Here is a 144,179-nt window from a genome sequence, read left to right on the forward strand (position 1 = left end):
GAATCAGGCCCTGTCGCTGCGGCTCAGAGACACACAGGGAGGGATTTGTGTTTTTTTAAAAACACTCGTTATCATCAGGTTAGGTTTTTGGTGGATTTAATCAAGTCTTGGATTGCAGAGTATGAATGTCCTCTTGCTATTTTCAGTTCATAAATACTTGTGTAAAGTTTGTGAAGGCAGGAGGAAAGCTTCCACGATCACCGTCTCCTCTCCGTTCCTCCAAACCCCGCCCCCTCCCTGAAAATAATGAGTGACAGGCTGATAGTGACCCGATAGAAATTTTATTATTCACTTAATCACTGATTGAGATATGATGAAGCTAACTTAATCTCATACATTCATGGGATTTATGTAACAGTAAGACAGAGAATGTAAGTGTGCACCCACATGCATTTTTGTTTTTATAATGCTGTTGTAAATACTCCTGTTGTCTGCTGTGTATTTATTATGGTTTATAATTTAATGTCAAGACGAAGAAGAAGAAGAAAAAGATGGCTGAACTGTTCAGTGTCAATCCTGTGGAGATGGAGATGGAGGTTATAAATCTCCAAAATAATGTTCAGCTTAAGTCTCAGCAAAACTCACAACATTTCTGGAGCCTTGTAGACCCAGCAAACTATAAGAACATTCACCAAGCAGCACTGAGAATGTCTGCTTTATTTGGTTCTGTTCTACATACCTTTGTGAAGCAGCTTTTTCTGACATGAATGTCATGAAATCTAAATACAGAACAAGACTGACTGATGGACATTTAAATGACTCTATTAGAGTGAACCTAAGTGGGTACACTGCAGCAAACACCTGTATGGTGGACTCCATGCAGCGCCATTCATCTCACTAACTGTGAAAAAGAGTGAATGCCACTTATTTTTCACATGTGCCATAAGATGCTTGTAAGGTGGTGATTAAGGACATTTATGTGAATGTTCAGTGATGTACTTATTATGTGGGCCATAATAATATGTGAGACATTTTCGTTTTCTTGGACCTTGCGTGAAGTTAAGATTTTTGATAAGCTTTAGGTATTGCAATTTCACTCGTGTACAAAATTAGCTTAATTCCACTGATGAGGGCTATGTGAATAAATGTAAGCGATGTGATGCAAGTAGCTCTTGGCCACTTTCATTTTTTCAAAGTAGCTCTCAGGTGAAGAAAGGTTGGAGACCCCTGGTATAGCCTAACTGGATGGTCCTCACTTAGTATGCGTAGGATGCAGCATTGGTTGTTATTAATGTATAAAGCCATTTTAGGAAAGCTTCCACTGTACATATGTGCCAGATTTGTTCCAGTTTGTGACTCTTACAACCTCAGAACCAGTGCCTGGATACGATTCCAGGTACCTGCTGTGCGGACTGAGGCTGGAAGTCTTTTTTATGATGGTCCTTGGTCTTGGAATGACCTTCAATCAAGCCTCAAACTGACGGCACTTGTCCCAATAGCCTGTTTTAAATTGAAGTTGTCTGAGGTCCTCACCACCAGCTGCTCTTGCAGTAATAAGTAGTACCTTTCTTACTGTCCTAATGTGCACAATGTAGTGACTGCTTTTTCCTCTTTTGTTTTCTTAGTTGTGTTCTCTGTATTTTATATGTCTGTGTTATGTGTAATTATGTGTAACGTTGCTGCCTTCTTGGCCAGGTCAGCATTGTAAATTAGATTGTATCTCAATGCTTTTTATCATGGTTAAATAAAGGTTAAATAAAAGTAGCCAATATAAGGCTTAGCAGTACAGATACATGTGGGCTCACTATTTGGCAAGCAACCGGTCACAGGTGCCCTGTTTATCTCATGTCTTCACACATCACACAAGATGTTAAATGTGCAATAAATAAATAATACAAAAATAGAATAAATATATGTATATAAACATAAGGAGTACACAAATGCAATAAAAACATGAAATAAAAAGTATAAATACAATAAAAAATATGAATATACACATACAAATATTTAAAAAGTTAAAGTAAAACTGTGCAATTAAAAGATGAATAAAAATAATAAAAATGTGTATATAAAGAAAACAAGTTAAAGTATAAATATGGACAAAACCACAATAAAAATACGTTAAAATGTGTATATTACAAGATTGGTGTATTAGTAGTAATAAAGATATTAATGATGACAACCAGATGAGTGCTAGAAAATAACTATATACAGTATTAATCCTATGTGATACGGAGGCGTGTGGTGAAGTGGGTTGTGCGTTGGTGTTCGGATCAGGGGGATCAGGGGATCACAGGTTCAAACCCCACTGCAGTCAGCATGTCACTTCACCCCACAGTATTGAGTATGTAAGTCGCTTTGGATAAAGCGTCTAACAAGTGACATGTAATGTAATGTAATGTAACATGTAATGTAATATGAGGATTACACAGATACTAATGTTGATTTACCGCCCAGCCCTGCTTCAGGAGCTGCTGACTAACAGTGAGAAAGCTTGAGTCCTCTTTTCCTTTCAGCTTTATATAATAAACTGTGAGTATCCTCACCAGAGGGGCCGTCACAGAGACCTCTATCTACCCCCACCCCCCCTCTCTCATCCTGTGAGGACAGCTGCTCATAATGAAGGGTAAATCTCTGCTTCACACAGCGAGTTCTGTCACATCATAACATCATGACGGCCTGTCCTGCAGGGTCACATCTCATAACGCACATCCCACAATGCACCACAAACACACACTCATTCTATATTAATACGCGCACAGCAGTAATTATCACCCTTGGGCCAGGGGTAATTACACTCATGCACTCCTACCCTCTTTCACACTTTTTTGCACAAGCCCATGCATTATATAAAGACAGACAGACACACACACACACACACACACACACACACACACACACACACACACACACACCACACACACACACACACACACACACACACACACAGCACACACACACACACACACACACACACACACACACACACACACACACACACACCACACACACACACCACACACACACACACACACACACACACACACACACACACACACACACACACACACACACACACACACATCACACACAACACACACACACACACACACACACACACACACACACACACACACACACACACACACACACACACACACACACACACACACACACACACACACACACACACACACACACACACACACACACACACACTAGCATGACCTCTCCCAAAATAACAACAAGAGAAAAACATCTGCAGCGATGCCCTCCGCCCCGCTGCTTCTCGGAGGAGAGAAACTCAGAAATGCTTTCGGCACCTGAAGGCCTCACATTGTTCACACCACCATTAACAGGAGGAGAGGAATTTGGGACAGCTGTTAATGGCGTGCCGCTGGGGAGAGTGAAGAGAGAGGAGCCACTCTGTTTGGATGCATCTGCTGCACGCATGGCTACAGGAAATAACAACAAATGGGGACAGTAAATGAACCTCTGCTATACAGGAGAGGCTTGATAGCTTCTGTAAGAAATGGGAGGAAGTCTTGCAACGTTTGGAAAGAAAGTAAATGTTGAATTAGTATGCAAGATATGATTGGATAGTATATAGCTAGTTGTTTACCAGCTTTAAAACTCACAGTTTGATCCCCTTTTAAAAATGGAACATGGCCATTAAAATATTTTGTATTTATTTATGTTGATTTAAATGTGGGACAGTTTATCGAGTTCCTCAGGAGTCGAGGGACAGCCAGCAGAGATTAGGACAAAAGCTCAAAAGTCAGCCTTCAGAGCCATGCCTTCTCTAGACCAGACTCTCACACACACACACACACACACACACACACACACACACACACACACACACACACACACACACACACACATCACACACACACACACACACACACACACACACACACACACACACACACACACACACACACACACACACACACACCACACACACACACACACACACACACACACACCACACACACACACACACACACACACACACACACACACACCACACACACACACACACACACACACACACACACACACACACACACACACACACACACACACACACACACACACACACACACACACACACACACACACACACACACACACACACTGTTGACAGATGGCGAATCAGTGTGTGTGTTCCACCTTTCCTCTTGCAGACTGAGTCCGGTCACTCTGTAACTCTCCTCCCCCCTGACATGCGTCTCCTCTCCCTCCTCTCCCTTCTGTCTCTCCCTCCGATCCCGGCCATATTTAGAGCCTCCTCACGACGCTCCAATCTGATCCGTTATCAGAGGAGCAGATTTTGTGGCTGACCTCAGATAATAGGCCAGTTTTGGGCGAGGGTGAGTCACAGCCAGACGGGGACAATCTGCTGTGCCGTGCGGGTGACTCCTTATTAAATGTGACACTTCATATAATACGCTCGTCTGAGTCTGGATCCGCACTCGGCTACAGGCAATTAACAAGGCAGCATCAGCCAGATCTGCATTTACAATTCATCACCGCTTTAACACCCACATAAATAACTAATATGTGCTTCTGTGTGATGACTAAGTGAGCCCCGGGGATGATGGGAGGAGAGGATAATCGATAAGGGATTTGGTCAAAGAGGATTGGGATGATGAGAAAACTGAATCTGGTGATAATTGCATGTCGAGGAATGTCATCACAGGGACTGACTGCAACAATATATTTCACTGTGTGCTTTTCCACATGAGTCGCTGCCTACTCACAACGCTTCCCTTACAAAAGCTATCTGCTGTGTGCGTGCGTGGTGAAAGTGAAAGCGAGGACAGATGCACTTGCTGTTTGCCAAAGCTGTGTTTGCAGCACTCTAACTTCAGGTCAGCCTTGAGTTTAGTTAGGAGGGGGGGAGGAGGAGAAAAATCTACTAAACCGTGCAGAGAGAGGAGGAAGAGAATAAAAACACACTTTTAGCAAAACAGTGGGAGGGTGTTTTCAGAAAGTCCAGAGAGTTCAGATTATCAGGAGAAAGACACAAACCCCTCCGGCCAGATCTCTGCAAACTATGCAACTCCCACGCACATCACATAATAGACTGATCACAACACAAATCAAACCCTCCACAGGGAAACATCATCACAGCGTGAGGAAATGACACCTCGGGCACTTATAAGTCTACCCATAATACTTCGGCTCTCTGCATATTCCCTCATGTTGGTGTTTATACATCCCCATCACTGTGAAGATAATGACTAGAGAGGATGCAGCTCCATGTATATATATGTGGGGTAATCATTAGGGAGGCACCATATGGATTTCCTTCTGCCAAAACCCCAAAAATAACCCCACAAAGTGTTTTGGAAAGGAGTTCATGACCTGTAGTTCGTGCACTCCTGAGGGTAAAAGATGTAGCGAGCGAAGATGGAGCCTTTCATAATTCATAGCTGTGACCTATCCAAATGTTACTGACATCACAACCGAAGCAAAGAACACTTTGCCAAATGTTCACTCATTATTTCTAAGTGCATCAACAAAGTGTTTAGCTAATTGCATCAAGAAGGTCATGTTTTGCTCTCTAGTCAATGTGCTGCGCTTGTTCTTCTTCTCTGTGTTTATTGGTGGAAAGCAAACCCACTATAACATGTGCAAAGAGAGGCAAAGTCTGGCTTTATTTGGAAAAAATATGCATGGTAGTCAATGGCAAGAGAATAAAATATGACGTTTGTCAATTAAAGGGGCCCTATTATGCTTATGTTCAGGTTCATATTAGTATGTAGTCTCTCTAGTGCAGTGTTTCTCAAACTTTTTCATACCAAGGACCACTTAACCAATAAAAAAACACTCGCGGACCACCTTACTCCACAAATATCCCAAAACACATCGTTTTTCTAGAACAGATTACAAATCGCCTGAAAATGGTACAAACAGGTGGCAACATGTGTGACGAAGGTGTTGCGCTGGGCTATATCATGCAATCGAAAGTGAAACTTAAGCTCGCTCCATTGTGGAGATATTCCCGCGAGAGTGCGTAAAACTTAACTTTAATTTTTTTTTTCAAATGTGAAATTTTACCAATATACTCACGGACCACTAGGGGGCGGTCACGGACCACCAGTGGTCCGCGGACCACACTTTGAGAAGCACTGCTCTAGTGAGATGTGTCTCCATGCTTTAATGTTCAGAAAGCTCTTTATTGTTCTCATACTGCCTGTGCTGCAGCACCTCTTTTCACCCTCTGTCTGAAACCAGAGCCCAGTCTGCTCTGATTGGTTAGCTGGCCGGCTCTGTTGTGATTGGTCAACCGCTTAGAGATGTCCCGCCCCTTAGCCTATCACGTACAATGTGTTGCAGCGCTAGCCAATAGAAGCATTAGGTAAGATAATGTTACCTTTGTTCGTGGAGCATAGCTAAGTTTCCAAGCAAGCTAGGAATCCAAAAAAGGAAATGTTACTACGACAAACTGCACATTTCCCTGTACACTGTGGACCTCTGTCGCCTGTCAGCGCAACTTACATGATGCCGTTTAAAATATATAATAATAAAGGGCGGTGCCGGCCGTCAGCGACTGTCACTCAAATGCGGGACTTAGTCTCAATTTGTGAGACACGGGACAAATTATAAAAATGCTGTGCACCTGGTCACCCTACCGCTAAGCTAAAGGCGGCTAATGTTGGGCATGATGACGTTTAGATGTCTCATTTTAGAAATTCACCAGTAGGGTATTTACTGACGTAGAAAATACTGATGTCGTAGAACAAAATATTTCGATTTCGTTAGCTCACAGACATTATTACAGGCTAACATCCAAAAGGATTCAACGAACCAAACAACAGGAAGTGCTAAATGCTAACTCCAGGTTAAGGACTTATTCCTGCACCACTTTATACCCCCAATATTCCTCTAAAATAACATGAAGCCTATCAGTGATTGGTGGAGGATCAAGGAGGCGTATATGTGTGTGAGGACTTACTTTCTGCGCATGGTGGAGCTGTTGTTGGTGTCGGTGCTGTCGGTGCGCTCCAGTCCACTGGAGGACCCGCAGGAGATGCCTCGGGTCAGCCGGGTGTGGCTCCGCCGCTCCCTGCCGGGCCCGGGGGTCGCACAGGAAGAAGAAGAAGAAGCAGCAGAGACCTGAGCCGTCGCCGCGTTGACGTTCCCGACGCCATGATGTCCGGGGAGGGGTGGGGGCTGGCTGTGGTTGTGGTTCTGGTTCTGCTCGGGGGTCTTCCTCATGCCCTGGTTCTCCTGGCTGACCCGGTCCAGCTGGCCCTCCAGCTCCTCGATGCGGCGCCGCTGCGTCTCCAGGAGCTTGGCCTGGCTCTCGATGATGTTGTTGAGCTCCAGGAGATACTCCACGGCCCGGTTGGGGCTCTCCGGGCTGGTCTCCATGGTTCTGGAGCCCTGCCTATGACCTCCACAGGTTGGAAAACCCCCCTGAGAGGCCCCGAAATCCTACCCCCCCCCACCAGCCCTAATGAGTGGGGGGGAGGGAGGGACCCACGAAGGCTCTAGTGAAGATTGACTAAATGGCTACAGGTGTTCAGAAACAGGAAGTCACACAGAGGTTGAGAATTTCAGATTGACTACATATCCCCAAATGTGAGGGCAAGATTAATTAACATCACAGCATTTTAGAAGCCATTAGGAATTATGCAACGCAGAGAATCAAAAAGAAGCCGTTTTCCTGAAGTCATTTTTGCCAAAACGGCATGGAGAAGATCAACAGTTAGGAGCTTCATGATGATTATTAACTCAAAATATAATAATACAAAAAAAGATTGGAGAGGGGAGGAGGTGAAAAAGGTAAGTATTGTCTAAATGAGGTTAATCAAAAATGCTTTACTGGCTCTCTAAGCAAAAGAAAATGTCAATATAAAGCCGAATACCAATTTATCCTCTGACTTGTATCCTGTTAATAAACTTTAAGAGCTTTTATTCATTATAAACACCTGACATGCCAAACGCACTCCTTGACATACAAGGGAAGGGGGGGTAGGGGTAATGGGGGGGTGGGGGTGGTGTTTTTTTCAGATTTTCCTCTAATTATCAGGCACTGTCAATCATTACATAACACAGAAAATCCTGCTCCCTCCCACGGTGAACATCCCCGCAGTCTATCATGGTCGCTTTTCAACCCATGGCTCGGTGTGTCTTTATGGCACAGAAAGTAAGCAGAGGCTCTCTGAGTTCATTCTGCAGGTCCAGATCCTCCAGAAAAAAGAAGGAAAAACTACATCCTACAGCGCTTTAAATTCATAGTATAGTTTCCAAAAGTGTGCGTTTTTTTCATCCAAAAATAACGCACTTTACACGAAAAAATAAACTCTTTATGATCAACAACTATCCGGATAATTAACGCAAAGTCTTAATAAGCAGAGCCAGATGTAGAATCTGTTTTTAAAGGAGAGTTTTTCCTACTTATCTGAGGGGTGTTTGCGGGTTTGCAGTGCGGTAATCCGGTTGTTGTGCAGCGGAGGGTCTTCTTTGCGGTGAAACACGCGCAGGTTTTCGCTGCTCGAGCGTCTGCGGAGAAGCGCGAGGCTTTTCTCCCTCTGAGCGCACGCTGATGTGACCGTAAATGCACACACAGTGATGTCTAACATCCGGTAAAGACAGGAGTTTCAAAATAAAATGAGACTGCAGGGGAGGGGGGACTTACAATGCACCTGCAGGAAAATATTAGTGAAATTAGTGAATGAATAACCAGTGTTCAAGAGGTAAGAATAAAACAAACAAAAAATAATTATAAAATAGTACATTTAAATTTAAATAAATAAAAATAAAACTGATTTTTAACTGGGCTTCATTACATTTAATAAACAACACGTTAACCCTTTCATGCATGAATTATGAAAACCTCACTCAGGATTTTTGTACCAAGTGTTTTTATTGCTCTTGGGGCATGAACAACACGATTTTAAGATTAGTTTCTTTTTATCTAGTTTTTTCAAATTTACAGTATGCGTTAAAGTTTGAACTGAAGGCATGTAAAGTTGGAAAAAATGATAAATAAAGATGTGCAAACTTAAAATGACATTATAATAACATAAGTATATTGATTTACGGCCCAAACAGATATTGCAGATGAAGTATTTTCAAGAACAACAGTAGCAGTAACAGTATGAATTGTAGTTGAAATATAGCAGTGATGCACGACGTCCACTTTAGTGGACAGGTGATTAATCATAATTTACTGCAAATCAATACTTTGACAATTTATGAATTATATGATTCCTTAGTTGTTACTTGATGTCACCAACATTGTTATACCTGCAGGGGGCGCTTTCCATAAAAGGATTGGCAAGATATCGACGAGTGATTCGGGGTGTTTCTCAATGTCGAGGAAGGCTGCTCCAGAGCGACTATTTCAAGGATACTACGTCATCGAGTCCCGCCGAAGGACTGTTCCAATGTCCAGCATACTTCTAATACGCCGCTGCGAGGCTCCACTCGCCGTCCCCCGTCCCCCGTCCCCCCATCCCCCCATCCCCCGTCGACGCTCGCAAAACAGAGGGCCTCATCATATAACTTTGCATGGGGCCTCATGTTGGCCAGGGACGGCCCTGCCTACATGACAAAAAAACGTTGTATGCACTGGAGCCCTTTGTATTTATGTATGAGAGCATGAGTCACAGTATTTAATATTTCCATAAATTACCTTTTGAAACAGCACTCTTCAACATTTTCCAGGCCATACAACCCTTAGCTAAAGAGAGACAGAGCAGTGAGCATGCTACATATGGTTATAAAATGGGGGTTGCATATTAAACTGGGCCTACAATAAAGGCCTTAAGTTGCATATAGCTTCATGATGCATGCTATACCAAGCTAATACAATTATAATATTTAGCAACTGGTTTGCCATTTAGGTTTCGCACAATGATTTAGCATGTGTTAGCTAATGCTTGCAGGAGGATTTATAGATCACAGTATTGGACTTTGATCATGCTGTGTGGCAGGGACCGTCGTGCACAGGTACGGGCTATTGTTGCCCGGGTAACGGCCCGTTTGCCCTGACTTGCCCCTCTGGGGAGATCGAGAGTTTATTTTTATTTGTTTCTGTTGTGGCCGAATCAACATGATAAGCCCACAATTAGTATTGTAGCGTCTCGCTGCGATAAAACACACCTTGTCAGCGCTGTCATCTGCCGGTGCGTTAAAGACCACCTCTAGTGTCGGATTTTGGAAAATTGATTTTGAGTTTTCTCATGGCAGTTAGAGTATGGCGACAAACCAGGGGACTTATCTTCCTCTTCACACCGTCTGTTATTTTTTTTAAAACACCTAAATTGAATTTGAATCCTACTTAAAGGACAGAAAAAACTTTGTTTCTATAGGTAAATACAGATCTGAGTAGACAAATATGACATGGGGTACCTCAAGGCTCCATCTTGGGGCCTCTTCTCTTTAACATCTACATGCTACCACTGGCTCAGATAATGAAAAGCTACAAAATAAGCTACCATAGTTATGCGGATGACACACACATTTACGTAACAATTTCACCAGGAGATTATGCTCCAATTCAAACACTGAGTAAGTGCATTGAACAAATCAATGACTGGATGTGTCAGAACTTTCTCCAATTAAACAAAGATAAAACTGAGGTAATTGTTTTTGGAGCCAAGGCAGAACGTATAAAAGTTAGCGCTGAGCTTCAGTCTGCAATGTTCAAAACAACAGATAAAGCCAGAAATCTAGGTGTAGTCATGGACTCTGACGTGAGTTTCAACAGTCACATTAAAACAGTTACTAAATCAGCCTACTATCACCTAAAGAACATATCTAGGATTAAAAGACTAATGTCACAGCAGGATTTGGAAAAACGTGTCCATGCTTTTATCTTCAGTAGACCAGTGGCGAGCCGTCAGGGCCCTCTAGGCCCTCTGTGAGGGCCTAAGATATTCTAAAAAATAATATTTAAAAACATTTAAAAAAAATATATTGTTTTTAAATATATATTTTTTTAATATTATTTTTGTTATATTTTTCATTAGTTTTACCGAAAAAAAACTTGATTTAATTGTATTTAAAATAACATTTCCAAAGAAATAAATCCTTCGAATCTGCCTGTTCAGTCTCTGTTGAATGTGAAGGGTTACATGAAAGAAGCTCGTCTGGCCCTCTCTGCGATTCACAGAGGGCCCGCTATAGTAACTGAACGAGAGAGTAATGTCAAATGACAGTACAATTGACCAATCATATCTTCCCTCTAAATGGGTGGGTTTTATTATCGCAGACTTTATGACAAGTTCCGCCCGCTGTGAAACTTTTCTTGTTTCCATAGCAACAACAACTTCCTGTCAACAGCGTGAACTCGCCCTCAAAATAAAAGCATGCCAAATTACACTTAAGACATACAACTGCAACGAAAGTAACAAACACAATGCAATATCATTTTCAATGTCAAAGAACACAAATTGGGTTCACAGGTGTTGTTTTGTGTGGTAGAGGGTCGCTGTCATTGATGCGTTTTGCACCCTGGGCCGTTGTTTTGATATTCCGCTGAAGTATACGCTGTGCCGTAATAACTATTTTTTTTTCTTTTTTTCGAGGGAATTGGTGGGGGTCAGAGGGCCTAGGTATAAAGCTCACGGCTCGCCACTGCAGTAGACTGGACTACTGTAATGGTGTCTTTACAGGTCTCACTAAAAAATCTATTAGAAAGCTGCAGCTGATTCAGAACGCCGCTGCTCGAGTCCTCACTAACACTAAGAAAGTGGATCACATCACTCCTGTTCTGGGGAGACTTCACAACATCTGTTCTGAAGTCGTTACACTGGCTTCCTGTGTGTCAAAGAATTGATTTCAAAATACTGCTGCTGGTTTATAAAGCACTGAATGGTTTGGGCCCAAAATACATTTCTGACCTCTTGCTAAATTATGAAACATCCAGAACTCTCAGGTCTTCAGGGACCGGTCAGCTTTCTGTCCCCAGAGTCAGAACTAAACATGGAGAAGTTCAGTTATTATGCTCCAAATATCTGGAACAAACTCCCAGAAACCTGCAGGTCCGCTGCAACTCTTATTACTTTTAAATCCAGACTAAAGACTTTTCTTTTTGCCGCTGCTTTTAATTGAACTATTCATATCTTAAACTGCACTGTAACTTTTATCCATGTATTCTTTCTTTTAATGTTTATTTTATTATCTTTTCTTTTTAATGACTGATTTTAAATGCCATTTTCTTAATGTCTTTCATTTTTTGTAAAGCACTTTGAATTGCCTTGTGTTGAAAGGTGCTATATAAATAAACGTGCCTTGCCTTGCCTTGCCTTGCCTTGCCTTGCCTTGCCTTGCCTTGCCTTGCCTTGCCTTGCCTTGCCTTGCCTTGCCTTGCCTTGCCTTGCCTTGCCTTGCCTAAATATACTTGTTATTGTGCTTCTGTCTTTCTGTGTCTTTTTATCTGTAAACTCCCTCACCCTCTCTCTCTTCTCTTGATCGCCCTCTCTCAGGAGAACACTTCACTGTCCCGCTTTATTGTAGGATTTCTGCCATGTCTCTACTTCAGTTTGACCATCTCTGTTATGAAGTTATGGAATACTAAATAAATAAGTAATTAGATACCTTACCGTTACTGCGCTCATAAAGAATGATAAGAATAAGAATAAGGCGTATTGAACTGGCTTCATTAATTAGTGAGTTTATTTAAGGTATAGCCTAATTAGTTAGAAGCCCTATTTTATCAGTATGTCTGCACAGCAGTTACAATGGTCAAACTACATTAAAACAGAATTGTGCCCATTTTCTCTTTAATAGTTAGTAACATTAGATATTTTAATGAGATATGGACCGCAAAACTAAAAATGTCCCTGGTTTTCCTTTTATGAACTACCGAATGCAAGTAGTCGCCTTAGCTTATTTTGTTATGAGATGATAATGTGAATTACTCTTCAAATTAGTTAATGTAAAAATCGTTTGGTTTCTTTTACATTAAAAACAAGTAAGAATTTTCAAAAGTTGTTATGTTTAAAAAGAAAAGGGGATATTGTTTTCGTATTTTGTTTAGTTTTTGCTGGAAATAAAACGTTGAAGAGCAACCTAAACGTCCAGTGGAATTTGTACTGCGAGTCTGACACTGCTTCCCAGCCCCAAGCTCTACATGTGGCCAAGAACAAGAACTGTTGAAGAATCAAGTTATAAGACAGACTTTTGGATTTTGGCCATTACAAATATGTTAAATTCATGTAAATGTAATGTGTATTTTCTGACATGTCAAGTGATTGCAGAAGGATGAATGGATTACACTTAGAGTATCATCAATTTCAAGTCAATTTAAAGGTCCCAGGTCATGCTTTTCCGGTTATTACCCGTCCCCTTGTGTGTTATGAAGGTTTTTCTGCATGTAAACGGTCTGCAGAGTCACAAACCCTCAAAGTACACCCTGTAGCGAGTACAACTCTAACACAGAAAAGACCTGTCTATGCTGCCCCAGAACGCCTCGTTGGAGATTTCTCTTTTTCCATTGTTTGCTTCCTGGGTTCTGTGACATGTGAACACCCAAATCAACAACAAATGATTGGCCCAAATGGACCAATCCGCGGAGCACCTCACACACCAGGATCCCTTGGCTAACTAACAGGGAGTCCCCATTGACTTGCATAGAGCTCCCTGAACGCTGGTAATAGACGAGTTGGGATGGCGGAGAAATGCTCTCCGCAGACCCATTCTCACAGCGTTATCAACCTTTTTCTTACTCAATATCAAGCCACACTTAATGTTTTTACTTCGGCTGTGAGTGTTTGTGTGTGCTCAGGATGAGTTTCGCTTGTTCTCGCAACGAGCCTCGCAACGAGCCTCGCAACGAGCCTCGCAACGTCCCGACCAATCAGAGCACACTGGCCTCACAGGGAGGGGGGGGGCAGGAGCTCCAACAAGCCGTTTAGGACAGAGAGTGAATACACATACTTTACAGAGATGCTGTATGAGAAACCAATGTGAGTTTGGAAAATTGCACAATTTAAATCTATTCTAGTAGACCTCAACAATGGAAATATGGTCAGTAGAAATGGCCATGACATGGGACCTTTAAAGCTTTTTGTTGGTGTTTTTCCTACAAATAGGTCGATTTACCTTAACTAATTATAGCTTGGATTGATGACCCTGTATTGCATGATTGTGTTGTAATTCAAAAACAACAATAATCTTTGTTGAAGACACCATTTTGGTCATTTATTCATAGGTTGAACTGATGTTACTGCGGACATATTGTAATCGTTAAAGACTGTTCCTCCTTAGTGCAGGTTACACGCCAATTAAGGGATGCAACAAAGTCCATTCCCATTTCAATTATTTTGGTAGAAATGGCTCTTTACAATAAAGACTTTAAGCTCAATTGTGCTCACTATGGCATTTTATTTTGAAGGTACATTCATAGTGTCATTGTGCAGATTTGTTTGCTACCATGCACACTTCAGGAACCCTCACATGGGGGAAACCATCCTGCAGAGCACGGCGTGTAAAACAGCGTTCCACTCTGTTTAACAATCCCCCCAGTATTTTATATGTATCCTCCTCACGCTCGGATAGTTTGGATCCACTTATTGGATCTCCTCGATGTGTGTGAGTGCAGCTGAATGTGGAGCTATTGCTGCACTGATATTTCTCTTTCTGAGCTGATATGAACAGAAGGAAGCAGCTTTAGGAGAGCATGGGCTCGCAGCGATGTTATTTATAGTGGCAGCAGGACTTAAGAGCTCATATCTGAACTGGGACTATAAATGCCTCCTCCTCCTCTTCCTCCTCTTCTTCCTCACTCTCTTTCTGTATGAACACACAGGTGCACCTTTACACAGTATATAGGAAACTAATATTAGATATTAAAGTGGTGAGCGTGCATGGGAAATGTTAAATCCATGTTCTCGTAAAAAGCAGGTTTAATAATTGATATGTGGGAAATGATCAGATTTCATACCAACCTAAGACCACAGTGAAATCTTTATTTTATTATTCCTTATTCTCAGGCTATATGTCTTGTAGTGGAAAGTATATTTACTGAAGTGTAGTACTTAAGGATAATTTAAAGCTACTTGCACGTCTTCTTAAGTTTCTATATAAATACATTTTTTCCTTAACCTCTAATGTTTGTATTACTATCTCTTGATTTTATTTCAAATGTTTATTCCACAGTGTTACTTTAACATCTTAAGGTTATTTAAGTGTTTTAATTCTATTTCATTTGATCTTTTATTGGAATGGGCTTCCTATGTATGAAAGCCTTTTTTGTTATCCCTAAAATCTCTTTCTCAGACACATAACACCTTCACCCGTCTTAAAATAAAGTGACTTTGCTGCCATCTCCTGTCCATTACTGTTGTTGTTCTTGTGTTGAAAAAAGCAATACAAAAAAAGCCATGCATAACCACTGAGGAAATCTGTTCAGCAGTTTATTTGCACTTTTATTAGAATGTGTTTACAGTCCGGCCATAGGATCCCCCTTAAGGAAATGAAAGTCTAAAAAAAGAACATTAGCAAACGTTATAAAATAAGTCTCACATACATATAGATAGAGAGGCTACCAAGCTACTGTAGGGTCGTTGTTTGGGGGAAAAAAGGAAGTTGGTTGTGCAGAAATGCAAAGAAATGGGAACAGATGAAGGACTTCACTTATAGCATCAACCGTTAGATAATTATGGGCTGGTAACAAACATCTGTAACAGTCTGCGTCTCTTAAGAGGCCCCATTATGCTCATGTTCAGGTCCATATCAGTATGTAGTGTCTCTACTTTAAAGAGTCCTCTCCTGCTGATGTTCAGGTGTATATCAGTATGTAGTGTCTCTACTTTAAAGAGTCCTCTCCTGCTGATGTTCAGGTGTATATCAGTATGTAGTGTCACTACTTTAAAGAGTCCTCTGCTGCTGATGTTCAGGTGTATATCAGTATGTAGTGTCTATACTTTAAAGAGTCCTCTCCTGCTGATGTTCAGGTGTATATCAGTATGTAGTGTCACTACTTTAAAGAGTCCTCTGCTGCTGATGTTCAGGTGTATTTCAGTATGTAGTGTCTCTACTTTAAAGAGTCCTCTCCTGCTGATGTTCAGGTGTATATCAGTATGTAGTGTCTCTACTTTAAAGAGTCCTCTCCTGCTGATGTTCAGGTGTATATCAGTATGTAGTGTCTCTACTTTAAAGAGTCCTCTCCTGCTGATGTTCAGGTGTATATCAGTACGTAGTGTCTCTACTTTAAAGAGTCCTCTCCTGCTGATGTTCAGGTGTATATCAGTATGTAGTGTCTCTACTTTAAAGAGTCCTCTCCTGCTGATGTTCAGGTGTATATCAGTATGTAGTGTCTCTACTTTAAAGAGTCCTCTCCTGCTGATGTTCAGGTGTATATCAGTATGTAGTGTCTCTACTTTAAAGAGTCCTCTCCTGCTGATGTTCAGGTGTATATCAGTATGTAGTGTCTCTACTTTAAAGAGTCATCTCCTGCTGATGTTCAGGTGTATATCAATATGTAGTGTCTCTACTTTAAAGAGTCCTCTCCTGCTGATGTTCAGGTGTATATCAGTATGTAGTGTCTCTACTGGGACATGTCTCCATGCTTTAATGTTCAAAAAGCTCTTTATTTTTCTCATACTGCCTGTGCTGCAGCACCTCTTTTCACCCTCTGTCTAAAACCAGAGCCCAGTCTGCTCTGATTGGTCAACTGCTTAGAGATGTCCCGCCCCTTAGCCTATCACGTACAATGTGTCGGAGAGCTAGCCAATAGGAGCGCAGGTGTTCCATAGTGATGTCATAATGTTCAGGAAGTAAACGAAGGAGTCCAATGGAGGTCTTACAGGCAGCCTTTGCAGACCATCAACATGCACAGAAACCTATAGGAGACACAGGAAAGGGAAAAAAAACCAAAACATAATAGGGCCTCTTTAATGCTTCCATAAATAGTGAAAAATAACATTTTTAATAACACGATTTCACTTTGTGTGATGATGAAGGTGTGAAGTCAAGTTGTAGCTTTTCTTCCTAATGGCTTATCTAGAGCAAAGTATCTGAACAACCTGAGTATTTCAAAAGATTTCATAGAAAAATAACATTTCACAGTCTTTATAACAGAGGAGAGCAGAAACAAATAATACAAATGACATGTTTCCAGAGATTCTGCACCGGCTTACGATTATTATTAATATTATTAATATTATGGAGGATTTTCCAGTAAGGGCAATTTTCTGGCATGAATAAAACGTCCTGCTTTTCTCCCTGGTTGCAGGATTTTCACAGTAATAAAAATCGGCGGTTAGAATAAGGTGGTTTATGTTACCAAGGCAACTGTACGTGGCACGACGGGCACAGCACTCTCTGAACAACGAGGAGTGTTTTTATTCTGACCCCACATTAAAACAATATTAACAGTAGAAATATGCACGCTGAATGCATATTTTTGGCATCCTAATTCACTTCCAGCAGCATATTACAAAACATTCATTCATAAATAGGGCAGGTACAATATATAGATATATATAATATACTCTGTGTTTATATTTCGAGCCATCACGAAAGCTATACCAATTTCACACGATAATCAATATTATGGTGGGTACCTGTTGTATGTAATATATAGATATACTGCATTTATATATAGATTTATCATGTTTTATAACAATAAAGTAGAGTATTTACAATATTTCTCTATAAATATTTACAGAATATAGATTTCACACCTGCAGATAAAAGGGATTTGCATCGTCACGATCAAATATGTATTTATACGGAACAACAGGAAGAGGTCACGTAAAACAGAGGATGTGTTCAAACCATAGACTATTAAATAATAATAATAATGAATAATCATGAAGGTGGAATCTAACTATATCCCGAATTATTTTTATTGCATCCAGGGGTAGAAACATGTTTATTTCTGCTGTAAAGTTGGTAGGGGCGGACTGGCCATTGGGAATACCGGGAGTTTTCCCGTTGGGCCGGTACCGAAGTGGGCCGGTCGGACAATTCACTAGCCCCCCCCCCAATGAACTGCAGTTTGTGGCACTTCCTTATTGGCGTCCCGGCTCTGCCCCAGAGTTTGCCGCTTGGTTCAAACATGTGACGCTGGCTGCGGTCGAATCGTCTTTCCTGTTCAGGAATTACCTGAAATGTCATGTTTGAATATGCAAATGAGGCATTATCTTATTAAATATGTTCCATTTGCATCCATTTCCAGACCAGAAATGTGAACACTGGATAATGCCAGGTTCAAAACACTCGTTTCAATTGGTTGACATTTTAGAGTCAAAGGTTTTTGCAGAGGGGATTCAAGATATCTCTTCAAACTGTTACAAAAAAGTCATTTTTCATTTCATTTTCTGTTTTTAGTAACAAAATGATGTATAAATGAGTGTGTTAAAAGCTTAAAATTAAAGAGAGTAAGGAAAGTGGACAGTTTGGTGTGTGTAAGTGTTACTGAAGTGGAGATTTCTGCAAAGAGGAGGAGAGAAAACGGCCTTTAAAGATCTGGATCGTAAAATTCCTCCATTTTGTTTCACTGCAGGTGAATAGGGTACATTATTTTACTAACAGATATCACCATGAAACTTCCCCACTTCATTACTGACATTAACACAACCATTTTTTATATTACAAGTTTCCTGAAATGTTATGTATAACTATGCTAATGAGGCCTTATGTAATGCTAACCTATGCTAAATCTACAGACACAAAAAGACAAAGTTGGTCAAATAAACTCCTAAATGAGGATTTTGGATGTTCTCTTTCCACTTGTGTAAAAGAAGACATGTTATGGAAGCTAATTAGACCCAAAATGTCAAACTGACCAGTGCATGAAACATATATTTTTAGTGTCTCTTAATGTTTGTACTAATTTTCCATGTGTCATTAATACAATTGCTTTTATATAAAACATCAGTATGCTCATGAAAGTGCAGCGTATGATCTCCTAGCACCGTGTTTGAACTCTCCTTCCACACACTCTTGACCTCATGTCATTTTCTAACAAGATCACACAACATTTTATGGGAAAATACATAATTCATATATTTTTTTGGTTGACTATTCGACCGCAGCCAGTTTCCTCTCAGCCAAGATGGACGTGCTGATGGATGATAGTCTCAGACAGTTTGCATTATTATTGCTCAGTTTCTCCATGAGGTATAAATGTCTTTGCAGTCTTTGTACAGCAGGGGGAGGGGGGGGGGTTACTCTGCAGGAACAGCATGGAGACAGAGAAATACCGTGTTGTCCTGGAAACACCTAGCACATTACTGCAGACGTTATGAAGGGAAAATAATTAAAAAAAACTGAAAAAGATGGTGTGATGTTTATAGGAGTGCTTATTTAACCTGTGTTAAATATCATTTTGTGTTTACAATAGGGCTGCACAATTATTTGTACCTGTTTCTTTGACCAAAATATCAACCTGGGTTTCCTGTTACTGCGTCTAATGAAGCTCAGCGTGAGTTCAATCAGGAAGACCCTCTTTATATCCTGTCATTTACATATTTCCATCTTACTATGCTCACCTCAATCACTCTCTCCTGATTGAACTCTACTTCTTCTGATGTATGCAGGACTTTTGAGACAAATAATGTGAGCTAGGCGTCAATATTGTCTAGGAGGTTACCGTCCATGCTTTTAACATTTTCCGTATCAAACCTCATGAAATAACAACGACAGCACCTAAACTCTTTGAATGCGAGGCCTAATGAAGCAACTTCTGTATTGTAAGTTTACTCGCTTCAATAGAGTGGCCGTGATGACGTTTAGTCGTCTCATTTAGACACATTTACTGACTTATTTAGTCGTAGAACAACGCGTTAACATCTCTTCAGCTTGTGCTAACCACAGACCTTATTTCGGGGCTAACAACCAAAACACAAACCACAACGAGGGAACGGGAGAACAGGCTGACTGTTTCAGGACTCTCTACTCTAAATTGTTGTTATTTACAGGTTGTGAAATCAGCCAGAGGTCAGCTGTAAAAAGGCACAAAGAATATCAGACTGTAGATTATCATAAAGAGTAAATGCTCTCATCCAGAGGGTTCGTCCAGCTGCCGCTCCACGCTCTTCTTCCTGTTAAAAAAGTGAAAGAAGGAGCTCCTCTTGCCTCCCCTCCTCTTCCCCTCTGGGGATGAGCCAGGGTCCGGGCTGCAACCGCGGCCAGAGAGAGGCCCGAGATTGCTCGCCGCGTCCGATAAACTCCCTCCAGACTCAGGACTCCTCCTCCTCTCCTGCTGCTGATCCAGGGTCAGCGAGGAGGAGAGGAAGGAGAACACATTCCTCTGAAACACGGGATCCATCTCCGGCATGGCGTCACGCTCTGCATCCTCCTCCTCTTCCTCCTCCTCCTCCTCCTCCTCTTCCTCCTCTTCCTCCTCTTCCTCCTTCTCCCTCCTCAACCCTCTGTACTCTGCAGACCAGCTCGCCTCCCCCTTCTCCTCCCAGGTGTATTTGGGTGAGGGGAGCTTTTGGTCCGGACTTGGAATCGGTAAGAAAACATCATCTTCACCCTCTGAACTCACTCTCTCCTCCACCTTCTCCTCCACCTTCTCCTCCACCTTCTTCTCTCTCTTCTCCTCCACCTTCTTCTCTCTCTTCTCCTCCACCTTCTTCTCTCTCTTCTCCTCCACCTTCTCCTCCACCTTCTTCTCTCTCTTCTCCTCCTCCTCCTCCTCTTGCTCCTCACCCTCTACCTTCTCCTCACTTGTACTTTTCCTCCGTCTGCTTTTACTCCTCCCTCTCTCCCGCTTCCTCTCCCTCCGTTCATCACTATCATCAAGGTTCCTGAGGTCGTCTCTTGGTAAACTTTGAGACTCTTTATTCTTCCTCCTCCTCCTGCTCCTCCTGTCTTCAGATTCAGGACTCTGTAACTCTCTTCCTCCTCCCTCCGAGTCGTGTCTCCTCCTCCTGCTGCTGCTTGTCCGTCCTCTCTCCTTCTCCAAAGCGCTTGCAGACTTGCTCCTGGGCTTCTTCTTGTGCCTGGAGCTGGCCCTCTTCCTCCTGCTGGAGTTCACTGCAGCCACACCCTGCTGCTGGGGGTGATGCAGGGGGGAGGGGGGGGAGAGCCCGTGCTCACGGCCTGGATGAATGGGTGAGAGAGAGGGGGAGAAAACAGACTGAATATGGAGGTAAAAGAGAGACATGTCTGACAGTAATCAGCTGTGAAATCCACAAAGTCATTCAGTTTTATTGTGAGTGCGTTCGGTCAAATTATGTCACAGTGTAAAGAGGAGATTTCTGGGTCAGCGTAAGAGAATAAAAACTTCATTTGAGACCTTTAAAGATATTTTGAGGTCCAAGTGAAGACACCAGAAGTGATGTGCTTTATTATAATGTCAACTTCAAAACTATATCAGGTTGGAAAAAAGAGCCATTTCTATTGAGAGATATTTTAAATAGGACCTCAATTATGTTTGACGGCCACTTAAAGGTGGGGTAGGTAAGTTTGGAGAAACCAGCTTGAGATCGCTAGAATTTGAAAATACACAGCCGGAAGAAATCTGCCACTTCCTTACAGAGCCCCTCCTCCAACACACACGAACGCGCACATGACCAATGAGGGCACGAGATAAGTTTGTGCACAGATGGAAGGCTGACAGGCAGGTAGGCCATCCAGTTATTTTAGCCGGGCCGGCTAAAATGATTGGTCGTGCTTTTTACAGTACTACAGCTTCCACAGATGACATTTTTTTATGGATTTGTTGTCAAAGCACTTAAGATATTCATTGCTATCGGGATGTTAAGAGCATTCCATGGAATATAACAAAAAGTGTATCTCGAGCCGGTTTCTCAAACTTACCTACCCCACCTTTAAATATTTCTTATAATCCCTAGAATATGTTTAATGGGAACTAAAATATGTGTAATGCATGTATGGGATCTTGCATGTCTATCACCTACAACAGTATCTGTTCCTTTCACTTTTACACGTCTAAATGTAGATGTAATTGTAGTGTCAATCATTTCACAACTTAAAAAGGTGTGACACTCTTCAATGCATCACCAGTCATCATTTATACATTAATAAATGTGCATTTTCCGTTTCATTTAATAAAACAAGGCACATGTATTTTGACAATTTTTTCGACCTGAGATGTTTGATATTCAACAGTCTCATCGGGTACATACCAAACACTAAACAGATATCTTACATAAGGTTTGTTTGTTTGTTTGTTTGTTTATTTTTGCACGTCACTTTAGCAGTGGTGAGTGAGTAAGGGCGTGTAGAGACAGAAAATGGGGGAACTAACAGGAACCATTACCAACCGCGTATTCTCTGTCCGTCCAATCACATAGAAGCAAGGCTCGCCCAGCTTAGAGTTGGTCATACAGAGAGAGAGACTGGAGAGCTCCACTGAGAGAGGAAGAGGAGGAGGAGGAGGAGGAAGGAAGGTAATGTTTGGAGGAGAATGAAAACCAAGCAGGGCCAAATGTAATGTGGGAAAGTGAAATACAAAATGGATCGGATGGAAAGGTTGGAAACACCACAAAGAAAGAGAAGGACAGAAAGTCTGTTAGTCAGAATCAGTCCCACAGGAGAAGAAGAAACACCTGAGATCAAAGCTTCACATGCATACAAACACAAGTGCTCATATCAGATTTTCTCTTCTGAAATGTGAGTATGTGCTTTTTATTTTAAATTTAGTCGAGGTAGTTGTGTATCAATATCCCAAAATATGATTCATGTCAATACAGTTCCATTAAAAGACAATTAATAACCATATAGATTCAACCATGACTCACATATCAGCCTATAATTCTCCCTGTTAACCTCAGTGTGTGTGTGTGTGTGTGTGTGTGTGTGTGTGTGTGTGTGTGTGTGTGTGTGTGTGTGTGTGTGTGTGTGTGTGTGTGTGTTTCTCACCGTAGTCGGGCACGTATCCGTTGCCTCTCTTCAGGATCAGGTGGATGCGATGTCCTCCTCTCCTGATCTGCTCCACAGCCTGACTGTGGGTCATCCCTAAGGTGCTGTCTCCATTAATCTCCACCAGCTGATCGCTCACCTGCACACACACACACACACACACACACACACACACACACACACACACACACACACACACACACACAACGTGCAAAAATGTGGACGGATGGACAAAAGAAGACATTTAAAGACATCAGCTTGATATCAGGGAACTGTGAAGGACATTTTCACTATGTTCTGATATTTTAAAGAGCAACACAATAGGCAGATTGATGCATAGTGACAATAATTATTGGATGCTGTAAATATAAAGGCATAAAAGCAGCTAAAAGACGGCAGAAATGTTTATTTATTCCTCAATTAAATTGTATTCAAAGCAGTTTTATCTGTGCTCATTTGCTCCTGAATGTTCAATGCTTTTGCAGGAAAAGGGAATTTTCTCAGGGATTTTATTGTCTTCAAAAACTGAAAAAAATACAAAAGTAAGTCTCATCTAAAAATGTAATATAATGAAATAAAAAGTAACAAAACAACAGTATACAGGATTGTGTTTCTTAGCATTAGTATAAGTATATATTGTGTTCTTATCCTATCTTTAATCAACATTGACTTCGTCATGTCTGTTTGAAGTTTTTCTGTTAATCATTCAAAAGATAATCTTGTGTATAACTGCACATGCTCACGCACAGAAGTGTAAATAACAACAACAACAACATTGGGATGATAAACACACCTGCATCCTCGTGCTCCTGGAGGCCGGCCCCCCCTCCATCAGCCCCAGGACGTACAGCCCCATGTTGTACTCACTGCCCCCCCGCAGGGAGAAGCCGAAGCCTGAGGAGCCGCGGTCCAAATCCACGCTGTAGTACCTGGAGTCACGCTGTGTGTGTGGGGGGGGGGGGGGGAGAAGAGGGGGGAGATTATAAACAGGAAGTAATTATAATAATAATAAAGCTTTATTTATATAGCACTTTTCATACAACACATGCAGTGCTTTACAAAATGACACATCACAAGTTAAAAATACACTACAAGAAATTCCCCTCATATTATTTGTTAAGAACTTTAAAAGGTGCTTGTAGCAGAATATAACATTTGATCAGGTTCATAGACACAAGGAGGTGAAAGGTATGATAATAGAAATTAAATAAAGCATGTTTTCTCTCTGACAGATGAGACACAAGACAACTGAGTCGATGCGACAATATAAAATATAAAACCCCATGAAACAAAGTGAACATATAGGTAAAACAGAAATACAAATAAAAAGATAATAGTAATTTGTGGGGGAAACTTCTGTAGCAATGGAGAGTCAGGACTCAAAGAGACACGATGGAGAGCTGGAGCTTTGATGTCGAACACTGACGGTTTATTTGGAGTTACGGAGAATTCACAAGACAGGTGGTGTGTCACGAGTTGACACAGCGGTTGCCAAACCAATTCTGAAGAACTCTTTCTGCAGCTCGAGGTTTTAACTAGTTCGGAGTGTAATAATCAACATTCTTTATCAGTGAGACTAAACAAGTATGGACCCTGAATCTAACTAGAGCTCTCGTCCATAGAAAAGAATGTGCGCCAGGGAACCTTCGTCCCTGAACAGTAAACGACCTCATGGCGGCTTGTGCTCTGTCATAGACTGGCAACAACAATGCGCCCAAGCTGCTCCTCCTTAAGAGAGATAGCAGCAGTACCCAAGGCCGTAGACCTGTGCCATGGAAAAGAGACAGTGAGAAGAGAACATGATGAACTGTGTCGAAGGTTGAATACCTAAGCAAATTATTCCCTAACAGTAATAACAATGCCATAACTCTAATAAAGGTTAAACGATTAAGAAAGAGACCAATGTAAAAAGAAATATTGCTATTGAAGCATGTTAGATTAATAAAATAAGACCTATAAAATAAATAAAACATTATAACGGTAGGTAATTAATAAAGACTAAGAGTACATTTAAAGTGGGGGGTTGCTAATAAAAAGCAAATCTAAAAAGATGTGTCTTTAGCTGTCAACCCTTTAAAGGTCACCTATCATGCTATTTTTAGGCAATAGCATAGGTCTCAGATATATACAAATATATAAAAAACATGTCTATGAAGTGTTTTGCTCAAAATACCAAACAGATCACCCATTCTAGCCATGCCTCATATCCCTCTATTTCACTTCCTGTTTCTAAAGTGCTGATTTGGGGTGCAAAGCTTTAAAAAAAAAGAAGGGGTCTGAGCTCATGCGGGACCCGGCAGCTACTGTCTAAACTAAATACTGCCGTGATGAAACGCCATATCATGGATTATCAAGGATTATTTCTGAAACAGTATGGAGCTCAAAGGCTTTCTCTCTTGCCGGTTATACCACAAGGTGAGTTCCTTTTTATTTCCTGCTTCTTCACACACATGCTCTCCAGTACAGGTTAGCTCTGAGTGTTAGCGATGCTAATGTAAACACCGACCATATTACGTCCAAAACAGTCGGGCATTGTTTCTGATAGCAACGTTTCTGATAGGGCCGTGGGTCCACATTTCAGATATTACGTCATATCGGACGCAAATCTGGATTAGCCCCGTTTTTAGAGATTTGGGTACGGAGGAAAAGAGAGAGGGTTTTATTTTCTGACGCTGCGTGAGTTCCCTGACACACCGGGGACACATGTTTATGTATAAAAGACATCAAAATGTGCATTTTGCATGATAGGTCCCCTTTAGAGTCCTGGGCTAATTTGGCCGTTTTCACATACTTTTGATTTGCCTTACTAAACCCCATTAAGAAATGTTTAGCATGTCAATGTTTGGTATCTATCTTTTTAAGACAACCTCACCTATATATAACTGATAGTTATTTTTTACATTTTGACATACTATATGAACATTTTGGACCCAAAATCGCCCAAGAAACTTAAAAACAGATATTATTCGTACTATGGGTAACACAAACATACACAACGAAACATTTTGAAAGCTGGAAATATATACCTGGGGTGTCACTATGATAATGTAAAAGTTTGATGGAGGTAGCATGAACCTACTGTATATACACATGTTATGAACACATAGCAGGTGTATCCAGAGGTGTTAAAGAGGCCATATTAGGATTTCTGGTGCTCTGTTGTGATTGGTCAACCAGCTTAGTGATGTCCCGCCCCTTAGCCTTTCACGTACAATGTGTGGGAGCGCTAGCCAATAGAATCGCAAGTGTTACAAAGTAATGTCACTATGTTCTGGAAGTAAACAAATGAGACCAATGGAGGGTGGTGTGGGAGAGAAACTCCATCTGGAGGAACACAGGGATTTGAGCCTTTGCAGACCATTTACATGCACTAAAACCAAAATAAACAATTCGGAAAACCCCCCAAAAGCCTTACATGGCCTCTTTAATCATGGTGCAGTGCTCACCTTTGGACGCGACCTTTGACCCTTTTTGCTCCTGTGCGCGGGGTCATACTCGGTGGTTTCTGAAACGCTTGAAGAATCTGAAAGTAGAAGATTATTAAAGTGAGATCATGAAGTGTGTATTTGTGTGTTTCAAGTTTCAAGGCTTTTATTGTCATGTGTACATAGCTACAGTACAGTGTAGATATATCAATGACACTCTGAGGTCACAGGCTCCTCCAACAGTGCAACACAATAAAACAGATAAACAATAGTTAAAATAGTGCAAGTAATACAAATAAAATAGAAATAGTGCAAGGAGAGTCTATATACAAGTCATTGGATAGATCATTAGTAAGTTGCAAACAGATGAATGTTATGGATGTTCTTGTGTGTGTGTGTGTGTGTGTGTGTGTGTGTGTGTGTGTGTGTGTGTGTGTGTGTGTGTGTGTGTGTGTGTGTGTGTGTGTGCGTGCGTGTGTGTGTGTGTGTGTGTGTGTGTGTGTGTGTGTGTGTGTGTGTGTGTGTGTGTGTGTGTGTGTGTGTGTGCGTGTGTGTGTGTGTGTGTGTGTGTGTGTGTGTGTGTGTCCTGGTGTTTTTGCTCACAGGTGCTGGGTCGGGGCACGATGGTGAGCCTCAGACTGTTCCCGGCCCTCCGGAGGATCTGAGCGAGCTCCCGGTGGGGCAGCGTGACCACGGAGCGGCCCTCCAGCGCCTCCAGACGGTCCCCCGGGCGGATCTGACCACTCTTCGCCGCCGGGCTGCCGCGACGCACCGTCACAAACCGGTGAGGGAGGAGCGAGGCGGCTGAGGAGAAGAGGGAGAAACAGATGTGAGACTCAAGACGTCTCATACTCAAGATTCTCCTAGGTTTGTTTGTTCTTGGGCAAGTCACTTTTCCCACCAAAAAAAAGGTTGTGCAATTTGACATAAAAATCTGTTTTTTTGTAAGATATTTTTTCAATCTGTAAACATGAACACAATAAGATAAATACACATTTTAAATAACAGCAAATATAGAAAAAAAATATATATATATATTCTAAAATGACTGTATTATTTAATAATGTGCAGAAATGTGCAAAATAGTCTAGGGAGAGAATTGACCAATAGGTATTACAATTAGTTCAAAGGTCCCCTATTATGCAAAATCCACTTCTCCATGGGTGTTTCTCAATCTCGAGTAAAGCTGCTTCAGAGCCACTATTTCAAGCATACTACGTCATCGAGTGGCGCCGAAGTACTGTTCCAATCTCCAGTATACTTGGAAATCTACCGAGCCCGGCGTACTCCGTTTGGAGAAATATCGAGTCTGCACATGAGTAGACTCCGCGGTCTTAAAATCCCCACAATGCTTTGCGCACGGACCAATTTCCCCAAATCTGTGGCGGAAGATGTAAGGCGGGGCCTCTCATATGACGCACACCTGCACACTTGCTAGCCTGTTCCACTCTTTGTTTTCCGAATGCCAGGAAGTATTCTTGACTCGCTTCTGAAGCAAGATGCTCGGCAGACATGAGCTACCAAGCAAGCGTACTCGCGATTGAGAAACACCCACTGTCTCTTCTACATCAACATGTGTCCCCTCTTCTTCATGTCTCTTCTACATCAACATGTGTCCCCTCTTCTTCATGTCTCCTCTACATCAACATGTGTCCCCTCTTCTTCATGTCTCTTCTACATCAACATGTGTCCCCTCTTCCTCATGTCTCTTCTACATCAACATGTGTCCCCTCTTCTTCATGTCTCTTCTACATCAACATGTGTCCCCTCTTCTTCATGTCTCTTCTACATCAACATGTGTCCCCTCTTCTTCATGTCTCTTCTACATCAACATGTGTCCCCTCTTCTTCATGTCTCTTCTACATCAACATGTGTCCCCTCTTCTTCATGTCTCCTCTACATCAACATGTGTCCCCTCTTCTTCATGTCTCTTCTACATCAACATGTGTCCCCTCTTCCTCATGTCTCTTCTACATCAACATGTGTCCCCTCTTCTTCATGTCTCTTCTACATCAACATGTGTCCCCTCTTCTTCATGTCTCCTCTACATCAACATGTGTCCCCTCTTCTTCATGTCTCTTCTACATCAACATGTGTCCCCTCTTCCTCATGTCTCTTCTACATCAACATGTGTCCCCTCTTCTTCATGTCTCTTCTACATCAACATGTGTCCCCTCTTCTTCATGTCTCTTCTACATCAACATGTGTCCCCTCTTCTTCATGTCTCTTCTACATCAACATGTGTCCCCTCTTCTTCATGTCTCTTCTACATCAACATGTGTCCCCTCTTCTTCATGTCTCCTCTACATCAACATGTGTCCCCTCTTCTTCATGTCTCTTCTACATCAACATGTGTCCCCTCTTCCTCATGTCTCTTCTACATCAACATGTGTCCCCTCTTCTTCATGTCTCTTCTACATCAACATGTGTCCCCTCTTCTTCATGTCTCTTCTACATCAACATGTGTCCCCTCTTCTTCATGTCTCTTCTACATCAACATGTGTCCCCTCTTCTTCATGTCTCTTCTACATCAACATGTGTCCTCTCTTCTTCATGTCTCTTCTACATCAACATGTGTCCCCTCTTCTTCATGTCTCTTCTACATCAACATGTGTCCCCTCTTCTTCATGTCTCTTCTACATCAACACGTGTCCCCTCTTCTTCATGTCTCTTCTACATCAACATGTGTCCCCTCTTCTTCATGTCTCTTCTACATCAACATGTGTCCCCTCTTCTCCATGTCTCTTCTACATTAACACGTGTCCCCTCTTCTTCATGTCTCTTCTACATCAACATGTGTCCCCTCTTCTTCATGACTCTTCTACATCAACATGTGTCCCCTCTTCTTCATGTCTCTTCTACATCAACATGTGTCCCCTCTTCTTCGTGTCTCTTCTACATCAACATGTGTCCCCTCTTCTCCATGTCTCTTCTACATCAACACGTGTCCCCTCTTCTTCATGTCTCTTCTACATCAACATGTGTGCCCTCTTCTTCATGTCTCTTCTACATCAACATGTGTCCCCTCTTCTTCATGTCTCTTCTACATCAACATGTGTCCCCTCTTCTTCATGTCTCTTCTACATCAACATGTGTCCCCTCTTTTTCATGTCTCTTCTACATCAACATGTGTCCCCTCTTCTTCATGTCTCTTCTACATCAACATGTGTCCCCTCTTCCTCATGTCTCTTCTACATCAACATGTGTCCCCTCTTCTTCATGTCTCTTCTACATCAACATGTGTCCCCTCTTCTCCATGTCTCTTCTACATTAACACGTGTCCCCTCTTCTTCATGTCTCTTCTACATCAACATGTGTCCCCTCTTCTTCATGACTCTTCTACATCAACATGTGTCCCCTCTTCTTCATGTCTCTTCTACATCAACATGTGTCCCCTCTTCTCCATGTCTCTTCTACATCAACATGTGTCCCCTCTTCTTCATGTCTCTTCTACATCAACATGTGTCCCCTCTTCTCCATGTCTCTTCTACATTAACACGTGTCCCCTCTTCTTCATGTCTCTTCTACATCAACATGTGTCCCCTCTTCTTCATGACTCTTCTACATTAACACGTGTCCCCTCTTCTTCATGTCTCTTCTACATCAACATGTGTCCCCTCTTCCTCATGTCTCTTCTACATCAACATGTGTCCCCTCTTCTTCATGTCTCTTCTACATCAACATGTGTCCCCTCTTCTTCATGTCTCTTCTACATCAACATGTGTCCCCTCTTCTTCATGTCTCTTCTACATCAACATGTGTCCCCTCTTCTTCATGTCTCTTCTACATCAACATGTGTCCCCTCTTCTTCATGTCTCTTCTACATCAACATGTGTCCCCTCTTCTTCATGTCTCTTCTACATCAACATGTGTCCCCTCTTCTTCATGTCTCTTCTTCATCAACATGTGTCCCCTCTTCTTCATGTCTCTTCTACATCAACATGTGTCCCCTCTTCTTCATGTCTCTTCTTCATCAACATGTGTCCCCTCTTCTTCATGTCTCTTCTACATCAACATGTGTCCCCTCTTCTTCATGTCTCTTCTTCATCAACATGTGTCCCCTCTGTGTAAAGAGACTCTGAAAGTTTCAGGAAGAAAGATTCTCTCTCTTTTTGTCCTGATCCATTTTTATAAAAACCTGTCTGAAAATGAGCTGATCAGATTGTGGCCACTTTGTCATAACGATGTTTTGGCTTGTGTAACCATTAGCCAATCACCAACCAAGGTAACCCCCCCCCCCCCCCCCCCCACACCTTATCACCTGAATCTCCTCCTAGAGCACCATTGTGTTCTTTGTAACCAAATCTCTCTCAGAGGGGCGTGGGGAGGGGCTCCTTATTTTCATCTAAAGTAACAGACAGAGAATCAGCACTTTTGAAACAGGGCTGAAACAGAGGGGATTATGGGTAATGCTACAATGATCTGTTTGGTATTTCGAGCCAAACACTTCAGAGACATGTTCTGTATATATCTGAGACCTATAATATATTGATGAAAAACAGTATAATATGGGACCTTTAATATGTATTATAATTATTAATGGTTAGTAAAATAAATGTAATAAAAAAATAAAATAAAAATTTTACAAAAAAATTCCATCACTATCACTTTTAAATACTGAAATACTGAAAACCAGATATTAATATGCATGAAAAAAGATCATTTCTTTCTGGCTTTATTCCATCACATTCACTTTTAAACTGTGAACCATCAAACACTGACAAAGTCATTTTCTTAAACATTTGTTGTGACAGACAAGTCATCGGAGTCATCAAGTCCCAATCGTGTCTCAAGTCATTTAAAAATATTTTAAGTTAAGTTACCAGACATAAAATCAGAGACTCTTCCGTCATCTCTGCTAAAAATAAATAATTAAGTAGACACTTTAACGGAATAGACAACTCTTAAGTGACTACATTCCCTTAAAGTCACGTTACGGGGGATCTAAACAGTGACCTCCAACCTCTTTAAACGACTTGTTGCTTGAGTTACTTGTAGACGAGCTCATGCTTGAGTTTAAGTTTGAACCAAAACTTTATCCAGCTCCCAAACTTTCCTTTCCACTGAAGCTGGTGAGTAATAAGTGGGGTCAAACACAGACACATCTAAAGCAGGATGATTTACATCACCGCTGTCTTTGCCAGGATTCCTAAAACAAGCCGTAATTAAACTCCGGATGGTTTTTGGCACAGGTTTCTTTCTGAATGTCTTCCAGCAGAAGCCCTCTCTCCACACCTCCCCCTCTTCTCCTTGAAACCATCTCCTCTCCTGCTTCATCTTCCCATCGATCAGACCTGCGCTGACACTCTGATTCTCTCCTTTAATGATTAGTCTTCCTCCAACAGAACAAACATGCAGCAGTTTGCCCGTCCTGGATCTGTCCCACAGAACAGCCGACTCAGATATTCACTCTTCAGGCTAACGACTCTCAGACTAAAGATCCACAAACATGCTGCATTAGTCTGCCTCCCGCATACCAAACACACGTGAAATCACACACACAGCAATATTCCGTTTATTTATGCAGTTTCTTTCTCCTCCGTCGTCTTGTGCCGCATTGATGGATCATCTAATTTATTCTCTATGTGAATCGATTAAGAGCCAAAAGGAAAATCTGGCTTTGCAAGTTTTGCCGAAAATGTCACATTGTTTATTTTCCAGTGAGCAATAATCCCTAAGATTGGCCGATGAGAGTCCGTAATTGTTCATTCTGGGGTCCCTAGTAAAGCCAGCTTTGTATGTCAGCTGATCAGGGTGGGTGGGGGGGGGGGGGAACAATTACTTTTAATTGATCAAGTCAATTGACAGAAAATTATCGGCAATTGTTTTGATGAAAGACTAATCCTTAAAGTCAGTCTATCTGCAAGAATGTCAGGTAATGCAGTTTTCAGCCACTCAAATATAGAGATTTCCTGCTTTTCTCAGTTTTGTATCCTATTATTACATCAGAAATATGAAGATGTCGGTTTAGAGGAAACGTTACGGGTCATAAGTACAGTTTCGAGGTACTTGTACTTAAAGGGGACCTATCATGCAAAATGCACTTTTGTACGTCTTTTATACATGAATATGTGTCCCCGGTGTTCCAGGGAACTCACCAAGTGTCAGAAAACACAACCCTCTCTATTTTCCTCCATACCCAAATCTCTAAAAAAGGGGCTGCAACGGATCTGATAAAAACTGATCCAGATTTGAACACTGTCCTGACGTCAGGACGGTGGCGCTACGGCTATTGGGCCAACTCCACCAATCAGGAGGAGACAGCCACGGCCATTGCCGTTCGAAAGCGCTGGAGACGCTGTAGTACATATGCCAGGCCTGTAGGTGGTGCTGTTCTCACAGAATCAGCCCTTGCTAAAACAGGGGTAAAAAAGTGCAAATTGAGCAAAATGAGGCATGGCTAAAATGCATGATCTGTTTGGTATTTAAAAAAAAAAAAAGTATAAATATGCCTTATATAGGTATGGTCCTACACTATATTATTCAAATATAGCATGATAGGTCCACTTTAAGATTAAAGTATTTTCTATTTTACGCTTCATACATTCAATCCTCTACAATTCAGGGGTAAATTGTGTACTTGTACTCCACTACATGTATTTAATACCTTTAGTTACTTCACAGATGTGGATGAATGATGTGAAATATAATCAAGTGTTAAATCAGACTTTAGTTCCACCTGGAGTAAATTCACAAGCTACCCTGCAGTATACAAAGTCATTCAAACTAGCTGCACCTTTACCAGCTTTGAGAACACTTTAATGATCAATCATTATAAAACATATCATATATATTATTCTGAAATGGACCAATCTGCACAATGACTACTTTTACTGTCGCTACTTTAAATATATTTTGATGATGATACTTTTCTACTTTTACTTGAGGAACATTTTGAATGCAGGACTTTCACTGAAACAGAGTATTCCTACACTCTGGTACTTCTACTTTTACTCAAGTACAAGATCTGAGTACTTCTACTTTTCCTCAAGTACAAGATCTGAGTACTTCTACTTTTACTCAAGTACAAGATCTGAGTACTTCTACTTTTACTCAAGTACAAGATCTGAGTACTTCTACTTTTACTCAAGTACAAGATCTGAGTACTTCTACTTTTACTCAAGTACAATATCTGAGTACTTCTACTTTTATTCAAGTACAAGATCTGAGTACTTCTACTTTTACTCAAGTACAAGATCTGAGTACTTCTACTTTTACTCTAGTACAAGATCTGAGTACTTCTACTTTTATTCAAGTACAAGATCTGAGTACTTCTACTTTTACTCAAGTACAAGATCTGAGTACTTCTACTTTTACTCTAGTACAAGATCTGAGTACTTCTACTTTTACTCAAGTACAAGATCTGAGTACTTCTACTTTTACTCAAGTACAAGATCTGAGTACTTCTACTTTTACTCAAGTACAAGATCTGAGTACTTCTACTTTTACTCAAGTACAAGATCTGAGTACTTCTAGTTCTCTGAAGTACAAGATCTGAGTACTTCTACTTTTACTCAAGTACAAGATCTGAGTATTTCTCTCACCTCCGTTAGGAACCATAAACAAACAACAAATCAAAAGAAGTCTGGGTTACATTACACAATGTTTCGGCACAAATCAGTCCCAATAATTCTTGTGTACAAGTAAACAAAAGCTCTGGATGGATTCCTGCCTCTTCTCCTCACCACACATCTGGTCATTTGCAGATCTCCTGAGACGGTGTATTATAAGATGTGAACATGGGGAATGAAAGAGGAAGGACACAGGGTCAAGCGGCCCCAAAGGAGGCAGAGCAGAATGCTTTGAAGTGCCTATGAATGCAAATTACATGACATTGTATTTAGCTGACGCTTTTATCCAAAGCGACTTACAATAAGTGCATTCGACTAAGAAGATACAAACTAGAAGAAAACAGAATCATATAAGTACATCAGGTTTCATAGAGCCAAAACATTTCAAGTGCTACTCAACTGGCTTTAGATAAGCCAGTCCTTTGTTAGTATATAAGTGCTATGTTAGTAATTTTATTGCTCGAAGTGGAGTCGAAAGAGATGAGTTTTCAGTCTGCGCCGGAAGATGTGTAAGCTTTCTGCTGTCCTGAGGCCTATACTACGAAGCTGGATTTTCGCTTAGCCGGCTAAATTCAGGGAAATCTCGGGCTTTCCGGTCCTACGACGCTGGTTCTCTTTTTAGCAGGCTAGATTTCCATGGTAACTTATGCTGAGCGGCAAACCTGCTCCGGAGCAGGTTAGGTTGCAGGCTAAGAGATCAACTCAGTGAAAGCACCGCCTGCTGACCAATCAGAGCTCCGTGTGCGGAGTTTAAAGCTATCAAGTCATATTACAGGAGAAAGGAAATACAGAAAAACTGCCGTTGCAGGAAAGACGGCCGGCAAAAATCAACTGACTGTGTGAACGTGAACATTAATAGAATATCCCCTCCCATCTTCAGAGCAATCTGACTATTATAACATTAGCGTTAAGAAAGCTTACTTAAATATCTGCCACAACATAAGTAACCGGATCAGAGTAACATTAAGTACAGTCCGCGGCACTGTGAGTGCAGACGTAGATGTGTCCCATTATCATTCATATCATATCACATCATAATGTATCATATATTTCCTTATCTGAGTCAGCTTCTTGAGCCGTATCTGGCCGTGCAACACTCACAGTGTCACATACTGTATGCAGAAGTATTATTTTAAGCAACACATTAAGTTGACGAAACACTCGAGTCAAATTCTCCTAATTAAAGTCAGATCCACTCGTGTCTTGGACGGGGCAGTGATATCATAAACCTGTTAATGTACACATTCAAACACTTTTTCTTTTACCAGCTGTATTCACCTTGCAGGTGCAGCTATGTGGCTTTTATCCTGGAAAAAGTGTTTAAGTCATGGATGTTTAAAGTTTAACTTCTTCATATTTGACTAATATTAAAGTTCACTTTTCATTCAGGAAGTATGACGCTGCGCTGTCAGTACGCTTGTCCATGTTTGTGATTGGTCGAATGCTCCAAATACCACCCCTCTCATGTGAACGCGCACCTAACTAGATAGGACACGGCTGGCTTGAGCGATCCACTTGATAACCAGCGTCGTAGTACAGCTTAGCGAGAGCGCGTATGTTTTGGCTTAGGCCAACCGGCTAACTCAAACATATCCAGGTTAGGTTGAACCAGCTTCGTAGTACAGGCCTCTGATGTCAATGGGGAGCTCATTCCACCATGTTGGAGCCAGGATAGCAAACCCACGTGTTTTTGCAGATGGGAACTTGGGTCCCCCTCGCAGTGCGGGTGCAGCGAGCCGTTTGGCTGATGCCGAGCGGAGTGCACGTGCTGGGGTGTATGGTTTAACCATGTCCTGGATGTAGGAAGGGCCAGATCCATTCACAGCATGGTACGCTATACAACAACATGCAAGGAGTCATGTATTTCAAGGATAATATTTTCAACCATACAAATAATAATAATGTTTTGTTTTTGTTTTGTTGCTCTCCGTTAACTGTCAAGTGGGAACTAAGTATTTTTTTTTTTTTGTGTTTCTCTTAGTTTCCTACGATACTGTTATGTTTGGCTGTGAATAAGAAAATATGAAGGACAGACCATCTATTTCTATTTGTTTTGAGAAAGGGGCAGGTCATATAAGATGATGTTCTTCTCCCTGCTCCTTTTCGGGTACAGTGTGTTTATAGAGACATGTTTTGTAAATAATAGTTATACATTAAGTTGAGCATACCATGAACGGAACAAATACAAATGAAATGAAATAAACAACAACTCCTGGAGTGAAATAAAAACCTCTACAATTATCTTCTGAGTGCTACTCAGTCCCACCTCTGTTCATTTAGCTCAAACTAAAAGCTTCCTGTAGCAGCATCCGTCCTCTGAGACTTTCTAAATCCATCTCCTCTCTCTGAGTCTTATTCCCCCAGTCAGAAAAGTCAGGTCTGCATTTATATCTATCAAGAAAGTAGAAATGTTTTACTAAGATTTGATGTGTTCCTTAACATAGAAAAATAGCCTCTCTTACAGTATTTAAAGCATTGCCATTTTGTATACATGACTTATGCTTGGTAATAGCCCTAAACAGCCACAAGCATCAGAATACAACACGCTACAATACTACATATTTTAAGAAACAAACCAAATCTAAGCAAAACATTGGTTCCAACCACAATAGTGGGATCTGCATTTATATTTATCATAGAGACACACAAGTAACCTTATATGTTGGTGCTTTCTTGATACAGTTTTCCAAAAATGTGCCTTGCTTACAGTAGTGCAAATAGGATATTTTATTGAAACGTAACCCTATATCATATATGAATAAAGCCCTAACATATTTCAAGACAAAACTTTTTTTGTACCACAATGTATCATGCATAAAGCCCTATTGCAATACAATAAACTTCAATAATGAATTTTTAATTTTACATCTAAGTATAAAGACCACACCACCATGTGCACAACATCTGAGTCAAAGAGGTTTGCTCTGTGTGCAAAAAAAACACGAAAATATTAAATCATTTCCACATATCTCAATATTTATGGTATGTGTAAATCCCTAAACATTGTGCTTTGATACGCTACAATAATACAATCTTAAAAACAGTAAGAAGACACAAAAAAGTTAACTTTTCATGGAATCTGAACGACAGGATTTGCATTTTGCTCAGAGTAAAAAACTCCTCTCACGCAAGTTTGATGCATATGGTTGCAATATATCGCCTCTCTTTTAACAAGAATTGCAATATGAAGTATCACAACCTCTCCATCACTGAATATATAGATGTATACATCCCTAAATATCCTGATAACACACTGTATCGATACATTTTACACCGCTAATACCACGTTGGACTGATGATCCCGCTAAAAGGCACAGCCCTGTAAATCCAGAAACATTCTGCAATCTGGGTCTAATCTGAGCGACCCGGGCCGGAACGGCAATCAGGTCAAATCAAAGCCGAGGCGACACACACACACACACACACACACACACACACACACACACACACACACACACACACACACACACACACACCACACACACACACACACACACACACACACACACACACACACACACACACCACCACACACACACACACACACACACACACACACACACACTGGGACTCACTCTTGGAGGGATTGGAACATGTGCAGCACCACACACACACTGGGACTCACTCTCAGAGGGATTGGAACACACACATGTGCAGCACCACACACACACACACACACACACACACACACACACACACACACACACACACACACACACTGGGACTCACTCTCAGAGGGATTGGAACACACACATGGCTAAACCACACACAGAAGCATCCAAATGCCCTGCGGCTCTGCATGTTCTCCTGTCCACAGTAATCCCTCTGCAGTGAGCCTCTGACGCTCTGCATGATCACCGCTCAGGAGAGGAGCCCCCCCCCACCATAGTAACCCCCCCCCCCCACCCCCCCCTTTAGCTGCAGCCCGGTGCATCGAGCCTGCAGCACTGTTGATCATTTCACAGCTCGCTTAACGCTTCAAATACTCAAACCACAGATGAATGTGAGCGCTGATGGGTTAAATGTCTCTTTTTGATGTTGTTTCTCCAGAAAACAGTCAGATAAATTGCCAAATAAGCACAATAGATAACGCAACAGCATCAGTGTCATCACCTATCATCCAGAGCATGTGGATCTAACTTTCCTGCAGACAAACTTCAGCGTGCAACACTGAATTGAACCCTCATGCACACAGCTGCACACTGCACCAAACCCCCCTGTTCTTTTTTAAGTAAACATATAGCCATAATTACGTTTGGACTCCTTGACAGTTTTCAAAGCGGACTGTAGTCTCTCCAGCATGGCTCTTTGATTAGCATGTGCAGAAACAAACACACACACAGGGAAAAAAGAAAAAGAATAATCCTTTATATTCCTGGTGAGGAACAGGAGCTGAAACAACACGTCTGAGGAGGTTCAGCGAAGCATTTCTCCTGAGCATCCAGAGAGCAGTGGAGAGGAAGGTGGGAGGCGAGGGGAGAGAGGGAGAGACAGTTTTAATCTTTGGAAAACCAGACGCTGGACGCTTTCACTGCAGAGTAAAGGGGGAGAGAGGGAGAGAGGGAGAGAGGGAGGGAGGCTGTTAGGGAGATAAGAGTGATGGAGAGAGGAAGATGAAGAGAGGAAGTGATGGAGGATAAAGACAGATATGGAGAGGGAGGTGTTAATGAAGAAGAACAGGTGCTGCAGAAACAGGTGCACCTATATCCGTAATCTCCCCGTGGAAACATGACTGCGTGTTCCCAAGGGCCATGAAGGAAATTGGACTGCATCAAACTGAGCAGAGGGCAGCCAACGCAACATGGGGAGGAAGAGGAGGAGGGGGAGGAAGAGGAGGGGGGGGGGGGGGGTGATTTATCACTGTTAACCTGCTATTCATGAGCACTTCACTAAAAGCTAATCAGAGCGGGAGGTGTTCGCTTCACGGAGAGAATATAAACAAGTGAGATAGGTTCTGGAGATGTGACACGTAGTTTCACTGCAGACTGATAGAGTTCAAATTAAATATAAAACATTTTCTTAAGGCACATTTCTGGTGAAACACATTCATTCTTTCTTGTAAATACCTCTTAAATGTAGCCGGTAGCCTATTCAATAATATTAAAGAGGCCCTATACAGGTTGCTTGTTATTCACAGGTTTTAAAGAGTCCTCTCCTGCTGATGTTCAGGTTTATATCAGTATGTAGTGTCACTACTTTAAAGAGTCCTCTCCTGCTGATGTTCAGGTGTATATCAGTATGTAGTGTCTCTACTTTAAAGAGTCCTCTCCTGCTGATGTTCAGGTTTATATCAGTATGTAGTGTCTCTACTTTAAAGAGTCCTCTCCTGCTGATGTTCAGGTGTATATCAGTATGTAGTGTCTCTACTTTAAAGAGTCCTCTCCTGCTGATGTTCAGGTGTATATCAGTATGTAGTGTCTCTACTTTAAAGAGTCCTCTCCTGCTGATGTTCAGGTGTATATCAGTATGTAGTGTCTCTACTTTAAACAGTCCTCTCCTGCTGTTGTTCAGGTGTATATCAGTATGTAGTGTCTCTACTTTAAAGAGTCCTCTCCTGCTGATGTTCAGGTGTATATCAGTATGTAGTGTCTCTACTTTAAAGAGTCCTCTCCTGCTGATGTTCAGGTGTATATCAGTATGTAGTGTCTCTACTTTAAAGAGTCCTCTCCTGCTGATGTTCAGGTGTATATCAGTATGTAGTGTCTCTACTTTAAAGAGTCCTCTCCTGCTGCTGTTCAGGTGTATATCAGTATGTAATGTCTCTACTTTAAAGAGTCCTCTCCTGCTGATGTTCAGGTGTATATCAGTATGTAGTGTCTCTACTTTAAAGAGTCCTCTCCTGCTGATGTTCAGGTGTATATCAGTATGTAGTGTCTCTACTTTAAAGAGTCCTCTCCTGCTGATGTTCAGGTGTATATCAGTATGTAGTGTCTCTACTTTAAAGAGTCCTCTCCTGCTGATGTTCAGGTGTATATCAGAATGTAGTGTCTCTACTTTAAAGAGTCCTCTCCTGCTGATGTTCAGGTGTATATCAGTATGTAGTGTCTCTACTTTAAAGAGTCCTCTCCGCTGATGTTCAGGTGTATATCAGTATGTAGTGTCTCTACTTTAAAGAGTCCTCTCCTGCTGATGTTCAGGTGTATATCAGTATGTAGTGTCTCTACTTTAAAGAGTCCTCTCCTGCTGATGTTCAGGTGTATATCAGTATGTAGTGTCTCTACTTTAAAGAGTCCTCTCCTGCTGATGTTCAGGTGTATATCAGTATGTAGTGTCTCTACTTTAAAGAGTCCTCTCCTGCTGATGTTCAGGGTGTATATCAGTATGTAGTGTCTCTACTTTAAAGAGTCCTCTCCTGCTGATGTTCAGGTGTATATCAGTATGTAGTGTCTCTACTTTAAAGAGTCCTCTCCTGCTGCTGTTCAGGTGTATATCAGTATGTAATGTCTCTACTTTAAAGAGTCCTCTCCTGCTGATGTTCAGGTGTATATCAGTATGTAGTGTCTCTACTTTAAAGAGTCCTCTCCTGCTGATGTTCAGAGGTGTATATCAGTATGTAGTGTCTCTACTTTAAAGAGTCCTCTCCTGCTGATGTTCAGGTGTATATCAGAATGTAGTGTCTCTACTTTAAAGAGTCCTCTCCTGCTGATGTTCAGGTGTATATCAGTATGTAGTGTCTCTACTTTAAAGAGTCCTCTCCTGCTGATGTTCAGGTGTATATCAGTATGTAGTGTCTCTACTTTAAAGAGTCCTCTCCTGCTGATGTTCAGGTGGTATATCAGTATGTAGTGTCTCTACTTTAAAGAGTCCTCTCCTGCTGATGTTCAGGTGTATATCAGTATGTAGTGTCTCTACTTTAAAGAGTCCTCTCCTGCTGATGTTCAGGTGTATATCAGTATGTAGTGTCTCTACTTTAAAGAGTCCTCTCCTGCTGATGTTCAGGTGTATATCAGTATGTAGTGTCTCTACGTTAAAGAGTCCTCTCCTGCTGATGTTCAGGTGTATATCAGTATGTAGTGTCTCTACTGGGACATGTATCCATGCTTTAATGTTCAAAAAGCTCTTTATTTTTCTCATAGTGCCTGTGCTGCAGCACCTCTTTTCACCCTCTGTCTGAAACCAGAGCCCAGTCTGCTCTGATTGGTTAGATGGCCAGCTCTGTTGTGATTGGTCAACCGCTTAGAGATGTCCCGCCCCTTAGCCTATCACGTACAATGTGTTGCAGCGCTAGCCAATAGGAGCACGAGTGTTACAAAGTGATGTCACTATGTTTCTGAAGTAAACAAAGGAAAGTGACTTCCTGGAGTCGTGTTGTCACCTTTAGCTAAAACGTAGAAAGTAACCTCCCATCACATAACATTCTAAAAAACTAAAACCACACAACTTCTCATGGGTACTGCATTTGTATTTAGCTTTTTTTATAATAAATTCAGACGTAGAAGGGCACTCAGGGATTGTTGCAAAGTTCAAGTTAAAAATAATGTGTGATTGGGATCTGTTCCAACATTTAATGGGACTTTCTTGGCCCCTCGCTTCACTGAGTTTCATGCCAGTAGTTTTTCTGTTTTCCTGCTGCAGGCGGACCAACAAACCAAAATAAAAACAAAACCTTATTATGTTGTTTGCTATCCCAAAGTGAACTCCATGATAAACCAGACCGTGACAATCTACTGCACGACAAAACACGTTTCCTTTAACAATGCAAGTAAAACCAGCCTGAGGGGTTGATGATGCCTCCTGACTGCTGGCATCGGGCCACGTTGACCACTCTTTAATTTGTAATTACTTAATGGCGCGTCCGTCCACAAGGACGTCCAAATGAAACCTGGGCGGGTTACCAAGTATCAGACCGGGCCAAAAAAGTTAGATTAATATTACATATTGTCTGGGCTCTTCTACTTCAGAGAGGTTGTTCAACAAACCGTGGCGTGCTAGATTTAAAGGGGACATGTCTTGCTTTTTTTCAGGTTCATGTTTTTTTTAGCCCAGAACATTTCTATTAGAAAAAACAGCTTCAGAAATGATGAAAATTAAAAAAACACAAATGTACCAAAACACATGAAGAAACATCTTCGCCAACTCGAAGAAAACATGCAAAGCCATTTACTAAAAGCGCTGATTAAAGGAAACACTGCAAATACAAAACGCTGACCAACTCTATAACCCTGCACGTCAATGTTTTTGTTTTTCAAAGTGCAGCGCGTTTGTCCTAATTAAAATGCTTTGGGCCACGGTAACGTGTTTGCACTAGCCGGCATCCATACTTAAATTCTGAGTTTTTTCACGAACTATAACCGCATTCCCCTCACTCCATATTATTATTATTATTGTTCAACTACAACAGCGCTAAGTAAATGTAAAGGAGGAAAGAGCTGCCTTCATTTTAAGTGAATTTCAAACAAACTGAAAGATTGGCAATGAAGTTGACTTTGACTTGAACTAAGTAAAAGTACTTAGTTTCCTCACCTTTTCCGTTCTCCACGTCCTGCGATGCGATGACGAACCCGAATCCCTCGCCCGGTTTCCTCCTCAGCTCCACGTCAAACCCTCGGAGGGGCCTGGTCTTCCCCCCCCTCTCCAGACCCAGGTCCTGCGTCGGGACGGCCCCCCGCCTCGTCCTCCAGCCCCGTGTTGATCCAGTCGCGCGGCTCCATGGTCAGCGTCACCGGGATGGACTCCAGGAAGCTGGTGCTCTGGACCAGGGAGGAGGAGCGCAGGTGGGGCGCCGGGGAGGGGGGGGCGCTGTGGGAGGTCCGGGGAACAGAGAGGGAGTCAGGGAGGAAGTGGGAGGAGTCTGAGCCTACAGGGAGGAAGTGGGAGGAGTCTGAGCCTACAGGGGGGGGGAGGGGGGGCGGAGCAGAGGAGGGGGGAGTCTCCTCAGGGAGCCGGGGGAGACGGACGAGTGATAGATGCCTGGTGAGAGAGAGAGATTGTTAGAAAAATATCACTGGTCACCGGCTTGAGCTTCAATCTCAGGATCCATGTATTTGTGATCCTCTCCAGAATGGAAGTAGTCATCACATACAGAGCATCAACTAGTTCCTGAACAGTGTCCTTCACATGCTGATATCCAAGAGAGGGAGTTACACAGTCACAAGATGGAGGAATAGAAAGCAGTATTCAATGTTTACTTCAGATTAGCTCCACGTCAGAAATGATCATGCTTGTCATATGTCTATCTCCATAGAGGCTGAATCATCATGTTAATCACATAGCTATCATATGCCTCAAACAGTCCTGATGCTCTTCTAGGTAATCATACATCCTGTTATGTACACAGCTGCAGTTGGGATACCTTTGTTATCATGTTACTCTCATATTGGAAGAGGACATTCAGAATTTTCGCAACAGAGATGATATATTTGTATTTACATTATATTTGTATTGTATGGAGATGGTTTACACACAGAGAATATCTGATGAATATATGTGACTTTATATGAAAGTGAATGCGTTACCTCCTCTGTAAACCAGCAGGATGACCTCCGCCTGCTTGGTGTGCTCCTGCAGGATAGTTTGCACCTGTGAACAAGCATAATGTAATATGTTATATATCATCACTCAACTCAATTCATGTTTTCAAATTGGTCTTGAAAAACAGCCAGAGAAAACCCACAGTGTTGTTTTTTTTAATAATTCAGCCACTTGTTTACAGGCTTTTTTTTTTATTAACATTTTCTTCCTGAAAAGATGAATGAACATTTTTTAATTTTTAAATTTTATTAATGTGTAATGTTTTATTTATTTTTGTATATTCATGCATCCCATCCCGAAACTGCATTTAACTTGCACCATATTATTTATATTTTATTTTTTATTTTTCATTGATTTTGTATTGCATTTTATTGAATTATTTTTGTGTCTTATATACTCAGTAGTATGTTGCCGTTGTGGAAACGACACTAAAGCCTCTGAATCTTTGAATGCAAAATGTATTCTGGCTTTTCATGTGCTTTGGATAAAAGGTTCAGCTAGATGCAGTGTATTTGAGATATGTGAAATGGGACCCCCTGATAAACGATATGAAGCTTGAGAATAGCCTGATTAATGTCCCCCCCCCCCCTCACCTGTGTGAAGCTGAGGCTCTGGACGTCCGCCCCGTTGATCTTCACGATGGCGTCCCCCGGCTGCAGGGCGCCGCACTGCTTCCTGTCCCAGACCCTCCTCACAAGGCTCATGCGGCCCCCCGGCCCCCCCCCGCCGTCACGCTGAAGCCCAGACCCTGATCCCCCTCCGTCTGAGAGAGAGCCACCGGGACCAGCTCCCCCCCGCTCAGACTGCCCACACTCACCCCCCCGGGAGAGGAGAGAGGGCTGCTGGGGTCAGAAGAAGAGTCAGAGAGAGGGTTAGACGAAGAGTCAGAGTGAAGAGTTAGAAGAAGAGTCAGAGTGAAGAGTCACGGCCCGTCCACACAGCAGCGTTAAAAAGATCTTGGAGGTGGGCGTATCTGAAGCTTGGGGATTTTTTGCGAGCAACACGACCAACAACCAATCACATGAATCTCCCGCCCCCGACATACGAAGCAAAAAAGCCCAAAGTAAACTGGATATAAACTCCCCAAACAGGTGAAAACATACCACTGTCTCTGCCACCTCCCTCCATGCCTGGCTCCTCCGGTTTGTATCCCGGTAGGTAAATAGGGACTGGTCATAAAGCACCGGGTGATTCCCTACCGCTAATTTCTCCTCCATTTTTTGGAACATGAGGAAATGACCTGCAGTATGTCTCTCCCAGCATACACGCGGTTTGATTGGCTAGCGCTTGAACTGTCAGATTTGCATAAACGGGATTTGATTGGCTGACGCTTCCACCTCAGCTTCAAAAGTTGAACATTGCTCAACTTTTGAATCCTGAAAATCCTGAAAATCTCCGCTCTGCTGCCCACAATGCAGTTCGGCGAAAAGTGAGGCAAAGTGACGTCACCCCATTCAAAGTGAATGGGCAGAAGCGTTGGAAGATTTTTTTAGCGCTGCTGTGTGGACGGGCCGTAAGAGACAGAGTCAGAGTCAGAGTCAGAGTAAGAGACAGGACCAGAGTCAGAGTCAGAGTCAGAGTCAGAGCTTCTGATTGAATAAGTGAACATATTGTGATTATGAGATATCATAAAAATGATGTTTTGCACATGAAATGATTCTGGTTATTGCTCAGTAGGATTGTCAGGAAGAGAAGAATATATTACTTACAAGCCATTGACGCCCCGGTGGTTCTGGTGGTTCTGGTGGTTCTGGTGGTGGTTCTGGTGGTGCTGCTGGTGCTGCTGGTGGTTCTGGTGCTCGGGGGTCACTGGGGGTCTCAGGTGGGAGCTCTGCGGTCTGAAGAGGTGCGGGGACGTGCTGTGGGGGGAGGAGGAGGGTCTGTGGGGGGAGGAGGAGGCTCTGTGGGGGGAGGAGGAGGGTCTGTGGGGGGAGGAGGAGGCTCTGTGGGGGGAGAGGGGCAGCGGCAGGCGGGAGGTGGACATGTTGCCGGAGGACAGGTCGCTCTCTGAAGACTTGAAGCCGTAGCGGGGCGGGGGCTGGGGGGCGGAGAGAGAGTTGTTGTTGTGGTTACGGATCATCGAAGACCTGAGGAAAAAGAGAAAACAAAGTCAAAATCAACAAAGTTCGAAGTTCAAAGGCTTTATTGTCGAATGCACAGCTACAGTGTAGCTAGATCTGAAGTCCCAGGCCCCACATAAATATATATATATAAGACATAAAACTCATTTGAACTTGTAGTAACACCTTGAAATTGAACTTAATTTCTACTATATTTGAAATCCCGTTCAAATCACTGAGGTAAACTACTAATTATTTGAGTGTGATACAAATTCAAAATGAAGCCCCTCCGCAGTGCGTGCAGGAGTCACCTGTGTGATCCGCTGGCAGTTTGTAAAGACTAATAAAGAAATTATAGGGAAACGAATACAATAAAATAAAAATGTGTTTCTACATATTCAAAGACATGCTGCATCAATGGCTTATTATTTAAAAATGTTCAAAAAACGACCAAATTTAAAATGAATGCACCTCAGCTGTGTGTGCAGGTGTAGTAAACTTTGATATAAAATGTCAATCAAATCAGTTCAATTAACTGCTCAAGTTTACAAAACCTTAAAAAAGTGCATCACACGTTCACCCTCTGCATGCGTGTGACTGTCTGTAAAGACTACATTTGAAGCGATTGAAAAACTTTGATATAAAATAAAACTTCAATCCAATTCAAATCAACTTTAAATCAACTACTAATTATTTAAAAACTTTAAAAAGTTCATCAAAAGCTCCAAGTGAAGCCCCTCAGCCTGCAGGAGTTACCTGTGACGGTCTGATAAACAAACATTTGAAGTTATAGAAAAACTTTGAAATAAAAATTCAACCCTATTCAAATGAATTTTAAAGGTCACCTATTGTGCAAAATCCACTTCTTCATGTCTCTTCTACATCAACATGTGTCCCCTCTTCTTCATGTCTCTTCTACATCAACATGTGTCCCCTCTTCTTCATGTCTCTTCTACATCAACATGTGTCCCCTCTTCTTCATGTCTCTTCTACATCAACATGTGTCCCCTCTTCTTCATGTCTCTTCTACATCAACATGTGTCCCCTCTTCTTCATGTCTCTCTTCATCAACATGTGTCCCCTCTTCTTCATGTCTCTTCTACATCAACATGTGTCCCCTCTTCTTCATGTCTCTTCTACATCAACATGTGTCCCCTCTTCTTCATGTCTCTTCTACATCAACATGTGTCCCCTCTTCTTCATGTCTCTTCTACATCAACATGTGTCCCCTCTTCTTCATGTCTCTTCTACATCAACATGTGTCCCCTCTTCTTCATGTCTCTTCTTCATCAACATGTGTCCCCTCTTCTTCATGTCTCTTCTACATCAACATGTGTCCCCTCTTCTTCATGTCTCTTCTTCATCAACATGTGTCCCCTCTTCTTCATGTCTCTTCTACATCAACATGTGTCCCCTCTTCTTCATGTCTCTTCTACATCAACATGTGTCCCCTCTTCTTCATGTCTCTTCTTACATCAACATGTGTCCCCTCTTCTTCATGTCTCTTCTACATCAACATGTGTCCCCTCTTCTTCATGTCTCTTCTTCATCAACATGTGTCCCCTCTTCTTCATGTCTCTTCTACATCAACATGTGTCCCCTCTTCTTCATGTCTCTTCTTCATCAACATGTGTCCCCTCTTCTTCATGTCTCTTCTACATCAACATGTGTCCCCTCTTCTCCATGTCTCCTCTACATCAAAATGTGTCCCCTCTTCTTCATGTCTCTTCTACATCAACATGTGTCCCCTCTTCTTCATGTCTCTTCTACATCAACATGTGTCCCCTCTTCTTCATGTCTCTTCTACATCAACATGTGTCCCCTCTTCTTCATGTCTCTTCTACATCACCATGTGTCCCCTCTTCTTCATGTCTCTTCTTCATCACATGTGTCCCCTCTTCTTCATGTCTCTTCTACATCAAACATGTGTCCCCTCTTCTTCATGTCTCTTCTACATCAACATGTGTCCCCTCTTCTTCATGTCTCTTCTTCATCAACATGTGTCCCCTCTTCTTCATGTCTCTTCTACATCAACATGTGTCCCCTCTTCTTCATGTCTCTTCTACATCAACATGTGTCCCCTCTTCTTCATGTCTCTTCTACATCAACATGTGTCCCCTCTTCTTCATGTCTCTTCTACATCAACATGTGTCCCCTCTTCTTCATGTCTCTTCTACATCAACATGTGTCCCCTCTTCTTCATGTCTCTTCTACATCAACATGTGTCCCCTCTTCTTCATGTCTCTTCTACATCAACATGTGTCCCCTCTTCTTCATGTCTCTTCTTCATCAACATGTGTCCCCTCTGTGTAAAGAGACTCAGAAAGTTTCAGGAACAAAGATTCTCTCTCTTTTTGTCCTGATCCATTTCTATAAAAACCTGTCTGAAAATGAGCTGATCAGATTTTGGCCACTTTATGATGTCATAACGATGTTTTGGCTTGGGTAACCAACCAAGGTACCCCCCCCTCCCCACCTTATCCCCTGAATCTCCTCCTAGAGCACCATTGTGTTCTTTGTAACCAAATCTCTCTCAGAGGGGCGTGGGGAGGGGCTCCTTATTTTCATCTAAAGTAACAGACACAGAATCAGCACTTTTGAAACAGGGCTGAAACAGAGGGGATTATGGGATGTTGCAATGATCTGTTTGGTGTTTGGAGGCAAACACTTCAGAGACATGTTTTGTGTATATCTGAGACCTATAATATATTGATGAAAAACAGTATAATAGGGGACCTTTAAACGTTTAAAAAGTGCATCAAAATGAAGCCCCTCCTCACCTGTGTGACCCGATGGCCGACACCACCTCGCTGTCGCTCTGGCTGGCGAGCGTCGGGTCGAAGGCCTGCAGGCGGGTCAGGCTCCTCAGGTGGCGGGGGGGCCGGGTGGGGGGCGACGAGGCGGCGTTGCTCATGCTGGAGCGCCTGTACGAGGGGGGGGGGTCTGGAGGAGAAAGACACGGTGTTGCCGTTGGCGTCCAGATCGACCCCCCCCGGCTCCGTGTAGCTGTAGTTTAAGTGCAGGTGATGGTGGGGGGGGCGTGGGGGTCGGGAGGCGGGGCTTAGGCTGGGTGGTGGTGGGGGGGGGGACCAGGAGCCTGGGGGGGGGGCAGCTTGGGGCAGCCGTCGGGGGTGTAGAGCATGGGGTAACCCCGGGTAACCTCCACGTCCACACTGTGGCCCGAGGGCACCGCCTGCAGCAGCTCCACCGCCTCTTTGTGGGAAAACCCCAACACACACACTCCGCTGATGAACACCAGGATGTCCGCTGGGGGGAGACAAGAGAGAGAGAGTTAGTCATACTTAGAGGAGGGAGAAGTACTCGGAAGTTGTAATTGAGTTCTTTCACCAATTTAAGAATGATAGGAGAATATCATTTTGTGGGTGAAGTACTTTAAATATCTGTGTTTAACAACGTGATTACTGCTCAACACTTTGACCATTTTCATATGCCTGAGTGTGCAGATAAGTGCAGTCTGTGTGTGTGTGTGTGTGTGTGTGTGTGTGTGTGTGTGTGTGTGTGTGTGTGTGTGTGTGTGTGTGTGTGTGTGTGTGTGTGTGTGTGTGTGTGTGTGAGGACTAATCCCAGCAGCTAATCCCTGTAACCCTATTATCAGATATGAAGTGGATCAGTGCTGCAGCTTCAGAGGTAATATCTGCCTGTGTGGACGCTTCTCTGTGTGTGTGTGAGAGTGTGTGTACCGTATGTGTGTGTGTTATGATGTTCGGCTCTCAGGATTAGGTGCGGACTGAGATACACACTTACTGAGATCAGAGAGGTTTAATACCTCAGACAGGAAGTAGAGAGATGTTCAAACACACGGCTGATTAATGTTTCTCATTTCACTTTCTGCAGGATATCAGCGACCAGCATACAGCCCTCAGTCTGCAGATATGTCGTGTACTATTGCTAATAATTAAGATTACTAACATGTATTTAATCTACATATCATGGTATGCACCTGAACCAGTGGAGGAAGAAGTACATAGACCTTTTACTTAAAGTGGACCTATCATGCTATATTTGAATAATATAGTGTAGGACCATACCTATATAAGGCATATTTATACTTTTTTTTTTTCAAAATACCAAACAGATCATGCATTTTAGCCATGCCTCATTTTGCTCAATTTGACATTTTTTAGCTCTGTTTTTGTAAGGGCAGATTCAGTGAGAACAGCACCATCTACAGGCCTGGCATATGTACTACAGCGTCTCCAGCGCTTTCGAACGGCAATGGCCGTGGCTGTCTCCTCCTGATTGGTGGAGTTGGCCCAATAGCCGTAGCGCCACCGTCCTGACGTCAGGACAGTGTTCAAATCTGGATCAGTTTTTATCAGATCCGTTGCAGCCCCTTTTTTAGAGATTTGGGTATGGAGGAAAATAGAGAGGGTTGTGTTTTCTGACACTTGGTGAGTTCCCTGGAACACCGGGGACACATATTCATGTGTAAAAGACGTACAAAAGTGCATTTTGCATGATAGGTCCCCTTTAAGGAAAAGTAGAAATACTGTTGTCTAAAAATACTTATACACAAAAAAATGCTTAATTTAGAATGCTATGTAAGCAAAATAAGTAATAACAGCAAATATACTTTGAGTATAGAAAGTAAAAGTACTTCTCATGACGATGGGCTCTTTTTATATTATTTTTGAATATTATAATTCTGTTTTATCACTAACTGCATGCAACCCACTTCTGCATGTAATTGATGTTTCATTTAAAACGTCAATGCACCTTTCATTATCGTATTTTAAATCTGTCTTATACTATTTTAGCGTGCTTTCATTTTCTATTCTAACGGCACTTTAAATACTCGTTTGATGTTATTTTTAATGCGTTTCTTTTGCACTTTGTCTCAGTGCGTTAAGCTTTTTGAAAAGCACTTTTGATTCGTCTTTTTGTCTTAATGTGCTATATTAATAAACGTATCCTGCTTTCCCGCTGCCTTTTAATGAATCAAATACCTATTTAAGTTTAAGTTTACACTGCACTGTATCTTCTATTGTTGTATTCTATCCGGTCTTATTTCTATTGACTGTTTTAATTACATTTGAATGTTCTTCTTTTGCACTCCATGCTTTAATTAGAGGAGGGAGAAATACTCAGATCTTGTACTTGAGTAAAAGTAGAAGTACTCAGATCTTGTACTTGAGTAAAAGTAGAAGTACTCAGATCTTGTACTTGAGTAAAAGTAGAAGTACTCAGATCTTGTACTTGAGTAAAAGTAGAAGTACTCAGATCTTGTACTTGAGTAAAAGTAGAAGTACTCAGATCTTGTACTTGAGTAAAGAGTGTAGGAATACTCTGTTACAGTAAAAGTCCTGCATTCAAAATGTATTCAATACATGTAGTGGATGAAAAAACAAAGCGGAATACAATGGAAAATACTCAAGTAAAGTACAAGTAGCTCAACATTTTACTTATGTACAGTACTTGAGTAAATGTACTTAGTTACTTCCCACCTCTGGCTTAAAAGTTCTTCTTTTTAAAGCACTTTAAAATTCCTTGATGCTGAAATGCATTATATAAATCGACTTGCCTTTACCCTTTGCTCAACTGCTCTCTTCAACCATCTGATATATATCTACATATTGTATGATCTGTTTGGTGCATGATCTGTATCTGCTGGTTGTGTTTTCACCTGTCTGGAGCACCGAGGGTCCGCTGGACGTCACGCTGTAGATCTGCAGGAACTCTCTGGGCCGGCTGCCTCCCACGATGTTGAACCCAAACCCTCGGGAACCTTTCGTGAGCAGAGCGTGAACCGGGAAGCCTCGCAGCTCCAGGGGCTGGTCCGTGAACCCTGGAGATCACCGGAGATAAAAGAAAACCAGAAACACAGAGAGGGTGAGAAGATCACTTCCAGGGAAAAGTGGTAAAAGACTTTAAGGCGGCAAGCAGTTCACCAGAGCAAAATCAGAGAAAGAGAGAAAGAGTCCTGCGTGTTTTAAAGACTAAAATGTTTATGTGTGTGTGTTATGATGTTCGGCTCTCAGGATTAGGTGCGGACTGAGATACACACTTACTGAGATCAGAGAGGTTTAATACCTCAGACAGGAAGTAGAGAGATGTTCAAACACACGGCTGATTAAAGTTTCTCATTTCACTTTCTGCAGGATATCAGCGACCAGCATACAGCCCTCAGTCTGCAGATATGTCGTGTACTATTGCTAATAATTAAGATTACTAACATGTATTTAATCTGCATATCATGGTATGCACCTGAACCAGTGGAGGAAGAAGTACACAGACCTTTTACTTAAGGAAAAGTAGAAATACTGTTGTCTAAAAATACTTATACACAAAATAAATCTTAATTTAGAATGCTATGTAAGCTAAATAAGTATTAACAGCAAATATACTTTGAGTATAGAAAGTAAAAGCACTTCTCATGACGAAGAAGGTTTAGAGATTCAGATCATTGCAAACCAATCACCAGATGGCTTTTAACAAAATATACTTATAAATAGAAAGGTTCACACACACACACACACACACACACACACACACACACACACACACACACACACACACACACACACACACACACACACACACACACACACACACACACACACACACACACACACACACACACACACACACACCAAAGTGTATAGTGCATTAAAAGCAGGGTCCATTACGTCGTAAAAAATCAGATGCATAATCCATTAGACTTCCCAAAGCACTGCATTCTGGGTATTCTTTATACACTATCGACCTTAACTTTGCATTAACAAAAAACCTAGTGAAAAGGATTTTATTTGTTGTCATATTTTTTTAGCGGGGAATGTTTGTAAAGTGGAGCAGCAATTTCAGGTTGCATACATTTAAACAATTGCTTGTGGTTGCACACATACATCCACAAATCATTTTATTTAACTTTATTTGCATTTTTCATCAACAATGAATATAAGTTTCTATTAATTAAATATTATATATTGTACAATGTGCACATTTTTATTTTCACTTCTTACACATGTTTAATTAAGTGTCTAATGTTTATATAATTATTTGTATTCTATTTTATTTGTATATTTTTCTTGCAAATTTGTAATTTAACCTAATACATTTATATAATTATTTTAGTTTTATTTTATTCTGAAATAAAGCAGATATCATAAAACCTAATTCCCAGTATTAACATCATTACAAAATATGTGTGTGAAGAGAAAATACATTTGTTATCCTTCTGTTTTTATCTATTAATCCTGAGATTATAGTTATAGTTATATACTATACTCTACATGCAGGTCATTGTGTTCATAACGGAGACTCTACCGCCCTCTGCTGGTGAGACAGGGGTACTGCACTGTACTGGGACAGCACAGAACAGATGGGTGTACAATCAGCCTGTCAGACAAACTAGATTACGTCCTTGTTCTTTTAACAGCGCGTCATGTAACCAAATTATGAAATGCAGTCACATGACGGAGGCAGCAGAGCGCCTGGCAGAGAGCCAGCAGAGCTTTAGGCCTTAATCACTCGCTCCATTCAGATAAAAAAGCTCATTCCAGCTCATTCGACTGCAACAAGCTGCCTCTGTCTGTTACTTCCGCTCTTCACAAATATGGGGCTTCATTCAGACAGATACATGTGTCACCAGTGTTGCAATGATTTCATCCGAAGAAAAGGAATAAAGGACGGGGCTCACATTCGTTCTGGTAGACGCTCTCCCTGCTCGGGGCTCGAGGGCTCTGCCAGTTGGTCCTCTTTGTGTGACGACTAGACAAAGCAGAAGAAAAGATTTGCTCTTCAGAAACATAAGAGTTCTGGATATAATGTGGCAGCATGTGAACATAATACAGTCAGAACAGAGAAGCCTGGTGTAGATAGACGGGGAAATAGCAGCTTTGCCGTATACAGACATTATTATTTTTGGAAATATACATATTCTCTTCTATGCCTCGATCGATCCCATGTGTCATATCCGTCCAGAGGTGTCAACTTGAGTCACATGACTTGGATTCAAGTCAGAATTTAGTCACAAATTTGATGATTTTAGAAAAAAAATATTTCAAACTTGGAATCTAACACCAATGACTCGTGCTTGACTTTACTTGGACCTTAGCATTTTGATTTGAAAACACTCAATACCTTTCCCCAAGCCCAGAGATGAAATGTTTTTAAAGGACTGCCACTAATCAATTTATTTCCTGAATCAGCTTATGTTGACGACACTAGATCACATCGGGTTGCAGGAGAGAACCACAAAGAACTATCATTCAACACACTGAATGTAACCTTTTATTTGAATAAGGATGATTTTGTTTCCATACAAAAATACACGTGCAGGCCGAAAAATAAAGACTGAGACGCACTGTGACCTGTTTTGAACTCTAAATTGAAATAGGATGTACCTGAGACTCAGAGCTTCACTGCAAAGACTTGAGAACATCTTGTGACTTGAGAAACAATAACTTCTCCTACCTTTGTTTAGTCTGGTAATTATAAAGAGACAGTTGGATTAGCCTGTCTCTGTGCAAAGGTAATACAATCTGAGTAAAAACCCCTTTAAAGCTCACTGATCAACATGTTTTATTCTGATATATTTAGGACTAAAACCACCAGACTCAGGGACAGTTTCATCCCACAGACTATTCTGCACTATTTCTACTATATTCTATTTTATTGTATTTACTTGCACTATTATCTGTTTTATTGTGTTTCACTGTTGGAGGAGTCTGTGACCTCAGATTTAACTACACTGTAGCTATGTACACATGACAATAAAAGCCTTGAATTGAATCTTGAATTTGTGGACCGTGTGCAGACCCTCACTCTGAGTAGTAGGAGTCCCCGGGGTCGCTGAAGGCCTGCTCCCAGAGGTCGGGGGTCACTCCTCTGAGCCGCCGGCCGATCATCCCGCTCTCAAACCCTCGACTCTCCCCACCGCTGCTGGAGGCCCGGGGCCGGCCGGGGGGGCGGTGTGGGGGGGGGATGCTGCTGCTGAGCCCTGCAGAGCCTCCTGCAATATCAGAGACAACCACAAGCATTACAAATCTACAAATTAACAGTGATGTTTTTGTGTGCATGGAAATGGTCTGCAAAGGCTCCTGTGTTCCCTCCAGAAGGAGTTTCTCTCACACACACACTGGTCTACATTAGACTCCTTTGTTTACTTCTGGAACATAGTGACATCATTGTGTAACACTTGCGTTACTATTGGCTAGCTCTCCAACACATTGTACGTGACCCTGGAAAACAGTTAGATCTTTAAATCGGATTTTAAAAAGCCAGCATTGTCTAAAATCTTGGCTCTTGTGTCATTACGTTTCATTTAGCAGACACTTTTATCTCACATTTGGATATTTCATTTGTTTCAGATTATTGTGTAATCTTTATGTATGTCTCACTGTCTCAATTGGACTCTTTGTTTACTCCTGGAACATAGTGACATCATTGTGTAACACTCGCGCTTCTATCGGCTAGTGCTCCAACACATTGTACATGACCTTGGAAAACAGTTAGATCTTTAAATCAGATTTTTTTTAAAAGCCAGCATTGTCTATAATCTTGTCTCTTGTGTCAATTTGTCCCTCTTTATTTCACTTAACAGATGCAGGAGGTGAACAAGTTCCTGCTGAACCTGTGTTAACGACCTGATGCTGTGCAATCTGATGTCAGGCGAAAAACCCTGAGGTCAGCATTTCTCTGAGGAGGCGGAGTGTGTGAGTGTGCGAGTGTGTGAGTGTGTGAGTGTGTGACCATGCATGCAGTATACCACCAGCAGAACAGAGAGACACGCATGCTGTCTCCTCTCTGTCCTTGTATCTGTCCTTCCTGATCTGACGTAACCAGGGGAACCACCCACACCTCAGAGCATGACTCAGCAGAACTCAGTGTGATCCACGCTGCCTGTGGCTCTGACTCTGGATCTGAGCCCACCTCCATTCTGTCTGCTGCACCACTCTGCCTCCACCTTTCCTCTCAGCCCTGTCCACACCCTCCCTCCCTCCCTCCCTCATCTCCTAATCTCCTACTCGCCTTCTGTTCGGCTCCTGTGAACTTGTGAGACTCTCAAACACCGCCTTCATGATTTTATCTGCACACATTGAGATGAAGTGGTTTGGAAAAGGCCGTTTTGAGGTTGTCATGCATTGCCGTTTAATTAATAAGGTTATTTGTCTCCATTAAATTCATTTTAGTGCTATTGTTCCTGCACACTTTTCCAACATATGTTGAAAACAACATAAACAAAGAACAACTTCTAATCTACTGCATATAAAAGGTGAATAATGTACTACTACTAATGTCTACTCCACGACATTTATTGAATAGCTTGTGATATAATGTCTGATACTTAAAAGTACATTTAGCTAATTATATGATATCTAAAGTGAGATTTGGAATATAGGACTTTTACGTGTAAGGGAGTATTTTATAATGTTTGTTTTTGGTATTGTTACTTCAGTAAAGGATCTGAATGCTACCTCTTCCTCTGTCCTTGTCACATGACCCCGCCCCCCCCCCCCCGGAGATCCAGCGATCGATGCCCCCCCCCGCCCGCGGAGAGTTAGAGCATACTAATCTGCAGATGATTGATTACTGTGAGGATCAGAGACTGAGCTGCAGATGGAGCGCTGCAGGGCTTCTTCTACCAGAGGAAGACCTCAGACCCTTTACTTAAGTAAGTACCATTAAAAGGTAAACGTATATATGTTGTGATGGAAACTTCTGAAGCAATGGAGACTCAGAGAGACACGGAGAGAACTGGAACTTTGATGGCAAACACTGCTGGTTTATTTGGAGCTTCGGCCGGAGAATTCACAAGACATGTTCTGAAGATCTCTACCCCAGACCCATGTGTTTAGCTGGTTCTGAGAGAATAATCAACATTGTGCATAACAAGATAAGTAAGGGATAATGTGCAGCGACGCGGTCATTATGGGTAAAAGAACACCGACAGGCAGATCAGGAGCCCGACGCGAAGCGGAGGGATCTAGATCGGCATGAAGGTGTTCTTTTACCCATAATGACCAAGTCTCTGCACATTATCCCGCTTATTACATGGCCACATTCTCAACAAAGTAACGATATGACTCCCAATATTAATTGAAATGCTTTTATTGTTTTAGAAAATGTTTTTAATGATTAAAAACATAGTTGTAACTGATTTAAAATGACATTCATCCGCTACGAAAAATAGTCCGTTGTTGATGTTTGAACTAGGCTGTTGCAACGGCAGGAACTGCTTCGATAGCAACTAACTCTGTGCATGTTAGCATTTGAGCCTTAGCTGTAATTAACATTAACCTGAACGTTTCCATTAATAGTACAATGTGACATGGTGAATGGGAAATCTTTAGGGATATTGAGATCAACGTTTCTGTCCTCGATCCTCTCTCCTTGCGGGGGTTTCGCAGATGACACATCTGAAAACAATATTGCCACAGTTGTATCGCTACCGCTAATGTGTGTGTAAGGACAGACAACATGGAAAGGCACTGACCCGATGTGGTGCTCTTGTCTTGTCAGTTCGAAAAGCAAACTGCATGCAGTTTGCTTTTCAGCCAAACTGTATACAGTTCAATCGACCGGACTTCTTTCTGCAGATTTGAGCGTCCTTAACAACGGTCATAAATCCTTGACAGCGGTCTGTCTGTTCTGGATTAACAACGTGTCACGTGTTCTGAATTGACCAATCAGAATCGAGTATTCAACTAAACCATGTAATAAAGCACTATAATAACACCTCTATCAGCTGACGCCAACAGGCAGGAACAGGTCACAGAGACCCGCCTTGTCACAGGTCTGTGCTCAGCGAGGGCAGTACAAACTGATACACCGGGTCAAAGTTGGGCCTAGGAAAGTATTTCCCCAACAAACTGATACACCGGGTCAAAGTAATGGGCCTAGGAAAGTATTTCCCCAACAAACTGATACACCGGGTCAAAGTAATGAGCCTAGGAAAGTATTTCCCCAACAAACTGATACACCGGGTCAAAGTAATGGGCCTAGGAAAGTATTTCCCCAACAAACTGATGCACCGGGTCAAAGTAATGGGCCTAGGAAAGTATTTCCCCAACAAACTGATACACCGGGTCAAAGTAATGAGCCTAGGAAAGTATTTCCCCAACAAACTGATACACCGGGTCAAAGTAATGAGCCTAGGAAAGTATTTCCCCAAACAAACTGATACACCGGGTCAAAGTAATGGGCCTAGGAAAGTATTTCCCCAACAAACTGATACACCGGGTCAAAGTAATGGGCCTAGGAAAGTATTTCCCCAACAAACTGATACACTGGGTCAAAGTAATGGGCCTAGGAAAGTATTTCCCCAACAAACTGATACACCGGGTCAAAGTAATGGGCCTAGGAAAGTATTTCCCCAACAAACTGATACACCGGGTCAAAGTAATGGGCCTAGGAAAGTATTTCCCCAACAAACTGATACACTGGGTCAAAGTAATGGGCCTAGGAAAGTATTTCCCCAACAAACTGATACACCGGGTCAAAGTAATGGGCCTAGGAAAGTATTTCCCCAACAAACTGATACACCGGGTCAAAGTAATGATCCTGGGAAAGTATTTCCCCAACAAACTGATACACTGGGTCAAAGTAATGGGCCTAGGAAAGTATTTCCCCAACAAACTGATACACTGGGTCAAAGTACCCTACCTTTAATGTGATTTTTTATATTATTTTAAAGCACAGTCAACCCTAAAACATCTCATGTTTATATGAATGTTTTTTCCAATGTATGTGATCATTAATTTAAATTTTAATTTAACCATATTTATTTAAATAATTGTATTCAATTCTTATCTTATTTTACCTGTTTATTGCAAATTTTTACTTGAACTTTTGCTATTGTAAATATTACTATTTAATTCGATTTTTTTCCCTTTGATTGCACATTTCTACTTTGACTACTTCTATTTATATACATATTTTAGTTCTAGTTTTTGTTTTATTTTATATTTTTTGTTTAGTTTTATTATTAAAGGTCACCTATCATGCTATTTTTAGGCAATAGCATAGGTCTCAGATATATAAAAATATATAAAAAACATGTCTATGAAGTGTTTTGCTCAAAATACCAAACAGATCACCCATTCTAGCCATGCCTCATATCCCTCTTTTTCACTTCCTGTTTCAAAAGTGCTGATTTGGGGTATAAAGCTTTAAAAAAATAAAAAAGGAGGGGGCTGAGCTCATGCGGGACCCGGCAGCTACTGTCTAAACTAAACACTGCCGTGATGAAACGCCATATCATGGATTATCAAGGATTGTTTCTGAAACAGTATGGAGCTCAAAGGCTTTCTCTCTTGCCGGTTATACCACAAGGTGAGTTCCTTTTTATTTCCTGCTTCTTCACACACATGCTCTCCAGTACAGGTTAGCTCTGAGTGTTAGCGATGCTAATGTAAACATCGACCATATTACGTCCAAAACAGTCGGGCATTGTTTCTGATAGCAACGTTTCTGATAGGCCCGTGGGTCCACATTTCAGATATTACGTCATATCGGACGCAAATCTGGATCAGCTCCGTTGTAGCCCCGTTTTTAGAGATTTGGGTACGGAGGAAAAGAGAGAGGGTTTTATTTTCTGATGCTGCGTGAGTTCCCTGACACACCAGGGACATATATTTATGTATAAAAGACATCAAAAAGTGCATTTTGCATGATAGGTCCCCTTTAAAAGGAAACCCAATTTCGTCCAGAATACAATCATTCTGTTTCAGATTCAGATTTAGGAGTCGCACTGGCTCAAACGCTAATATTTTAAACATTCGTGATGTGTGTTTCTTTTTATTATCTAAAAGTCTGTAGAAGTTTATTCTACCGCGACCAAGACACTGATTTCGTAGCCAAATTGGGAAAAATTCAGACAAATACTAAATGATGCATAGTATTATAAATATGAATCCATTTTGTTTTTGCAATATTTTGGTTCCACCGACCTGAGAGTCCCGAGTCGTCCTCGCTGTTCTCCGCGTCCTCTGCACTTTTCTCCAGGTTGCTGAGGGACTTGCTCCTCGTTCTGAAGTTCCTGAGCAGGTTCCGGTGCTCCTGGTAGGTGATGGGGGGGCTCTCTGCGCTGATGTGCACGGGGCGGGGGGTGCCGTAGTAATTCCCTGAGACAGAGGAGGACACAGGACAGGCGTTGTGAGAAATGACACAAGTCACCGTCTTTATAATGATGATATTTGTTTTGCTAAACCTGCAGCCTCAACTCAAAGCAGATTAGAAATACATTCTGACAAGGCGAGTTTATTTTTAGATTGATTTATTAAGGAAGCTCAAGGTGCCCTTAAATAATACATGTTGGCATTTATTATGAAAAGAGTAAAACTAACATGTTTCTAATCTAATAACTCGAGGGACAAAACTGATATCGTTGTCCTTGCAGAGAAATTACGTCTTAATGGTTTTACAGGTTGCATTAATCATCATGTCTGTCTTTCAGCACCCTTTGCACTCCGCACTATTATTACATGTTTCTATTAACTAAATTATCAGTGATTTATTGTGCATTATAACCCATTTTGTAAAGATTTTTTCATTGATTTATTGTAGTCTAATTCCAAACAGCTTTCAATTGAATAGGTTTTTATTGTAAATATTATTACATGTTTTTTGTAGTTTTTTATTTGTTTCCCTTGTACTTTTCTAACCCATGTATTTCTGTATGTACATGCATCATGTCTCCCCGGAGATAATCCACTGTATTTACTCTCTCTATATATTCTATATTCCCAGTGACAGCCATCTGCTGCTGAATAACAAATGACATTACCTCCACCATGCATCTGTTTCAGAGAGGAAGCATTAGATTACTGAACTCCTCAACAAGGTCAGCAGCCGCCACCATTTACTGCTGAAACCCCACAATGCACTGCTGTAACCCCCCCCCCCATGCACTGCTAATCCTGAAGTGAGGATGACATTCATGGCTGCCATTAAACTCTGATCAATTATGGATGCTAATGTATGGAGGCTTTTAATCAGAGGCAGCACTCTGACCCTTACATGGGGGGGGGGGGGCACCTGAGAGCATTAATATGCAGAGAGAGAAGCGACTGACTGATATTAACTCTGTTAACCTCGTTCATCACAACACAAACCTGCCAATACATGGGATTATTTATTACAGCTATCTGGCGCGGGTCAAATGAAACTAAACTCTATGAGGAGCATCTTAAAGGGAGGTTGTGGCTCAGTGGATAGTGCGCTGATCTTCGGATCACAGGGGCACAGGGGCACTGGTTCGAATCCCGCTGCAGTCAACATTCCGCTGTGTCCTTGGACAAGACACTTCACCCTAAATTGCTCATGTGGGGATTGCCCACAGTATTGAATGTATGTAAGTCGCTTTGGATAAAAGTGTCTAACAAGTGACGTGTAATGTAATGTAATGTAATACTTATTAAAACGTTTTATCAGCAGAGACTCCAGGAAGTGACTGCACCTGGACAGGAAGTAGCCACCAGTCACCGTTTTTATATTGATTTTTGTTTTGCTAAACCTGCAGCCTAAACTTTATGGTTCATTTTTGGTTCAAATTACATTTAATTTTGGCAAGGCAAGTCTATCTTTTATATTGATTTATTTTACAAAAAGGCAGCTCAATGTGCCTTACATAATAAATGTTTAAAAAAGACTACGGCAACATGATTAAAAGTTATTTTAAAATTAAGAAGTTTAAAAGACACTAGTAGTGAGAATAACAGATTTTAGAATCAAACAACATAAAAATATAAGTAATTTATGTGCATATCATCAAACGTAGATGAAGAGCAATTTAAGTCACTTTGTTTACATTAGCAGAGCATCGCTAACACTCAGAGCTAACCTGTACTGGAGAGAGCATGTGTTTAAAAAGCAGGAAATAAAAAAAGGAACTCACCTTGTGATAAACCCGCAAGAGAAAAAGCATTTGAGCTCCATACTGTTACAGAAATAATCCTTGATGTGCTTTAGAACAGGATGGCGTTTCATCACAGCAGAATTTAACTTTATCTCCGGTAGAATTCTGATCAGGCATTAGCTCCGCCTCCTCTTTTTTTTTTTTTAAGCTAAGGACCCAAAATCAGCGTTTTTCGAAACAGGGCTGAAACAGAGGGATATGAGGGATTTCTAAAATGCATGATCTGTTTGTATTTTGAGCAAAACACATCATAAACATGTTTTGATATATTTGTATATATCTGAGACCCATAATATATGCCTAAAAATAGCATGATAGGTGCACTTTAAATTGGTCTGAGATAATGCAATACTTCTGTTAAAAAGTCATTCCTTTTTACAGTATCTTACAAAACATCCTAATAAAAATAAATCAGTAAAAATTATCACACTCACAAAATAATACTGATAATATACTGTATATCTAAAACAAACTAGGACATTTGATCACATGTTCTTCTTTTATATCATTGTCTCCCTTTACATGCTAGACTAGAGTCCAAGATTATACTTTTAACTTATAAAATATTACACAGATTTGCCCTTTATCCTACTTATCGTCAAACTAGGTTTCATAATTAACTTTGCGCTAATTTATTTGACGTGAAACAGACAAGCTACAATCACTAACACCAGGCTGCTAAACTAACAGCCTTAAGTGCAAGAGTCTCTTAATAACCCAACTCTCATGCACTTTAAAAAACCTTTTGAAGGCACTTTATAGCTCTTTACCCCTTAAGTATTTATTACCCTTCGTATGATTGTTGATGTGTTTTTGTTGTTGTTTGTTTTTCGTTTGCGCAAGGTTGCACTCCAACATCTCATTGTGTATGTTAGTGTGATGACAATAAAGGCTTTCTATTCTATTCTAAGTTATAACCATAGCTTCTCTTGGATAACTTCAACTCACTGTACATTTTACATTTGTATTCCATTTCATATTTAATATTCCATTCCTTACACACTGAATGTATAATATCCTGCATTATATTTTGTTACTGTAAATTAGTTTTTCAACATGTATATTTCCTTTTTTTTTTAAATGCTATTTTATTTCAATTTGAGATGTTTACATTTTGGATTGTTTATTTCTTGTCTTTTAACTTCTCTAATGTACAATGCCATGTCTTTTTATGCTGCTGCAACGCAACAAAATCCCACATTTGGATCAATAAATTACTTTAGGTGTTATTGATTGAGCTTTCTAGGCACCTCACCTTTGAACTTCCCGCTCTCCAGCAGCGCTCCCGACTCCTCCAGAGAGAAGAACTCCTGGATGGACACAAAGTTGTAATCTACGCCGGAGATCTCCCCGTCTCTGGGCTGTCTGGTGGTGCCTGGGAGAGGACATATAGAGAATATGAGAGAGACCAGAGGAAATATAGAATCTTCATACATCAGGTCAGAGAGAGAGAGAAATACTGCCAGCTCTAACGGAGATGACACTTAATCACATCCTCTCATCGGGGGGGCATGAATCTTAGTTAAGTGTTTAAATAAAGCGACAACTCAGCAAAAATATAAATAGTCCAAGCATCACAGTTTGACAAATTGTTTAAAAATGTAATTCAACGAGAGGTGACAACCTCCTGAATCATTTCTGGTTCGTTTTCAAGCAGTAGAGGAGAAATTATTCAGATATTTTATAAATAAAGAGGACGTATAATGCTCATTTTCAGGTGTATATCAGTATGTAGTGTCTCTACTTTAAAGAGTCCTCTCCTGCTGATGTTCAGGTGTATATCAGTATGTAGTGTCTCTACTTTAAAGAGTCCTCTCCTGCTGATGTTCAGGTGTATATCAGTATGTAGTGTCTCTACTTTAAAGAGTCCTCTCCTGCTGATGTTCAGGTGTATATCAGTATGTAGTGTCTCTACTTTAAAGAGTCCTCTCCTGCTGATGTTCAGGTGTATATCAGTATGTAGTGTCTCTACTTTAAAGAGTCCTCTCCTGCTGATGTTCAGGTGTATATCAGTATGTAGTGTCTCTACTTTAAAGAGTCCTCTCCTGCTGATGTTCAGGTGTATATCAGTATGTAGTGTCTCTACTTTAAAGAGTCCTCTCCTGCTGATGTTCAGGTGTATATCAGTATGTAGTGTCTCTACTTTAAAGAGTCCTCTCCTGCTGATGTTCAGGTGTATATCAGTATGTAGTGTCTCTACTTTAAAGAGTCCTCTCCTGCTGATGTTCAGGTGTATATCAGTATGTAGTGTCTCTACTTTAAATAGTCCTCTCCTGCTGATGTTCAGGTGTATATCAGTATTTAGTGTCTCTACTTTAAAGAGTCCTCTCCTGCTGATGTTCAGGTGTATATCAGTATGTAGTGTCTCTACTTTAAAGAGTCCTCTCCTGCTGATGTTCAGGTGTATATCAGTATGTAGTGTCTCTACTTTAAAGAGTCCTCTCCTGCTGATGTTCAGGTGTATATCAGTATGTAGTGTCTCTACTTTAAAGAGTCCTCTCCTGCTGATGTTCAGGTGTATATCAGTATGTAGTGTCTCTACTTTAAAGAGTCCTCTCCTGCTGATGTTCAGGTGTATATCAGTATGTAGTGTCTCTACTTTAAAGAGTCCTCTCCTGCTGATGTTCAGGTGTATATCAGTATGTAGTGTCTCTACTTTAAAGAGTCCTCTCCTGCTGATGTTCAGGTGTATATCAGTGTGTAGTGTCTCTAATTTAAAGAGTCCTCTCCTGCTGATGTTCAGGTGTATATCAGTATGTAGTGTCTCTACTTTAAAGAGTCCTCTACTGCTGAATAATCTCATAATTAATAATGAATCTGAACATTAATGAAGAGACCTCTGTAAATACAGCGTTGGGCTCCTGGTGTAAAAAGTGAGCCGCGGGTCGACCTGAACGTTTCCTCAGGTCTGCAGAGAGCGTTTAGCAGCGTCTCTTTATTATGAGCGGATCAATGAGAGCAGAATGAAACATTAATGAGGCGCTGTGAACGTCTTTCTGTCAGCATCAGACAGACGGAGATCAATGCTCCGTCAGCAGGAGGGTCACCTGACCTTGGGTCCAAACCACAGTGGAGAAAAGCATCATCACAGAATCACACAGTCTTAATGTTTGATGTGTTTCTGAACCACATTTACTAGACTTCAAATGCATGTGCGGGCATGTAGTGTGAAATATATCACATTTTTATTTCACTCATTAAGTCAAATCTGATTGTTTTTATCTGTCAGAGCTTGTGTTATAGTCTAGTTGCAGTCTTATTGTGAGCACAGAGATGTTGAGTAGCCCAAGTGTTAGGCTAGAAATGTATAGTACGGGTCCCCAGCACATAGAAACTGACGGATGCTAAATTGCATATGTTGAGCAATTTGCACAATTAGCATAAGTTGTGTTAATAAGCATTAAGTACCATATTGACAATAGTTAATAATAAAAAGGGCTAGGCCGATTTGGACAATTTGTGTTTGAGTGGAGTTGGAGGTTATTGAGGATGCTGAATCCATTACAGGATCAGAAATGGCAGTTCTAACCAGGACGTGGCCATCTCTGTACTCTCCACGGGCTGATTTTGATTCATTTCGGGTCGATTTGGCAGATTTAGGGGACTCTGGTTCATTAAGATTGGACAGATTGCTTATTCATTTGAAAAATAATTGTCCACAGAAGAGGTATAATGTTCATCTTGTGCTCTCTGTATCCAATGGTCGCAACATTACACACAGTCGTCAAAATCAGCCCACTGAGAGTACAGATATGGCCCCTTTCTGTTTGATGTCCTTAAGAAGAGCTGTGAGACTCTCTCAGTCTTCAGACACTCTTGGCTGTCTTTTATAATTTCGCACAGCAATACAATCTTTAACCTCAATCACCAGTGTGTGTCTGTGTTCACATTGTGTTATATTCTCATTCTAATTTGCAGATTGAACTGCGAGCCGTCCGCTTCGACCTTGAGACAATAATTCCTTTCCCGAGACAAAATCTCACATGAGCCCAAACTGAGGACGAATCGGCGTCCTTCTGCAGGAGGGAGTCACACCCAGATCCCCCATAAAACCCGTGATTAATGCACCGCCGTGCTGGGAGCTGTCCCCCCCCACAGACACAGTGACACAAGCACAGAGCATGCACGCAAACACACACACACACACATGTAGACACACTGACAGTAGAGAGCAGAAGCTCCATCAGACCGACCTGTTCTCTAAAAACACACGCATAAAAAGCTCCATGGATTTAGATTGCAGAGGTACACACACACACACACACACACACACACACACACACACACACACACACACACACACACACACACACACACACACACACACACTTATAAAGTATATCAGTATAATACTGTATGGCTGCAAGTACAGATTACTAAAATGTTCCATTAAAATGCACTCAGTAAACCTTTGTTTCTGTTCATTGCATATTCTTCTTATTAATCGTATTTTGCACATTACCACTTTGAAAAAGTATTTCAGATGTTTCTTACATTTTGTATTTTATTTAATGTACATAATTTATATTATTTGTTCATATTTTCATTTAATTTCCTTACATTCAGCTTCAATTGAAATTCATGCATATTGGAAATATTTTAAAGGATTTTTATCATTGTTTTTTCTCTTCTATATTTCAGTTTTTGTTCATATTTTAAAAGTTGTTCAGGTTTTTTATTGCAATTTTCCTCAATACGGCTTATAATGTAAATAAGATATTTTGTACACAATTTTTGGAAAAACATTTATTTTGTAATTTCCCGCCACAAAGCGTGCATCCTTATAATAATATATTTTGTTAAAGTTGTTTTTTAAATATATTTTATCTATATGTAGGTTTCTTGACATATTTTACTGCTTTAATTTTTTATTTATATTTAATGTTCTTCTTATGCTTGTTAATTCCACGAGTCAATAAAGAAACATCACACTGAATATTTGCTGAATTGAAGCGTAATAAAACGTCTAAAAAACCAAATGATTATTGAATCGTTGCAGACCTGTTTTCTGTTGATCCACTAATTGACTCACTAATCGTTTCAGATCATGTTGAGTTTTACTTCTCCTTGCTTTGAGATTCCCAGAGGCAGCGTTTCCTCCGGAGGAGTTTGACCCTCCGGATCATTAGGAAACTGTCTGAGGCTTTAAGGTCCTTACACACCAAGCCGATTTTCGGCATCGATAGATGTCGATAGATGTCGGGCCGTCGATGAGCGTCGTGTCGCCCTACTCAGATTGGTGTGTCTTGGTGTGTACTGCACCGTCGTGTCTTTTCGGCCGGGCCGACACCTTCCGCCGCCGGTTCGACATGTTGAATCGGGAGGCTGTCGGCCAAAGAAATCACTCTGATTGGCTGTTCAGCTAGCGAATCAGTGCAGGAGAAGCGAAACGGAAGTGAGGGACCCAAACAAACGATTAAGAAGGCAAATCTGAGATTTCATTTAACTCCAGCTCTCGACACAGGTTGGGGAAAGCCCCATGAGCTTCTCGCTGTAGAGTGAAAATGGAACGCGCACGCTATTTGTTGTTTGTTTATATCACGCAGTCTGTTCTTCTTAATAATAATAATAATAATGGGTTCCATTTATAAAGCACTTCATATTCGAATTCAAATCCCGAAGTGCTACAGGCAGTGAGCAGGAACAGTATAAATAGACATGACACAACACGGTAGAATTAATAAAAAGCAATAAAAATAAATAAATAAAAATAAATAAATAAATAAATAAATAAATAAATAAATAAATAAAAATAAAGATAAAAGGATGGTAAAAGGGTCTAGGCAAAGGCTCTTTTGAAAAGATGGGTTTTGAGGCTTTTTTTAAAAGCCTCCACACTCTGTGGTGCTCTCTCGGTGTATCACGCAGTCTGTCTTCCGGTTGCCTCTTTTGAATGACGAATACACACTACCGCCGCCTGCTGGTAAGGAGAGTTATTGCCACTCACGCATGCGCAGTTCGTACGTGCTTCTTGGCCGTCGGCTGAAGTCTTTGCGGTGTGTTCCAGTGCGAAACATGGCCAAGACGCAGGAGACGTGAGGCGACGTGAGGCGACGTGAGGATACGTGAGGCGACGTGAGGCGACGTGAGGCGACGTGAGGCAACGTGAGGCGACGTGAGGAGACGTGAGGCGACGTGAGGCGACGTGAGGCGACGTGAGGCGACGTGAGGCGACGTGAGGCGACGTGAGGAGACGTGAGGAGACGTGAGGCGACGTGAGGCGACGTGAGGCAACGTGAGGCGACGTGAGGCGACGTTCAGTCGGGACGTGTTCTTTGATGTTCTTTGGTGTCAGTTTGGTGTGTAATGACCTTTAGAGCGGATAGAGACGTCTGATTGGCTGTCATTATACCTCATTATATCATTATACCTCATTATAACTCCACCTGTTGATGATGCATTCTTCAATAATGCGAATTTCTAATATTCATATTAATATGTTTTATTTTATTCTTATTAATTTTGGACATTTTACTTGAACTTCTTATGTTTATGTAAATATTTAAATTTCATTTGACAATTGTATTCCACATTCTTGTTTTAACTTCTTATGTTTATCCAGCTCTACGCTACCCCCACACCCCCCCAGGACTGGCAGTAACTCTCCAGCTGATTCAGTGTGAGGCAGGGATTCATTATCCATGCACCCTCCTAGGAAATATATATGACATGTCAGCGGGGGGTGGGGGGGGGGGCAGGATGGTTTATTGACATCTTCTTCTCCCTGTAGGCTGCACACTGATCCCAGGGGAGACAGGGGGGGAGTGAGGAGGTAATTACACTGAAACACCCGGAGAGAGAGAGAGCTGTCTGTCAAGATCATCACACACACACAAAGAGCGAGGGAAGAAGAGCGGTGAAAAGGCCACAGACAACGCCGGAGAGACGCATTACAATAACTGAATGATGATGTTTCTTATCTCTGACTCACACCGAAGACAATTAGAAAGAGTCTTTGATGGGGGGGGGGGGGGGGGGGGGGGGGGGGGGGGGGGGGGGGAATAGGACGTTCAGGCTCTGAATCATCCAAGGGCACATGCACAAATGGTTAGAGCGATTATATGCATGGGAAAGTTCAGGAGGCTAATGTGAAGGCTTGCACAGAAATTATATGAAAAGGAGACAAAAATGGATATAAAAATGCTTCAGTATGAAGACCCTCCTGCAGATAGAAATGTGATTATCCCCCTCCTTTAGATAGTTGTTGCCACAGCAGCCAGCATTTACTTAATTCTGTCATTTTAATTTCCATTTTTATGCACTGCCCTCCTGACTGTAATGATATTTCTTGCATCAGAGCCAGCGCCAACATCAGAAAACATTGTCTCATCAAACGGAAATCCAGGGACTGATGTGTTCTCTCTAAATAGCACGACGGGTACTAAAGCACATTTTCAGAAGAGGAAATAGCATCTGGATTTAAGAAATGCAACCAAAACTGAGGCCTTGTCCTGGGCTATTTTGCATCCATAACATGTCTTCTTTTAGGCCCCTTCTAAACGGAGACGAAACGGGTTGTATCCGTTAACGTTCTCTATCGTATAGACGGTTCATCCACAGAAGACCGACACGGAAACGCGGATTCGGAGCCCGATCCGATAGCCCTGTGATAACGGCTCCCAAGGTGGGTAGATCTGCGGACGAAACGCTCTGGGGGGCCAAACGGCTCCGTGTGTACGCCCTAAACGATCATTTCCTGATAACAATGATGCCATAGCCCCGCCTCTCCCCACCTCTCCTGCTCACCCCCGCGTCATTGCTGATGTGTTTCGCCAACAACAACAATGGCGGATCACAGGGTTGCTTTCATGCTCCAGACGCTACTGACCATGATACAGATGTTAGTGCAAAATGGACAGCTCCTCTACCACAACCATCAGCAACAAGTGGACATGGAGAACTACATGAACATGTTGCTAAATCCACCGCGGAGAATAAACAGAAGGGCAACCAGGCAACCATAGCAACCATGCTCGGGGGGTCTTCTTCGTTGCTTTTGGTGTATTTTGTGGCGGAAGTACAGCGCCACTTACAGGCCCGGCATATGTACTACAGCGTCTCCAGCGGGTCGAGCGGTCTCGTGTGGACGGACACGTTTCTTGAGACAATTCCGTGTGGACGGAAGACTTTTTTGATATCGACATCGGTACGTTTTCATTTTCGTTTCCGTGTGGACGGGGCCTTAGACTAGTGGAAAGACAACATCCAAAATTCACATTTAGGTGCTTAATTGACTAACTTTGATATTTTGTGTCTGTAGATTTCTCCTAAATTTGAATTACATTTAAACACAACATTCAGAAAACTTGTAATATTGAAAAAATCTATAAGATAAAATGTTTACCCTATTCACCTTTAGTGTATACAACATGTATGAGTTTTACAATCTCTAAAGGCTCCTCGTCTCTCAACAGAAAAATATACGGTGACCAAGACATTTCCGAGAAACGTGCTGCAGCTTTTAAAAACAATGCAAAATAAAAAACACAAACGTGCCAAAACACATGCAAATGAAGAACTTGATGAAACATGTTCAGCGCTCACTAAAAGCAATGCATAAACAAAACGCTGCAAGAAGCTCCAAACACAACAGAAACCAGGGGACACTAAAAAGGTGACGCACACAGCTGGGACCGGAGCGCTTGGTGACGTTCAGGGATTATAAAATTGTTATAGTATGTTATGTATAAAGCTGTTTTGTATTTGCAGCATTTCGTCCATGCAGTGCTTTTAGAAAACGCTGCACATGATGTTTCCTCTTTGCATGTGTTTTGGCACGTTTGTGTTTCTTTATTTGCATCGTCTATGACACTGCAGTGCGTTTCTCCGAATGAATATGATTTGCGAGGCGCTTGCACATGTCGGCCACCGTAGAATCTCTACATCAGTAGCACTTACACACACCAAACTCTCCACTTTCATTCCTCTCAATATTCTGAAGCTCTTTACAGAGGCTGGCTTTTACACACCATTCACACACTCATTTATACACACTGTTTACTAAACACATGCACAAAATCAATTTGTTAAAGGGTGATCTGAAGAGATACCCAAAATCCCCTCTGCAAAACCCTTTGGCTCTAATATGTCAACAAAATGAAACAAGAACATAGCTTTATCCAATGTTCACATTCCTGCTCTGCAAAGGTATGCAAATTAGCACATATTTACCAAGTTATTACCTAATTTGCATAAAACAACACATCATTTCGGAAAACTTGTAATACAAAAAACTATTGTCTTAATGTCAGAAATCAACCGGGGAAGTTTCAGATTGATATCTATTAGTTACAGATGTGTACCCTATTCACCTGTAGTGTCTCCACTTTAAGACTTCTCTTCTTCCTCTGATGCAACTCAATCTTTACCCCCCAAAAAACCCAAAGAACAACAAAGAGAGCAGGAACATACATGTGATCCTGAAGGGGGCCACAATGAGCCACTGGTGGAATCTCCTCAGCATTAAACACAGCTGCCTCCTCGATGCCAAACAACAAAAGGAATCAAATCTGCTCCTGTGAAAACGAGGCGTGATGGTTTCCCTCCCGAGATCAGGCTAGCATGCGTGAGTTGGTGTCGGCATGAGAACAACAGCATCTTACTGACTCCTGCAGATCAGAGGATTACAGCCGGCTCAGTCGTCACTCACTCTCACCAAAGAAATACGGGAAGCTTGTTTCCAAAAGTTTGACACCACCGTCAAGAAAACGCTGGAATTTCGGTGGACTATTATAATATTGTGCAATAATGAGTACACCTGTTGGCTGGTAAATGATCCAACTGTGCAATACTCATACTGCTATGGCATTATTAATGTTTTATACCACATTTCAAGCAATAATAATACAATTAGCATTTTATACTATTTGACTTTAACTATATTTTATTTTATTACATTTAATTATATTTTTTTAATATTCTTTTATTAAATTGTACTTTTTTAATTTAACTTAATTTCATTTATTTATTTTGTTCTATTTTGAATTTCTTGTTATGCAATCCAACTTCCCCTGGGAACAAATGAAGTATTCTGATTCTGATTAAACACAGTGTATTCAGAACACTTTACAAATAACTATTTTCTGATTTATCTCAAATGTGTATGTCCTTTTTAAATCAAACCTCTTGCTCTTCAATTTACTCCACACATATCTAAAAGCCTTTATTTATGCCAACCCCTTAAATGAGCAGCAGCTTGCAGATGCACGGTTAAGTAATGAGAACGCTTGATTTGAATTAAAATGCAATTATAGCACAATATGAATATGCATGAATATATTAGGTTATCTTCTCCGGGGAGTTTTGACCTGTTCTGTCAGTGTGTGTGTGTGTGTGTGTGTGTGTGTGTGTGTGTGTGTGTGTGTGGTGTGTGTGTGTGTGTGTGTGTGTGTGTGTGTGTGTGGTGTGTGTGTGTGTGTGTGTGTGTGTGTGTGAGGCAGACTGTCCCACATGACCTATTTCCTGCACTAAAGGAGAGATTAGCAGCGATCCCAAACTGCCACAGCAAGGTGAAGACAGCGGACACACGAGGTGGTCCGTCTCCTCCGTGATACCACCTGAACCAGACGGAACCATAAGAGAAACAGACCGACGCGGGTCAGTGAACCACGTCAGACACACAGATCTTTCTGAGAAATCTCTGCTCAGAGCGAGAGGATTCAGCAGCTGTGACGTCACGCTCCAGAGGATTAAGAGAGCAACAGATGCAACTAGCTGCCTTTGGCTGCCATTGTGCTCCACAGGCGTCACATGGGAAGTTACATCATGGGAAACCGAAACACAAACTACCTCGAACACTGAGGGGAAAGAAGTGAGGATTTTAGCCTGGCTGTAATCTTTACATAATGAAATATAATCATCAGAAATCCTTTTGTGTGCTTTTAGCTGACTCTACTTCCAATTTAAATACATTGTTCTCATCAGGGAATCATCATATGTTAGTTATAATACTCCTTTTAGTCATGACCCCAGGTTTTATTCTACATCAGGGGTGTCAAACTCAATTTCATCGCGGGCCACATTAGAATTATGGTTGCACTCAAAGGGCCGGTGGTAACTTTAAGACTATATAAATATACATAATAAATATAAAATAATGTATATATATATAATTTTACAATATTTCCTCTGCATTGGATTATTATCGGATAGGGTAATAACTTCATAATTAACTACGTCTGAAAGCAGAAGTCTTGGGCAAATCATTGCAAGTCTCTTCATTGCGCATGTCACAAAATGAGATGCATTGTGGGACATGTAGTTTATGGGCAACGTTTCTCCTGTAAAGCGGCACGTAACATTATAATACACTTATTATATTCTTTGCAAGCTCTTGTGGGGCCACATAAAATGAAGTGGCGCGCCGGATTTGGCCCCCGGGCCTTGAGTTTGACACCCCTGCTCTACATTGTCCCCTCGAAATTTGGAAATGACTCAAGTCACGTCCAATAAGTGAGCTGTAATATTATAGTCGACTGAGAAAATGTGCTGGTACTTAAATTGAATAGCTCTGTACTTTGATCTGTTTTATAAAATGAGTGTCAATGACAATAAGTCATGTTTTTAGGTTTTGATGATTGTCAGATGTGTTTCGGCCCAAAGACTGCTGATGGAAATTAACTACCAGCTCAAATCTGGCTTAAATAGTCTCTTCTCTTTTTGAGATGAATGCATTTTTAGACATGGTCCTTGTTCAATAGCATAAATACAAACTCATATGATCAACTGGAAGTAGCATGATTTGAGTCAAAGCCCAGAAGAACCAGAGAAATACTGTGTGAACTTTTCCTAATCTTACCCATTCAAGGAACATTTTCTAACTTTGTTGTTGCAAGAATTTCACCAACCTTGGGTTAGCTTCCAGACACGACCCATATTTTCTGCAAAGCATAACAACTTCAGGGCGAGATAAGACCTTTCCCCCAAAGACTCACATTCAGAAAGAGAAAGAGACGTCTGTAAATCAGTGGATATTTTGCTTTTGGAGGTAAATCCACTTACATGCACTCGTCGCTGAATTATGACATATTTTTCTTCTTCTGTTTATGTAAATGAGCCTGAGACAGAGCGCTGGGAGGCGGCTCTAAATTAAAAGCTAGGGTGCTTGCTCTATATATTCAGAAGATATTCGGATGGGACGAGTCATTTTATCAAACTGTAGTCGAGTCATTTTGGCTTCATGCAAAACACTGAGCAACTTCCATAGTGATGAAAGGCGTCTCACATCCTATTGTATATCCAGATCTCTTTACAGTTCCATGTTTGAGGCTTAGAAGGCCAGCATTTTGTATATATGACTGAGAATCTCAACATGTTGTCTTGTTGCATAAATCATTTCTGAGAATTAATACCGTTTTTTTTTAAACAAAATGTTGGCAACCACTCAAAGTGCAAAGTGTCCTCACGCTATTACTATAGATACAATTTGGGAATATGTGCCATGGGGAAGCACAGAGAGAAAGCCGAGCACCCATTTATATCGATTTGATATCAGGTAGCAAAATAAGCGAACACCTTGCCCCTAAACGTCAATGGAGAGTGACAGGAGCTAATGACAGGAGTGTGTGGTGATCACACATTTCCATCATAATGTGGAGCATGAAGACCAGACTGCAGGAAATGAATTTTCTGACGCTCAAACGTTCCTGTGGGAGGAGTAATGTGTGTTGTTTTTCTCATTATTTCACAAAATCACCTCGGTTTTGCTTGCATACACTTACACGAGGAAGTGTTGGAGACGGTCCTTTATGCTTGACAGCCAATTAACACCGAGTTAATCACATGGAGGAAAACATGAGACGTGTTGTGAAATAATTAACGTGGGCCGTAACTTAAGAGAGGTATTCCTGGGTGGCTTGATATCATGGGGACGGTGGACATTTACTTTATAGCAAAGTGTGTTCTATAGGTTTTGTGCATGTAAATGGCCGTCTCTAAGCGGTTGACCAATCACACCAGAGCCGGCCAGCTGACCAATCAGAGCAGACTGGAAGCATGGAGACATGTCACAGTAGAGACACTACATACTGATATACACCTGAACATCAGCAGGAGAGGACTCTTTAAAGTAGAGACACTACACACTGATATGCACCTGAACATCAGCAGGAAAGGACTCTTTAAAGTAGAGACACTACATACTGATATACACCTGAACATCAGCAGGAGAGGACTCTTTAAAGTAGAGACACTACATACTGATATACACCTGAACATCAGCAGGAGAGGACTCTTTAAAGTAGAGACACTACATACTGATATACACCTGAACATCAGCAGGAGAGGACTCTTTAAAGTAGAGACACTACATACTAATATACACCTGAACATCAGCAGGAGAGGACTCTTTAAAGTAGAGACACTACATACTGATATACACCTGAACATCAGCAGGAGGGGACTCTTTAAAGTAGAGACACCACACACTGATATACACCTGAACATCAGCAGGAGAGGACTCTTTAAAGTAGAGACACTACATACTGATATACACCTGAACATCAGCAGGAGGGGACTCTTTAAAGTAGAGACACTACACACTGATATACACCTGAACATCAGCAGGAGAGGACTCTTTAAAGTAGAGACACTACATACTGATATATATCTGAACATCAGCAGGAGAGGACTCTTTAAAGTAGAGACACTACATACTGATATACACCTGAACATCAGCAGGAGAGGACTCTTTAAAGTAGAGACACTACATACTGATATACACCTGAACATCAGCAGGAGGGGACTCTTTAAAGTAGAGACACTACACACTGATATACACCTGAACATCAGCAGGAGAGGACTCTTTAAAGTAGAGACACTACATACTGATATATATCTGAACATCAGCAGGAGAAGACTCTTTAAAGTAGAGACACTACATACTGATATACACCTGAACATCAGCAGGAGAGGACTCTTTAAAGTAGAGACACTACATACTGATATACACCTGAACATCAGCAGGAGAGGACTCTTTAAAGTAGAGACACTACTGATATACACCTGAACATCAGCAGGAGAGGACTCTTTAAAGTAGAGACACTACATACTGATATACACCTGAACATCAGCAGGAGAGGACTCTTTAAAGTAGAGACACTACATACTGATATACACCTGAACATCAGCAGGAGAGGACTCTTTAAAGTAGAGACACTACACACTGATATACACCTGAACATCAGCAGGAGAGGACTCTTTAAAGTAGAGACACTACATACTGATATACACCTGAACATCAGCAGGAGAGGACTCTTTAAAGTAGAGACACTACATACTGATATACACCTGATCATCAGCAGGAGAGGACTCTTTAAAGTAGAGACACTACATACTGATATACACCTGAACATCAGCAGGAGAGGACTCTTTAAAGTAGAGACACTACATACTGTTATAAACCTGAAAATGAGCAGAATATGGTCCCTTTAAAGAACTTTGAGCTGAATCGTGTGTATGAAAATTGCTATGACATTATTGCTAATTATCCAAATCTTCTACATAGTATTTACAGGTATTTTCTCTTCCCCCCACTCACTGTTGAGCTCCACAGAGACATGAAGTGTAATGAAGGTATAGAGAGCAGCAGGGACTCACAGGGAACCGCTCGCAGGTACAGGTTCTCTCTGATGACCTGCTGGAGCTGGCTGTCCACCGAGCCGGGAGTGAAACACTTGCTCAGATACAACCTGAGATCCTTGCACAGTGAGGAGCCTGAGGGAAGGGCAAATGTACAGGAGGGCGGAGAGAGGGGGAGAGAGAGGGGGAGAGAGAGGGAGAGAGAGAGAGGGGGGGAGACATTAAGAAATCAGCTCAGTAAGCACAAACACTAATGCATGTATATCCACTGTGTGAAGCCTGTCAAATAGAGACTTAAATTAATTTAGATCTCTGCTGCTGACAGACTTGATTTAACACTTTAACAATCTAGACTTTCACATTCACACCCACTGATCTCTCTAAATCACCTCACATACATCCTGAGTATTAAATGTGTTTTTACAGACTCTATAACAACCAGTCAGGCAGAGATTTTAGGCTATTTTGCTTCTATAACATTTCTTCTTTCAAACATTCGAAGAAAATATTCAAATTCCACATATAGGAGTTTATTTTACTAAATGTGTGTCTGTAAATGTATCCTAAATCCACCAAGTTTGCATTACATAATACTCCATATGCATATTTATACATAACATTTCAGGGAACTTGTAATATCAAAAAATTACATTTTAATGTCAGTAATGAAGTGAAGGAATTTCATAGTGATATCTGTTAGTAAAATGTTTTGACCCTATTCACCTGTAGTAGTAACAACATGTGTGAATTTGACCATACATGGCCGTTTTCTCCTCCTACTGAAATCTCTTCAATAGCTCTTACAAATCAAACTGTCCACTTTCATTGCCCTCTATATTCTGAAGCTTTTTACGAACACACACACCATACACTGACTCATTTATACAGACTTTAGTACTAAAAACATGCAGAAAAATGACTTTTTATGGCAGTATTTTCTGATTAATGGTGTGATAAAAAGAGATATCTATCACTGTTGTTAAAACCTGTGACCTTAATACTTCAACAAAATGAAACAAGTATGTTGAATCTGGCTTTATCTAATGTTCACATTTCTGCCTAGGAAATCTATGCAAGTTGGCACATATTTACTAAGATAATGCCTCATTTGCATATTTAACAAAGCATTTCAGATCATTTGTAATACAAAAAACTATTATTTTGATATAAGTAATCAGCTGCAGAAGATTCATGATGATATCTAGTAGTTATTTTTTTTTTCTCCCTATCCCCCTGGAGTGTCTTCATCACCATCGTGTCTCTACTTCCTCTCTCTGATCTCTTAATATCATCTCGAGTGCTTTACGGCCTCTGATGACAGGTCACTTGCCGTTATGGATTGACTGAAAGCGGCTCCAGCTTGTCACTCTGACAGACGACCACACACGTCCACCCACCCACCCACCCACACACACACACACATACACACACACACACACACACACAGCGGACTGTATTCCCTATTAACCATGTCACAGTGGATTTAACTTTATTACTGCAGGCAGTCATCTGCGCAGCCACATGTGGCGTCTGCCAGTAAAGGGAAATGAATCTCGACGGCCTTTTAGTTGAGATGATGAGCTTTTGTTCATCACGTTATGAAACAGCTGCTGGTTTCCAGTCTGATGAAGAGCTAAATTCATATCTCAGCTTCATCTCTCTGGGATGAGAGGACTACGCTGGGATTAGGCATGGGACGAAATTGGAAAAATGTCACAAGAAAAAGATCCCAAGAAATATCGTGGTCCACAAAACTGTGATTCAGTTATGTGCAATTCAGCATGAATATCTTATTTATAATAACACACCATTGGATATTTTGTAATACATGTTATATATTGAAGTACAATGTGCATCTGTATAGATATTTTTATTCTACGGAATTGTTGATGTATCTGTTATTGGCCATTTTTGTATAAATATCTTTATTCGAATTTATTTTAAAGTGGACCTGTCATGCTATATTTAAATGATATATTGTAGGGCCATACCTATATAAGGTATATTTATACGTTTCTGTTTTCAAAATACCAAACAGATCATGCATTTTAAGCCATGCCTCATTTCGCTCTATTTGCTGTTCTCCAGCCCTGTTTTTGCAGGGGGCTGATTCTGTGAGCTGCAGCTGACCACGCCCCCCCTGCAGGAGAGGGGAGCCGCTCTGATCAAGTCAGAAGAGGGGGAGAAAAATAGATCTCCGTCCTCCGTGTTTTATTATAGCCTATTATTATAAAGAGTCGTTATTCATTTGTTTTAAAGCTCAATAAATAACAAAGAAGACCTTTGACCGGCACTTTTCTAATTTTGTCCGGAAGATTTAAACTTTAACGGACATCTTGACCGGCGAAAGAAAACCTAACTGAAACTCTGCCGCACGGTCCCCTCGTTCCTTGGAAGAGGCGGAGAGGTGGGTGTTTGTCATCTGCTGGTGGACTAACCGGAGAGAATTACAGTGCTTGCCTCGACGGGGAGGGATTGCATTGAATTAAAGCAGCAGGAACAAACGCTTGCCTCGGGGAGGGAGAAAAAAAGCCACAGCGGAGAATAAACAGAAGGGTAACCATGGTAACCATGCGCAGGAAGTCTTCTTCGCTGCTTTTGTGGCAGACTACAGCACCACTTACAGGCCTGGCATATGAGCGTCACCAGCGCTTTCGAGAGGCAATGGCCGGCCGTGGCCCAACCCCACATTCCCCTGATAGGTGGAGAGTTGGCCCAATAGCCGTAGCGCCACCGTCCTGGCGTCAGGACAGTGTTCAAATCTTTTATCAGATCCGTTGCAGCCCCTTTTTTAGAGATTTGGGTATGGAGGAAAAGAGAGAGGGTTGTGTTTTCTGACACTTGGTGAGTTCCCTGGAACACCGGGGACACATATTCATGTATAAAAGACGTACAAAAGTGCATTTTGCATGATAGGTCCCCTTTAACTTTTACATTTTGCATTATTACTCTAACTTCTTATATTTAAATATTTTTTTTATATTTGTTTCTATTTAATCTTGCATTTTATTACGGTCTTATTTTGTTTTAGCTGGTTTTTATTCTATTCTCTTGGCTCTTTAATGCCTGTTTTTAATTGCATTCAAATGTAATTTAATCATGGTTTTCTTTTAATGTCTTTTGTAAACCACTTTGAATTGCCTTGTTGTTTAAATATGTCATTCAAATAAATCAATATGTTCACACAGAACATAAATAATGAATAGTGAAACATTTACTTAATTATTTCTGAAAAGAGGTTGATTATTCTGAGCTTTCGCACCACAAGAAAGGCATCGATCATCAAAATAAACAAGACTAAATCAACACATAACCCTCGAACGAATTGTGGATTCTCAAATGATATTGAACTAAGAATAATTGAAATGGTCACTGCTAGCTGCAGTTGCTTCAATTATGTTATTGTCCTGTCATGTGTTGGATGTGTTTTGGTATTTGACCCTGTGTTGACAAGGTCCCCCTTGTAAAAGAGGTATTAATCTCAATGTGACTAGCTGATCAAATAAATATATATAGTCTACTGTTAAAGCAAGGCAGTCAGATGTCAAGGTCAATAGTGTGGTGCGGGAATTAGTCGTACAAGTCTGTGGTTAACACAAGCTGACATAAATTTAGTCAGTAAATACCCCACTGGTGAATTTAAAAATGGCGGTTGCTAACAAGTGTCTAAATGAGGCGACTAAACGTCATCACGCCCAACATTAGCCACCTTTAGCTTAGCGGTGGTGACGTGAAGTCATGTGACCGTGCTGTAGTTCCTTAGCCCAACATTAGCCGCCTTTAGCTTAGCGGTGGTGACGTGAAGTCATGTGACCGTGCTGTAGTTCCTTTATAGCCAACATTAGCCACCTTTAGCTTAGCGGTGGTGACGTGAAGTCATGTGACCGTGCTGTAGTTCCTTTATAGCCCAACATTAGCCGCCTTTAGCTTAGCGGTGGTGACGTGAAGTCATGTGACCGTGCTATAGTTCCTTTCAACACAGTCTCACAGCATTTCGTGTTATTAGTCACGAAATTAATTTAATCTATTGATTCGTGTTCACCAACACGATATTCACATTTTTTTCGTGTCACACAGAACGATTTTAAATGCAATGTATTTCTATTGGTAGTATGTTTCGTGCCTGCAACACGTCTTTTTGTCCGGTCGGGTCTTGGAAGACCAGAAGCTGTGTGGTTCATAAAAACATGTTCTTACTCAATATCTTACCCTAAGCCTAACCCTATCCCTTTTATTTTAAATTGTATAATGTCTGAGTTTTTTTGCCGTCAGTGAGGAAAAGAAATGGCTCAGAGCCTCAGAATACTGACATCTGTATTTTATGTCATCTTTTTTTCCTTCTAATTTGTTATTATTTGGTGCAGGCACGAAACATATGACCAATATATATACATTGCTTCTAAAATCGTTCTGTGTCAGAATACTTAAATCTGTATTTTTTTAAATCTCTTTTTCCTTCTAATTTGTTATTATTTACATTGCTTTTAAAATCGTTCTGTGTGACACGAAAGAAATGGCGAAATCGTGTTGGTGAACACGAATCAATAGATTAATTTCGTGACTATAACACGAAATGCCGTGAGACTGTGTTGTTCCTTTATAGCCTAATGTTAGCTATTTCTTTCTGGAGATTGCATTTACGCTTCAAAAATCATAAAGTGGTGTTAACATGTGGAGATCATCCTGCTGAAGACATGTGCAAGTATCATAAACGTTTGTTTACCACAGAGATTATTTTCTGCAATAATCTTATTGGCTTTTTGTAGAGGGAACGAGGGTGGTGCTAATTCCGGGTGGCCAAGAAAAAAGAGGTCATCCCTGCAGCGCTCTATAGCAACACACTGAAGGAAAGTGTATTAACGCTAAAACCTTTAAACTGCTGGCTGCCTGTGGGGAGAGCAGCCTGGTGTCCTGTGTTTGAGAGGATGGAGCAGCAGGAGTAGGAGGAGGTGTGATACAGCAACGCAGTGCATCAGATCATCCATCACTGTCCACACTACCTGCAGCCTGTGGGGGGGGTATATATCTGATAATAGATCCAGCAGCAGTGGAGGGACTGGGAGCAAAGGTCCACATTTACACCTCCGTGGCCAAATCAGCTATCAATCTGGCAAGCAAGGCCATTGGGAGTGGCGGTCAGGTGACAGCCGGCTGACATATTGCTCTGTTCGGAGCCAACAAACACATCCGTTAACCCCCCCACCCCCCTCGTACTAAACATCAAGGCCTCTGGCGGGTGACAGACATCTGTATCGCCACACTCTTGTCATGTGTCATCAGAAATCCTGACGTCCTACACACATATCGACCCGTCGCCTTGACTCATGCACACTAATTGACGAGTGCAAATCAGCATCAGAATACACACAGGCTGCAGGGAATATTACTTCCTCACGACTTCATAGTGTCACTGCAGCGCTGCCTCCTTTGAGTTGTGTTGGTCTGTAATGGTGCTGCAGGAATGAGTCCTAAAACCAGGAAATGAGTTAGCATTTCAGCACCGGATGCATGAATTGGTTTCTTGACGGATGTTTTGGTTTCACTTTTTAATCTTTTACCTGTTGTTCACCAACTATTATCTATAATTTTTACGCTGCTATGGACAATCTTGCACTATGTACATTCCCTAACATTTGAAGTGACTGTTATTTTGTTATTTTGTATATATTGATTGATTGATATACACCTGAACATCAGCAGGAGAGGACTCTTTAAAGTAGAGACACTACATACTGATATACACCTGAACATCAGCAGGAGAGGACTCTTTAAAGTAGAGACACTACATACTGATATACACCTGAACATCAGCAGGAGAGGACTCTTTAAAGTAGAGACACTTGATATACACCTGAACAATAGCAGGAGAGGACTCTTTAAAGTAGAGACACTACATACTGATATACACCTGAACATCAGCAGGAGAGGACTCTTTAAAGTACAGACACTACATACTGATATGAACCTGAACATTAGCAGGAGAGGACTCTTTAAAGTAGAGACAATACATACTGATATACACCTGAACATCAGCAGGAGAGGACTCTTTAAAGTAGAGACACTACATACTGATATACACCTGAACATCAGCAGGAGAGGACTCTTTAAAGTAGAGACACTACATACTGATATACACCTGAACATCAGCAGGAGAGGACTCTTTAAAGTAGAGACACTACATACTGATATACACCTGAACATCAGCAGGAGAGGACTCTTTAAAGTAGAGACACTACATACTGATATACACCTGAACATCAGCAGGAGAGGACTCTTTAAAGTAGAGACACTACATACTGATATACACCTGAACATCAGCAGGAGAGGACTCTTTAAAGTAGAGACACTACATACTGATATACACCTGAACATCAGCAGGAGAGGACTCTTTAAAGTAGAGACACTTGATATACACCTGAACAATAGCAGGAGAGGACTCTTTAAAGTAGAGACACTACATACTGATATACACCTGAACATCAGCAGGAGAGGACTCTTTAACTAAACATACTTAGTTGCTTTCCTGCACTGAGTAAAGGATGCAAGTGATTCCTAATACCTGGAGCGACGGTCTTGATCCTGATTGGATGAGGGCAGGAGTTTATGACCCCACGGACATCTCCTAACGTCATCCCCAACACCGGCGTGCCCCCGATCTCCAGGATGACGTTTCCCACCGTGAGTCCTCCACCGGGCGCCGAGGTGACGAACGGGAACTCTCCGTAGTCTGCCCCTCCCCCGATGGAGACCCCCAGCTCCCCCGAGGACCCCAGCAGGGGCACGAAGCTGTCCAGCACCTTGGAGCGCCAGTGCAGCTTCTTCACCGCCGTCTTAGACATGGCGAAGGAGCTGCGGGGGGGAAATCAAACAGGAAGGAGCACAAGGTGTGAGACAGGAAGGTGTTGATTACAGAACAGGTGACACACTGGGTTTGAGATTCCCTTTGCACTCGCTTCCTGTCTGTCAGAGACTTTAAGATTCAAGATTCAAGGCTTTTATTGTCATGTGTACATAGCTACAGTGTAGTTATGACAATGGAAATCTTAGGTCACAGGCTCCTCCAACAGCGCAACACAATAACACAGATACAATAGTGTAAGTAAATCAATTCAAATAGAATATAATAGAAATAGTGCAGAATAGTCTACAAGTAATTGGAATATTGATATAAGTAGCAAACAGATGAATGTTATGGATGTTCTTTCCAAAGTTCAGGTGTTTAACAGTCTTATGGCCTGAGGGATGAAACTGTCCCTGAGTCTAAAATACTACTGTTGGTGTTTAGAGACAAATTACATTTCTGATCTTCTGCAACACTATCCTACTATCCTGTCCCAAGAGTTCAAACGAAACATGGACAGTAAATAAGCAAACTAAAAGCACCTGTTCTTGCATCAGCTTTGTAACGACATATTATGTAATTGGAATTATATATATTTGATATGTTAACACATGTCATCTCCATCTCCCCTGTTAGCTGTAAAGTATATTGCTTGCCATGAAGATACGGGGGAAAAAAGAATCATGCAAGTACATTTAAACACGCCAAATAATGCAATTACTTGGCTTATTCAAGTTTATCAGGTTTCTAGTATTGTTTAATAATTCTCTTGGTATTCTAATGAGTGTAATTGCACCTTGTCTTAATGCTTTTAATATTTGTTATAATGCACTTTGAATTGCCTTACTGCTGAAAAATGAAACAAACTTAAAGCTAATTTTGAGTAGATTGTACTTGTTATATTCTGCATAGACTATACCTGTACTCCGTATTTCTCCTGTTAACTGATCTATGTTTGGAAAAGTCAATGAATACATTGTAAAAAATAAATATAAATAAATGACATAACAAGCTGGAACCCCTGTGAAGGTTGGTTTGTTATTTAACCTTTGTCAGTTGTCAATGTCTGAAGTCTGTGGAGCTGCAGTGTTCACAATTGGCTTGAAGTCATAAATAATTCCACATAATGGATGTTTACTCTGGCAGCTTTAAAAGTCAGCAACAACACAACACATGGGAACCGTTTAATTCTTTGTTGTGTGCAAACACACAGCGGCACAGAACATGACTCTCCAACCAAGATGAATAAATTCCCTCATGCCTCGGCGCTCGCTGCACACTGACGATGTGTTTTCATGTACACACGCATGCACGCACGCACGCATACACACACACACACACACACGAGTTAGTGCACAGTCCTGCCCATCCACAGTCACATGGGAATATCTAGTTTGAACTCGATGAAGGTACGGGTCGTTGGAGGCACACACACGTTTCGACAGGTGTTGCAGAACAACAGCTACACTGGAGCACAATACTTCCACACTGATATAGATTTTTATGGATTTTTCTTGGACAATGAATAATTACAGAGTTTGTATTCTCCAGGACTCCAGATCCCTCTATATACTGCTTACTGTCCCGGGGAGCGTGTGTGTGTGTGTGTGTGTGTGTGTGTGTGTGTGTGTGTGTGTGTGTGTGTGTGTGTGTGTGTGTGTGTGTGTGTGTGTGGGATCTAGCTGACATCGTGTAGACTTGTTTGAGTCGACAGTGGCGTGACAGCTGAGATGTCCAGAGAGAGCGGACGATGCCACTCTGACATTGTCAATACAACGCTGTCACCTTCACACACACACACACACACACACACACACACACACACACACACACACACACACACACACACACACACACACACACACACACACACACACACACACACACACAAAAAGGCAGGGTACAGAATCCTCTCCACAAAAAGCCAATGGGATATTTACATTGGATTTCAGAATATTACATACATATTTTCACCGCTTGAATGATTTTTTTAAGCGTAAATTAAATCTCCAGAAGTTCAAAGCTAACGTTACGCTATAAAGAACTAGCACGGTCACATGACCTCACGTCACCGCTAAGCTAAAGGCGGCTAATGTTGGTCGTGATGACGTTTAGTCGTCTCATTTAGACACCAACTAATGTAAAGACAGATCAAAGCACAGAACAAGATTTAAATACTACAACATCCAATGAAATTACTAACAATATCAATTTTAACACTTTCGAATCACCGTCAAATGAATGTTGGCAAGACCGATTGCTCCACATCTATGTATTTTGCGTCATGGGAAAAAGAGTCAAAGTCAGTGCATTACAAAATATGCTGATACAAGAAAAACTTAAATACAGTAACGAAGTATTTGTACTTCACTACTTCCACCTCTGGGTCTAATGAAGCTGCTTCAAAGAGGGACAGACAGACAGGATATAACTAATCCTTTGCAGCAGACTGGCACATCTGACAGGGAACCTCTTTACTGCTCAGCCAAAAAGAAGGGGTCCCTTATGGCTTTTTATAAACAGAGAGGGATAAATGAGGAAGAGGAAGCCAGGGAGTGGAGGGAGATTAGAGGATGAAACACAGAAATAGACTGTAACTAAATACAGATGGATTGTATGTGTTTTTGTCCCACACTCTGAGAGAAAAAGAGGGAGGTCGGGTGCAGATGGAGAGGCGCCACACAGCCTGAGGTCGGCACAGGACTCACGACTTTGACCTTCAGCTCGGGCCACATGAGTCAGAGTTTCACCGAGAACCCAAATAAACACAACTTCCATTTCAGTCTCGGTTAAAAACCAAGGGAAAGTCACTGTTGTTCTCACACGTTGAATGAAACGCAATCAAACAACGGGATTGGGGAGTAGCGGAAAATATGGATACAAAAATAGGATCGGTATTCCCTTACAGTTACAGAAAAAAGAAAATAAGTAATCAGATTACAGGTATGTTTAAGCAAAATGGGGATTACTAGAAGGATTTCATTGTACAATACATTTCAAAAGAGAGTGGTCTAGGAATGAGTCCTAAAACCCGGATATTAGTCAGTTTATTACCACATCCTGTTCACTAGTCTCAAAGTCAATGGTTTTCTGAATGTGTTTTCGGTTGTTAGCCTGAAATAAGGTCTGAAGTGAAGCCATGTGACCGTGCTGTAGTTCCTTTATAGCCCAACATTAGCCACCTTTAGCTTAGCGGAGGTGACGTAAAGTAGTTCCTTTATAGCTAAACGTTAGCTTTTTTCCCCGGAGATTGCATTTCAGCTTTAGAAATCATGAAATTGGTTTTAATATGTGATTATCCTGATGAACAAAATGTGTAAATATCATAAATGTGTGTTTTCCACAGGTCTTGTTTTCCGCGATTAACCCAAAATCCAATGGAAAAATCCCAATTATTTTTGTTGAGGGAACCTTTGGGATGCTAACTTCCGGGTTGGCCTACAACAATACATCATCCATGCACCACTTTATAAACAACGATATATTATGATGCATAAGCTTGCCATTACAACACTTGATGAGTCTTAGAACAATTAGTGAAACAGTCTCTCGTGAAACCATAGCTAATCTCCCAGTTCATCATCATGGCCTCTGGTTCAAAGAATGCTTTCACTGGGTGGACATTTCTCGATCACTTTGTTAAATGCATGCTGTGCCTTCCAGCTGTTTATATACTCTCATTATCCAAGGAGTCCACATCCAATTTAAAGAATCATTAACAGGTAAATGTTTGTTAATACTCATTTGTAATCCAGTACTTGAAATAGGTAGGTGTACTGCCAGAGTTTGGAGGACCCCTTGGTTGATAATGAAAATAGTCTGAGTGATCTTAATCTTCTGTATTTATTAAACTAAAACAGATAAGTAGTAGGACTACAACAAGTAGAGCCAGTGTATTTCCACCTGAAATGATGTGTATCACTTCACCCTTGCCAAACAACGCCCCCAACCCCCCCCCCCCTCTGTGAAGCCTTCTGCAGCCTCACGGTCCACCTGCAGCAGTACAGCCTGCATTAAGTGTGTCACGAGAATCACAAGCATCTTTCTCCATCCAATCACACACAACAAACTCCCATGTGCATCCATCCACCATGAACAACAGATCTATAAGCCATCTTTAAGTCTCTTCATGCTTTATCTAAAGATTTCTCAGAATGATTAAAAGGCTAAAAATAAAACTCTGTTGGGGCGTATGTGTGTCTGCATGCAGGCGGCGGAGTGTCGCCGAGCTGTTGTCTTGACCTCCTCGCGTGGCGGCGCTTTAATGAGCCTCGGCCTGTCAGGTCCGCTCGTCCCGCCGCAGACACACCCCGACACACTCCGCTGCTGCTGATGTTGATGCTACACACACTCTTCTCACTGTGTGCACTTAAAACACAGCGCTACACTGCCGCCATTACGGCTGCACGGGGAGGTCAGAATGTGACAAAGGGGATCGAGTCAGACGTTACATTCAGTGGATTAATAAGTCATCGTAATTTTCAATGCTTGCATTTTTTATGTAAAGTGACTCTGTGTTCAAACAGAGCGGTTTTGAGAACAATTCATACTGTCGTGTTGCTCTTCTATATTTCAAAGTGGCACTCAGGATGACCTTTTCTTAGCTAATGCGCACTGTTTTCAATTACAACATGACAGCCGTGCTAGCAGCTCTGTGACGCTGCACTAAGACACTGGGATGTTTTGAGGTACGATGCTAACAAGCTAACAGTGACAACGCTATCACCATCTAATCTTAGCGCGTTGGCATGCTAACATTTGATTATTATCAATAGAGATAAATAGAGATATGGCTAATGCACATGTCATTAGTTCTCCAGGTTATTGGTCTCCAAGTATTAGACAAATTAAAGTTTTGACATGATGAATGTTGGAGCTATATATTGCTGTTTTTGTTTATTGTATATGTTACCTTTGTGTGTAATTAAAGTTAATTGAAGAAGTTGTTTTATGCTTTTATTTTGAGTTTTGGGCACTTGGGGATTTGGACACCTGTAGTTAGTTAATTAGTTAATTGTCAGGATAGGATACAATTATTAATCCTGAGGGAAACGTGAATTTCTGAACCCTATGTCACTAGGTTTCAACTAATATTGATATATATTTTCTTTATTAATAAACTGTAATTATGTTAACAACGAACCATCAAATGTGTGTATAAATGTCTGAAAAAGGGGAAAATGTTTTGTTTTGTTAAACCAAAACTCAACGACATTAATTTTTTTATAAAATACATTAATAATGTATAAAAAATTACTTTATCGATTAAACAATTTTCAAAATAGTTTATCTGTCAATCGACCGATCAATAAGTCGACTAATTCAATGCTAACATGCTGATGTTGTGCAGGTACAATGTATACGTTGTTCACTATCTTAGTTTCAAATCTTAGCATGCTAACAGTAGTTTACTATCCACAAACAGTGAAGCAGATGGGACAGTTTTGCAGGTATCTGGTTGTAAACAAAGTTTTGACCTGATGATGAAGCGATGGAGGGTCACTAAAGACATTACATTTCATCCTGAGTGCGACAATAATGCTTGTCAATGTCATGACAATGTATGCAAGATTTTTGTTGAGATATTTCACAAAAAACAACCTCATGGAGACAATAAAGGAAAACAAAGGGATCATAAAGACAGTAGGATTCATCCTCTGGGAACCATGAACGTCTGGTGATAATTTCATGGAAAGCCTTAAAACTGTTGAGATATTTAAGACCGACTGACAACATCACGGCTAAAGCAGCTGATAAATCACTCCAGATGAATCATAAAGAGCCAGCAATATAACTATATGTTCTAGAGAAGGACACAATACGGTCTCAAGGATACCTCGCCCTATAAAAAGAAGTCTCTCTTGAGATTTCTGACCTTTAGGTCGAGGAAGAGCTGACCAACACATATCCTGTTTCACTGACTTCTCTGAAGTCTCTCAGTGTAATCTCAAACCACAGCAATCTGTCAATAGCAAAACACACATCCTGTTGACCGAGGGCTATTCTTAGGGGTTGTTTTTTATTTACTCACCCTATTTGTTTAGATTATGAAGCATAGAACAAATGCTTAAGGCTGTTATGAGTCGGTGTGCAGAATAAACAGCTGCGTCCTTTAGCCCTGACCTGCATAAAAACAGTTTGTATTCTGCAGAGGACGCTTATTGTTCTTAGTTAATTCACTTTTACTTAATATGTTTATGTAAATATTTGTATTTTATTATAAAATATTTGTATTCTATTTTATTTTGTCATTTATGGACATATTAACCCTCCTGTTGTCTTCGGGTCAAATCTGACCGATTTACTACTTTCATCAATCATAACTTTTTTGTTTTACATTCGATTGCATTCAGGCTTTATGATATCCTTCACATTTGAACATATACAATTGCTGATCACCACTTACATTGGATTTTGGATGATTTAGTCAACTTTGTAACACCCATGGTAACCATCCAGATCAGATAAAACACACACACAAACACCCACACCCACACACACACACACACACACACACACACACACACACACACACACACACACACACACACACACACACACACACACACACACACACACCAATTTGATGATTTTCGAATCATAAATCTATGATCTAATCGATAGATTTATGATTAGAAAATTATAAAAGTAGGGTAGACATGTGGAGATTATCTGGCTGAACAAAACGTGATCCGTCTCTTCAAAGTGTGTCAACCATAGACCTTAAAGGTGGGGTAGGTAATTTTGGAGAAACCAGCTCGAGATCGCTAGAATTTGAAAATACACAGCCGGAGAAAATCTGCCACTTCCTTACAGAGCCCCTCCTCGCACATGACCAATGAGGGCACGAGATAAGTTTGTGCACAGATGGAAGGCTGACAGGCAGGTAGGCCATCCAGATATTTTAGCCAGCCCGGCTCAGATGATTGGTCGTGCTTTTTTTAGTACTACGGCTTCCACAGATGACATTTTTTTATGGATTTTTTGTCAAAGCACTTAAGATATTCATTGCTATCGGGATGTTAAGAGCATTCCATGGAATATAACAAAAAGTGTATCTCGAGCCGGTTTCTCAAACTTACCTACCCCACCTTTAATTCAAGCTATTTTCCTAAATCCTATGGAGAAATTGCATTGCGTTTTTGTCGAAGGAACCAGAAGGAGTTTACTTCGGGGTTTTAGGACGCGTCACTGTGGCACTCTATATGTACAGTTTGAAAGGGTGTTTAATGAAATTTGGTGATGATTAATGGTTTTTGTGTTAATGTAATAGCAGTTAAAACAGGACCGGTCAAATTTGACCGTGAACACCAAAGTAAGGGGGGGGGGGGGGAACGAACACAACAGGAGGGTTGATTTAACTTATTTTTATATAAATATATTTGCTATTTTATTTTTAATTGCACATTCTAGCTTCTTATATTTATATAAATGTTGTTCTATTTATTTATTTTATTTTATTTAGTTGATTTATTTATGTGTTTAATTGTTTATCGAATATGTTTTTATTTGCTTATTTATTTATTATTTTTTATATAAATGTTTTTTATTTTATGCATGGCATTTTTGTATATGTTAATATATATTTTAAAGAAAATTACCATTCATATGGTATTATAAATGTTTTTATTTATTTTTTATTTGATATCTTTCCAAAATGGAGCAACAAACAAAACCCAATTCACCCTGGGATAAAGACAGTTCTCTGATGGTGATGATTAACCAGAATAATTCAATAATTTCCAACTCAAAAGAGACAAACTGTTATTCCAGCTTCACCTTAACAAACGTAACATCCCGATTGTTTCACAGTAATAATAACACGAATAGTGCAGCAGCGCAACAATAAGATTTCAGTTAATTAAATCCTTCCCAGTGATTACTCTAAAAAAGCTGCGGCTGTTTTTCCCCCCAGCAGCTCAACGTTTATTTAAGCACTTATTTCAGGTTGGATCTCCGGGCTGTTCTTTTATTAAAGTTACACTGAGGAGCTTTGCCATGGAGCTCAATAATTCAAAGTCAACTTGAAGCGAGGAATCAAGGACGCGAGGGAATAGCACATGACATCGGGGCGGACAACATCCTGAAAGACCTTCAGGAGGAGAAGAAGAAGAAGGAGGAAAAACACATCAATTAAGAGTGAATAATTGAATTGGTCCTGAAAGGCCAAGAAGAAAACAACAACTTGTCCTGACAGATTAAGCCAGCAGGGTGAAAAACCTCGGGAAATTAAGTTTGTGGCGAGAAACTTGAATTGATTCAGGCGATGAAGGAGATGTTTAAAATAGATATTAGAGAGGGAATTCATTGTTTAACTTCCAAAGCAAACCAGTAAGTAGACGGTAAGGAGTGTCTATTGAATTTGGTATTACATTTGTCTCGAGAATCCTGGAATTTCACTGGTAGTCTAATTGTATCAGTACCATCAGAGGGCTGGATGGTGAGAGCAGTGACTGTCAGCTCGTGTGATTCTCTGTTCCTGATGTCTATCTGCACGCCGGCCCTAATCCCCATCAAACCGTCCCTCAGACGCCCATCGCTCTCTGACATAATCCGCTTTGACCACAGCCAAACTTCTGCAACGACGGGAAACTTTTCACACCATCAGCTTCTGCCGTGGTCTGATTCCACTCTCAGGTTGAGGTTTCATAACCACTATTACCGTAACCTGACTACAACACATCATACTGTGGAGTTAAAGAGTCCTCTCCTGCTGATGTTCAGGTGTATATCAGTATGTAGTGTCTCTACTTTAAAGAGTCCTCTCCTGCTGATGTTCAGGTGTATATCAGTGTGTAGTGTCTCTACTTTAAAGAGTCCTCTCCTGCTGATGTTCAGGTGTATATCAGTATGTAGTGTCTCTACTTTAAAGAGTTCTCTCCTGCTGATGTTCAGGTGTATATCAGTATGTAGTGTCTCTACTGTGACATGTCTCCATGCTTTAATGTTCAAAAAGCTGCAGCACCTCTTTTCACCCTCTGTCTGAAACCAGAGCCCAGTCTGTTGTGATTGGTCAACCGCTAAAAGATGTCCCGCCCCTTAGCCTATCACGTACAATGTGTTGGAGTTAATATAATATATTGTTGAAAGTGTTAAACATACAAGCACTTTAGCAAGTAATGGCATAAGAAGTAAATCCTCAATAAGCCCTGTAACTTATGATCTGCGTTAATTGATCACGATCAGTAGTTTAGTTTCCACGTCGTAAGGAATTGTGGGACAGCATTTTCTCCTTTCATTTTCTAAAGGATTGTCCCGTGTAAACTAAAGGAGATTATAAAGGAAGTATTGAAGCTCTTTTCCTTTCATCTAGAGGATTCAAACAGCTCTTATCATGGCTGACGTTTAGAGACTTCTGGGTCTTTTCCCTCCGTTAGAAACCTTGCTGTTGAACCACAACTTTGAGTCTGATATTCTAACTCTTAATGTGCATGTCAGAGAGCAGCTTCTCTGCACATGAGCCATAGAGCGGCTTCACACTCATAAAAGCTTCTGTTGGTTTGATCTGTCAGAGCCACGCTCGCTCTGTTTCCGCTCTAAATGAGATCTATGATAATGAAATTATCCTGCTCAATTAGCCCAGCTACGATGAGCTGGATGTGAGCGTGTTTGATATTTTATGCATGCTCGCTGCTAGCTCCAGATGAATTGATGTTCTGCCTAAATGTGAGTTTTGCAGAATATTGATGCACCGGCTGTTTGTTTTGTCAGCCTGAATGTGAGCGGCATGCTAACGTCTCTCCGTCTCTGTGGTGGATAAACAGGATCTTTATAAGTCTGAGTGAGCCAGAGCAAAGTCTGCATGACTGATGCTGATATAATAAAGTGACCGCGTGCACTGCATTCCCAGAGGTAAGCTTTCACCCTCCTGTTGTCTTCGGGTCAAATCTGACCGATTTACTACTTTCATCAATCATAACTTTTTTTTGTTTTACATTCGATTGCATTAAGGCTTTTATGATATCCTTCACAGTAGACATTTGAACATATCAAATAGCTGATCACCACTTTCATTGAATTTTGGATGATTTAGTCAACTTTGTAACACCCATGGTGTTCCCGGTCAAAAATGACCGCCATAAAGAAAAGGAATTAGTAACCATCCGGATCAGATAAAACACACACACAAACACCCACACACACACATACGATGCGTCCCCCCCCTTGTGTGCCCATCCCCCCATGTGAATCACACCTGGCACTCACACACACAGAACAATTTGCACATTTCCCGCTCTTATGTGCCCATCCCCCCACATGGATCACACCTGGCACACTCAACACATGTTCAGTGTCTATTCTTTGTATATTTACTGCAGTTTTTCATGTATACCAGTAGTCTGATACAATATTTACAGTTTGAAAGGGTGTTAAATGAAATGTGGTGATGATTAATGGTTTTTGTGTTAATGTAATAGCAGTTAAAACAGGACCGGTCAAATTTGACCATGAACACCAAAGTAAGGGGGGGAAACGAAGACAATAGGAGGGTTAAGAGAGCAACTGTCAATACACAGTGTGAATAACACTACAGAGGAACGCTTTTTTTTACTAATTGCTCATTAGTTCATCCACAGAATATTATTTGCCAACTTTTTGGACAATTAGGAAGTCATTATTATCATTCATTAAGGAAATAATACCAAATATCTCTTCTTTCTTGATGTCATTATAATTTGAATTAGAGCTGCTACTTTTGATCATTTTCAATAAAATGAATGCTGCTGATTATGATTTGAGTTATTCAATTTATTGTTAAGTATATAAGTTATCATTACAACTTCTGAGAGATAAATGTGATGTTTTTATAGTCCAAAAGCAAAGAGATTGAATTAACTATCATACATGAAAATCCTATATTTACCGGCTGAAACCTGAAGCTGGCATTTGAACTTGAAACCATTAATTGATTGTCGATAAAGATGCAGCCCAAAATAGTACAAATGAATTTTGATTTAAAGAGTTCTTGGTGAACGATTTATGACACACATGTATTCATTTGTGGATTGTCTTTAAATAGTTATAAATAGTCAACAACTTTGAAGCATAGGGAAAGAAGTCCATTGTGAGTTTTTAAAACAAAAAAAGGAATTATTACTTTCATTATGGATGATGCTCTAGATAAAAACACGATTATTAAAATAGTTGACAGTTGTTTTTCCTCTTAATTGACTCAGAGATTGGTTGTGTCATTGCAGATCTTCAAATGTCTGATTTGCTTTGACCAACAGCCCAAGATTATTAAGCAACTTTTATTGCAACTTGTACAAAAGGTGCAAGTGCTTTACTTAAGAACCGGAGGGTCTTTGGTTCACGTGCCGAAGCAGACCAAGTACGGAGGGGGGACTGGTACGTAAAGAGTTGCTGGTTCACCACCAGTAAGTTGCCCTGGAGCAAGGCACTTGACCCCCACACTGCTCTCCAGCCATATAATAGCTGCCCGCTGGTCCACATACTAAGATGGGGGTAAATGCAGAATCTGTGTGACAAGTAAGAGTGGAATCAATTTGAATAATCCATTTTAATATAAATTAGTAAAGTCCAAGATTTCAATGAAAACCATAGAATTCCCACGACTAAGTAGCTGGAACCAGTGAGTGTTGCCTGAAACATTTATTAAAACGATGAATTAATGATCAAAATAGCTGCAGATAAATGCACTATGCATCTTACTGTATATCTAATTGGACATCATCAAACTTTCAAGCCTTTCCACCAATGTTTCATAAATCAAATTGCATAATGAAGATGTTGTAGTGGACACTGAGCTCCTCTCCTCTCTGACCTGGAGTGCGGCACACTGCTCATAATCTCCCAGCATCCTCCTGGGTGGAGCTGGAGGTCAGACAAGAGAGGCATCTTAAATAACCGCTGACCTTATACTCATCTGGACCAGAGAGCGGGAAAATGCACAGGAAGCTGCTCCGACTCCTGCGTCTTATCTGACATCTGTGCCGCGACCCTCTCCCGCCAAACAGTGACACCAAACTGTGAAAACACCGCAAAGCCCCCGATGCTCACTCACTTCCAAATCTAGGGCAACACAAAACACACAGCAGCGGCAGATTTAAAAATAAAAGATTAAATGCTTGGGAGGAAAAAAGAACTGAAAATGTGTCCCTCTGTCATGTGGAGTAACGCGCAGAGAAACAATTCTCTCTGAATCTAAAACTCGGCACGCCATCGATAAACCCACAATCTACTTCGAGTTTTTAAAGCTCCTCTTGTTTTACATACAGAGACTTAGTGTAAGATTAAAATATGGTTGAGCATTGCATTGGACACACACACACACACACACACACGCACGCACACACTTGTCGTATAAAACAAGAAAACATTTACACAAAGTCTGAGTTCATGTTTTTCCGTGCATAATTTATTGTTTGAATCTGCAAGTATGTGTGTAAGTTTGTAAGGCTCTTGTGTACATACAAAGGGACTTAGTGTAACATTGTTGAGCACACACAAACAGACACACATACTCACACACACACACACACACACACACAAACAGACACACATACACACACACACAAACACACACACACACACACACACACACACACACACAGACACACACAACCTGTTGACCATGCACAAAAGCAACAATAAATATCACAATGTTTATTTATGTCGTTTTAATTATAGAAGATGGATAGTTTGGTTCAAAATAAAACTGTGTTTTAATTGCTTGATTATTGCAACAGAAAGCCTTGCCCCTTATGGGCTGCCCCGCCCCCATTAATCAAGAACTGATTTTGAATTGGGAAACGTTTTCTAATTTCAAAATGTTTCAAAATGTTTACTCCCTTAAAAGGTCTCCGATTATGCTATTTTTAGGCATATATTATGGGTTTCAGATATATATAAAAATATAACAAGTCTATGATGTGTTTTGCTCAAAATACCAAACAGATCATGCATTTTAGAAATCCCTCATATCCCTCTGTTTCAGCTGTTAGAGAAACGCTGATTAGGGGTCCTTAGCTTGAAAAAAATAAAAGAGGAGGCGGAGCTAATGTCTGCTCAGAATTCTACGAGATACTCAGCTAAATGCGCCCGTGATTAAACACCATATCATGTTCTAAACCACATCAAGGATTATTTCTGAAACAGTATGGAGCTCAAATGCTTTTTTTCTCTTGCGGTTTACCACAAGGTGAGTTCCTTTTTATATTTCCTGCTGCTTTACACATACTCTCTCCAGTACAGGTTAGCTCTGAGTGTTAGCGATGCTAATGTAAACAAAGACCATATTACGTCCAAAACAGTCGGGCATTGTTTCTGATAGCAACGTTTCTGATAGGGCCGTGGGTCCACATTTCAGATATTACGTCATATCGGACGCAAATCTGGATCAGCTCCGTTGTACCCCCCGTTTTTAGAGATTTGGGTACGGAGGAAAAGAGAGAGGGTTTTGATTTCTGACACTTTGTGAGTTCCCTGACACACCGGGGACACATATTTCTGTATAAAAGACATCAAAAAGTGCACTTTGCATGATATGTCCCCTTTAAGGGCATCACTGCCCACATGACCTTAATTGAGATGTGATCTTGAATCAAAAATCACATCAAGATACCGAAGGCTTTGTACACTTTAACAGACACACACACACACACACACACACACACACACACACACACACACACACACACACACACACACACACACACACACACACACACCACACACACACACACACACACACACACACACACACACACACACATACACACACACACACACACACACACACACACACCTGGAAGGATCACAGGCTGAGGGATGCTCCGTTTGGGGAAACTGGATCTTCTAACGTCATGGGATCAAGGTCAGAGCTGGGGCATGTTGTGTACACACAGCTCTGGTTGATAACACAACTGTATCACAACAGGTCTTCTCACAGTTAACTGTCAGGAGGCATTACACCTGATCTGAGACTAGCTCTCTCCAGGAACACAGAGCAGTTTAACTGAACAGCTTCTCTACAGGGATGACGGATATGACAGACAGAAATTGAGTTAATAAAGCCGGCGGCAACTTGGGAGGAAAATGGAATAAAAAAAGTATAATTCACACAGAGGAGGGAGCTTATGAAAGAAACCATAATAACAAAATGATTAATTCATGAGGGAAGGGAGGGGAGGTTCACTTCGCTGTAATGAGCATTTTTGTGAGGTCGCAGCTTTGTAACCTAAGCAGGCCTTCAAGTGTGTGTGTAGCTTGGTTGTGTGTGTGTGTGTGTGTGTGTGTGTGTGTGTGTGTGTGTGTGTGTGTGTGTGTGTGTGTGTGTGTGTGTGTGTGTGTGTGTGTGTGTGTGTGTGTGTGTGTGTGCGTGTGCGTGTGCGTGTGCGTGTGTGTGATACTGCTGATTCAGTAGGGAGGTGAAGGTGACCCCCGCCTGCCTGTCTCACCACCTGATATTGATCCCAGTTGTCCACCTCAGATCTGACTCAAGGATACATGGATTCACCGCCTTCTTGACATTTCAAATATGGCAGCGTGTAAACTATAACTCCACACTATCATTGATTGGTTATTGATTTGCTCCCTCAGTCAGAGTCTAACCACTTAACGGCGGCTTAACCGACGACCCAAATTGAATCTGGATGAATCGAGGCTGGGACACGGGCGCGGCTCCAGCATAGGAATGTTGTCACGACTAAAACTTCTATCACGAGATATTCAGGCGGGAGTAACCGGATTACATGTGATGGGTAATCAAGATACAAAAAAAGGTAACTGCATTCCCTAATACTTATAAGAAACAAGACAGATTACTGTAACATTTCCACAAATGGGGATTACAAACAGGATTACAATGTTACTAAAAAAACAAAACTGGTTTATTTGTCGTTTTTTTTAAGGATGCGCTTTTCTTTCAAGGTTTTCCCTTTCCTGTAGTGTATTATATAGTTTCCTTTGCTTACATCAGGAACAAAGTGACATCACTATGTAAAACTCGTGCTTCTCTAAGGGGAGGGACATCTTTAAGCGGTTGACCAATCACATGCATTTGATATTGAAGTAATCCTAAATAAAAGGTTACAATACTTTTATATTTTGATACTCATATCAGGTTACTGATTACACTGTTTTACATGTAGTAACTGTGCTAGAATACATTTTTAAAGTTACCCTCCCAACCCTACATGTAATTTATCTCGATAACAATATTGCATGCTCTAGTACTTCAATATTTAAATATATGACACAACCACACATTTAAGTCTTTAAGCATAACAGTTTCAAGGGGGAAATAATAGAAACTACAGTTCCAGCCTCACGGTTGTATGCCTCTGAAAACCAGTATAAATGCAGCTTTATCCATCATATGCACCGCGCTGTACCTTCTGTGCATAAATGACAAATAAAGCTTCTGAATCTTTAAATGTACGTCTCAAATATCATCACTTCATAATTTTGTCCTACGAGACATTTGTGTGAATTAATTGACACAAATGTCATAATTAACTTATGAGTTAATAAGTTATGGGCCGTTTGGCGAGGTCACAGTGACCTTTGACCACTCAATTAGTAACACTTCATCCTTTTGTCCAAGTCAAAGAGAAATTCCCTGCAGGCGTTCCTGGGAATACGACGGATGTGAGGTTGCAGTGACATTTACCTTTGACATCTATTTATCCAACTGCCCCCCCGGGGATCAATGGAGTATTTATGATTCTGATTTGACCTCCAACATTTTAACAGTTCATCCTTGAGTCCAAATGGACGTTTGTACCAAATTTGAATATATTTCCTTCCAGGCATTCCCTAAGTATTCCGAGATAATGCGTTTTACAATCCCAAAACATAATGACTCTGGTGCAGTCACCAGAGAATTAAAGGTATATACATTTCCAGCTATACACACACTATGTCAACATGTATGCACACCAATACGAAGTGATCAGATTAAGACTGAGCTAGATCAGATGTCAATGTTTTTTTAAATATGGTTTTGGTTATTAAACGGAAATAAGGTCTATACAGTAGTTAACACAAACTGAAGAGATGTTCTACGACATCAGTAAATAACCCACTGGTGAATTTAATAACGGTGGTTGCTAACAAGTGTCTAAATGAGATGACTAAATGTCATCACGCCCAACATTAGCCTCCTTTAGAAAGAAATGTCCCTGTAAGGGATTAATAAAGTATGTCTTCTTCTTCTTCTTCTTCTTCTTCTTCTTCTTCTTCTTCTTCTTCTTCTTTAGTGTTGTCGTTCCTTTATAGCCCAACATTAGCCGCCTTTAGCTTAGCGGTGGTGACGTGAAGTCATGTGACAGTGCTGTAATTCCTTCATAGCCCGACATTAGCCGCCTTTAGCTTAGCGGTGGTGACCTGAAGTCATGTGACCGTGCTGTAGTTCCTTTATAGCCCGACATTAGCCACCTTTAGCTTAGCGGTGGTAACATGAAGTCATGTGACCGTGCTGTAGTTCCTTTATAGCCCAACATTAGCCGCCTTTAGCTTAGCGGTGGTGACGTGAAGTCATGTGACCGTGCTGTAGTTCCTTTATAGCCCGACATTAGCCGCCTTTAGCTTAGCGGTGGTGACGTGAAGTCATGTGACCGTGCTGTAGTTCCTTTATAGCCCAACATTAGCCACCTTTAGCTTAGCGGTGGTAACGTGAAGTCATGTGACCGTGCTGTAGTTCCTTTATAGCCCGACATTAGCCGCCTTTAGCTTAGCGGTGGTGACGTGAAGTCATGTGACCGTGCTCTAGTTCCTTTATAGCCCGACATTAGCCGCCTTTAGCTTAGCGGTGGTGACGTGAAGTCATGTGACCGTGCTGTAGTTCCTTTATAGCCCGACATTAGCCGCCTTTAGCTTAGCGGTGGTGATGTGAAGTCATGTGACCGTGCTGTAGTTCCTTTATAGCCCGACATTAGCCGCCTTTAGCTTAGCGGTGGTGACGTGAAGTCATGTGACCGTGCTGTAGTTCCTTTATAGTCTAACATTAGCCGCTTTTAGCTTAGCGGTGGTGACGTGAAGTCATGTGACCGTGCTGTAGTTCCATAGCCTAACGTTAGCTTTTTACTTTAGAAATCATAAAGTTGAGTTAATAGGTGGATATTATCCTGCTGAACAAAGCATGTAAGTATGATAAACGTTTGTTTGACACAGATCTTAATCCAAAATCAAATGGAAAAAACCCATTGACTTTTTGTGGAGGGAGCCCTTGCAATGCTTCCTTCAGGGTTAGCCTTCAGAAATATCATTGCATCTCAATACACGATTCCTCATGATATAATTCCATGAAAAGTTGATGATTAAACATATTGAATTATCGCACATCCCCAGTTGTTGCTGACTATGATCCCAGACTCCACATGAACTGTGGAACTAAGAATAGACCGCGCTACAACTGCAGAATGCAAATGCAGTGGCTGGGAGCAAAGGTTTGGACCACAGATGGGCGCCGGCAGCCCCGTCAAGGGTAAACTGCCATGCACACACACACATACACACACAGAACCACACACACACACACAGAACCACACACACAGAACCACACACACACGGAACCACACATACACAGAACCACACACACACACTTAGTTTCCACCCCACCTTAAAACAGCAGCATTAATATGCATGCTGCCGAAGGACACAGGAGGAACATAATTAGACAATCAACAGCTCCCAGATGACGTGCATTACTACGACAGACAGCAGGAGAGGAGATGCTCCACGCTCAGCACTGAGTCGTGTAGAAACATGCATTTCCACTTACTGCCGCTCCAAACTTGGGAAGAAAAGTGGATTCAATGGACGACAAGCGAATGCAGAATGACTCTGAAAAAGGTTTCCCTTAGTTAGAGTGCAGAACAGGTGCCGAGCTGAGGAAAAGGCAAACATGCCTCTCCTTCCCTTTCAACATTTTAATGATTCATTATCACAGCATAACCTTCAACGCTCTCCAAATCCACAGAAATGCACACTATGGAGTCAGGGTCAAACATCCATCACTTCAAAACAATCTCCCTGTATCGAGCAGGGACACACCCTTAACAAACACACACACACACACACATAGCAGCACACACACACAGAGCTGCAAGGCATGTTACACACATGCCTGCACACACACCTGACCGTGAACTACAGAGTACGTTTTTTTTGCAAGTCAGTCTATTTCTCACGGCAACGTGGGAGCAGGTGCATTGAGGATGGGCTTGAGTTTGCATTTCATTAAGACCATTTCAGCAGCAGGAGAGCTAAAAAGTACACAAATGAACAATATAGATTTAACCAAAAAGGTCTCAATCAACTTTTTTAACCTATAAACATGAGTCCTTACACTCAAGGGCTTTTTTCGTTCAATATAAATCCCATGATTATTCTCTTTTTACCGTTTGGTTAAATTTAATAAAATAGTGAAAAATTACCATCCATGTTTCTCAAAATCTGAAATGATGTCTTTAAATGTCTTGATTTATCAATCCTTAACCCAAAGATATTCACTTGATATGATATCAAGTAGAAAAAGGCCAGAAATCTCCACAATTGATACATTAAAAACAGCATTTTCTGACATTTCTGCATGAAAAATAGGACTTAAAAGACAAATTATTTCACAAAATTGTTGGCAATGTTTCTGTTTTTCGGCTTATCGATCAGTCGACTAACCTCAAAGCTTGACAACATACACACACACACACACACACACACACACACACACACACACACACACACACACACACACTTAAAAGAGGTAAAAGTTCATGCAGAGGGACTTTTATCTCCATATCTCTGCCTCCATCATCACAAACCCTCATTATCTCCTCCACACACACTGACCAGTTTACATGCACACACTCTCTGTTTCTCACTCTCACACACACACACTAGGGTTACAAACAACAGATTCTCATGTTTCCTCATATTTAGGGTAAAATAGTACTGACCTGCCCTGGCGCTGACACACACACATTCTCTTCAAGCAGTTGAGCCTTTCAAAGAGGATCCGTTTGAACGCGTCTATATACATCGACCCGACTGAGGTTAACTGAGAAGCATGCACTTAAAGAAATAGCAGCTGTTTAAAGAGCTGTTTGTATGTGTGTGTGTGTATGATGAAAAGCAGTGTGAGAGAAAGTGAGAGGCGATGTGCACGGCTGACGGGATGTTTGGATACTGATGCTCTGTGGAGATGTAGAGAGAGGAGAGAGGAGAGAGAGGGAATAATACTCAGAGACACACACACACACACACACACACACACACACACACACACACACACACACACACACACACACACACACACACACACACACACACACACACACACACACACACACAACCAAGCTACACACACACTATCAGGCAAATCTGACTGGCTGCTTATAAATGTAGCAGCTGCTGCACTGCTACAGGCGAAACAACGTGCAGACTGGATGAATGACAGACAGAACATGCAGTTTAACTTGCGAGGAAGACTATTAAACAACTAGATTTTGACTTAAAAAATACAGAATGTCTTACCTTCATGATCGCTTTCTCCTCGGTAAATCCTTCCCTGTAGCCTTGCAGGTGGTGCAGGTGCATTAATTACGGATTCATGTGTGTTTTACTACGGATAATGAAGAGAAACGTGGCTGCTCCCGGTGCTGTGACCGGGGAGAGTCGGTGTCATTGAGCCGCTGCAGGCGCGGTGCTTTCAGGGCGAGGAGCGTCAATTGCAGGAGATCACATCAGATTAGATCAGATTAGATAAATGCTATGATGTCCGGTAGTAAAGTGTGCTCAGGTTAATAATCCCGCTGCGCAAAAAAAGCACTTTTAGTGCAAAGAAACACTGCTACAATGCAAATGAGCAGCAGGTTATCTTGGGAAGTTAAGGAGCACAGAGGGGAGGGAATGAAAAGAGTTAAAAGTCCCGCCCCTTATCATCCTCTCTGTGTGTACCTGCATCACTTTTCGTTTACGAGTTATAACGAGTTAGCGTGAGAACAAGATCAATTTGAGCTTTTATAAACTAATTTGCTATACACGACGAGTTGTCTCTTTAAATGTATAAGGCTCGAACTTGTTTTGTACTCATAATTATGTTATTGTTTTTTGATATGCGAGTTTTGCTTGGATAAGACTTTAATGAGGCTAATTTATAGTAACATGGACATAACCCGTTTGGGTGTGAACGCAGCAATAATTCATACTTTCTATAACATAATCAGAAATTATTTAATAAGGAGTAGACACTTTTTAATTGAGCAAAATATAAAATTAGGTAATTCTTTAAATTACAGTCTGCAGCATATGTTTAATTATCACAAAAATAAAAATAATTTAAGTTTGAATTAAAATTAAATTGTATCGGTATTTTCAAGGACAAGCATATATTCTTTTTTGGTATATTCAAACTGTAGTCCAATATTCTGTCCTCATATATTGTTAAATCGGCAACATAAACTATCATTATTATTTGTTTTCGAGTCATTTAAAATTAAATTGTATTGGGTATTTTATATTACCCAATACATATATATTATTTTTATTGTATTTGTTAATATATTGAAACTGTAGTCAAATATTATTTCGTTATATATTGTAAAGTTGTAGCCTACTTATTTTATTATTTTATATAATATATGATATAGCTTTTTGCCTAACAAAAATGTCTATCATTTGTTGGAATCTAATCAATGTAGCCTACCTTTAATTATCATGCCTGTTGGGAATTGTAGTACTTTGGCAAGACTTCAACACCACAAGCATAGCCACATAAAACTACAACTACCAGAACACCGTTCACCTACCAGTTTTGGTCACAAACAATCATGGCGTCGCACGGGGAAGATGTTCCTGAGGACGAAACAGAGAAAAAACCAGCCCCGCTGTCCTTTGGATTTACTAAAACAGTTAGCAAATTCAAACCTTCCTCTGTGGAAGGAGTGACAGACAGGGAGGAGAAAGATTACTTGACGGGAATTGACGGGAAAGAGTTGCTGAGGTAAGAATCTGATGCTAATGCTAACATACCGGTTATTTACATAGAATGTTAGCATCAACGTAGCGGTTACGTTCTATAAACGTTTATTCTGTTTTACGTGTCAGTTGGATTTAGCTTAGCTAGCTAGTTTTTAAATAGTAGATGTTATTAGCAGGGTTGGGAGGGTTACTTTTAATATGTATTATATTACAATTACTAGTAAGTAGTTACCTGTTAAAAAAAAATTAATCAGTAACGTAATCACGTAAAAAGTAAAGTAATCTGATTACTTTCCGTTAGCTTTGGATTACCTGAGTATCAATGCAATGCTAAGAAACACAAGAGAAAATAAATATCAATAAGATGTCAGGAAGAAACCAAAGTATTTAGGATACAAAATGTCTCCTTTTGAGCTAGGCCTACAGAATAGTATCGTTTACAAACGCTGTTACACACATCAATTAACATCAAACAAAGTATGTTTGTTTAATAAATCAGGTGTCCACTTACTGCATTTGAAAATAAAATTAAATGAAAGTAACCTAGATGATAAGCAAAAACACTACGTCAACCTTGTCATTCTTTATTATAAAACGCATTGTAATCCTGCTAAAATCCCCATTTAACTAGTGATTTGATTACATTTTTATGTAACTGTAAGGGAATACACTTAGCCTTTTTTTGTATCCTCATTACGCAATCCCGTAACATGTAATCCGTTACTTCCCAAGCCTGGTTATGAGTTTATTTTACGTTAGTTTAAACATTATTTTGCCACAGAAACTAACTAAATATTGTCTTTCCCTGACTGTGCCCTGCAGTACCAAGCCCTCAGAGAAGCCCAAAGAGCTGATCATCCCTCTGATCCAGAAGAACCGCTGGCACCACCGTGCGGACCGAGCGACGCCCAGCGAGCCGAGCGCCGCGACTGAAGCCAAAACACAGGAAGCCAAAACACAGGAAGCTGCTCCGGAGAATGACTCTGTGGAGTCCCAGGCCGTCAAAGAGCTCATTGAAGGTGGGTACATCGAGAATAATAACAATAACAACAGACTTTCAAACAGAGTTACAAAGTGCTGACACATAAAACAGAACACATTTAATACACTTACATGATCAAATTAACAAAACTTATGTCTTATATGTCTTAAATGATATGATGATATGATGTCTTAAATGATATGATGAATTGGAAATGGGGGACCCTGATGTAAACAAGACGAAAGTCTTTCTCTGGTCTGCATCCCCTTAACAATTGTATGTTTTGAGCTGTACTGTACTGTACCCAATATACAAGCTGTTAATAAACTTTTCAATCAATCAATCAATCAAAACGGCTACCAAACACATCATGAAACGGAATAAAACATAACTAAAATCATACGAAAGCAATTCCAAAAGGGTTTTTAAAGGTGATTAAAACATCTCCTGGAATAAATCTATTGCATACCAGATATTGTATTATGTAGTTGTATAGACGTTGTGATTTTCTATTGGCCCTGTAATATCTATCTGAAGGTAAAGCATTCAGAATAGTGTTGGTGCAGATTAAATAAAAACAGTACCCTGGTAATAGAAGTGTTTCTTAAAAAGTATATATAGGCAAGTAAAAGTACTACTTGAGTAAAAGAGTAGTAACTAACTTTATTATAAGCCATTTATAACATCAAAGTATTACGCTTAGACAGGCCCTCAACAGGTAATGACTTGTGATAAGTGTCACTTAATCATTATAATGCTATCCAGAACAAGACAAATGACCAAATGCATGCTGTTAATCACTTCAAACAAAATGAAAAAAACAACCGTGGTTCTCTTAACGATTCCTTGAAATGAGAGGCTTCTGCATCTTCTGTAAAGTGTGTAAATGAAACCAATACTACCCACAATACATCTCATTTACACTTTTCTCTGTGCGCGGCAAAACAAGCTCGCCAAAATGGCTTCACCAGTCTGGCAGTATTTTAAGGTGTCCGAAAAAGATAATAAAATAGCGGTATGCAACGTGTGTGTGAAGCAGAAATCCTGCAGCTCCACCCGCTGTGACGGACCGGTGAGCGGAGCAAAACACACACTAAGAGTTAGACCTAACACACTTGGCTATTTTATCTACCTCTGGAACAAGCTAAACTAGTTATACATATATTTATTCTTCACTGTCGGGTCACTCATTACTGGATCAGTGAGCTGCATGAGATACTGACAGGCTGTCAGGAGAGAGAGAGAGGGGGAGAGAGAGAGAGGAGAGAGAGAGAGAGAGGGAGGAGAGAGAGAGAGAGGGAGAGAGAGAGAGAGGGGGGAGAGAGAGAGAGGGGGAGAGAGAGAGAGGGAGAGAGGGAGAGAGGAAAAGAGAGCACTTCCGCTCATTTCCCCCGTGTTATTATCCAAAGTTAATGTAAACTTGAATAATGTACTTCATTTGAATGTAATAATTATGTTGGTTGTTGTTTGTGGAAGCGCCAGTGAATGAGCCCCATTAACTGAGTTTTAAACATCACTTTAAATGGAAGATCCCCATAGGCCCCGCCCACTCGATTGGATCGGCGATCGGTATCGGCCGATACTGATTCCGGCGATCGGCCCCAAAATTGGCGATCGGAGCATCCCTACTCTCATTAAAAGCTTGTTATACTTGACCACTTTCGTCTCGTAGATTCTCGGAGGCAGCTGGAGGAATGGCAGAACGGCCCTCAGGCAGAGAACCTGAACCTCTACATCCCCCTGCTGATGCAGAACCAAGTCCCTGAGGGCTTCGAGGACGGAGACCATGTGAAGGTGGATCTGAGGCCTGAATCCGTAAGTGTGGAGACGTGTTGTGTGAGAGAAAGAACAGCTGCTTTACTCAGTGATTGATATTATCTTTTGGATGAAATCTTGCTTGATACATTTTCCTTCGAATACACTGTTTGAATACAAAGTGTTGGGAATGTACTCTCAGTATATTTCAATATATTCATGTTTTAGTGTTTGGTGAACCAGAGAACAAGTCAAGTCATTGACATACTGCCGTAGACATAAGACCATATTTTGAAGCGATGGATGGATGATGCAATCTACTGAAATTCTGAACACTAAAATCAACCCATTTTAAATCAATGATGATAGATGAATACAAGTTTTCACAGTCTGACATTTTTGACTATAATATAATCCTCTACATAAACAACATAAACATTTAAGCCCATCCTGACACCTGAGAGTTTCCTTTCTGTTTTTTATAGTTGGCTTTCTGTTTTTAGCTTGTGTGTGATGCCTTGCTTCAGGGTATTGTTTAGTTGTTTGAGGAGAGAATTGCTCTCAGGCTCTTGGCTAATTGTACATTGTTCTAACTGCTATCAGATGTAGAAATCATAATCAAATCTGCTGGAGAGGCATTTCAGTGAGAATATGAAAACTCCTGACGGTTCAGAAAAATCCGGTAGACTGGCGACTTTGACTCTGGTTGAAATCTGAGTGTGTGAAAGTGCTGACGGTCAACGGAGAGAAACCTCTGATGTCAGGACAGGGAGGCTGGGTGGCAGACAGGCGTCCACACTCTCCCCAGAGACATGCAGGCAGCCAATCAGACGTCCTGTTTTCACCGAGAGGCCTCGAACGCCTCGTCTCTGTCACCCCGGCTCTGCTCCGTGTCACTGCAGAAGAACTGTCAGTCTGTGGCCCCGAGCTCGTTTAAATGCAGGCTGCTCAGTGAGCGTGGACCCCAGGCTTCCCTCTGAGGAGCGGGGCCGTCGCTCGGCTCTGAACGGCGGCCGCTGGGGCCCGGCTGAGTCTGACAGCCTGGGGCCAAACGGCTGAGTAAGAGCGGCATCACACAGCGCTTCTCTCTGTCACTGCACAACTCAACCATTACATTACATAAGCACCGCATTTAGTACCATAACACATTTAAATGCGTCTGTATTTCCTTGTTTTTTTTAGCATTTCATGTATGTGTCCTGATGCTTAAGAAGATATAATACTCAGTGTTGTCAAATGGATTTTTTGATACATTTAAAATATTTTACACACATCAGATCTTCGTTACTATCTGCGCTTTCTCCATTCCTTTCTCTACGACGCAGTTTTGCTAGTGGTGTGGTCTTGATTTAGATTGTTGGGTCCTATTAGGAAAAATGTTGCACCCAACTTATAAGAATGTTGAATACCTCCCAATTTGTTTCAACATTTTTAAATGGAAAAGGCAAATTCACTTTCGATTGTGTGTCAATCCTGGAAAAGGATATGGTGCTGCATGAATGTAGGAAAGTTTGAGTCATTGTTGATGCTGCTGTTCTCTGCTACTAGCCATAAGAAGAAAAATGCATTGATTTACTCTTTATTTCCCTATATTTACATATTTCCTCATATTGAAAATGGTATTTGTTGGGGAATCATTTGCCTAGGTATTCAACCTTTGACACAGTTCATCATTTTCTCCTTTCCCATGGCATAGGTCTACGGCCTTGGGTATTGCTGCCATCTCTCTTAAGGAGGGGCAACTCTCGGTCAGAGGTAGTTATTGTTGTGGGACCCCTGGAACACATCCTTCTCGGGGTGTAGATGACCCCGAACAACTGTGATTCAGTGTCCTCAGCTGTTTAGTCTATCTCAGGGTGTCCGCGGGGTCTTAAAAAGTATTAAAAGTTGATAAATCAATTTAGCGAAAATTAAGACGTCATCTGAACAGGACATCGCACGCTCACTGCTTGATAGCGTGCGAAGGCCCGTTTACGCCGGTTGTTAAACGACATCGTTATGGGGAAATGCAAGTCTGCGTCCAAATGGTTGGAAGATAAGGAGGAAGGACAATCAATACTGTATATAGTCAATGTGAGGTAAAGTGTGTCGCCAATGTAACCGGTTAAAACTCCAAGTGGCGATGAGGTCTTAAAATGTATGGAAAGGGTCTTAAAAAGGGTCTTAAAAGTTATTACATTTGACTTCAGGATTCCTGCATATATCCTGTATCTATTGAAGAATGTTGATTATTACACTCTGAACTAGTTCAAACCTGGAGCTACAGGAGGGTGCTTCAGAATTGATTGTGGCATCTCTACCGTGTGGTCAACTCGTGGCCCGTGACATGTCTTGTGAATTCTCCGGCCAACGCTCCAAATAAACCGTCAGTTTTTGCCATCAAAGCTCCAGCTCTCCATCGTGTCTCTCTTTGAGTCCTGACTCTAATTGCTTCAGGAGTTTCCCCCACAGTATTGTTTATTGAAATGTGTCACGGTTTTGTATCAAAGTTAACATTATGTGACTCTGTTGGTCAGTCGACAGAGGCGGACTATGCGTGTGTTCCTGTGGAGGCGTATGGCATCGCCATGCTGAAAGGGATGGGCTGGAACAAAGAGGAAGGCATCGGACGCACCTTCAAACAGTAAGAAACAAACGGATGCTTTACTACTTCCTCTACTCATTTAAATGTACACTTAACTTGCACCACTGTGGTGTTCGAAGACATGCTTAAAGAATGTATCAGAAGGGCAACATACAATTATACATTTCTGAAAGTTAATTAATGTTTTTCTAAAACCAATTATCTTTCGGTTTTGGACTGTTATAGATATTTAAAGACTTCATCCTGAGCTCTTAGACTATGTCATGGGTTTTTTTTTATATTCCTTTTCACATTAAATATACTTAAAATACCTTAAAAAATGCTGACTAATCTATAATACAAATAATAATTAGTTTCTTCCCAAGGTTGAATATAAATTAAATTGGTGTTGGAATTTGTTAATTCTGAAGAAATGTACGTTTGTTTTCATTCAGATCTGGATAATGAATGTATTTCCACTTGGGCTGTGCAATTAATCGTATTTTAATCTCGATTTTGGCCTGCAACGATTATGAAAACAACGTAATCGAAATAAAACGATTATTTTCTATTTTTTGAAGAAATATTTGTATTGGTTTTTCAGTTGAATTATACTTAAAGTTCAGGGTAATCAACTGTTAAAAACATACTCAACATTTTTTTTTTTCAATAAATGGATGTTTTCAAAGTAAATGGATAATCGCTTTTAATTATTGACCAAAATAATCGTGATTATGATTTTTGCCATAATCGCACAGCCCTAATTTCCACTGTGAGTATTGTTACAACTAGTGAAATATGAATGCTTTAGCACATTTACCTGCAGTTATAATGTAGATTGCAACTGCATAAAAGCCCTCATAACAGTCAACTATTTTCCCAAAGGAGAAGCATTGACAGGATCACATTCATATCCGTGCAAAATCATTTTGTTTTCATCCTTGTCCCCCCCCCCCCCCAGCCTCTCCTGCACATGTCTGTCTCTCTGTTTATTGATCCACTCTGTTGCTTCTGTCTGCTCAGGCATGTGATCCCGATCGAGAGCCAGCTCCGCCCCAAAGGTCTGGGTCTGGGTGCCGATCGTGCCGCCATAAAGGACCTGGAGCCCACCAAACACAAGCGCCCCCCCAAGCCTGGTGAGGAGAGGGAGAAGGAGGAGGAGCTGGTGATGGGGCCCGGGGGCTTCGTGCTGGTGCAGTCAGGGGCCCACAAAGAGCTGTACGGCAAGGTACGCTTCATCTGAAACATCGGCAACATGTTATACATCCATAACCATCAGCTGTTTCCATGCCCTCATTTTAGTTCAGAGGCTCCATACAGCAAGTGGGAAGCAGTGGAGTACAAATACTTTGTTACTGTACTTAAGTACATTTTTCTGGTATCAGTACTTTACTCCACTACAAATTTTTCTGACCACTTTTCTACTTTTTACATTTTGAACCCAAATACCTGTACTTTCTACTTCTTACATTTTGAACCCAAATACCTGTACTTTCTACTTCTTACATGTTGAACCCAAATACCTGTACTTTCTACTTCTTACATGTTGAACACAAATACCTGTACTTTCTACTTCTTACATTTTGAACACAAATACCTGTACTTTCTACTTCTTACATTTTGAACCCAAATACCTGTACTTTCTACTTCTTACATGTTGAACACAAATACCTGTACTTTCTACTTCTTACATGTTGAACACAAATACCTGTACTTTCTACTTCTTACATTTTGAACACAAATACCTGTACTTTCTACTTCTTACATGTTGAACCCAAATACCTGTACTTTCTACTTCTTACATTTTGAACCCAAATACCTGTACTTTCTACTTCTTACATGTTGAACCCAAATACCTGTACTTTCTACTTCTTACATGTTGAACCCAAATACCTGTACTTTCTACTTCTTACATTTTGAACACAAATACCTGTACTTTCTACTTCTTACATTTTGAACCCAAATACCTGTACTTTCTACTTCTTACATGTTGAACACAAATACCTGTACTTTCTACTTCTTACATGTTGAACACAAATACCTGTACTTTCTACTTCTTACATTTTGAACACAAATACCTGTACTTTCTACTTCTTACATGTTGAACACAAATACCTGTACTTTCTACTTCTTACATGTTGAACACAAATACCTGTACTTTCTACTTCTTACATGTTGAACACAAATACCTGTACTTTCTACTTCTTACATTTTGAACACAAATACCTGTACTTTCTACTTCTTACATTTTGAACACAAATACCTGTACTTTCTACTTCTTACATGTTGAACACAAATACCTGTACTTTCTACTTCTTACATGTTGAACAGAAATACCTGTACTTTCTACTTCTTACATGTTGAACACAAATACCTGTACTTTCTACTTCTCACATGTTGAACACAAATACCTGTACTTTCTACTTCTTACATGGGTCAGGTACTCTTTAAAACAGCTGCTAGTTATGGGTACTTTTTACTGAAGTACATTTCAAAGCCCTCTTAACTTTTACTTGAGTAAAGAAGTTTAGTCAGTACTTCTACTTTTACCAGAGTATTTTTAAACACGAGTATCTGTACTTCTACTTGAGTAAAGGATGTGAGTACTTTTGCAGTAAATTGCAGTTTATGTCTTCTCTGTAGTTTTTACACTTTGAAAAGTAAATCTCGGGCGCGCCGTTTGTTGACACCCTGCATCGGAGTCTTCATGTTTTGTTTTGACCCTAGTGTTCCCTCTGAGTAACTTTATTTCCCGCTACAGATTGAAGGCTTGGACCCCGATAACGCCCGTGTGGTGGTGAAGCTGGCCATCGGGGGTCGGTCTGCCACCATCAGCCAGCACGCTGTGAAGCTGGTGGGACGTACAGAATACGAGAAAAACTGCAAAGACCTCAGTGAGTCACTCTCTAAAAACAAAATATAACAAGTAAACATTTAAGGTAAATAGTCTTGATGCTGATATTAGATTACATTTCTCTGAATTTGGTTAGAGGTCATCAAAGGTCAACATTTTAATTTGATCCAATTAAGACCAGTTCTGTTTTTTTAATTACACGTAATGGCCGTTCCAATCTGATTAGGTTTTTTTTTTTTTTTTTTTTTTTTAAATTGTTGATACAGTTTTTACAATGCAGCTTGTATATTATAACGATAATATAGCTTTAGTGTGAGGCTAAATATAATTAATATCTTCTTTAACATTTCTTGTATATACAGGGTGTCCGTGGGGTCTTAAAAAGTATTAAAAGTTGATAAATCAATTTAGCAAAAATTAAAGGTGGGGTAGGACATTTTGGAGAAACCAGCTCGAGTGCGCTAGAATTTGAAAATACACAGCCGGAGAAAATCTGCCACTTCCTTACAGAGCCCCTCCTCCAACACACACGAACGCGCACATGACCAATGAGGGCACGAGATAAGTTTGTGCACAGATGGAAGGCTGACAGGCAGGTAGGCCATCCAGTTATTTTAGCCGGGCCGGCTAAAATGATTGGTCGTGCTTTTTACAGTATTACGGCTTCCACAGATGATATTTCTTTATGGATTTTTTGTCAAAGCACTTAAGATATTCATTGCTATCGGGATGTTAAGAGCATTCCATGGAATATAACAAGTGTATCTTGAGCCGGTTTCTCAAACTTACCTACCCCACCTTTAAGGCTATTAAAAAGTATTAAAGGGCATTTTCCAAGGTATTACATTTTGTAGCTTGTTTTCAATAAGTATATAAATTGTCCAAAGAGGTTGTATTCTACAGTTTGCCTGAAAGTAATCACTGCGTAGGTGTGTAGTGTGATTCTGTGTAGTTTATTTATGGCATCCCGTTGGATTTGACGTCATCTGAACAGGACATCGCACGCTCACTGCTTGATAGCGCGCGAAGGAAGCATCTCCTGTGGGCGGGACTAAGACACGAGGATAGGAGTCGAGGAGGGGAGTCGAGGAGGGGAAATTAGAGAATTGAGAAGCCTTCTGTGTTTCAGTGTTTTCCACATTTGACATTTTTCTCCTGCTCACCAGCTCGCCTCAGTAGAGCCCACAAAGAGAAGGAGAAGGAGAAGGAGCGAGAGAAGGAGAAGGAGCAGCAGAGACAGGAGGAGAAGGAGAGCCGGAGTAAAGACGAGAGGAAGAGGAAACACAGAGAATCCAGTCAGGACAGGTACACACTTTACCTCACTGCAATGTTTCTCATTTCCATCTATCGGCTAATAAAGCGTTCTCTGAGTAACCGTGTGTTTGATGTTCTCTGTAGAGACAAGCCTCCGGTGAAAGAGGCGAGGCGACCCCCGCCCCCCCCTTCCTGGCTCCAGAGGGATTTGAAGGTTCGCTTCATAGACAAATCCTTCAAAGGGGGCAAATACTACAACTCAAAGGTACTGATATAACACCTGAGCATCTTGCACCTGTTTAGGCTCATGTACTCATTACCCATATTACCATCAGAAGGTTTATCATTTAACTCGTCCAGACCTTCACCAAGTTCCTTTTACCTATATCCTTTCACTGAATGATGTATGTTTGTGTCTGATTGTCTTTGATTTATTACATTTTTCTGACACATAGAGTAAAAAACATACTATTTATAAAAAAAAGGGGGTCTTCCCCAGGGTTCCCGTGGGGTCTTAAAAACGTCTTAAATATGATAAAAAAATAAAAAGGTCTTAAATATGATGGGATTTGAAAGGTACTTCTGTGTAGCGATCGCGTCTAAATGTGTTTTGGGGGAAATGTCCGGGCTGCAAAGTAACCAGTACGGTAAGAGCCTTTCAGTTCCCCCCAACAATTTGTATTGAAATAAATCAACATGGAACCAGTAATCACTAACTTTGTTTCCCACGGCCCCTTATCGGAGAACACCCAGCTAGTAACCTAGCAACCAAGCTTCAGCTAAACTCCGGTATCTTCGAATCTACTTACAAATAAATATGGGGAAGTGTAAGTTCAACCGTATTTGGTTGGAAAACATTGAATTTAGTGCTTTTGGTTGAAACCAGTGGAGGGGAACGTGTTTGAAGCCCGCTGCACCTTTTGCAAACACAATTAGCGTTTGTTTTGCTAATGCAGTGTTAGCTAATGCAGCGTTAGCTAGTGCAGCGTTAGCTAGTGCAGCGTTAGCTAGTGCAGCAGCTCCCGCAACAACACCGGGGGACCTCCGGGCGACGTTTGAGTCTACGTCAACCCTAAAAGCGGAGGTGCTGTGGGCGCTAAATACCGTAGCTATACACCAATCATACAACAGCATGAAGACAGCAGAGCTCTGACTATAGCTCTTGACACACACACACACACACACACATACTTCTGTGTACTGTTATTGTTCAGTCATCGTTCTTATGTTGAACATGAATACATTTACTTTGTAAGTAATTATGGGACATATTTCTTCTTTCATAGCAATTTTCCTTCATACTTTTTTGCCGTGAAATATAGGTCTTAAATTCTATTCAAAGTGGTCTTAAAAAGTCTTCAATTTGAGTTGGTGAAACCTGCAGGAACCCTGCTTCCCTATCTTGCACTACATAATGAGTTGCTGTGTTATATAATGATAATAATATAATATAATGATATTAATGATAATAATTATAATGATTACAAATGAAGGGTTTCTGTTTTCTTTATAGATGTGTGTGGAGGACGTCCTCTCACCATCAACCTGTATCTGTCGAACTGACGAGGGGCGGCTGATAGACGGTGAGTCGTCAGCGATACTTCTAATAAAGACTACATTCAGAATAAAACATGTCTCACATATGCTGCAGAAACCATCAAACCAAACAAATACTCAAGGAGCTGCTGCATGAGAAACCTTTGCTTTTTTTTGTGCTGGTCAGTTCCCGGACCGTGGCCGTGTCACACTGGAATCTAATATCGATCGGGTTTTAGAAAATAGTGTGAAACATCCAAACAAAAAAAAAGTCTGATCTGTGGAATAAAAGCAATAAGGCTTGCCGTGTAAACATTGCCAATGCTGGATCAATTCCTCGTTCACTATGATTGTGCTTTTCCACATCAGTGACAATTATTTTATGCTTTTGTTATAACCATTGATAAAGGATCTAGATACTTAAATAACCCGCTGTTTATGTAAAAAGTTTGGCATTTTTTACCCAAATGTGTTTGTTTACTATCCAAAGTAGTAAAACAACAACGAAAAACATGTTAAGTGTTCCTATGATCAGTTCCTTATTGGCAACAGTTGTGCTCATACGGCTCATAATCTTTCTTACTTGTAAATGAAGAAGTAACCTTGTTAAATAAAGTTGTGAATAACCTTGTTGGGAAAATAGTGAATGTACTCTTCCAATATGAGAGTCCACATGATAACAAAGGTATCCCAAATGTAGCTGTGTACATGACAGGATGTATGATTACCTAGAAGAGCGTCAGGACTGTTTTAGGCATATGATAGCTATGTGATTAACATGATGATTCAGCCTCTATGGAGATAGACATATGACAAGCATGATCATTTCTGACGTGGAGCTAATCTGAAGTAAACATTGAATACTGCTTTCTATTCCTCCATCTTGTGACTGTGTAATTCCCTCTCTTGCATATCAGCATGTGAACTAGTTGGACCATATGCTCTGTATGGGATGACTACTTCCATTCCTGAGAGGATCAGAAATACATGGATCCTGAGATTGAAGCTCAAGCCGGTGACCAGTGATATTTTTCTAACAAACCTGTTAATTCTTTTGGTTGCAGATGTGAAGCAGGGCATGCTGGAAACCATCATCCCCAAACTCGAGTCCGAGTCTATAATGGTTGTCCTGGGCGAGCACAGAGGACAGGTGAGCAGTGGACCCTCTCTCCTGCAGTGTGTGTGTGTATTGTTACTAATCACTGTGTGTGTTTTTGTTTTTCCAGGTGGGCCGTATCCTCCAGCGGGACAAGAACAAGTGCCGCGCGATGGTGCAGCTCGACCGACACGAGGAGAAAGTGTTCATGCTGGATTATGACATCATCTGTCAGTACGTAGGGGAGACGGACCACTGACTCAAATATCCCCCCCATCGTCACACCTCTAAATGTTGTTACTTAAAAAAAATCGTGAATTTTAAAGCAATTTTGTAATAAAACAGTGTCAAGAACTTTATTTGTACAGAAGTTATTACAAGATGTATCACCAACAGTCCAAAATAAAAGTCACAGTAATGTTTATTAGCAAATGAAGGGGCACTGTCAATCACAGGTCATATAAAACACATATTTACAACTGTTCTAATACGAGCGTCAATGCACTTTAACTCCAGACACAGGTTTAAGAATGAAAACTAAATAACCGTCAGTCTGTAACGGCCAAAGGAAGACAAACTGTACACCGTAGATCTGTGAGTTGTTTCTCTGGTTACTCTTTGGGGATTTGGTTAGCTGCGTTAGCTCGTAGCACGGCCCCTGGACTCGGGTACGGCCGCTGCTGGAACAGAGGCCCCGCCGCCGTGGTGTCGGCCCCCGTCTTCGCCTCATTACGCTTCGGCAAGCCAGTCGACCAATTGCCCCTGTAGAGAAAAATGCTTGTTTAAATGAAAGGTCCCCTATTATACTGTTTCTCATCAATATATTATAGGTCTCAGATATATACAGAGCCTGTCTCTGATTGGCTGAAACACCAAACAGATCATTGCAGCATCCCATAATCCCCTCTGTTTCAAAAGTGCTGATTCTCTGTCTGTTACTTTAGATGAAAATAAGGAGCCCCTCCCCACGCCCCTCTGAGAGATATTTGGTTACAAAGAACACAATGGTGCTCTAGGAGAAGATTCAGGTGATAAGGTGGGGGGGGGGGGGTTACCTTGGTTGCTGATTGGCTAATGGTTATACAAGACAAAACATCGTTATGACATAAAGTGGCCAAAATCTGATCAGCTCATTTTCAGACAGGTTTTTATATAAATGGATCAGGACAAAAAGAGAGAGAATCTTTGTTCCTGAAACTTTCAGAGTCTCTTTCCACAGAGGGGACACATGTTGATGAAGAAGAGAGATGAAGAAGAGGGGACACATGTTGATGAAGAAGAGACATGAAGAAGAGGGGACACATGTTGATGTAGAAGAGACATGAAGAAGAGGGGACACATGTTGATGTAGAAGAGACATGAAGAAGAGGGGACACATGTTGATGTAGAAGAGACATGAAGAAGAGGGGACACATGTTGATGTAGAAGAGACATGAAGAAGAGGATTTTGCACAATAGGGGACCTTTAACACACACAGAGGGGAAATGTAGCTACAGTAGATGCAGTTTGTGGAAGCTAAAAAGTTCATATCCACTCAAATGTTAAGTATTTAGAATATTTCCTTTGCCAGTATCTATGCTCTCTTCAAAAACCACAAGACTCCATTGACAAAAACTGGAATTTTACATCGCAGAACACAGGAGTTTCTTTTTCTACCGATGCCTTTATTAGTATGTTAGTATGTGTTATTGTGCGACTTTGGAGTTTTAAATGGAACAACAACTCCTGTGTTCTGCACGCTAAAATTACACAGCCAGCTTTAAAGAGAGCTTCAGTTCCCGTCAAAGGGGCTTTCTGACGGCAAGGTAAAGCTGTGAAAATATTCTACATTTAGTGTACACTTTGAATGTTTTGAAGGAGTCTTAAATACGTCCACAGCAGTGCATTGTTAGCTTCCTGCAGGTACTCCTGTCTTTTTCTATAAACTCCATCTACAGTAACCCATACACTTAGTAGGGAGGCATGTGGCGCAGTGGGTAGAGCGTTGGTGTTCGGATTAGGGGAGCACAGGTTCAAACCCCACTGCAGTCAGCATGTCGTTGTGTCCCTGAGACACTTCACCCCAAATTGCTCCTGTGGGGATTGCCCACAGTATTGAGTATGTAAGTCGCTTTGGATAAAAGCGTCTAACAAGTGACATGTCATGTAGTATGACCTCATATGACCAAACTTCAAATGATCCCTTTTAAATTATACCAGTTTTACATATCGAAAATCTGTTAGCTGGACTTGCTTCATACTTTTTCTTAGACTCTGGAGAAGCTTGGTCAAAATAATTCATTTTGGCCCTGGAGACTATTTATAACCAAAAGCGTGTCGAAGTAGAGTTTGAATCAAGATGACGTTTCCCAGGCAGGAAGGGTTTAATGGAAAGACGTATTAAATCGCACTGTGGGAAGAGTAGAGTTTTTCGAGCCTGAAAGTCACAATATTTCAGCTTCTAATGCGTTTATGGTGTGCCATCTGTCTCTACCAATTACATGGAAGTGGCATAGTCATTTTGTGGAGTGCTCTTTAGACAAGAGCTTGTTGTAAATATACTGTACCTCGGGGCATCAGAGTAAGCACTGGGATCCATGGGGTCCATCTCATCTTCTTTTCTCCCTGAAGGACAGTGAGTATGTTAGATCCATGTATGTAAGAAACATCACTTTGAAAATGTTTGTGTTTTATGATAAAGATGTAAGCTTTACCTCTTTTGCTCTTGCTGTACGGAGCTATTTCCTCCCTCCTGGGCTTCCTCCGGTCTCTCTCCCTCACCTCCTCCCTCTCTCGGTCTCTGTCTCTCTCTCGTTCCCTCTCCCGCTCCTTCTCTCTCTCCCGCTCTCTCTCTATCTTCTCGAACGGCCTCTCCACTCTCTCCTCCACCACCTCGGCTGAACCACAAAAACACAATAAAGGCAAACGTCAGAAAACAAACCGAAAACAAAATGCACTCTGGGATTATTTGCCAAAAGTGATCAATGATAGTAAGGATGTTAATAATGTTATTAGCTTATACAAAATATAAATCATTTATTAAATAGACTTTGGCATATATGTATAGGTCAAGATATCCAGCAGCAGTATATAAAGTTATTAAAATTAGCTTCAAGATCCTAAAAGTAACCCGGGAAATCAATATATAAATGACTCTGAAATGGGCCATTACGCATAAAGAGTACTTTTACTTTTGGTACTTTACATGGACGCGGGAAGGGGGGGTGCTGAGGGGGCTGCAGCACCCCCATCTGCGAGGCTCCACTAGCACCCGCACCCCCAAACGCGGTGCACCTACAGTGTACGTGTGCCACAGTGTCTCCGCTGCGAGGCTCCACTAGCCCCCCTAGCGCGCCACAGTTTATCCGCTGCGAGGCTCCACTAGCCCCCCAGCACGTCACAGTTTCTCCGCTGCGAGGCTCCACTAGCCCCCCAGCACGTCACAGTTTCTCTGCTGCGAGGCTCCACTAGCACCGCCCCCCAGCACGTCACAGTTTCTCTGCTGCGAGGCTCCACTAGCCCCCCAGCGCGTCACAGTTTCTCCGCTGCGAGGCTCCACTAGCCCCCCAGCGCGTCACAGTTTCTCCGCTGCGAGGCTCCACTAGCCCCCCAGCGCGTCACAGTGTCTCCGCTGCGAGGCTCCACTAGCCCCCCAGCGCATCACAGTTTTGCCGCTGAGAGACGCTACTAGCACCCCCCCCCCCCGCACCCCCAACTCTGACTGACTGGTACTTTAAGTATATTTTGAAGCAGATACTTTTGTATTTTTACTTAAGAGTTTGAATGCAGGACTTTAACTTGTAACAAAGTACTTTTAAAATGCAGTAATGCTACTTTTACTACTTACAACCAGTGGTGGAAGAAGTACTAATATTATATCAAAATCCTGCATTCAAAATCACACTTACTTATGCAGTAAACAAAATGCACTTAAAGGATGAAAAGTAAACTATTGATTGTGCTGTAAAATGTATCAGGCGTTTGGTTATTTTATATAGTTTGAAGGATTTGAAATGCCTTACCTCTTATTTTCTTGGCAGCTTTTGTCACCAATGTATTTGGGTCATTTGGAGACAGCCAGGCCACCAGATCGGTCTCTGCGTTCCAGTAATAAGGAAGACCACTGTGGAGTAAAGAAAAAAACAAATCAAATGAGTCAATTTGCAGATAGCTTCTTTTGAAATCAGGGTTTATCATTTAATTTAGTAATATTATTAATTTAATTTATTTTCCGATTAAAAATACATTTGAGCAAAAAGAAAGGGAGATTAAACCCTCTAGAAAATGTTTAAAGGTCCCCTATTATACTGTTTTTCATCAATATATTATAGGTCTCAGATATATACAGAACCTGTCTCTGATTGGCTGAAACACCAAACAGATCATTGCAACATCCCATAATCCCCTCTGTTTCAGCCCTGTTTCCAAAGTGCTGATTCTCTGTCTGTTACTTTAGATGAAAATAAGGAGCCACTCCCCACGCCCCTCTGAGAGATATTTGGTTAAAAATAACACAATAGCCGCTTTCACACCAAGTACCAAGTCCCCGGCAGGAAGTCCCCGGAGTTGGGGACTGGCTTCAGTTGAAGCTGCTGGGACTCCCAGCAGCTTCAACTGAAGCCTTCCGAGTAAATCGTCAGAACGCCGACACCTCCTCATCTCCACCGCTCCCATGTTTTTTTTTGTGTTGCCATAAGTTATTCTCTCTCCGTTGGTGCGTGGGACTAATGCTAATGCTAATAATGCTAATGCCAGCAAATACAATGGCGGCTTCAAAAAACCTTTCAGAGTTTTACGGGGCGTGGTTTGCAATTCGCCCAGCCAATCAGAAATTGGTACTTTTTTCTCCCCAGGAAAGTACCACCTCTCTAGCAGGGACTAAAAAGGGGGTAAAAGTTCTCATGAACTAAGTTCTCTTTTTGGTGTGAACGCAAAATCTCAGGAACTATCGGAACTAAACGGGAAAAGTACTCCGGTGTGAAAGCGCCTACTGGTGCTCTAGGAGGAGATTCAGGTGATAAGGTGGGGGGGGGGGGGGGTTACCTTGGTTGGTGATTGGCTAATGGTTACACAAGCCAAAACATCGTTATGACATCACAAAGTGGCCGAAATCTGATCAGCTCATTTTCAGACAGGTTTATATAGAAATGGATCAGGACAAAAAGAGAGAGAATCTTTGTTCCTGAAACTTTCAGAGTCTCTTTACACAGAGGGGACACATGTTGATGTAGAAGAGACATGAAGAAGAGGGGACACATGTTGATGTAGAAGAGACATGAAGAAGAGGGGACACATGTTGATGTAGAAGAGACATGAAGAAGAGGGGACACATGTTGATGTAGAAGAGACATGAAGAAGAGGGGACACATGTTGATGTAGAAGAGACATGAAGAAGAGGGGACACATGTTGATGTAGAAGAGACATGAAGAAGAGGGGACACATGTTGATGTAGAAGAGACATGAAGAAGAGGGGACACATGTTGATGTAGAAGAGACATGAAGAAGAGGGGACACATGTTGATGTAGAAGAGACATGAAGAAGAGGGGACACATGGTGATGTAGAAGAGACATGAAGAAGAGGGGACACATGTTGATGTAGAAGAGACATGAAGAAGAGGGGACACATGTTGATGTAGAAGAGACATGAAGAAGAGGGGACACATGTTGATGTAGAAGAGACATGAAGAAGAGGGGACACATGTTGATGTAGAAGAGACATGAAGAAGAGGGGACACATGGTGATGTAGAAGAGACATGAAGAAGAGGGGACACATGTTGATGTAGAAGAGACATGAACAAGAGGGGACACATGGTGATGTAGAAGAGACATGAAGAAGAGGGGACACATGTTGATGTAGAAGAGACATGAAGAAGAGGGGACACATGTTGATGTAGAAGAGACATGAAGAAGAGGGGACACATGGTGATGTAGAAAAGACATGAACAAGTGGATGTTGCATAATAGGGGACCTTTAAAGAATACCAGCCATAAAGATGTCGAGGTATGTAAATGCTTTTTTAATGAACAGTAGGAAATTGTCAAAATCATTAACAAACGTACCAGGCAGGGTCGAACACTTTATACCAGTTTGTTGGCAGATTCTCCACTCTGGTGGATTCATAATCTACGTTGTTGTCGTCGTAATCTTCAGCAATAATCTCCTCATCTCCCTCTGGAGGAAATGGAGAAGAAAAGTTGTTGAAAAATAAAAAATATATATGAATGCTAATACTCCCAAAGGGTTTTTTCAAATGTTTTACCTTGGTCTGAAGGTTTGACGATCCCTCTCTTTGCCAGGCGGGCGAGCAGCGCTGCAGGAAGAGGCATCTGAAGAAGAGATGAGGAGGAAGATGAGAGGGGTGCATCAGAGCGAAATACCCCAAATAATGAAGCCAACAGAGCTTTATTTGTATTAATATGTTCTTTCATGTTTCTTGTTCCCTGTAGTTGATTAACCCTTTGTTTATGTATGTGATAAGGCTTATAGGTGCAGCATGAGTGGAAGCCCAAAATAGTGCGAGACCAATGTGCAAGAAATGCAGATGAAGTCAACTATATACATGTCAGAAAGAATTAATAAATACTAAGATAAATACTAATAAGATGTCAGTGCCACACTTGGGTCCTCCCAGTGAAAAAGGTGTGCACACGCCACTGTCTATAACAACAGAAATACAGCAAGGTTCTGGTTCTGGTCTCTTCTGCATGCTTTCGTACCTCTGTGAGCCCCCATCTAACATGTTAGCTTGTGTCTCTTTTAGCTTATCAGGTTTGGTCAAAGTCTTATTTATAAATTAAGGATGCATTCTCCATTTAAAAGCGCCCCGCTTGGTGAGGAAGAAACTGGGAGATTAAACCAACACACACACCTGTTGTTTTCGTATATACCCCTATACATACACTACCACTAAACACCTACACGTATACTGTGAGTTAAAGTAATGAAATAAGACAAACATTACCTTTTATTTCGTATAAAATCGCCTCTGTGATCTCGAGGAGACTTCCCACAACAGCAAACAGCGCGCGCGCAGTGATGACGTAGTACCGTTGTTTCCCTGACGACAACAAAGATGGAGGAGTATGCTCGTGAACCCTGGTGAGATTAGTTTTATTTTTTTTAAAACATGTCGTTTTCGATGTTAATTTAAATGTTTTAACCTCGGATAATGTTTGGTCTTCTTGTATTCATGGTATAGATGTTGTTAGAGGCTCTCTGCGTGTTAGCATGTTAGCTTAGTGGAGGCTAATGGGTATAAATCATAGGTATAAATAGATAAAGCTGTGGGCAGTTAAACAGAGAAACTGAAGCTACATTTTGATCTTGTACTTCATTAAAAGTACCAGAGAGTAGGACTCAAGTAAAGATAAAATATATATCTTTATTTACTCAGGTACAGCTTCCTGTTTTATAAATACAACAATAGTTTTTTACAAGGTCTCAATAATGTAATATGTTATTTATGTCACTTTCTGCTACTCATTGCTTTTACCTGCTATGCACCTTTTGCTGTACATATAGTAAATACTATAATTACTAGTTTTAAGGGTCATTCCAGAATATATAACAAAAATCTAATACTCCATGCCCAAAAAGCTAAAACATGCACTTGTTGTGTTAAACATACTTGTCTTGAGACAAAATGTATATAAAGTTGTAGAAAAAGTGGTTTCAAAATATTATTTAAATTATCAAATAGCTCTCGAACCCCCCCTAAAATGGCCCCTTTCTCTTGTCCCCGCTTCTTGGTGGTGACCAACTTGCATGTCAAATATAACATTTAAAATAGGGATTTTATTTACTTTTTTTGGTATTATTCTATTGATATATGTCTCTTGTAATGGTAAAATATATTTGTTAAATTATAACATATTTTAAATAACAGTAATCTTGCACATAAGGTGTGTCCCTCAACATGCGTTCAACCCTGTTACCCAAACCTTTTTAGATTGGCAGAGAAAGTGAAAAAACTACTTACGGCATACTTCGTTTGGAGAAATTTCGAGGCTGCACATGTGTAGACTCCGCGGTCTTAAAATCCCCACAATGCTTTGCGCACGGACCAATTTCCCCAAATCTGTGGCGGAAAATGTAAGGCGGGGCCTCTCATATGACGCACACCTGCACACTTGCTAGCCTGTTCCATTCTTCGTTTTCCGAGGCTAGGAAGTATTCTTGCCTCGCTTCTGAAGCAAGATGCTCGGAAGACATGTGCTACCAAGCAAGCGTACTCGACATTGAGAAACACCCACTGTTCCAATGTCCAGCATACTTGGAATTCTACCGAGCCCGGCGTCCTTCGTTTGGAGAAATTTCGAGGCTGCACATGTGTAGACTCCGCGGTCTTAAAATCCCCACAATGCTTTGCGCACGGACCAATTTCCCCAAATCTGTGGCGGAAAATGTAAGGCGGGGCCTCTCATATGACGCACACCTGCACACTTGTGGAACAGGCTAACAGGTGTGCGTCATATGCGAGGCCTTAAATGGAGTGCGATTTCCGCCAAAGATTTGGAAATTGGTCCGTGCGCAAAGCATTGTGGGGATTTTAAGACTGCGGAGTCTACACATGTGCAGCCTCGAAAGTACGCTGACCTCAGTAGAATTCCAAGTATGCTGGACATTGGAACAGTCCTTCGGCGGCACTCGATGACGTAGTATGCTTGAAATAGTGGCTCTGGAGCAGTCTTCCTCAACATTGAGAAACATCCCAAAACTAAGTCCTCTCTTTTATTTTTCATATTTTTACAATCTTTTCAGTCTTAAAAGAGTGTGGCACTCTCACCCACTCAACCCTGTTACTCATATTATCAGAATAAAGCATATTCATTTCAAAGTTATCTTTCTTTCATTAAATATCCAAGTTTGTCCTTGCCTTGAAAGTAGCATTACATGCTACATCTAGCAATAATTCCTGAGGTTAAAGCTAACATTAGCATTGATGTTCAACCCTGTTACTATAATTAGAGTAACAGGGTTAATTCTTCATTGGAAAATATACATTTGATGCCTTACATGTAGCTGGGCAAGTCACTTTTATTGATGGTTTATTATCTGTTTTTCCTAAATACATTAAAAAAAATTATAAAATAAAAGGTTCATTTTTCAAAAATGTTGGTGTCTAAATTGTCCTCCAATTCTGGAATGACCCTTAAATGTATATATTGCACAGTGTTATATTACATTATTAGTATGTTTTAAGATTCATATGTTCTGTAGCTTTGTCGCCGTCATGTGAGAACCACGTATCGCTATATTTGAAGAGTTTCTCAGAAAGACAGCCCTTTTTCCAGCTTTGTGATGATGCATTTTCCAGCTGATCCGATAACATACTTCATCGTATCTTCCATTGTCTCCCCCTCTTCCTTAATGCAGTCCCTGGAGGGTAGTGGATGACTGTGGGGGGGCTTTCACTATGGGCACTATTGGAGGAGGGGTGTTCCAGGCCATCAAGGGCTTTCGTAATGCCCCCGCTGTGAGTACACCACAACATAATAACAATTATGATGAGCCTCATTGTGTTGTTTTAAAGGCGGTATTAAACATAGCTTTAATATTTCAGGGTGTCGGACACAGACTGAGAGGAAGTGCAAACGCAGTGAGAGTCAGAGCTCCGCAGATTGGAGGTGAGGAAGTTTTTTTTTATGAATATCTTCTATAACTGTAGCTCTTGGAGTTTTAATAAACTTGAAGCAAACATCTTAGCGTTAAAGAGTTTCTTACCTTTAATATAAGTTAAGGTCTATTGTCTTGTTTATTCAATATTCTATGAAATCCTAGTACGGACAATTTTTTCTCTTTTTTGAAATTGAACAGCTCCTGATTTAAATAACTGTAAGAAACTAGACTTAATACGCTATGTCAGCTCGACTGAGGTTGACGTTCCTGTGTGTCAAAAATACTGTATATCATCTCCGTTTTAAACATATTTGAGCAAAAATAACAAAGACCTTTAACCTTCTAGAAAATGATGAAACAAAACCAGACTAAAAGATTATTTAGGTTAAAAAAAATATCCCTCAACACAGTACAAACGTAATGTAGAAATCATTAACAAACGAACCAGGCAGGGTCGAAAACTTTAAACCAGACAAAAACACAAAAAAAGCTCACATTACTACAATAGAAGTTAAATTACAGGTGCATGCGTGCGTATTAAATGAAGACCTGTGAAAAGAGTTGGTTATATTAGGATGCTACAGACCAGGTTTGATATTGTGTCCTAAAACTAAAAACATACATTGAGCCATGTGTTTTTTGGTTGTTTTTCAGGTAGCTTTGCTGTATGGGGCGGTCTCTTCTCCACCATCGACTGTGGTTTGGTTCGTCTGAGAGGGAAAGAGGATCCGTGGAACTCGATAACCAGCGGCGCGCTGACCGGAGCCATCCTGGCCGCTCGCAGTAAGAGGGAGTTCAGAGAAAGCTAAATTATCTGACCACATCAACATGTTAAAGGTCCCATGACATGGCCATTTCTACTGATCATAATTCCATTGTTGAGGTCTACTAGAATAGATTTACATTGTTCAATGTTCCAAACTCACATTGGTTTCTCATATAGCATCTCTGTAAAGTATGTGTATTCACTCTCTGTCCTACACGGCTTGTTGGATCTCCTGCCCCTCCTCCCTATGAGCCCACTGTGCTCTGATTGGTCGGCTCGCCCACTCTGTTCTGATGAGTCCACCACCGTTACAGATGAACATCAGTGATTATGTGTTACAATGGTGTTTGTTAGCAACCAGAAAATGACACCAGTAATGACAAACAGATGAGAATGCTGAGTGGGGTCTGGGTGCCGTGTTGGCGGGACGTTGCGCGGCTCGCTGCTCCGCCCTTTGAGGCTCGAGGAGCGGCCAGTGTGAGCTGGATTACTGGTGTTGTTTCCTGGTTGCTGCGTGGGGTCTGCGACACAGCGAGACACCGCAGAACTCAGATTCGAGAGATCCGCAGAGCCGCGGCTGAGAAAAGATAAGGCTGAGTGAGTGAGTGTGCGGAACTCCGCGGATTGGTCCATTTGGTCGTCGTTACGTCACTTGGTACCAGGAAGAAATAAATGGAAAAAGAGAAATCTCCAACGAGGCGTTCTGGGGCAGCATACTGTAGACAGGTCTTTTCTGTGTTAGAGTTTTACTCGCTACAGGGTGTACTTTGAGGGTTTGTGACTTTGCAGACCGTTTACATGAAGAAAAAGCTACATAACACACAAGGGGACGGGTAATAACCGGAAAAGCATGACATGGGACCTTTAAGATAATCTATAATAAACAATGTGTTATTCATTTAGTTTATAGGAAAAGGGCCCATAGGCAATCAGCTGAAGTCTTCACCAGCAGTCGTACACATTAGCATGTGTGGTAGCTGCTAAATACGGTCATGAAATCTGGGATCATGTAAAACTCAGAGGAGACAGAGGATGCAACATATATGACTGTATAAGGTTAGAACATCTCTGCCACGTATCCTGTTTGAAGTGTATATGTTCGTGTGTGTTTTACATGTATAAAACATACGAGATCTTTCTGGTCTGGGGGCATTACGTGTTTGGCTGCTGATGAATCAAGGTGATGGACTCATTATTATTGTACACCTCATGTTGTTGAATGTGTTTGTCTGCAGGTGGGCCGTTGACCATGGTGGGCTCGGCCATGATGGGGGGGATTCTGCTCGCCCTCATTGAAGGATTTGGGATCCTCCTCACCAGATATACAGCGCAGCATTTTCAGAACCGTGAGTGAAACAGAATCAGAATACCTTTATTCGTCCCACAGAGGGGACATTTGCATTTGTTACAGCAAGAAAAGAGCCAAAGACAGCTTAATGTTAACCAAGAAGCTTAAAACATATTAAAGGGGACCTATCATGCAAAATGCACTTTTGTACGTCTTTTATACATGAATATGTGTCCCCGGTGTTCCAGGGAACTCACCAAGTGTCAGAAAACACAACCCTCTCTATTTTCCTCCATACCCAAATCTCTAAAAAAGGGCCTGCAACGGATCTGATAAAAACTGATCCAGATTTGAACACTGTCCTGACGTCAGGACGGTGGCGCTACGGCTATTGGGCCAACTCCACCAATCAGGAGGAGACAGCCACGGCCATTGCCGTTCGAAAGCGCTGGAGACGCTGTAGTACATATGCCAGGCCTGTAGGTGGTGCTGTTCTCACAGAATCTGCCCTTGCTAAAACAGAGCTAAAAAATGTCAAATTGAGCAAAATGAGGCATGGCTAAAATGCATGATCTGTTTGGTATTTTGAAAAAAAAAATGTATAAATATGCCTTATATAGGTATGGTCCTACACTATATTATTCAAATATAGCATGATAGGTCCACTTTAAAGAAACAAAAGAAAAATTACACAATTTACAAAATACACATCCTGTAACAATTCTGAGATATAGCAGCCAGGTATATATTGCACAGTTATTAACGGCATATATATATATATATATATATTGCACATAATTGGTATTGCACAAGCTGATTGAGTTTTCCATTCATATTATAGGTTGTTATAGTGTTCAGCAGTGTTGACGTATTTCTGTTTCCCAACCCAGGAAGTTCTCATAACCCTGGTTTTCCTCAACAAAGTGAAAATGTATTACTTTTAGATTATTGTTAAAAAAACAAAGCTCTGTGGCATCATTTTTTAATGATTCCACAAGATAATCTACCCACATTTTAAAATCATAATTTCTAACTAAAAATATTACTTAAAAATAAACCAACTTCACCACCAGACATGTAAAAGCTTCAAACTGTTCGGGTTAAAATTGAACTGTAAGCTCCCTGTTTTGCACCGAACAGCAGAAAGACAAAGATGTTTACTAGCTGCTGAACATTGGGAAACTATTTTTCTGGTAAAAAGCCTGATATTTTCCTCAGGAGTCAGGTAGGGCAAAGTAGAGACTAAAAAAAGACGTGAAAATTAGACTTACATTCTGCAAGTGCACCGAAATGTGACTCTGATGTAATGCTAATGTTGCTCTGTACCTGCTGGATGTGTACATGTTCACCATATTATCCTAAAAAGTGAGTATTTTAGTGATGTTACTGCTGCCCCTTAAGGTCCTTACACACCAAGCCGATTTCGACCGTCGATAGATGTCGATATATGTCGGGCCGTTGATGAGCGTCGTGTCGCCCTACTCAGATTGGTGTGTGGTATGTTGAATCAGTAGGCTGTTGGCTAAAGGCTGTCGGCCAAAGAAATCTCTCTGATTGGCTGTTCAGCTTAGCGAACCAGTGCATGGGAAGCGAAACGGAAGTGAGGGACCCAAACAAACTATTAAGAAGGCAAATCTGAGATTTCATTTAACTCCAGCTCTCGACACAGGTTCGGGAAAGCCCCATGAGCTTCTCGTTGTAGAGTGAAAATGGAACGCACACGCTATTTGTTGTTTGTTTATATCACGCAGTCTGTTCTTCTTCTCTCGGTGTATCACGCAGTCTGTCTTCCGGTTGTTGCCTCTTTTGAATGACGAATACACACTACCGCCGCCTGCTGGTAAGGAGAGTTATTGCCACTCACGCATGCGCAGTTCGTACGTGCTACTTGGCCGTCGGCTGAAGTCTTTGCGGTGTGTTCCAGTGCGACTGTTGGCCAAGACGCAGGAGACGTGAGGCGACACAGCAGTCGGGTTCTGTCGGGACGTGTTCTTTGGTGTCAGTTTGGTGTGTAGGCCCCTTTAGAGCCCAATCTGTTTAAATGAAAGTCTTTCAGTCCCTCAAAGTGCCAATGCAATGTAATTAGAGTCCCGAACACAAATCTTCTCACTGCAGTCGGACTAATAGCCCACTTATGCAAAGTGAAAACCATTAGAGAATGACCACAGTTTGTCACTTTGTCAGCAAAGTCCTTTCTGTATTCAGAGAAAGGCCTCTTGAAACAGACAGGGCTCAGTTAGTTCTGTGTTCCTATGAATATCTGGACGAATCAGAAACCCTTTAACTGTCCTGCAGCGGGGACGTTACAGTGTTTAGGGACATGTTGCAGATATAGGCAAAGGGACAAAGAGTAGACTTGCATATGGAATAAAAATGCACACATACGTTATTAAAAAATAATTAAATAAACCATGTTAAAAAACTAGTTTCAGTGTTTCAAAGCTTAAATGAAAATATAAAAGTATTGAAGGAGCCAGTAACGTTAACAAAATGTAAGGAAATAAAGCGTAAATTGAGTTGTATGATGGTAAATGTAAAAGAGATGTGGCTACAATGGTCTGTATTAAATTAAAATCAGGTTTTGGTGTCCAGAAATGTAATAACATTTGTAAAAATTAGTCTTTTTAACCCTTTAAGTTTATTTCACTTCTTTTGCGTGATGTGATTTGTATGTGACGCTTGTCTGTTGTCTGGAAAACTAATAATAAGTATTGTATGTGGTTTAAAACAAACTCAGAAAATCAAATAATACATTAACTTTATTATTATTTACACCTGTGTTTTTTTCAGCTCTTCCCTTTGCAGAGGACCCGAGTCAGTTGCCTCCGAAGAACTGAGGCCACTACTGTGGGGACAAGTAGCTGCACTTTATACTTATACTTATACCTCAGGGAATTTACTGTGAGTTTTAGTTATTTATCATTTGAATGTTGTGACATGTTTGCACCTCCAGCATCTCACGTTCTGTATTACTCATTACATTACATGTTACTTGTTAGACGCTTTTATCCAAAGCGACTTACGGCCCGTCCACACGGCAGCTTCAACGCTTCTTCCCATTCACTTTGAATGGGGTGACGTCACGCTTTGCCGAACTGCATTGTGGTTCCGTCGCTTCGCTTTGCTCGCTTCAAAAGTTCAACTTTTCAAGCTTCGACGTCAGCCAATCAAATCATATGCCAGTACAAGCTCTAGCCATTCAAACCGCGTGCTTGTGTGGCCGGGGCGGGAGATTCATGTGATTGGTTGTTGGTCGAGCTTCAGACACGCCTGTTGACAAGCTTCAACGCACGCTGCCGTGTGGACGCTGCGTTACATACTCAATACTGTGGACAATCCCCACAGGAGCAATGTGGGGCGCAGTGTCTTGCCCAGGGACACAACGACATGCTGACTGCAGTGGGGTTTGAACCTGTACTCCCCTGATCCGAACAAAATGACCAAATATTCCTTTTATTTTGGAGTTGTTTGCCCTTTTAATGCCCGTTTGTTAACAAAGGCCACTACTTTTTAATGGGGAAAAAACAACAAAACATGACTAATATTCTGTATCCTAAATGCTAGTTTCTTTTGATTCTTTTCCACTCTCTTGGTTAGGTCGATGATTAGCAACAATATTGATTTTAGGGCATCAAACACTGCAATGCATTATATTACAGCAGCAATGCCTCAAGTGGAAACTAAGAAATAACATATATTTCCCCCCAAAAATGTCTTGTTTAAACACCAAAAATGCTAGTAATGCCCACGGGTGCATGGAGTAGTTTTACATTTTGGGAAACATGCGTGTATGCTTCAATGCTAGGAGTTAGAAGAGAGACCAACTGCTCAAAGGTAAGAAAATCCTTCTCTCTGCGCCTCGAAATCAAACTTATTAACACGTTGTTTGTTTAATTCGTACAAAAGTAAAAGTGTAAAGAGTAAGAGGAAAAATGACCGTTGCAGCTCTAAAGCATATTTCCCAAAACATGAATCTATTCCTTGAAGCTACCAAAGATGTTCTACTTGAAATCACAGATTCAGTTTGTTTGTTTGTTTATTTATTTAAACAGGGTGTCCGCGGGGTCTTAAAAAGTATTACAAGTTGATAAATCAATTTAGCGAAAATTAAGGCTATTAAAAAGTATTAAACGGCATTTTCCAAGGTATTACATTTTGCAGCTTGTTTTCAATAAGTATATAAATGGTCCAAAGAGGTTGTATTCTACAGTCTGCCTGAATGTAATCATTGCGTAGGTGTGTAGTGTGATTCTGTGTAGTTTATTTATGGCATCCCGTTGGATTTGACGTCATCTGAACAGGACATCGCACGCTCACTGCTTGATAGCGCGCGAAGGTCCGTTTACGCCGGTTGTTAAACAACATCGTTATGGGGAAATGCAAGTCTGCGTCCAAATGGTTGGAAGATAAGGAGGAAGGACAATCAATACTGTATATAGTCAATGTGAGGTAAAGTGTGTTGTCAAGGTAACCGGTTAAAACTCCAAGTGGCGATGAGGTCTTAAGATGTATGGCAAGGGTCTTAAAAAAGGTCTTAAGGGTCCCATGTCATGCTTTTCTGGTTATTACCCGTCCCCTTGTGTTATGAAGGTTTTTCTGCATGTAAACGGTCTGCAGAGTCACAAACCCTCAAAGTACACCCTGTAGCGAGTAAAACTCTAACACAGAAAAGACCTGTCTACAGTATGCTGCCCCAGAACGCCTCGTTGGAGATTTCTCTTTTTCCATTGTTTGCTTCCTGGGTTCAGTGACGTGTGAATACCCAAATCAACAAATGACCAGATTGGCCCAAATTGGCAGGAGCTCCAACAAGCCGTTTAGGACAGAGAGTGAATACACGTAGTTTACAGAGATGCTGTTTGAGAAACCAATGTGAGTTTGGAAAATTGCACAATTTAAATCTATTCTAGTATACCTCAACAATGGAAATATGATCAGTAGAAATGGCCATGACATGAGACCTTTAAATGGTATTACATTCGACTTCAGGATTCCTGCATATACCCTGTTTAAAGGACAGTGCACATTGATCAACATTGCTGTAAACGTGTTAGCCAGCAGGCTAATTTTCAACTGTTGTCCTTTTGGAAAGATGTTAAAATATCCACAACAAGACTAGAGAAAAAAAAAAAAACACACAGTAACAGACAACAGTACAACAATAAATAGGAACAGACAAACATGCAAACATGAAATACTATCATAGTATGATACAGTTAAAAGTGTTCACATTTTTGATTGCTTAATAGCCAGTTCTTAAGATAGTGGTTACATGTATGATAGGAGGTGTTATTCCTTATCTGTATTGGTGTTGTGTTCCAAGGTGTTGATGCCCTCACAGAGAAACAGTTTACCAAAGGAACTGGACCTAAGAGGGACTGCACAGTCCCCTCTTAGGGCAGACCTTGTGGTTCTGCTGTTTGAATTGTTCTGCTGTATAAAAGTGCAGAGTGGTGGGGGTGCCTTGCCGTTTATAATCTTAAAAATGAGACATGCATCAGTGTGTTGTAAAAGATAAACACAGTAAACAGTGAAGTCAGTGTTTGAATGACTGTGAGGCAGAAACGTAGAATAGAATGAGTAAATTGGATATCAGTGAGGTTTTACTATGGAGAGTAGTCTTGTGTTTTTAATTACGAGTCAGCTGTGACTGTTTTTAATTGAAAATGTGTCTCGTCTCTAATTTCAATCTTTGTTTTGCCGTTGCTCTTCAGAAGGTCTTGCCTCATGTGGCAGCTTTTGTCATTTTAAATCTGTATCGTTATGTATTATTTATAAGGAAGATCACAAATGCTACTGAGTTTTTCGAATAAATGATGGTTAAATTACTTATACATATTTGCACCTTTCGACACTTGAATTGTTCCATTAAGCAGCAAAGCACTTTAAACTCATCTGTGTTTTCTTAAAGGGGACCTATCATGCAAAATGCACTTTTGTACGTCTTTTATACATGAATATGTGTCCCCGGTGTTCCAGGGAACTCACCAAGTGTCAGAAAACACAACCCTCTCTATTTTCCTCCATACCCAAATCTCTAAAAAAAGGGGCTGCAACGGATCTGATAAAAACTGATCCAGATTTGAACACTCTCCTGACGTCAGGACGGTGGCGCTACGGCTATTGGGCCAACTCCACCAATCAGGAGGAGACAGCCACGGCCATTGCCGTTCGAAAGCGCTGGAGAAGCTGTAGTACATATGCCAGGCCTGTAGATGGTGCTGTTCTCACTGAATCAGCCCTCGCTAAAACAGAGCTATAAATTGTCAAATTGAGCAAAATGAGGCATGGCTAAAATGCATGATCTGTTTGGTATTTTGAAAAAAAAAAAGTATAAATATGCCTAAAATAGGTATGGTCCTACACTATATTATTCAAATATAGCATGATAGGTCCACTTTAAGCAACAAAGCACTTTAAACTCATCTGTGTTTTCTTAAAGTCGTAGCATCAGTCACAGTAGAGATGGTGCGTCGTGTGTTTTACAGTTGAACTGTAGAGAAATAATGTTTATTTAATGTAATGTATTGTAATATATTTATCTTATCAAGAGCTGATATAAAATAAACAATAAAGGCATACAATGTTCTTAAAGACTTGAGTTTTTTTTTCACTTTACAATAGTTTTCTACTTGTTATGGATTTATACTGGAGATAATTATAATGCTCATTATTGTGAGAGAATCTGTTTTTTTTTATTAAGCTTTTTTTTAAACTATTTTTAAACACCCTGTTTTTTATTAATATTTTCTTTGGATTTATATTTTATTCTTAACATTTTCGATAAGATTTCTTATTTGTTCTGGGTTCTTGGGTGCCTTTTTCATTATTGTACTTGTTACGAACCCACTAGGGATGAGTAAGATAACATACACCAGATGGATTTGGTAAGTATTATAATAGGGTTTAATGAGCAACAACAAAGGGTGCACAACAAAATGAGGTCAAAATAAGCCTAAGCCAAACAAAGAAGCCAAAAACAGGTAACAGGAGGACTCTTGAAAATGAGCCTAATTAAGACACCTGAGATCTCTTCCAATTAGCCATATTGGAAGGAGGCTGCAGGAAAACGCAGCTAACAACATAAACTAAACACACGCTACTCTAAACACATTAAATCAATACGCTACTCTAAGCACACGTATAAACACACTAAACACGGATTACAAATCAAACACAGTCTATAGCTCAAGATTGAAGTGTCCACGACACAGGAGCAAAATGTGTGAGGCGTCTGATCGCAGCAGAGCCTCCCGAGTGATAATTGTCCCCAGGCTTTGTAGTAATCTCCGGAAGGTGTGCACTGGGATTGCACGGGGATTGGAGAGCGTCGGGCCCGGCGTGCTCCAATCAGCGTCTTCGGAGGAGGACCAGGAGATGACAGCCAACGACATTGGGGCAACCACACAGCTCATTTATATATTACACACAGCTGCAAACAATCTCAGACAGGTTAACGAGCAGACAGAAACAGCAGCCGTAACAGTACTCAATAACTACTTCCTTAATTATTTATTCCTTATTTTCTTACTTTTGCAAATGATGTATCTACCTCTAACCTATTTACAAGTTACGATAAAGTTTGAATGAATGAACATGACCCTCGATGCCTGTTTTTACTTAGTTGGTCATTGTGCACAGCAACATGGAATAACAAGCTGAGTCACATTTAAGCTTGTTGCAATATCATTTATGTCATGCTTCCACATAACCGTTAGTTAGTTAGTTTAGTTCAGGGGTGTCAAACTCAAATACACTGTGCGCCACAATTAAAAAATGTGTACTAGTCGAGGGCCGGACTGGTTCAATGTTTATTGCAGAACTTATTGAAATGAACTTATTGCACATATTAAACCTGGAACTAACAAAGCTTAAATTATTGCCTATAAAAACAACATTAAACATTAAATAATCAGTTGCATTCATTTATTATGGCTCTATCTGCTGCTTCAATTCTTATGATTACATTTTTCCACAGGCCAACAACAGCTTCAAAAAACTATTTCCCTCAAAGAAAAAACCAAACATGCCCTGTTGTCTCAAGAAAAAAAGTGCAGAAGGAAACATCCATTGAAACTCAGTGTGCTGCTCTGTGATGCTAGTTCAAGCCAGATACTTGGCATCTCATCCTGGGTGCAAGTTCATCAATGTTTGGGCTCAGGCTCTGAGCGGAGGAGACCCTCAGGGTTGAGTGAAGGTGTGCGTGCAATATACCGGCGGGCCAGATCTAATAGTAATTAGAAATTATCCTGTGGGCCGAAAGTAAATCCACCAAGGGCCTGATTTGGCCCCCGGGCCTTGAGTTTGACACATGTGGTTTAGTTAATTAATTCTCCTTAAATGTTGATTACCTTATTTGTTATTCATGCTTATATTTGTGCCAAGGATTTTCTGTTTTATTTATTTATGTTAAGGGTAGTACTAGTACCTTTAAAGGTAGGGTAGGTAAGTTTGAGAAACCGGCTCGAGATCGCTAGAATTTTAAAATGCACAACCGGAGAAAATCTGCCACTTCCTTATAGAGCCCCTCCTCCAACACACACGAACGCGCACATGACCAATGAGGGCACGAGATAAGTTTGTGCCCCGATGGAAGGCTGACAGGCAGGTAGGCCATCCAGTTATTTTAGCCGGGCCTGCTAAAATGATTGGTCGTGCTTTTTACAGTATTACGGCTTCCACAGATTACATTTTTTAATGGATTTTTTGTCAAAGCACTTAAGATATTCATTGCTATCGGGATGTTAAGAGCATTCCATGGAATATAACAAAAAGTTCAAGGTTCAAGGTTCAAGGTTCTTTATTGTCAATCTGACATAGCTACAGAGTAATTATGCAGTTGAAAATCTTATGTCACAGGCTTCTCCAACAATGCAACATAATAACATAACATAATAACAATAAGAGCAAGAGCAATACAAAAATAATAATAGTTATAAAAATGAAATAAAGTTATGATGTGGAATAGTGCAGTATGAGTCTATATACAAGTTATTGGAATGATATATATATATTAGGTATTAGATACATACTACTGAGTAGCAGTTGAATGTTTGAAGTTGTTTCAACAGTTCAATTTTTTAACAGTCTCACTGCCCGCGGGAAGAAACTGTCTCCGAATCTTCTTGTCCTTGCCAGGATGCTGCGGTAACGTCTGCCAGACGGCAACAGAAAGAACAGTTTGTGGCTGGGGTGATGGGGGTCTTTGATAATCCGTAGTGATTTCTTCCTGAGCCGCTGGGAGTAAAGGTCCTCCATGGATGGCAGCTCCGTCCTGGTGATGTGCTGTGCAGTTTTCACCACCCTCTGTAAAGCCTTACGATCGAGGTCGGTGCAGCTGCCGTACCAGGCCGTCATGCTGCCAGTGAGGATACTCTCTATCGTGCACCTGTAGAAGTTGCAGAGTATCCTGGAATCCATTTTGAACCTCCTCAACCTGCGGAGGAAGAAGAGCCGCTGTCGAGCTTTCTTAGTGATGGTGGTGGTGTGAAGAGACCATGTCAGGTCCTCAGTGATGTGGACCCCAAGGAACCTGAAGCTTTTGACTCTCTCCACCGTAGTCCCATTGATGGCGATGGGGGCGTGTCCCTCTCCCTGCTGCTTCCTGTAGTCCACAATCAGCTCCTTTGTTTTGCTGATGTTGAGATGGAGGTTGTTCTCCTGGCACCAAGATGTCAGGTTTTCGACCTCCTCTCTGTATGCCGTCTCGTCATCGTCTGTGATCTGGCCGATGACGGTCGTGTCATCAGCAAACTTCACGATGGTGTTGGAGCTGTGTGTGGCCACGCAGTCGTGGGTGAACAGGGAGTAGAGGAGAGGGCTGAGCACGCAGCCTTGAGGGGCACCGGTGTTGAGAATCAGGGTGGAGGATGTGATATTTCCCACCCGCACTGCCTGGGGTCTGCCCGTCAGGAAGTTCAGGATCCAGTCGCAGAGGGCGCTGTTGAGTCCGAGGTCTCTGAGCTTGATGGCCAGCTTGGAGGGCACAATGGTGTTGAATGCTGAACTGTAGTCAATGAACAGCATTCTCACATATGTGTTCCTCTTCTTCGGGTCCAGGTGTGAGAGGGCAGTGTGGAGGGTGAGGGCTATGGCGTCGTCTGTGGACCTGTTTGCTCTGTAGGCAAACTGCAGGGGGTCCAGAGATTCAGGGAGGGAGGAGGTGATGAATAATTTGACTAACCGCTCAAAGCACTTCATTATGATGGAGGTGAGTGCTACTGGGCGGTAGTCGTTGGGGCAGGTGATGATTGTCTTTTTGGGGACAGGAATGATGGTGGAGTGTTTAAGACATGTGGGGACTACAGACTGCAGCAGGGACCTGTTGAAGATGTCTGTGAACACCTCTGCCAGCTGAACTGCACACACCCTGAGAACACGGCCAGGGATGCCATCAGGTCCAGGAGACTTGTGTGGGTTAACCCTTTTAAAGGATTTACACACATCTGCCCTATTTAAAACAAAAGGGCAGTGTAGCTCCTGGTCCCTCTGTACCTCCACAGCCTGGCTGCTCTCAAAGCGTGCAAAAAAACTGTTTAGCTCATCTGGGAGAGATGCGCACGCAGACACTCCCGCAGCACCCCCCCGCTGCTCCTTTGTAGTCAGTCATTGTCCTTAGTCCCGCCCACATATTCCTAGTGTTACAGCCTTTGAAGTCAGATTCCACCTTCTCTTTGTACTGTCTCTTTGCATTTTTTATTGCTCTCCGGAGATCATACCTAGACTTCCTGTACTCCTCCAAATCTCCCGCTGTGTGCGCGAGAGTGCGCGCTTTCAGTTTGCCGCGCACCTCACCGTTTACCCAGGGCTTTTGATTTGGGAATGTCCGTACAGAAACCTTCGGTACCACGTCATCGATGCATTTCCCAATGTAGCAGATGACAGTGTCCGTGTGTGTGTTGATGTTATTGTCCTCAAACACACTCCAATCCGTGGATGCAAAGCAATCCTGCAGTGCTGAATCTGACTCCTCGCTCCATCGTTGTACTGTCCTTGTTATCGGTCTGTCCCTTTTAAGTTTCTGCTTGTAAGCAGGCAACAACAGTAGTGAGATATGGTCTGATTTGCCGAAGGGAGGGCGAGGGAGAGCCTTATATCCATTCCGGAAAGGGGAATAAACATGGTCCAGTATGTTTCCCCCGCGCGTCGGGAAGTTGATGTGTTGGTAATATTTTGGCAAAACCTTCTTCATGTTGGCGGTGTTGAAATCTCCGGCCACAACGAACGCCGCATCTGGCCGTGAAGTCTCGGTTTTATCAATAAACCCAAACAGCTGATCGAGTGCCGTGTTGTTGTCGGCGAGTGGCTGCGGCGGGATATACACTGCTGTTATCACAACAGATGTGAATTCCCTCGGCAGATGGAAGGCCCGACATGAGATCATGAGGTGCTCTAGCTGTGCGGAACAGTCCGATGAAATAATCTTCACATCTGAGCACCAGTTGTTGTTAGTCATTACACACACACCGCCTCCCTTACTTTTCCCCGAGTTTGCAGTCCGGTCCTGACGAAAAATAGAGAATCCGTCAGGGACAATAGCGGAGTCCGGGATAGCGGGGTTGAGCCAAGTCTCAGTGAGAATTAACACGTTACAGTTCTTAATGTCCCGTTGAAAAGCAATCCGGCTTCTGAGTTCATCTAGCTTATTTTCAATGGATTGAACATTAGCCAGAAGAATACTCGGAAGAGGGGGCCGATTCTCACGTTTTCTCAGTTTGACCAGCAACCCGGCCCGGCATCCCCGCTTTGTCTTCTTCTTGCGTCTCTCAGGTATAACAGCAACAGGTAGCCATGGTGAATCTCCATTGTCTGTCGGAGGGTTAATATTGTCCACGAAGTTTCGCAATTGGAAAAGTTCCTCTCTGCTATATTGTATGGCAGAGTAGGTGCGGTCGGCTAGCATGTTGCGAACCATGTTAAAAGTAAAACGGCAAAAGTAAAAGAAATATGTACAAAATACGAAAATGGGCAAAGTTGGAGAGGAGCACGAAGACGATGCGGCCATCTTCACCGGCGCATCAGGAAGAGAAAAGTGTATCTCGAGCCGGTTTCTCAAACTTACCTACCCTACCTTTAATGCATTTCCGAGTTAAAACTAAAAGTTCATGTTCATGGCTCTAGCTTAAAGTAGCCTAAAGTAATGCAGTGGGTTCAGATAATACGCGGTGTCCCTCCTGTAATCACAGTGCGTGTGTTCCCTGTGAGGCAGCGCCCTCTGTGGCCCTCAGCCGGTACTGCACCCCCTGCTGCTTCTCTGAAACCATCTCTTATTCCCGCCAAACCATCCTTATTTATTAAATATCCTGGCACTACTTCTTAATATCATTTTATTCAGCTTATATAACTTTCCCCACATTGTGCCCACAACTCCTTCACACGGTGTTCCTCCACCTTCCCCTGCTCAGATCCTCATCCCGTTAACCGGCTCAGCTCCTCTAATCCTCCCGGCTGACCACCGAGGATCTGGGGACGCGTTAGTTTCATCTTCCCTTCACCGTTATGTGCCTGCGTGGATATAAACAAAGCAATTGCAGTTTTTATTAATACGCGTTATCAGTTATATCAGCTTTAATTGGATGTGTGCGCAGAGCTGAGCAGCATGGCCTGCAGCTGAGATGACAGGCTGCACATGGTGCTTCTTTTTTTAATTTTTACGCAGAGAAAGTTCTCTTTTTTCGGGGTTGAAGTGAATACCTGTGATCCATAACGCATCGCAGATCCCCTGAGGAGTTGATGGTGGGTTTCCTGAGGTGATTTCGTGGTTAAACGGCGGACATGGACGCGAAGAAAGGTAGGAACTGCTCACTAAGTCTCTGAGTGACAACATTATACCGTCAAAGTCATGCAATATCAAATAGTCATGGCCCACAGTGCTGTAGTTTACTGCAGGTGGCATGGGGGCACATTTAATCCTTTAACTGATGATAATAGATGTGTAAAAACTGTGTGAGGTTGCTCCTGCAGGCTTACTGTGTGAGGGCCTCCTCAGGTGATCCTGGGCCTCAGTACCTGGATAAGTAGGTCACATCTGGTCTAATAATATGAGGCCTCAGGACAGAGTACCTGCAATTACTGCAGTTACCTACTTAATACTAATAATATAACACTACTATACTTGGTGATTAAACTAGGATACTGTGAGATATAAGTGAAAGTGTTACGCCTACCACCAACACACCAGACCCTCCCCTGTATAAGAAAATACATTAACCTGCTCAGACTATAATATTTAGCAGAACAAATTATCATCGGACATGCATTACTCATATTTCTCTTTCAGTTAAATGTATTATATTGACAAAAATACAACTATAAGACTGAATAGAGCTATTTAAAGCTTACAAATGGGGGCCAGGACACAAAAGGAAAGTAGTTTAAATATATCTTATTACACAGTTTGAATTAGAGAGGGTTCATGTGTTATACTAAAAAACACTAAATACCCTGGCCTGAACAATGATCAAAATACCTAACTCCCAAAACATTTATTAACCAGTCCAAACATTGGTTTGAAATAAGTATGATATAAAAAACACAGATATATGACAAAGGGACAGTGGTGTTAAGTAGATAACTGAGGTACTTTGATGATGATAATACTTTTCTACTTTTACTTGAGTAACTTTTTGAATGCAGGACTTTTACTGTAACAGAGTATTCCTACACTCTGGTACTTCTACTTTTACTCAAGTACAAGATCTGTATACTTAAGCAATAGCTCACGACAGGCCGTGGTATATGCTCATTATATCACAGCTAAGGGGCGTGGTTCGGCCCGACGCGAAGCGGAGGGTCGACAACCCCGTTAGCTGTGATATAATGAGCATATATCACGGCCTGAAGTGAGCTATTGCTTTTATAAAACGGTTACCAAGTGTGGCAATATGAAAGAAAAATACACACTCTAATTTAAATAGTTTTTATTAGTAAATAATGATGTTCAAAATAAAATAGTCCCTCTGTTGCCTTCTGCACGAAACATAGTGCGAGGTGGTTGCTATGCAACAACACTAACAACAGCTAGCGAACATATTAGACAGAGAGCGTTGATCCATTATTTAGCTATTTATTTACATTAATTTGTATGTTGCCGTTTATTGTGCACCCACTGAAAAACTGTCCAGCATCAGTAGCATGGCTTACGTGGTCACTTGTATCGGCTGAGGTTGTTCTAGGCTGTTGCTTGGCGTTGCGAGAATATTGCTCCACTTTCTCCGGTCCCCGAGATTCGGCTTCCAGTAGCTCTGGAGAGAGCTTTCGCACCTGTGGCCACTAACGGTCATAATTTCTCTGCTTTGTTTCAAGACCCGCATCAGAAAGCTTTTGAATGGTGATACTTTTCCAGTTGGTCTACCTGCTCTTCACGTAGCTCTACATGTCGTCGTTTAGGTGCTTTTTGTTCTGGAGATAGGCACTCCTCAATCCACTCCTCCATAGTAAGACCCCCCCCCCCACCCCGGAGGTCGAAGTTAATCTTAAATGTTTTTGCGGACCTTTTTGATTACAGATTTGAAAACATTGTTGCTTGCTTTAAAAGTAGCACAATTCATTATGTCAAACCTTGGAAAGTATCTAGATATCCCTGTCCTAATGCCAAAGGAACTGCACACTGAATATGTTTTTGCCGTTTGATGTCTATGTCTGGACCGTTGCGTAAAAAGGAGGGTTTCTGCCCTGTTACTTCTCCGCTGCTTTCTTGTTCCAGTTTGAAACAGCCCAACTGTATACTGTTTATCTCAGACGCGGAGGGATACTGAGTTGTTGTGAAAAGTAATTTACAATTCTACCCGTGGTATACGCTCAGTATACCACGGCTAAGAACCAATCAGATTGCTTGATTTTACTTGTCCGTTTTATAATTCTACTTTTACTCAAGTACAAGATCTGTATACTTCTACTTTTACTCAAGTACAAGATCTGTATACTTCTACTTCTACTCAAGTACAAGATCTGAGTACTTCTACTTTTACTCAAGTACAAGATCTGAGTACTTCTACTCAAGTATAAGATCTGAGTACTTCTACTTTTACTCAAGTACAAGATCTGTATACTTCTACTTCTACTCAAGTACAAGATCTGAGTACTTCTACTTTTACTCAAGTACAAGATATGAATAATTCTACTTTTACTCAAGTACAAGATCTGTATACTTCTACTTTTACTCAAGTACAAGATCTGTATACTTCTACTTTTACTCAAGTACAAGATATGAATAATTCTACTTTTACTCAAGTACAAGATCTGTATACTTCTACTTTTACTCAAGTACAAGATCTGTATACTTCTACTTTTACTCAAGTACAAGATCTGAGTACTTATACTTTTACTCAAGTACAAGATCTGAGTATTTCTACTTTTACTCAAGTACAAGATCTGAGTACTTCTACTTTTACTTAAACACAAGATCTGAGTACTTCTACTTTTACTTAAACACAAGATCTGAATACTTCTACTTTTACTCAAGAACAAGATCTGAGTACTTCTACTTTTACTTAAACACAAGAACTGAGTACTTCTACTTTTACTCAAGTACAAGAACTGAGTACTTCTACTTTTACTCAAGTACAAGATCTGAGTACTTCTACTTTTACTCAAGTACAAGATCTGAGTACTTCTACTTTTACTCAAGTACAAGATCTGAGTACTTCTACTTTTACTTAAACACAAGAACTGAGTACTTCTACTTTTACTCAAGTACAAGATCTGAGTACTTCTCCCACAACCGTTTGGAACCATAAACAAACAACAAAACAAAAGAAGCTTCAGGACGATGTTCTGGGTTACATTACACAATGTTACTTCTACTTTTACTCAAGTACAATATCTGAGAATAACTAACTGTATGTGTTTTTCCGTTGTATTTTCCACAGATGGGGGGGATGGAGGGAAAGCCGAGGGGTCCGCTGGCTCGGCCAGAAAGAGAGGCGGGGGGGCGAAGAAGGCGATGCAGGCCAACAAGTCTGCGATGCGAGCCCCCCGAGCGCTCTGCTGCCTCACGCTCAGCAACCCCATCCGCATGGCCGCCCTCGCCCTGGTGGAGTGGAAGTATCCTTCAGAGAGGGAAGGGGATACAGAGAGTTTACTTATTTTTAAATTGTTTTTTATAATATAAAAAAAAAAATTGGTTGTAGAGTACCTGCAATTACTACAGTTACCTACTTAAAGGTCCTCTATTATACATTACATTACATTTAGCTGACGCTTTTATCCAAAGCGACTTACCAATTACAGGGACATTCTCCCTGGAGTAACTGAAGGCTAAGTGCCTTACTCAAGGGCACACTAGTGGTGGTGTTCCTGGCGGGATTTGAACTCACAACCTTCCGATCTTCAGCCCACCTCACTATCCATTAGACCACCACTATCACCACTATACTTTATATAGTATAGTATACTTTTTTTTGGCTTGTGTAACCATTAGCCAATCACCAACCAAGGTAACCCCCCCCCCCCCACTTATCACCTGAATCTCCTCCTCGAGCACCATTTTGTTCTTTTTAACCAAATATCTCTCAGAGGGGCGTGGGGAGGGGCTCCTTATTTTCATCTGAAGTAACAGACAGAGAATCAGCACTTTGGAAACAGGGCTGAAACAGAGGGGATTATGGGATGCTGCAATGATCTGTTTGGTGTTTCAGCCAATCAGAGACAGGTTTTGTATATATCTGAGACCTATAATATATTGACGGAAAACAGTATAATAGGGGACCTTTAATACTAATAATGTAATCCTACTGTACCTGGTGATTAAACTATGATATGGTGAGAGTACGTGTTACGCCTACTACCAACACACAGACCCACTCCTGTATAAGAAAATACATTCACCTGCTCAGACTATAATATTTAGCAGAAAAAATATCCTTCAGAGAGGGCAGGGAATACGGAGAGTTAACTTATTTTAAATAGTTTAGATTTTTTGTTTGTTTTTCTTACAATTGATCTTCTTTAACTGTGTTTAGGAAAGTTC

General features: G+C 41.2%; 6 protein-coding genes across 7 annotated transcripts in view; 3 read left to right on the top strand and 3 right to left on the bottom strand.

The window, feature by feature from the left end:
• iqsec2b (IQ motif and Sec7 domain ArfGEF 2b) overlaps window positions 1–7,832 on the bottom strand; it is a 71,853-nt gene extending 64,021 nt beyond the window's left edge. Inside the window, 1 exon segment of the mRNA XM_034124157.1 lies at window positions 6,908–7,832. Coding sequence (XP_033980048.1) covers window positions 6,908–7,326 — 419 coding nt within the window. The 5' untranslated portion in view covers window positions 7,327–7,832.
• A 13,063-nt stretch (window positions 7,833–20,895) lies between these two features.
• Window positions 20,896–101,698, bottom strand: LOC117477458 (membrane-associated guanylate kinase, WW and PDZ domain-containing protein 2). Its single transcript, XM_034124131.1, is given in 25 exon segments — window positions 20,896–20,964; window positions 22,136–22,239; window positions 22,750–22,888; window positions 23,543–23,689; window positions 26,196–26,272; window positions 26,778–26,978; window positions 42,209–42,344; window positions 42,346–42,544; window positions 42,580–42,655; window positions 43,201–43,264; window positions 43,810–43,938; window positions 43,941–44,055; window positions 44,926–45,303; window positions 48,057–48,214; window positions 48,216–48,309; window positions 48,311–48,366; window positions 48,368–48,543; window positions 50,921–51,082; window positions 52,934–53,004; window positions 54,061–54,247; window positions 59,187–59,360; window positions 62,409–62,528; window positions 75,749–75,865; window positions 82,290–82,579; window positions 101,492–101,698. Coding segments are annotated over 25 exon segments (3,522 nt in total). The 5' UTR covers window positions 101,575–101,698.
• Window positions 101,699–103,348: 1,650 nt separating this feature from the next.
• Window positions 103,349–115,857, top strand: gpkow (G patch domain and KOW motifs). The gene is made up of 11 exons (XM_034124132.1): window positions 103,349–103,536; window positions 104,337–104,533; window positions 106,169–106,311; window positions 108,768–108,874; window positions 109,838–110,042; window positions 111,576–111,708; window positions 112,835–112,973; window positions 113,067–113,187; window positions 114,436–114,505; window positions 115,523–115,608; window positions 115,685–115,857. Exons 1-11 carry the CDS (start codon window positions 103,364–103,366, stop codon window positions 115,811–115,813), a joined length of 1,503 nt encoding a protein of 500 aa, XP_033980023.1. The 5' UTR covers window positions 103,349–103,363; the 3' UTR covers window positions 115,814–115,857.
• A 26-nt stretch (window positions 115,858–115,883) lies between these two features.
• pqbp1 (polyglutamine binding protein 1) lies at window positions 115,884–122,596 on the bottom strand. The gene is made up of 7 exons (XM_034124134.1): window positions 122,500–122,596; window positions 121,798–121,864; window positions 121,598–121,709; window positions 119,557–119,657; window positions 118,249–118,431; window positions 118,102–118,159; window positions 115,884–116,316 (listed from the first exon to the last, which is right to left on the bottom strand). Exons 2-7 carry the CDS (start codon window positions 121,862–121,864, stop codon window positions 116,166–116,168), a joined length of 672 nt encoding a protein of 223 aa, XP_033980025.1. The 5' UTR covers window positions 122,500–122,596; the 3' UTR covers window positions 115,884–116,165.
• Window positions 122,597–122,605: 9 nt separating this feature from the next.
• On the top strand, window positions 122,606–130,171 carry timm17b (translocase of inner mitochondrial membrane 17 homolog B (yeast)). 2 transcript variants are annotated; one of them, XM_034124136.1, is made up of 6 exons: window positions 122,606–122,636; window positions 124,914–125,013; window positions 125,101–125,164; window positions 125,811–125,939; window positions 127,158–127,268; window positions 130,001–130,171. In XM_034124136.1, exons 1-6 carry the CDS (start codon window positions 122,611–122,613, stop codon window positions 130,045–130,047), a joined length of 477 nt encoding a protein of 158 aa, XP_033980027.1. In that variant the 5' UTR covers window positions 122,606–122,610; the 3' UTR covers window positions 130,048–130,171. The 2 variants fall into 2 exon arrangements, with proteins under 2 accessions (XP_033980027.1, XP_033980026.1); XM_034124135.1 differs by having other exon boundaries at window positions 124,914–125,164.
• Window positions 130,172–139,984: 9,813 nt separating this feature from the next.
• Window positions 139,985–144,179, top strand: part of cacna1fa (calcium channel, voltage-dependent, L type, alpha 1F subunit a) — a 57,831-nt gene continuing 53,636 nt past the window's right edge. Inside the window, exons 1-2 of the mRNA XM_034124143.1 lie at window positions 139,985–140,000; window positions 143,080–143,254. Of these exons, the coding sequence (XP_033980034.1) occupies window positions 139,985–140,000; window positions 143,080–143,254 (191 nt within the window). The remainder of the gene's footprint in view (window positions 140,001–143,079; window positions 143,255–144,179) is intronic.

Source organism: Trematomus bernacchii, unplaced genomic scaffold (assembly GCF_902827165.1).
Source record: "Trematomus bernacchii unplaced genomic scaffold, fTreBer1.1, whole genome shotgun sequence".
Lineage (NCBI taxonomy): Eukaryota > Metazoa > Chordata > Actinopteri > Perciformes > Nototheniidae > Trematomus > Trematomus bernacchii.

Bases quoted from the DNA above. Each gene is read 5' to 3' on its own strand.
- gpkow (XM_034124132.1), top strand. From the start codon at position 103,364: ATGGCGTCGCACGGGGAAGATGTTCCTGAGGACGAAACAGAGAAAAAA. The intron at 104,534-106,168 runs GTGGGTACATCG...TTCGTCTCGTAG, and splicing joins CGTCAAAGAGCTCATTGAAG to ATTCTCGGAGGCAGCTGGAG. The intron at 106,312-108,767 runs GTAAGTGTGGAG...TCTGTTGGTCAG, and splicing joins TGGATCTGAGGCCTGAATCC to TCGACAGAGGCGGACTATGC.
- pqbp1 (XM_034124134.1), bottom strand. From the start codon at position 121,864: ATGCCTCTTCCTGCAGCGCTGCTCGCCCGCCTGGCAAAGAGAGGGATC. The intron at 118,432-119,556 runs GTAAGGCATTTC...TTTGTGGTTCAG, and splicing joins AGCTGCCAAGAAAATAAGAG to CCGAGGTGGTGGAGGAGAGA. The intron at 118,160-118,248 runs GTAAAGCTTACA...ACTGTCCTTCAG, and splicing joins GTACAGCAAGAGCAAAAGAG to GGAGAAAAGAAGATGAGATG.
- timm17b (XM_034124135.1), top strand. From the start codon at position 122,611: ATGGAGGAGTATGCTCGTGAACCCTG. The intron at 125,165-125,810 runs GTGAGGAAGTTT...GTTGTTTTTCAG, and splicing joins CAGAGCTCCGCAGATTGGAG to GTAGCTTTGCTGTATGGGGC. The intron at 125,940-127,157 runs GTAAGAGGGAGT...GTTTGTCTGCAG, and splicing joins AGCCATCCTGGCCGCTCGCA to GTGGGCCGTTGACCATGGTG.